Here is a 121,896-nt window from a genome sequence, read left to right on the forward strand (position 1 = left end):
TCTGTCTCAAAAAAAAAAAAAAAAAAAAGAAAAAGAAAAAAAAAGAAAAAAAAAAAAAGAATAAACAAACTGTGGGCTGGATGCGATGGCTCATGTTTGTAATTCTAGCACTTTGGGAGGCCAAGGCAGGTGGATCACTTGAGGTCAGGAGTTCGAGACCAGCCTGGCCAACACGGTGAAACCCCATCTCTACTAAAAATACAAAAATTAGCTGGGTATGGTGGCGGGTGCCTGTAATCCCAGCTACTCAGGAGACTGAGGCAGGAGAATCACTTGAACCCAGGAGGAGAAAGTTGCAGTGAGCTGAGATCACATCACTGAACTAGAGCAAGACTTCATCTCAAACAAACAAAAAACCCTGTAATACATCCATGTAACAGAATACTACTCAGCAATAAATAGGAACAAACTACTGATGCATGATGCATGCAACATAATGGATGAATCCCTAAACACATGCTGAGCAACAGAAGCCAGTCCCAAGAGTACATACAATATGATTCCACATATCTGACATTCTAGAAAAGGCAAAATTATACTAAAGACCAAGAAGAGTGTTTGCCAGGGGGTTGACCACAAAGGGGCAGCATGTGGAAACACTTTTTAGGGTGATGGAAAAGCTCCATTGTTTCACTGTGATGTATATCTTTTTATCAAAACTCAGAACTCTATATCTAAAAAGTGAATTTTGGCCAGATGTGATGGCTCATGCGTAATCCCAGCACTTTGGGAGGCTGAGGTGGAAGGATCGCTTGAGCCCAGCAGTTTGAGACCAGCTAGGCAACATAGGGAGGCCCTATCTCTACAAAAATAAAAATAAAATATTAGCCAGGCATGGTGGTGCAACCTGTGGTCCCAACTACTTGGGAGGCTGAGGTGGGAGGATCACTTGGGCCTGGGAGGTAGAAGCTGCAGTGAGCCATGATGGTACCATTGCACTCCCGCCTGGATGACAGAGTGAGACTTTGTCTCGAAAAAACAAAGTGAATTTTACTGTATGTAAATTGTACCTCAATAAATCTGACTTAAAATAATAATCAAATTAGGGGTGGGAGTGGGCATAGGTATCAATGTAACAACAATGGCAGAGGCCATGCCTGTAGTCCCAGCTATTTGGAAGGCTGAGGTGTGAGGAGTTTGAGTACAGCCTGGGCAACACAGTGAGACTTCATCTCAAAACAAACAAAAAAGGAATGGCAGAATGCTGATGACTATTAAAGCTCAGTGATGGGTACACTGTGGTCCATTTCATTTCATTTCATTTCATTTCATCATTTCATTTCATTTCATTTCATTTCAGAGACGGAGTTTTGCTCTTGTTGCCCAGGCTGGAGTACAATGGCACGATCTCGGCTCACCTCAACCTCCACTTCCCGGGTTCAAGCGATTCTCCTGCTTCAGCCTCCCGAGTAGCTGGAATTACAGGCATGCGCCACCACACCCGGCTCATTTTGTATTTTTAGTAGAGATGGGGTTTCTCCAGGTTGGTCAGGATGGTCTCGAACTCCCAACCTCAGGTGATCTGACCGCCTCAGTCTCCCAAAGTGCTGGGATTACAGGTGTGAGTCACCATGCCCAACCTTAGTTTATTATACTTATTTTTATTTTATATGTTTGAAGTTTTCTATACTAAATGTTTTTTATTTTAGTGGAAGGGGAAATCTCTGTGTAATGGAGGCAAAGATGTCAAACAGTCAGTTGACTGTTCAGCCTCCCAGTGTACTTTTTGCACATTAATAAATGGATGCCCCTAGATTCTGAAACTGACCTTCTGCTTTTCACACACTTAAATAAACTAGAACTTAAATAAACTATTTGCTTTGACATTTCTTGCAGATACTCTTCAGAATTTCTTACTCTCATTTGATTTGTAACTTTCATAAATTTTGCCCCATTTTGAGGCCTCCTTAATTCCCTTAGCTTGGGTATCCTCTCTCATTTAATATTTCTTCATTTTTAAAGATGCCCTTTTCCTCACAATGGGCTCTTTGATATGTCAGTAAACCATGCAGGGCTTATTTTTCAAGTGGCTGTTCTCTTGGTCTGGTGCCATGCATTTATCACGGGCTTCCAATAAAGCACTTTTCAATAGAAATGGGCTCCCTGCTTTCTATGGGCTGTAACTTTTTAAACAATTCCTTTCATTCCCCCGCTACTGCCCTCATTCTGTCCTAGTTTCCCTTTCAAAAACTGAGCAATCAAATGATGGATTTTGTCCCCTCCCTTTCCTGGTAGCAGCCTGAATGTGTATTGTAGTCACCACTGACCAAGTGGCTTACCCATGAACACTCGCTGCCCCAGTGTGGTCACGGCGCAGACCCAGTCCAGCCTACAGTATTCCGCAGTGTGGGGTCGAGTACTTCCCAAGCATCCAGCATTCTTGGTTGTGTCAGTCCTCCCCTCCATATTGCTTTTAAGTTTTATTTATAATTGTATATGTTTATGGGGTACGATGTGATGTACATATTGTGGAATGATCAAATTAGGCTGATCAAATTAGGCTAATTTATCATTTCTTTGTGGTAAGGACATGTAAAAACCTCTCTTTTAGCTATTTTGAAGTATACAATACAGTGTTATTAACAAGAGTCACTGTGCTATGCAATCGAACACCAAAACTTATTCCTATCTAACTGAAACTTTGTACGCGTTGACCAACATCTCCCCTTTCCCCGTCCACTGTCCGCCTCCCACCTTCGTATTGTTCACTGGCTCATGATTGCCTGTGGGATAAAATCCAAACTCTTCATGCCTACTAGAATGGCTAAAATGAAAAGGCTGGCCAGACCAGGTGTTGGTGAAGATGAGAAGCAACTGAAACTCACACACTGCTAGAGGGAGTGTAGAATGATGCTTCTACTTTGGAAAGCAGTTTGGCAGTTCCTCTAAGTGTTAACCATAGAGTTACCGCATGACCCAGCAACTTCACTCCTAGGTATATACCTAAGAGAACTGAAAACACATGTCATCACAAAAGCTTGTACACAAATGTTCACATTAGTCACAATAGCCAAGCACTGGAAACAAACAACCCAAATGCCCAAGTACAAGTAAATGGATAAGCAAATCATGGTATAGCCACACAATGGGATGCTGCCCAGCACTAAGGAGGAACTACTGATACACGCGGCACTGATGAATCTCAAAACAATTATGCCAAAAGAAGTTGGACTAAAAAGAATGCATACCGTATGACTCCATTTATATAAAACTCTAGAAAATACAAACTATCCTAACAATGCCTAGCCTCAATGGGCCCACCCATGCCAGGCACCAGGTAGGGAGCGTTCTAGTGAGCCCTCATGTCTACAGAGCTACCTCCTCAAAAACAAGTATCTTATGGGATCTTTATTTTTTATTTATTTATTTTTTTTTGAGACAGAGTCTCGCTCTATGGCCCAGGCTGGAGTGCAGTGGCATGATCTTGGTTCACTGCAACCTCCGCCTCCTGGGTCCAAGTGATTCTCCTGACTCAGCCTCCTGAGTAGCTGGGATTACAGGCACACACCACCATGCCTGGCTAATTTTTTCCATTTTTAGTAGAGACGGGGTTTCACCAGGCTGGCCAGGCTGGTCTCGAACTCCTGACCTCGTGATTCGACCACCTCAGTTTCCCAAAGTGCTGGGACTTTTTTTTTTTTTTTTTGTATTTTTAGCAGAGACAGGGTTTCACCATGTTGGTCAGGCTGGTCTTGAACTCCTGACCTTTTGATCTGCCTGCCTCAGCCTCCCAAAGGGCTGGGATTACAGGCGTGAGCCACTGCGCCCGACCTCTTAGGGAATTTTTTTTTTTTTTTTTTTTTTACCAGACAGAGTCTTGCTCTGTTGCCCAGGCTGGAGTGCAACGGCGCGATCTTGGCTCACTGCAACCTCCGCCTCCCGAGTTCAAGCGATTCCCCTGGCTTAGCCTCCCGAGTAGCTGGGAGTACATGCATGTACCACCACGCCTGGCTAATTTTGTATTTTTAGTAGAGACCAGGTTTCTCTATGTTGGTCAGGCTGATCTCAAACTCCCCGACCTCAGGTGATCCTCGGCCTCCCAAAGTGCTGGGATTACAGGCGTGAGCCACCACACCCAGCCTCTTAGGGGATCTTTTAAGCTGCTCTATATTGCCTCCAAGCATCTAACATGCCTACATGATAGCTGCTTCCTGGTCTGTTTATTAATCAAAACAGAAGTGGTGCTTCAAAAGAGTCACTGAGACTTAAAGCTGTTGTTGGCACTGGCTGCAAGGGGATTCTGTTTTTCAGGGAAGGGGATTTGTGTCCCTATCAGGAAGTTTATGTTAAGTTAGGAAAATGTATCTTCAGCTATCAGCTTCCCAAATCCCTTGAAAAACCCTTTGGTAGGTAGTAATAGTGGTGGTTGGGATTATCTGATGAACCATTGGGCTGGTGGGTAGATTTGAGGCTAAGGTGCACCTGGAGATCAACCCTGGAAGATGGGTTAAACCTCTTCAAAGCTTTTCCCGAGTGATGGCTGGGCCCATGCAGCCTGCCCTGCAACTCACCTCTGGGCCACTTCAGCCTTCATTCATCTCCCTTGCCCTACACGTCCTTAGAATTCAGTCTGGATGCGATTTACCACTTATAGAATAGTTGTTGTTCTGGACTCTTAATGTATAGCTTTGGTTTTGTTTTCCCAACTCGACTGTCAGGTGCTTAAGGGCAAATTTTGAGCCTTGTTTCTCAGAGCTCTTATTCGTAATGATCCTTGAGCAGCTAATGAATGATTATTGATTGGAAGGGCTGTTTTCATCTACCAAGGTAGGGACAGAGCTGGCAGGCACCAAGATCCACTTCTACCTGCATGTTTTTATTCACATGCTCTTTTCTAGACTCCTCGGGTTTCCCCAGAGTCCATGGGTGATCTTGGAGTATATATTATGAAACTAATCTGAATCACGAGGAAAGAAGTTGGCAAAGAGCCCTAGCTGAAAAAGTAACATTTTAGGGCCAGAAAATCACTAAGGTCGTAGAGGAAACCTATTCACTAGCTGGCCTGTGGGAAACAGAAAGGCAGGAGCTCCTAACATTTCACAGTGGAATCCAGGTTAAACAATCACAAAGTGTGTGAACATGGGCAAACCACTTGACATCACTCGAGCCAGCAGAAAAATTGGATAAAAAGCAATCTTTGAAACGAGCCAAGGCCGTGCTGAAACGAGCTTCCCCAAACACTGCTGCTTTCTGCCAAAGCAAGCTTCTATTTTATTGGTGGCTCAGATTCCAAAGTTCACTTCCCAGGACTAACAGTTAAGTGCGTATTTGGAGTTGCCATCAGCTGCCACCTCGTGGTCTACATTACAACTGCCTATCAATACTGAAGGTGGTTTAGAATTCTCATCTGTGTAGTTTAGAATTGTCACAAATCTCATTTGACCAATTTTTTTTTTTTTTTTTGAGATTGGGTCTCAATGGATGGTTTCAACTCCTGGGCTCAAGTGATCCTTCTACCTCAGGCTCCTGAGTAGCTGGGACTACAGGTGTGTGCCACAGTGCTCAGCTTCATGAGATCAGTGATTATTATTGAGTCTTACTCTGTCGCCTAGGCTGGAGTGCAGTGGCACAATCTCAGCTCACTGCAACCTCTACTTCCTAGGCTCAAACAATCCTCCTGACTCAGCCTTCCAAGTAGCTGGAACTACAGGTGAGCACAACCATGCGAGGCTGATTTTTGTATTTTTTTTTGTGGAGATGGGGTTTCACTGTTACCCATGCCGGGTCTTTAACTCCTGGACTCAGGTGACCCACCCATCTTGCCCTCCCAAACTGCTGGGATTAAACGTGTGAACCACAATGCCGGGCCCCATTTCACCAATTATTGTCCATTTTTATACAATGCTTAAAGCACAGTACTCCACAAATGATTCCTAAGTTCCCAAAACCCATAAGATGCACTTCCAATTAGCTACCAGTTTTTCTGGCTGAAAAACACTACCTTGGGCCTGTCTTGAGCCACTGGTTGGTTCAGAGCTGTTACCTCAAATGCTTTAACCACCTCCATCCCAGTAACTTGTATTTACTGCAGATAGTCATGGTGACTGATCTGCAAGCCAAGGTTGGTGTCCTGCTCAGCAAATCTGCAGGATTGTCTCAGCTCTCACTGGGCTATGCCAAGTTTCCCTTCTGGCATTGTGCCAGGTATATAGTATATTTGCAGTCCCTTTCCTGCATCCATGCTGAGATCACACTTGAAGACTATATACACATCTCTAGTGCATTTAGTCATGCCATGACGGATCACCACTCGGAGACCAAGGAAAACTACAACTCTTATTCCTTCCTTAAAGGAACCCTGGACAGCAAAGCTCCTATTGCCCAATATTTATTCCAATTATGTTAAGACATAAAAATGTTGGTCAGGCATGGTGGCTCACACCTGTAATCCCAGCACTTTGGAGGGCCTAGGTGGGCATTTCACCTGAGGTCAGGAGTTCGAGACCAGCCTAACCAACACGCAGAAACCCCATCTGTACTAAAAATTCAAATTTAGCCAGGCATGGTGGCAGAAGCTTGTAATCCCAGTTACTCGGAAGGCTGAGAGAGAATTGCTTGACCTGGGAGGCGGAGGTTGCAATGAGCTGAGATTGCGCCATTGCACTCCAGCCTGGGCAACAAGAGCTAGGCTCCGTCTCAAAAAAAAAAGTTTTTAGATGAGTTTCAAATGTTTCGGTCCTTGAGACAGGGTCTTGCTATGTTTCTCAGGTTGGTCTCAAACTCCTAGCCTCGAGCAATCCTGTCTCAGGCTCCTGAGTAGCTGGGACTACAGGCCTTAGTCACTGTGAACAGTGGTTTTTGTGCATTGTTTTCTCCCTTGATTCTTGTCAACAAACGCCGAGCCTTGAAGACATATTAGTAATGCTGGCCTAAACACCATTCCTGTGCTGCTTCTCCATAAATTGAAGAACCATTTCCTTGGTTACCTTTCATCCTCCCTGCCCAGCACTTCTTATAGTTCCCGACAGCAGGCACAAATCACAACTCCCAGGCAACCAGCAACTTTCCCACCACGCAGAGCTGAGGCAGCATGGCTGGTCTGGAGAAGGAACCCAGTTTTCCAACTGCCTCCGAGGTGCAGCACCATATGGGACACCACTCTGCAGGGAGGCGCTGGCTAGAGAAAGCAGGGCACATGCCAAAGCCAAGGACAGCAGCAGCCGGTGTCACCCAGGACAACGACAACCCCCCAAACCAAGCCAGTACTGTCCCATTTACACTCTGACCCTTAAAACGTTCCTGTTAGGCTGCACAAAGCAAACAAAATGGACACAAGATTAAGGTTTTTTGGCTGTAAGTTTATTCAATGCAAAATAATCCTCTTCAATTTTACTGAGGTGGCTGACCACGTCCACGACCAAATCCGCCTCTCTGTAAGAGAAAGCACATCACATCAGCATGAGCAGCACTCTGGTTTGACCTTGTGGTTTTGCTAACTTTCAGGCCTCATTATAACTCCAGAGGCCCCCAAATGTAAACTGCTGGGAGAGAGCTGAGTACAGGCTGTAAATCCCAGCACTGCCCCTTACTGGATGTGGGGCCATATCCAACGTCTAGGCCCATTTCCTTGGTAGCTGTAATTACCTCTATTTTATAGATGGGGAAACATCATATGAAAAAAGATGGAGGATTTGATTTCATACCATCTTGGTTCTTAAGCCTACTCACCTTCCAGTGTTTAGTTCAATGTCAAGCATTAACAAAACAGAAAATAACAGCAGGCCACATGTACTGATTTCTGAGACTCATTTCAGTAATTTACATATTTACAAAAGTTTGCATGCTACATCTCAATGTAAAATTTGGAATTTGGAAAAAATCGGGAGGAGGGAACTGGCTGACAGGACCATACTATACGACATCCCCACAACTTGCCGAGAAACCAGACTGAGGCCAGAACAAATGATGGCTCATGGAAAACAAATAGGAAGATACTCACAAACTGGAATTCGGTTGCTGACCCAGCCCCAGCCTCGGCTTTCTTGTCAGCACCAGCTAGAAAGTGAAACATCGATTTAGAATCATCATATTATCCAATCTACTATAGAACAAGGGAAGACAACTCACCGACTCCAATCTTGCAGGAAAAGCCACGCACCACTCCATTAAATATAAGCAAATTACACCAGTGGTGGGGAACACCTACCTTCTCAGCCACCTTTGCCTCTCCTGGGGTGCCCTTCTCAGCCTTCCAATACTCACAGCCCAAACTACAAATCCTCCCAAAGGATTCCCACTTCTGACCACACTGACTGACTTACCCACTTCAGAGCAGCATCTAGATAACAAAGGGAGCGTAATTAGGGAAGAACTAACATGTAAAGGGGCAAGGGCCCACAAAAGCCTTAATTACCATGGGAGAAAAGCAGACAAGATGCCGCCCTGTCCTATATCCCAGTCACAGCTCAAATGGAGTCATGCAAAATTCACCAGTTTTCTTATACTTATTTGAGACAGGGTCTTTTTTTTTTTTTTTTTTGAGACGGAGTCTCGCTCTGTCGCCCAGGCTGGAGTGCAGTGGCCAGATCTCAGCTCACTGCAAGCTCCGCCTCCCGGGTTCACGCCATTCTCCTGCCTCAGCCTCCCAAGTCGCTGGGACTACAGGCGCCCGCCACCTCGCCGGGCTAGTTTTTTGTATTTTTTAGTAGAGACGGGGTTTCACCGTGTTCGCCAGGATGGTCTCAATCTCCTGACCTTGTGATCCGCCCATCTCAGCCTCCCAAAGTGCTGGGATTACAGGCTTGAGCCACCGCGCCTGGCCCGAGACAGGGTCTTACTCTGTCACCCAGGATGGAGTGCAGTGGCATGATCTCAGCTTACTACAACCTCTGCCTCATGGGCTCAAGCGATCCTTCCACCTCAGCTGGGACTGTAGGCAGCTAATTTTTATATTTTTTTGTTTGTTTGTTTGAGACAGAATTTTGCTCTTGTTGCCCAGGCTAGAGTGCAACGGCGTGATCTCGGCTCACTGCAACCTCTGCCTCCCAGGTTCAAGTGATTCTCCTGCCTCAGCCTCCTCAGTAGCTGGGATTACAGGCACGCGCCACCATGCATGGCTAATTTTTTTGTATTTTTAGTACAGACGAGGTTTCTCCATGTTGGTTTCTCCAGGCTGGTCTCAAACTCCCAACCTCAGGTGATCCGCCCGCCTCAGCCTCCCAAAATGTTGGGATTACAGGCATGAGCCAACTGCATCTGGCCCTAATTTTTATATTTTTTGTACAGATGGGTTCAGCCATGTTGCCCAGGCTGGTCTCAAACTCCTGAGCTCAAGTGATCTGCCTGCCTCGGCCTCCCAAAGTGCTAGAATTACAGGTGTGAGCCACTGCACCCAGCCAATTACAAAGACTTAAAGAAAAAAAGAATGTAAAATATTTCAATACTGTTTATACTGATTACATGTTAAATTAACACTTTTAGATATTTTAAAAATCAACTTATTTATATTTATTTATTTATTCTTTTTTTTTTGAGATGAACTCTCACTGTTGTTCCTGAGGCTGGAGTGCAATGGTGCCATCTCAGCTCACTGCAACCTCCACCTCTGGGGTTCAAGCAATTCTCCTCCCTCTGCCCCCTGAGTAGCTGGGATTACATGTGCATACCACCATGCCCGGCTAATTTTTTGGATTTTAAGTAGAAATGGGGTTTCACCATGTTGGCCAGGCTGGTCTTGAACTCCTGACCTCAGGTGATCTGCCCGTCTCAGCCTCCCAAAGTGCTGGGATTACAGGTGTGAGCCACCGCGCCTGGCCCTGACTTATTTGAGTTGGGGGGGGTCTCACTCTGTCGCCCAGGCTGGAGTGTAGCAACAAGATCATAGCTCACTGTATCTCAAACTCCTAGGCTCAAAACAATCCTCTTGCTTTGGCTTTCCAAGTAGCTAGGACTACAGGCACAGACCACCATTCCCAGCTCACTTCTACACATATTTGATTACATAAAAGACATTAGTAATCAAATAACCTGTTTCCACTTGCTTTTTCAAGTGTGGCTACCAGGAAATTTTGTATTAGATCTATGGCTCACATTGGGCACAAGGATAGGGGGAGGAAAGCAAATGCCAATAACAAATATGGTTTCAGTAATCATTAAATTTCTTTTTTTTTTGAGACAGGGTCTTGTTCTGTTGCCCAGGGTGGAGTGCAGTGGCATGATCTCGGCTCATTGCAACCTCCGCCTCCCAGGTTCAAGCAATTCTCCTGCCTCAGCCTCCCGAGTAGCTGAGATTATTACAGGCAGGCACATACCACCACACCAGGCTAATTTTTTCAAGTAGAGATGGGGTTTCACCACACTGGCCAGGCTGATCTTGAACTCTTGACCTCAAGTGATCCACCTGCCTCGGCCTCCCAAAGTGCTGGGATTATAGGCATGAGCCACTGTGCCTGGCCCATAATAATTGAACTTCCAATATCACCAACTTCCTCTCAACCAGGGGCTGGAGAAATCCCAGTTACTTGGGAGGCTGAGGCAGAAGAATGGGGTGAACCCAGGAGGCAGAGCTTGCAGTGAGCTAAGATCGTGCCACTGCACTCCAGCCTGGGCCACAGAACAAAGACTGTCTCAAAACCAAACCAAAACGAAACAAAACAAGTTGAATCCTATTATTCCTTTACAAAAATACTAACAAAGGCTCCTCATCTTACTGAAGTGTTTTTTTTTTTTTTTGAGACAGAGTCTTGCTCTGTCATCCAGGCTGGAGTACAATGGCATGATCTTAGCTCACTGCAACCTCTGCCTCCCAGGTTTAAGCAATTCTCATGCCTCAGCCTCCTAAGCAGCTGGGACTACAGACGCCCACCACCACAGCACCCTAATTTTTGTATTTTTAGTAGAGACAGGGTTTCATCATGTTGGCCAGGCTGGTCTCGAACTCCTGACTTCAAGTAATCTGCCCACTTCGACCCCCACCAAACTGCTGGGATTACAGACATGAGCCACTGAGCCTGGCCTGAGTTTTGTTTTTTAAAAAATTCCAGTCCCTAACTCAGAAGGCTTTCCTCCTAATTCTCATCTATGAAATCACTGCATAAGGAAAGAAGCACAAAGGACTCCAGCTGTTCTGATGCTCTGCAGAATTAAACCAAGAATCTTTCTGGTCATTTTGTCATCATCAAGGGCTGAGCCCCACCCAGCCAGAGCCAGCTGTGAGAATCCAGATATTTCACCCCAACACCCCTAATATAGGTGATGCATTTACTCACGTGGCACAGCACTCCGTCTGTAGGTATCTCTGTCAGCTTCCCCTCTTGTGAGTCTCGCAGGTCGCTCACCCTCCAGACCTATGTAAATCAAAACACACTGTGAACATAGGGCAATCTGGGAACTCTGTCCCTTAAAGCCAAGAAAACTGGCATTGCTCTCCAGTTTTCACTGAGCAACCACTTGGTTAAGATGGGTTAATGGGGACAGGAACTCCTTAAACCTATAACGTCGCTAGAAACAATTATTTCTCCATAGAAACTTATTGACAATCGTGGCTGCAAATCTGCAAAGGAAAAAAAAAAAAAAGGGGCTTCCATTTTGTTTCAACATAAAACCATTTTCCAATTATTGGACCAATCTAGACATCCAGCTATTTCTATGAACATCTGAATAGCCCTCTGAACCTGACCCACGTTAAGTGGAAAACTTAGTTAGTATATGCAAATGGAAAAGGAAGCATCCTAAGCTGAAAGTCCCAACTCCAATATTAAGTACATAATCTACGGGTTACCAAGAATCCTTTAGTTCCTCCTGGGCTTCTTCACATACCTGTTAGGCTGTGGGATACATATTAAGGTGGAAACTGTATTATTACCTTTTTTTGAGACGGACTCTCGCTCTGTCACCCAGGTTGGAGTGTGGTGGCACAATCTCAGCTCACTGCAACCTCTGCCTCCTGGGTTCAAGCAGTTCTCTCACCTCAGCCTCCCGAGTAGGTGGAATTACAGGCACGTGCCACCATGCCCAGCTAAGTTTTGTATTTTTAGTAGAAAGGGGCTTTCAATCTGTTGGCCAGGCTGGTCTCCAACTCCTGACCTCAAGTGATCCGCCTGCCTTGGCCTCCCAAAGTGCTGTGATTATAGGCGTGAGCCACCACGCCCAGGCTATTTTTTTTTTTTTTTGGTTGTTATCTTTAGTAGTGACAGGGTTTCACCATGTTGGACAGGCTGGTCTTGAACTCCTGGCCTCATGTGATCCTCCCACCTTGGCCTCCAAAAGTGCTGGGATTGCAGCTGTGAGCCACCACACCCTAAGGCACAAACTTTAAGAGCTACCTTTAAAAAATTATCATAGGCCGGTGCGGTGGCTCACGCCTGTAATCCCAGCACTTTGGGAGGCCAAGGCGGACGGATCACAAGGTCAGGAGATCAACACCATCCTGGTTAACATGGTGAAACTCTGTCTCTACTAAAAATACAAAAAAATTAGCTGGGCGCGGTGGCAGGCGCTTGTAGTCCCAGCTACTCAGGAGGCTGAGGCAGGAGAATGGCGTGAACCCAGGAGACGGAGCTTGCAGTGAGCCAAGATCGCGCCACAGCATTCCTGCCTGGGCGACAGAGTGAGACTCCGTCTCAAAACAAACAAACAAACAAAAAAAATCATAAATGGCCAGGCACAGTGGCTCATGCCTGTAATCCCAGCACTTTGGGAGGCCAAGGCAGGTGATCACTTGAGGCCAGGAGTTTAAGAACAGCCTGGCCAACATGGTAAAACCCTGTCTCTACTAAAATTACAAAAATTAGCCAGGTGTGGTGGTGTACGCCTGTGATCCCAGCTACTCAGGAAGCTGAGGCAGGAGAATCACTTGAACCTGAGAGGCAGAGGTTACAGTAAATTGGGATCGCACCACTGTACTCCAGCCTGGGTGACAGAATATAAACAAACACACACACACATTAAGTAACTGTTTAATCAAGTATTTCCTCTACCCAGTTACCTTGGAACTTACCCGGAGTCTGTGTGATTAGAATATGAACTATGTCTCTTTTTTTTTTCGAGACAGGGTCTTGCTCTGTTGCTCAGGGTGAGTGCAACGGCCAATCACAGCTCAATGCAGCCTGGAGTTCCTGGGCTCAACCACAGGTGTGCAGCACCATGCCTGGCTAATTTGGCCTCCCAAAGTGCTGGGATTACAGGAATGAGCCACTGCACTCAGGCAGAATGAACTGCTTTCAAAGCAGAAATAAATCATGTAATGAGTGGCAAAAATAAATGTCAGGCCCAACTAAATCAGAATGTATCAAGCACAGATAGGCAATGGCATTTTTTCCCCCAGAAGATGCCAAGATGTAGTAGAGAACTCTTGCTAAAAAGACGTATTATGGGCTGGGCACGGTGGCTAACCCCTGTAGTCCCAGCACTTTGGGAGGCTGAGGTGGGTGGATCACCTGAGGTCAGGAGTTTGAGCCCAGCCTGGCCAACAGAGTGAAATCCCATCTCCACTAAAAATCCAAAAATTAGCTGGGCATAGTTCTGGACGCCTATAATCCCAGTCTCAGGAGGCTGAGACAGGACAACTGCCTGAACCTGGGAGGTGGAGGTTGCAGTAAGCTGAGATCGCACCACTGCACTCCAGCCTTGGCAACAGATGTCTACCTGATCACCAGAATCCCTTGGGGAACTTTCCTAACAAATTCCTAAGCTCCATAAAGTAACTCTCCAGGGGAACCTGGACCCTCTGATGATCACGTTTAGGAATCTGTGCATTTTGTCACTCCAACCTATGCTCTCTGCAGCTCCTACAGTTTCGTAACAAAGAACCATAACCTAGACAAAATACAGGCCAGGCACAGTGGCTTACCACCGCATACCACCGCACCCCAGGCTGGGCAACAGAGCAAGACTCCGTCTCAAAAAAAAAAAAAAGGCAACTGTAAGCCAGCAATGATCTCAAGAATCAAAAGATAATTCTCCTCGCACTACACATGCGTGCATATCCTTTCACATCGTGGTATACACCATCCGTTCTCCACTCCACTGTTTCTAATTTTTTCCCCTGCTGGCAAGAAAACTACAAAACTCTTGTTTCTTTCAAGGTGGTAAATGGCTTTGCTTTGGACTTTTTGGGAAGAGTACAACACACACTGCTGGAAAAGTTACTCAATGTTCTATACCACATGTGTCTGGATGTTTGTACAGGTATGGGTGAAGAAAGCGACAGACTATCTGTGCTTAAGGCCATCTCATGGATGGCCTGAAGAACTGAGTCTAGTTCTATTCCAAGTCCCAAGTCATGGGACAAAGGTTCTAGCACTTGACCAAATGCCTGCAGGCCAGAGCCCTCTAAAGCTGACACCAGCTAAGAATGCTTCTGTCCCTTACACAAAAGAAACTATCTTCAAATAGCTGAAGGCATTTGTTTGGGCACCATACCTTTAGGCCGAGGCCTGCCAGTCTCTGGACGGCTACGGCGTAGGGTGGCAGGCACAATCTCCGGGGGCAGATGAAGGTAATCACGGAGATACTGGATACCCTCATTGGTAAGGTACCAGTAGAAATGTCTCCAGGCAAACTGTTCCTTCACGTAGCCTCGGGACTTGAGAGACTGTAAGGCAAAAAACTTACTGTTAAGGCATAAGTAGAAACTTGGATCATCCTAGACAAGTCTCCAGTCCCAGCCCTTCAAGTTAGCAAGCAGCCCCGGCAGTCCTGACCTCCCCTTTGGAACTTGCCTTGAACGTTAGGGGAAGATCCCTCCATCCCGTCCCAGTCTTCCTCCTCACCCTCCTACCTGCATGGCCTTCATGACATGAAGGTTGGGTACATTCTTGTCTGCCAGCTCCGGGTGCTTAGGCATGTGGACATCCTTCTTGGCCACCATGACTCCCTCCTTAAAAAGGAGTTCGTAAATGGCAATCCGGTTCTTCTTAGGCATCAACATCTGCAAAAAAGAGATGTCTGTCAAGAGCACTTCTGAGTAACGAGGCCGGGGCCCAGTAATCAAGTTCGTGACCCTAAAGTCACCCACAAAAAACCGTAGACAACATGCCGGTGGGAGGACTCAGCTTCACAAAACAGATTCGGCAGAGGCCAGCTCCGTCCCTCCCCATCCCCAAAAACAATTCAGGTGGAAAAGCTGTCAGCATGTTAAAACCAGCATAGTGGTGCACATTCGCGCCAAACTTCCTTAAGTTATCACAATTACAAAGGTCGATGGCGGGGTAAGAGGAGCAGACCCTGTATTATCGGGAGCAGCTGGAGGCCATCAGCGACTGTACCCAGCGCGGAATCGCGCGGCTGTACCATAAGGTACACAGGGAAGGCCCGGAGGAGTAAAACCCCGCTTCTTGGAGGCGGCAGACCCCAAACCGAAGGGCTAAGGCCTTCGCACCCTCGTTTCCTACCACACCTCCCCCAAAGCCGAGCTCCAGTGCCAGGCAAGCAGGCAGTCGGGGGAGTCCTGTCCCCAAGGAAAAAGGGTGTTGGCGGGACACTGTCTCCCTGGTCTCACCTGGCAGGTCTCCGCCACGCACTGCCTTCATCCTCCCCCTCTCGCTCGGACAATCTTCGCCTACCAGCGGCCCCCTACCCCATAAAATAAACCTCCAGCCCCTGTCGCTACTCAGAAATGGGTGTGTGGGGAGTGGGAGAGAGGCCCCCTGCCCGCATCCTGGGAAGGAGCAGCCGCTAAGGCGGCAAGATGGCCCGGATGGGAGCCGATGGAACTCGAACTCCACAGAAACTCACCTCGGCGGCTGCAGGGTCCGGGGCCGGGGCTGGAAAGGAAGGAGCATGCGCGGTGCTGCGTCTCTTCCGGGCTGGCGTGGGCCCGCCCCCCGCCAGGACCCGCGCGGAGCCTGGGGTGGCCTCGGCGGTGCCTGAAGGACTGGCGGATCTGACCGCAGAGCCCGACCGCTTGAGGGACGCACGCACACACTAGGAAACCGCCGCCGGGAACTTCTGAGCTTGCGTGCTTTATCAGTACAGGGTCACCTATTTTGGGCTGTCGTTTTAGAAACGCTGCTTCTTTTTTTCCCCGCCCAAAATTTATTATGCAAGTGATATATGCTCTTGGAGCAAGAAAAGAGAGAGAACATACAAATCAGATGACAATAAAAGACTAAAAAGGTAATCCCATCAACCAAAGAGAATCACTATTAACATTGTGGTATACATTTTTCCAAACTCATATGCACTCACACCAGTAGACTTTTTTTAAAAAAAATAAAATAAAAAAACAGAGGCCGGGCGCGGTGGCTCACGCCTATAATCCCAGCACTTTGGGAGGCCCAGGCGGGCAGGTCATAAGGTCAAGAGTTTGAGACCAGCTTGGCCAATATGGTGAAACCCTGTCTCTACTAAAAATACAAAAAAATTTAGCGGCAGGCGCCTGTAGTCCCAGCTACTCGGGAGGCTGAGGCAGGAGAATCGCTTGAACCCGGGAGGTGGAGGTTGCAATGAGCCGAGATCATGCCACTACACTTCAGCCTGGGCGACAGTGAGACTCCGTCTCAAAAAAAAAAAAAAAAAGTTGACTCAGCATTTGGGGAGGGTGATGCAGGAGAACTGCTTGAGCCCAGAAGGTCCAGACAAGCCTGAGCAACCGTGAGACTTAACCTCTACAATTTTTTTTTTTTTTTTTTTAGACGGAGGCTCACTCTATCGCCCAGGCTGGAGTGCAGTGGCGCAATCTTGGCTCACTGCAAACTCCGCCTCCCAGGTTTACGCCATTCTCCTGTCTCAGCCTCCCAAGTAGCTAGGACTACAGGCGACGGCCACCACGCCCAGCTAAGTTTTTGTATTTTTAGTAGAGACGGGGTTTCACCGTGTTAGCCAGGATGGTCTCGATCTCCTGACCTCGTGATCCACCCGCCTCGGCCTCCCAAAGTGCTGGGATTACAGGCGTGAGCCACCGCGCCTGGCCTTTTTTTTTTTTTTTTTAAATTAACTGACTGTGGTGGTGCACGCTTGTAGTCCCAGTTATTCACGAGGCTGAGGCGGGAGGATCGCTTGAGCCCTGAAAGTGGAGGGTGCAGTGAGCCGGGTTCATGCCTCTGCAGTGCAGCCTGGGTGACAGAGAAATACCCTGGCTCTATTTAAAAAAAAAAAAAAAAAAAAAAAGGAAAAAGAGGCCGGACGCAGCAGCTCAAGCCTGTAATTCCAGCACTTTGGAAGGCCGAGGTGGGTGGATCACGAGGTCAGGAGTTCAAGACCAGCTGGCCGACATCGTGAAACCCCATCTATACTAAAAATTCCAAAAAATTAGCCGGGCGTGTTGGTGTACGCCTGTGATTGAGGCAGGAGAATCGCTTGGACCCGGTATGCGAGGTTGCAGTGAGCCGAGATCACTCCCCTGCACTCCAGAGCTTGGGCGACAGAGCGACACTCCGTCTAAAAAGAAAGAAAGAAAAGGAAAGTGGGGCTGGGCGCAGTGGCTCACGCTTATAATCCCAGCAATTTGGGAGCCGGAATCGGGTGGATCACCTAAGGTCAGGCGGTCGAGACCACCCTGGCCAACGTGACAAAATCCGATCTCTACTAAAAAAAACCCCAAAAATTAGCCAGGCATGGTGGCGGGCGCCTGTAATTCCAGCTGCTTGGGAGGCTGAGGCAAGGAGAATCTCTTTGAACCTGGGAGGCGAAGGTTGCAGTGAGGCGGAGGTTGCAGTGAGTTGAGATTGCATCGTTGCACTCCAGCCTGGGTGACAAGAGCGAAACTCCGTCTCAAAAAAAAAAAAAAAAAAAAAAAAAGAAAGAAAGAAAGAAAAGAAAAGTGGACCTGGCACGGTGGCTCAGGCCTGTAATCCCAGAACTTTGGGAGGACGAGGTGGGCGGTTCACCTGAGGTCGGGAGTTCGAGACTAGCCTGACCAATGTGGTGAAACCCCCTCTCTACTAAAAATACAAAAATTAGCTGGGCGTAGTGGTGGGTACTTGTAATCCCAGCTACTCAGGAGGCTGAGGCAGGAGAATTCGCTGGAACCTGGAAGGCAGAGGTTGCAGTGAGTCAAGATCTCGCCACTGCACTCCAGCCTGGGTGACAGAGCAAGATTCCGTCTCAAAATAAAATAAAATAAAATAAAAAATTAGCCGGGCGTGGTGGTGGGCGGCTGTAATCCCAGCTACTCATGAAGCTGAGTTTTGAGGATCGCTTGAGCCCGTGGGTCAAGGCTACCGTGAGCTGAGACTGCACCACTGCCCTCCAGCCTGGCCAGCCTGGGTGACAGAGCAAAACTCTGTCATTAAAAAAAAAAAAAAAAGGCTGAGCGTGGTGGCTCACACCTGTAATCCCAGCACTTTGGGAGGCCAAGGCGGGCAGATCACGAGATCAGGAGATCGAGACCATCCTGGCTAACACGGTGAAACCCCGCCTCTACTAAAAATAGAAAAAAAATTAGCTAGGCGTGGTGGCGGGCGCCTGTAGTCCTAGCTACTCAGGAGGCTGAGGCTGGAGAATGGCCTGAACCTGGGAGGCGGAGCTTGCAGTGAGCCCAGATTGCTGCCACTGCACTCCAGCCTGGGCGGCAGAGTGAGACTGCGTCTCAGAGAAAAAAAAAAAAAAAAAAAAATAAATAGCCAGGTAAGGTGAGCTGTGAACCTGTAGTAGTCCTAACTACTTAAGAGGCTGAGGTGGTAGGATCACTTGAGCCCAGGAGTTGGAGAGCAGCCTGGGCAACATAGCAAGACCTCCTCTCTAAAAAAAAAAAAACAACTCCAAGAAAGTAAAAAAAAAAAAAGGCCCAAAAGACTGAACAATAGATTTGACAAACTGACACTTGAAGAGAAAAGTCAGTGAGATTAAAAGTAGAAATGAAAATATATATACAGATATACACAATGTAGTCCTGAGACTGAAAGAGAATATTTGATGGATTGTTTTTTTGTTTTTTTGTTAATACAGGGTGTCCCTTTTTTGCCAAGGGTGGAGAGCAGTGGCGCAGTCACGACTCACTGCAGCCCCGACCTTCAAGCCATCCTCCTGCTTCAGCCTCCCGAGTAGTTTGGTCTACAGGTGTACACCACCATACCCAGCTAAAGAAATAGAATATTTGAAAGAAAGGAAGAGACATGAGGGATAGAGTGAGAAAGTCTTCTAGGTGAAGTCCTACAAGAAAATAATAGAGAAAGTAGGGAAGAAACACTGTCAGAGTATTTTCCAGAATTACTGGAAGACAATGTGAATCCTGAAAGTCTGAGACAGGTCTGTTAATTTAGAAAGTTTATTTTGCCAGGGTTGAGGATGGGCCCACGATGCAGCCTCTGGAGGTCCTGATGACATGTGCCCAAGGTGGTCAGAGCACAGCTTGGTTTTATACATTTTAGGAAGACAAGAGATATCAATCAACATATGTAAAATGAACATTGGTTCCGTCCAGAAAGGTGAGATAACTCAAAGCAGGGAGGGGGCTTCCAGGTCACAGGTAGGTGAGAGACAAACAGTTGCATTCTTTTGAGTTTCTGGTTAGCCTTTCCAAAGGAGACAATCAGATACACATTTATCTCAGTGACCAGAGACAGGACTTAGGTTTTGTTTGTTTGTTGTTTTGAGACAGTCTCACTCTGTCACCCAGGCTGGAGTGCAGTGGCACAATCTTGACTCACTGCAAGCTCCGCCTCTGGGGTTCAAGTGATTCTCCTGCCTCAGCCTCCCAAGTAGCTGGGATTACAGGCATGTGCCACCACGCCTGGCTAATTTTTGTATTTTTAGTAGAGATGGAGTTTCACCATGTTGGCCAGGCTGGTCTCGAACTCCCGACCTTAGGTGATCCTTCCGCCTTGGCCTCCCAAAATGCTGGGGTTACAAGCATGAGCCCTTGCACCTGGCCAGAGGGATGATTTTGGGGAAAATCTTAAAAGCAGCCAGCAAGAAAAGACAGGTGTGACTGCCCACTTCCCTGCAGCAACGCTGGGATGCAGTCAACTGAAATATGGTCTCCCAGTTCTCTTCCCTTCCTAGAGCCATGGCGATCCTGCTGCAACATCAGACCATATCACTTCCCTGCTTAAATCCCGCTAATGGCTCCCCAGCTCACTTGAAAAAATACTCAGTCCTTTTTTTTTTGACAGAATCTCACTCTGTCACCCAGGCTGGAGTGCAGTGGCATGATCTCAGCTTAAGCAATTATTGTGCCTCAGCATCCCAAGTAGCTGGGATTACAGGCATGCACCACCAAGCCCAGCTGATTTTTTGTGTGTGTGTATTTTTAGCACAGACAAAGTTTCTCCATGTTACCTAGGCTGGTCTCGAACTCCTGAGCTCAATCGATCTTCCCACCTCGATCTCCCAAAGGGCTGGGATTACAGGCGTGAGCCACTGTGCACGGTTGGATTCATTTTTTATGTTTACATCTTTTATTCTCCTGGAATGTTCTCTGATGTAAAGCATTTTCCCTCCAAAGGGTTAGCCATTATCTCAACACCATTTCCCCAATGAGCTATGCTTCTATTTATCTGAAATACCACTGAATTGTTTATGAGAGATGAATTCAGTTTTAGATTTTGTTGCATTTGAGGTTCCCATGAGACACACTGGTGCAAATGCACAGTATAATTTCAGATAAAGGGTTCTGAATGTGTCCTGTGGAACAGCTGGGTCAGATGAGGAAAGGGCATCATCTAAGACCTTGTGAGGTTCTGAGGTCACCTAGAAAGGATAAGGAGTGAGGAGGAGGTCCACAGCACTGCCCAGCTCACCCTTGAATGATAGCATTCCCTTGGTATCTCCATCCTGGATGGCACTTCCCTGACGTCAGGAACCACGGCTTCCCCTCTCTCAGTGTCCTTTCCAGCATTTAGCATGATGTCTCACACGTTAGTTAATAAATGTTTCAAAATTAACAGTAACCGCATGGCAAGTGGAGGAAACAAGGGATGATGACTGACTGAGGAAGGAAGTGAATAATGCTATCTCTGCCATTACCAAAGCCTTCTGAGATGCCAGCGCTTCATGGAGTTTGCCAAATTCCATTCCGCACTTAGGCACTGGGTCCCTAGTCCTGGGCCAGATGATGGGGCTGACTGGGGACATGAGCACACAGGGATCCCATGACAAGCAACGTATACTTCTGTCATGTGCTGGGAGCTATGGAGAAAATGATCAGCCTGTGGTGATGGAGAGTAATGGCGAGTGAGGAGGTGATGTTTGATCTGAAACCTACAGAGAACTGGGAGAACTGGGAAGGGGGAACAGGGCCTCTGAAAGTCTCCGATGCAGGAAACAGCTTGAGCTGAAAGGCAGCCAGGATGGTTAGGACATGGTAACAAGGTGAAGCTGGACCGCACATCGACCTCACCTCAGGGAGGCATCAGGATTTTATTCAAAGTGCAACGAAAAGCCGTGGAAAGGTTTCAAGCAGTAATGGCAGGATTCAATGTATGTTTTAAAGATATTACTTTCATTCATTTATTTATTATGAGATGGACTTTCACTCTTGTCACCCAGGCTGGAGTGCAATGGCACGATCTCAGCTCACTGCAACCTCCGCCTCCTGGATTCAAGCGATTCTCCTGCCTTAGCCCCCCAAGTAGCTGGGATTACAGGCATATGCCTCCATGCTGGCTAATTTTTATATTTTTAGTAGACATGAGGTTTCATCATGTTGGCCAGGCTGGTCTTGAACTCCTGACCTCAAATGATCCACCCACCTTGGCCTCCCAAATTGCTGGGATTACAGGTGTAAGCCACTGTGCCCGGCCAAAAAATTACTTTTGTTGTGTTGTTTTTTGTTTTTTGAGACACAGTCTTGCTGTGTCGCCTGGCTGGAGTGCAATGGTGCAATCTTGGCTCACTACAACCTCCACCTCCCAGGTTCACACCATTCTCCTGCCTCAGCCTCCTGAGTAGCTAGGACTACAGGCACCCACCACCACGCCTGGCTAATTTTTCGTGTTTTTAGTAGAGACGAGGTTTCTCCGTGTTAGCCAGGATGGTCTTGATCTCCTGACCTTGTGATCCACCCACCTCAGCCTCCCAAGGTGCTGGGATTACAGGTGTGAGCCACCATGCCCAGCCAACTCAATGCATTTTTACATATATGTATGTGTGTGTATAAATCCATGTTAATTACCATCCAGACCAAGATATAGAATATGGCTAATACCGCAAGAATCCCCTGTGCAGACAGCCCACCCCACCTGCATTCCCAAGGGCACGTTCTGACCGATATGGCCACAGTATGCACTGGCGTCTGGCGATCTGCCCTTCCCTCTCTGTGAGGATCATGCATGTAGGTAGCTAATTTTTGCTGCTGAGCTGTGTTCTACCGTAAAGCTATACCATAATTTGTTTATCCATTCACCAGCTGATGGACATTTACGTTTTTCCAGGGTTTAGCTATTTATAAATAAAACTGCTAAGAATGTTCTTATGTGTGGCTTTTGGTGGACATAGGTATTGAGCAGCAGCTGTTTTCTCTTTTTTTTCTTTCTCTCTCTCTCTCTTTTTTTTTTTTTTTTTAAGAGATGGAGTCTTGCTCTGTTGCCCAGGCTGGAGTGTGGTGGTGGCGTGATCTTGGCTCACTGCAACCTCTGCCTCCTGGGTTCAAGAGATTCTCCTGCCTCAGCTTCCCAAGTAGCTGGGATTACAGGCATATGCCACCACACCCAGCTAATTTTTGTATTTTTTTTTAGTACAGATGGGATTTCACTATATGTTGGTCAGGCTGGTCTTGAACTCCTGACCTCAGGTGATCTGTCCCTTCTTGACCTCCCAAAGTGTTGGGATTACAAGTGTGAGCCACTGTGCACGGCCTTTTCTTTTTCTTTTTCTTTTTCTTTTTCTGAGTCAGGGTCTCCCTCTTTCGCCTGACTGGAGTGCAGTGGTGTGATCACAGGTCACTGCAGCCTTGACCTTCTGGGCTCAAGCGATCCTTCCTACCTTAGCTACCTGAATAGCTGGGACTATAGGTGTGCACCATGCCCAGCTAGTTTTTAAACTTGTGTAGAGACACAAGGGGCATGGGGTGGGTCTCACTATGTTGCCTAGGCTGGTCTTGAACTCCTGGGCTCATGTGATCCTCCCACATCGGCCTCAAAGAGTGGGATTATAGGTGTGAACCACCGTATCTGGCCTAAATGACTATTTCTAAAGCAGCCAAAGTTGTGAACTCGTGACTCTGAGGAACCTATGAACACCAAGGGAAGCCAGGGTTTAGGTCCCCAGTGACCCTGGGGGTCTCCTCAGGTTGGAAAAAAGTAAACTGTGGTTTCTAAAGATTTTCAAGTTGCAGTCCCTTGCCTTTTGAGATTCCTGGGTCTTTCATAAAATCTCTGGTGTCACAGCAGGAGTGCAGGGAGACCTAGAGGAGCAGTGCCCTCTGTGGCCAGCACTGCAGCCAGGAGATTTTTCTATTTCCCAGGCTCTGGGGATGGGGCGGAGGACACCAGTTCATGGCCCCAGTACAGCGATGCACTGGCTGTAAGAACACTGAAACAGACATTCCTCAAGAGACACCCTGGGTCTCACCTCTTCCCGCATCTCCTGGCACCACACCTAAAATAGCTTCCTAATGCTGTGGAACATTACCTCTTCCCACTCATCCAGAAACCCCTTCAAAAGAGCCATCTGTGCTGCAATCTTCATCTGTAGCTTGCACGGCATATGTGAGTTTGCGGATGTAGGTAGATGGCTACTGATGCATTCCCGGACACACACATACACACACACACACACACACGCATACACACACTTGACGCCATGGGCTGAAGGGCTGTTTTCTCCTCTAAATGGCACCTGCTCCCCTCCACATGAGATGTCCCCTCCCCTTCGGTGGGCCACCTCTTTTCCTATTGTGGTTTGCAGCAGCTCCTCTGACCTCACCTTCCTGATGCTGCTGTGATTATTTTCCTGAATTATTTGATTATGACCAGTATCAAAGTGAAAACAGAGTCCAGGGAATGTCACCTATTTATAGCCTGTTGGATCTGTCACTTTAGGCCTCGCTCTTGGGGAGATGATCCACACTGCTGTGGAGGTGGTCCACATTGGAGGCCATCACGTTATTGTCAAGGTCTATGCTCAAGGTATAAACCTCTGAGCATTTCTCCTACTTCTTAGATTCTTTTTAACTGTCTTTTCTTTTCTTTTGAGACATATAATAATAATAATTATTGTTATTATCTCCCAGGCTGGAGTGCAATGGTGTTATCTCGGCTCACTGCAACCTCCACCTCCCGGGTTCAAGCAATTCTGTCTCAGCCTCCCAAGTAGCTGGGATTACAGGCACCCACCACCACGCCCAGCTAATTTTATTTTTTGTATTTTTTTAGTAGAGGGACTTCACCATGTTGGCCAGGCTGCTCTCGAACTCCTGACCTCAGGTGATCCACCTGCCTTGGCCTCCCAAATGTTGGGATTACAGACATGAGCCACCATGCCCAGCCACAATTATTATTATTATTATTATTTTGTTATTTTTTTTTTTTCTTCGGAGACAGAGGCTTGCTCTGTTGCCCAGGCTGGAGTGCAGAGGCGCGATCTTGGCTCACTGCAACCTCTACTTCCCAGGTTCAAGTGATTCTCCTACCTCAGCCTCTCAAGTAGCTGGGATTACAGGTACACGCCGCCATGCCCGGCACATTTTTTGTACTTTAGTAGAGACAGGGTTTCACTGTGTTGCCTAGGCTGGTCTCGAACTCTTGAGCTCAGGCGATCTGCCCGCCTCGGCCTCCCAAAGTGCTGGGATTACAGGCATGAGCCACTGCGCCCAGCCTAAAATTTATTTGTAAACATTTAATTATAAGCTAAAATCAGATACGAGAAACTACAAAAAACAAAGATATAGCTTAGTGAACTTTTTTTTTTTTTGAGACAGAGTTTTGCTCTTGTTGCCCAGACTGGAGTGCAGTGGCTCGATCTCGGCTCGCTGCAACCTCCGCCTCCCAGGTTCAAGTGAATCTTCTGCCTCAGCCTTCCAAGTATCTGGGATTACAGGCATGCGCCACCATGCCCAGCTAATTTTGTATTTTTAGAAGAGACGGGGTTTCTCCATGTTGGTCAGGCTGGCCTCAAATTCCCAACCTCAGGTGATCCACCCTCCTCGGCATCCCAAAGTGTTGGGATTACAGGCATGAGCCACTGCCCCCGGCACCCCCCCACCTTTTTTTTTCTTTTTTTGAGACAGAGTCTCACTCTGTTGCTCAGGCTGGAGTAGAGTGGCACAATCTTGGCTCACTGCAACCTCTGCCTCCCAGGTTCAAGCAATTCTCCTGCCTCAGCCTCCCAGATAGCTGGGATTACAAGCGTGCACCATCATCAGTTAATTTTTTGTACTTTTAGTAGAGACGGAGTCTCCCTATGTTGGCCAGCCTGGTCTCGAATGCCTGACCTCAGGTGATCTGGCCCCCTCTGTCTTCCAAAGTGTTGGGAGTACAGGTGTGAGCCACCGTGCCTATTCATCTTAGTAAACTTTTATAAGGCAGACACCCTTGTAATCACCACCCAAGAACTAGAACTTTGGCATCCCCCCACTCTCCCCTCATAGAAGCCCTTCCCTGCCGCATCCCAGTTATAGTCTCTGACTCTCTCCAACTGAGCCCACCATCCTGACTCATAGGACTCACTTGCAGCGGGGTTCATCACCCAAGAGTGCCTCTCTAGACACCATACTTCAGTCTTACCGATTTAAAAAGACAACTTTATTCAGGTATAATTTACATCTAATAAAATCCATCCATTTTAAGGACACAATTTTGATGAGCTTGACAGGTGTATACAATCATGTAACCACCAATCCTGATTCAAGAACATTTCTATCACTCCCAAAATTCCCTTGTACCCCTTTATACCCACTCCCCTTCCCCTAGTCCTGGGCCCAGGCAACCACTAATTTGCTTTTTGTTGCTATAGATTAGATTTCCCTTTTCTAAAATTTTATATAACTAAAATCATGTTACATTCTCTTTTGGGTATAGCGTCTTTCACTAATGGTTTTGAAATTTATCGCTGTTCAGTATTTCCTTCCCTTTTTTTTTTTTTTTTTTTTTGAGACGGAGTCTCGTTCTGTTGCCAAAGCTGGAGTGCAGTGGTGTGATCTCGGCTCACTGCACCCTCCGCCTCCTGGGTTCAAGCAATTTTCCTGCCTCAGCCTCTCAAGTAGCTGGGGCTACAGGCGCACGCTGCCCCACCTCACTAATTTTTGCATTTTTAGTAGAAACGGGCTTTCTCCATGTTGCCCAAGCTGGCCTTGAACTCCTGACTTTGAGTGAGCTGCCAGCTTCAGCCTCCCAAAGTGCTGGGATTAAAGGTGTGAGCCACCGTGCCTGGCCTTCCTTCCTTTGTATTGCCAGGAAGTATTCCGCTGAATGAATATACCAAAATTGTTTACGCATTCTTCTTTTGAGGGACATTTGAGTTGTTATCAGTTTTTGGCTATCACCAATAAAGCTGCTACAAGCATTGGTTACAGACTTCTGTATGGACATCTACTTTAATACACTTGGGTAAATAAACACCTAGGAGTGGGATTACTAGGCTTTATAGGAGGTATGTGTTAAAATTTATACAAAACTGTCAAACTGTTTTCCAAAATGGCTGTGTGTTCAGGAAAAACTCTCAAACTGAGCTTATCTTCCACTCTTGGATCAATACAACAGTCAACGTAGAAGACTTCCATGACCCCAATATATATGGAGATTTCTCCTCACCAGCAAGCAAGCGATCAATTCTGCAGCACACACCAACTGGGTGCCAATTCCCACGCTATCTACCTGGAGATAGTGTCAGATTCCACAGATTTGGAGCTCAGTCCCCAACGCTGCCCCTGCCCCGCTCCCCTAGATACCAGTAGCAAGTCTGGGCCTCAGGAACTTCTGACTAACTGGCTTCAAGTTGGGGGGTTCCCACAACCCCAACTTTGAGTGCAATTACTTTGCTGAAGCAGCTCACAGAACTCGGGGAAACATTTACTTATGTTGACTGATTTATTACCGTAAATAAAAAATACAATCCTAAGTTCCCCAACTGACTGAACTGCTGAACAGACCCCTTCTAGCACCCGAGAAACCTGAAAAACTGAATTCCTGACCAAGACCGGAAGGGAGGTCACACTCCCTCCTTTTTAGAGTTTAGGCACAGCCGACCAGCATTAACATGAAAATAGAGAAGTAAGACTTAATACTGGCAGAACAGACTCTTCGGGGCAATAGGATACCAAACTACAACCTTATTCTGGTATAGCATCATGGGACAAACAGCGACCCTAAAGGAAATAACAATATTTCACCCCAAAATATATTTCATTGACATATTTTGAAATAGTTCTGCAAAGCCATCTTTTGTGGGGGAAATTTTCATCTGTAGAGAATCTCCATTAATGCAGCCAGGCTTCCCTTTCTAGGCCTTTCTGGAACCTATGAGAGATTAAATTCGAATCTGACACGTTTAAGTTCTTAAAAGAGATTTACCATCTATTCTTTCTGAAAGGGGCTACCTATGAGGCATCATCGATATAACAAGAAGTTTGGGCCTGGCACGGTGGCTCACGCCTGTAAATCCCAGCACTTTGGAAGGCCAAGGTGGGCGGATCACCTGAGGTCAGGAGTTCGAGACCAGCCTGGCCAACATGGCGAAACCATGTCTCTCCTAAAAATACAAAAATTAGCCAGGTGTGGTGGCACAGGCTTGTAATCCCAGGTGAACAGGAGGCTGAGGCAGGAGAATGGCGTGAACCTGGGAGGCAGAGGCTGCAGTGAGCCAAGATCATGCCACTGCACTCCAGCCTGGGCAACGGTGAGACTTCACATTAAAAAAAAAAAACAAAAAAACCACTTTGGCCTCCACACTCCCCTTATCTGAACTCGGTCATTTCCTTCTGCTAACTTCAAGTCTTTAGACAAAGCTTTAATTCTTTCAACCAACTGCCAATCAGAAAAATATTTGAATCTACCTAATGAAAGGTGAAGCCAGCTGGACTTCCTCGGTGGAGTGCAGACTTGGAGAACTTTTCTGTCTTACAAGAGGATTGTAAAATGCACCAATCAGCACTCTGTAGCTAGGATTGTAAAATGCACCAATCAGCGCTCTGTGGCTAGCTAGAGGTTTGTAAAATGTGCCAATCAGCACACTGTAAAATCGACCAATCAGTGCTCTGTAAAATGGACCAATCAGCATGCTGAAAAATGGACCAATCAGTAGGACATGGGTGGGGACAAATAAGGGAATAAAAGCTGCCCTCCCCCTGCCCCCCCAAACCAGCCCCCATACCTCACAGGAGGAGCAACCTGCTTGGGTCCCCTTCTGTGCTGTGGAAGCTTTGTTCTTTCGCTCTTCACAATAAATTTTGCTGCTGCTCACTCTTTGGGTCCATGCCACCTTTAAGAGCTGTAATACTCACCGCCAAGGTCCGTGACCTCATTTTTGAAGTCAGTGAGACCAAGAACCCACCGGAAGGAACCAATTCTAGACACACTGACCTGTAAACTCATCTCTCCTTCAAGATGTCCCAGCTCTTTTGGCTGAACCAATGTGCACCTTCCATGTATTGATTTATGATTTTACCTACAATTCCTCTCTCCCTAAAATGTATAAATCTACACTAACGTGACCACCTTGGGTACACTTTCTCACTTTCCCCAGGCCGTGGGGAACAATCATATTGGCTAAGGATAAACCTCTTTAAAATACTTTACAGAGTCTGGTTTTCCAGTAACATTACAAAGGCTATTACAAAAGATACCAGTGAATATGAGAGGTGAAGCCAGCTGGACTTCCTGGGTTGAGTGGGGACTTGGAGAACTTTTCTGTCTAGCTAGAGGATTGTAAACACACCAGTCAGCGCTCTGTGTCTAGCTAGAGAATTGTAAATGCACCAATCAGCACTCTGTAAAAACGCACCAATCAGTGCTCTGTGCCTAACTAAAGGATTGTAAATGCACCAATCAGCACGCTGTCAAAACACACCAATCAGCGCTCTGTGTTTAACTAAAGGATTGTAAACACACCAATCAGTATTCTGTAAAATGGACCACTCTGTAAAATGGACCAATGAGCAGGACATGGGTGGGGACAAATAAGGGAATAGAAACTGGCCACACCCCTCGCCATCCCCCCTGCAAGCAGCAGCAACCTGCTTGGGTCCCCTTCCACACTGTCACACTGTGGAAGCTTTATTCTTTCTCTCTTCACAATAAATCTTGCTACTGCTCACTCTTTGGGTCCGTGCCACCTGTAAGAGCTGTAACACTCACTGCGAAGGTCCGCAGCTTCATTCTTGAAGTAAGGGAGACCAAGAACCCACCGGAAGGAACCAACTCCGGACAGAAATGTGTAGGGTGAGGTACTGGGGGAAGGTGCACTGAGCTTCTAGGCCCTCCCCAGATGCAGCACCTTCCAGGAATCTTTATGTGTTCAGCTATCGAGGAGCTCTCTGAACCCTGTCCTCTTGGGTTTTTATAGACAACCTTGTTGAAATGAAGGTCTCCAGGGTATGGAGCAGGACCCTCTCTGGAATTAGAGTCCTGTGTCCCACAATCAGAAAGGTGGAGGAAGATTAGAGTTCTGCCATGGGGCAGGTGAAAGAAGGGCAGGAAAAAATCAAAGAGATTCTGTTTCATGAGGCCTGCTTCTGAGGCCCAGAGCACTCAGCATTATTATTTTTTATACATATCTTTTTCGAGACGAAGTCTTGCTCTGTCACCCAGGCTGGAGTGCAGAGGTGCGATCTCAGCTCACTGCAACCTCCGCCTCCTGGGTTCAAGCAATTCTTTGCCTCAGCTTCCCGGGTAGCTGAGATTACAGATGCCTGCCACCACGCCTGGCTAATTTTTGTATTTTTAGTAGAGATGGGGTTTCACCACGTTGGCCAGGCTGGTCTTGAACTCCTGACCTCATGATCCACCTGCCTCAGCCTCCCAAAGTGCTGGGATTACAGGCATGAGCCACCGGGCCTGGCCTACAGCACCCATCATTATAACAAAAGACTGTAACAAGGGCTATGGGAGTTACAAACCAGGAACCATGGAGGAAGCCAATACATATTAATATATATATGTAAAATGACACCACACTGTGCCATTGTACATTCTCACCAGCAATATATAAGAGCTCCAGGGTGCAATGGCTCATGCCTGTAATCCAGCACTTTGGGAGGCCGAGGCAGGCAGATCACCTGAAGTCAAGAGGTCAAGACCAGCCTGGCCAACATAGTGAAACCCCAACTCTACTAAAAATGCAAAATTAGCCCAGAGTGGTGGCATGCACCTGTAATCCCACGTACTCAGGAGGCTGAGGCAGGAGAATTGCTTGAACCCGGGAGGCAGAGATTGCAGTGAGCTGAGATCGCACCACTGCACTCCAGCCAGGGCGACAGAACAAGAATCTGTCTCAAATAAATAAATAAATAAATAAATAAATAAAGGCTGGACGCAGTGGCTCACGCCTGTAATCCCCACACTTTGGGAGGCTGAGGCGGGCAGATCACAAGATCAGGAGATCTAGACCATCCTGACTAACACGGTGAAACCCCATCTCCACTAAAAATACAAAAAAAAAAAAAATTAGCTGGGCGTGGTGGCGGGCACCTGTAGTCAGTCCCAGCTACTAGGGAGGCTGAGGCAGGAAAATGGCGTGAACCTGGGAGGTGGAGCTTGCAGTGAGCCAAGATTGCACAACTGCACTCCAGCCTGGGCGACAGAGTGAGACTCTATCTCAAAAATAAAATAAAATAATAAATAAAATAAAATAAAATAAAATGTACCATCTTAATCATGTTTAAGTCTCTCTCTCTCTCTCTTTCTCTCTCTCCCTCTCTCCCTGTCTCCCTCTCCCTCTCTTCTCTTCCTCTCTTTCTCTCTTTCTGTCATTCTATTTCCTGAGACAGGGGCTCACTGTGTCACCCATGCTGGAGTGCAGTGGCATGAACACAGCTCACTGCAGCCTCGACCTCCTGGGCTCAAGCAATCTTCCTGCCTCAGCCCCCCAAGTGGCTGGGTCTACAGGTGCATACCGCCACACTCTGCTATTTTTGTATTTTTTGTAGAGAAAGGGTTTTACTACATTGCCCAGGCTGGTCTTGAACTCCTGGGGCTCAAGCAATCCAACAACCTCGGCCTCCCAAAGTGTTGGGATTACAGGTGTGAGCCACTGCGTTCAGCCTACTTTTCAGTCTTTCGTCCATTTTAAAAACTGGGTCATTTGTCTTTTTGTTGAGTGTAGGAGTTATTTATATAATCTGGATATCCGTTCTTTTTTCGGATATATGTATTATGAATATTTTCTGTTACGTTGTGGCTCTTCATCTTCTTGACAGTGTCTTTTGAAGACCAGGGTTTTACATTTTGATCAAGTCTAATTTATTATTATTATTATTATTATTATTTGAGATGGAGTCTCACTCTGTCACCCAGGCTGGAGTGCAATGATGTGATCTCGGCTCACTGTAACCTCCATCTCCTGGGTTCAAGCGATTCTCCTGCCTCAGCTTCCTGAGTAGCTGGGATTACAGGCACGCACAACCATGCTCGGCTAATTTTTATATTTTTAGTAGAGATGGGGTTTCACCATCTTGGTCAGGCTGGTCTCGAACTCCTGACCTTGTGATCCGCCTGCCTTGGCCTCTCAAAGCACTGGGATTACAGGCGTGAGCCACTGTTCCTGGCCAAATTTATTATTTTTTATTATTATAATTTTTTTTTTTTTTTTTTTGAGATAGGGTCTCACTCTGTTGCCCAGGCAGGAGCGCAGTGGCAAAATCCCAGCTCACTGCAGCCTCGAGTTCCCGGGGCTCAAGTGATCCTCCCACCTCGGCCTCCTGAGTGGCTGGGACTACGGGCATGCACCACCATGCCTGGTTAATTTTTAAAATTTTTGGTAGAGACAGAGTCTCTGTGTTGCCTCAGCTGATTTTTTTTTTTTTTTGAGACGGAGTCTAGCTCTGTCGCCCAGGCTGGAGTGCAGTGGCGCGATCTCGGCTCACTGCAAGCTCCGCCTCCCAGGTTCGCACCATTCTCCTGCCTCAGCCTCCCGAATAGCTGGAACTGCAGGTGCCCGCCACCACACCTGGCTAATTTTTTTGTATTTTTAGTAGAGACGGGGTTTCACCGTGGTGTCGATCTTCTGACCTCGTGATCCGCCCGCCTCGGCCTTGCAAAGTGCTGGGATTACAGGCGTGAGCCACCACGCCCGGCCTTTTTTTTTTTTTTTTTTTTAACGATCCATGCTTTCCAAGTCCTAAGAAATCTTTGCCTACCCCAAGGTTACACGGACTTTCTCCTGTGTTTTCCTTTAGAAATTCCTTAGTTTTGACTTTTATGCCACAATTCATTTCAAATTAAATTTTGTTTATGGTATGAGATAAGAATCAAGATTTTTTTTTTTTCGAGATGAGGTGTTGCTATGTTGTCCAACAATGGTCTCAAACTTCTGAGCGCAAGAATTCTGCTGGCCTCAGCCTCCCACATAGTGCTGTCCACCACGCCCAGCTCAAGATGCTTTTTGTTTCAAACGGATATCTAGGCTGGCAGGATGGCTCACGCCTATAATCCCAGCCCTTTGGGAAGTCAAGGAGGGCGGATCACCTGACGTCAGGAGTTCGAGACCAGCCCGGTCAACATGGTGAAACCCCACCTCTACTAAAAATACAAAAATTAGCCAGGCGTGGTGGCACACACCTGTAATTCCAGCTACTTGGAGGCTGAGGCAGGAGAATCGCTTGAACCCAGGAGACGGAGGTTGCAGTGAGCCAAAACTGCACCACTGCATTCCAGCCTGGGCGACAGAGTGAGACTTTGTCTAAAAAAAAAAAAAAAAAAAAATTAGCCGGGCATGGTGGAGCATGCCTATAATCCCAGCTACTTGGGAAGCTGAGGCAGGAGAATCACTTGAACCCGGGAGGTGGAAGTTGCAGCGAGCCAACATCATGTCACTGCACTCCAGCCTAGGCAATAAGAGCAAAACTCTGTCTCAAAAAAAGAAAAAGAAAAAAAAAAAAAAGGATACCTAGTTCTTCCAGCATCATTTGTTGAAAAGACATTGAATTACCACATCGAATTACCTTGGCACCTTCGTTGAAAATCAAGAGACCACAGACCATGAATTTGTGAATCTACTTCTGGTATTCTCTTTTCTGTTCCATTGATTTACAGATCTATCCTTATCCTTACATGAATAGCACAGTTTCTTTCTTTTTTTTTTTTTTTTTTTTTTTGAGATGAAGTTTCGCTCCTGTTGGCCAGGCTGGAATGCAATGGTGTGATCTTTGCTCACTGCAACCTCCGCCTCCCAGGTTCAGATGATTCTTGGCCTTGGCCTCCTGAGTAGCTGGGATTACAGGCACGTGCCACCACCCAGCTAATTTCTGTATTTTTAGTAGAGACGGAGTTTCACCAGGTTGGCCAGGCTGGTCTCAAACTCCTAAACTTGTGATCCACCTGCCTTGGTCTCTCAAAGTGCTGGGATTACAGGCGTGAGCCACAGCGCCTGGCCGAATAGCACAGTTTCTTAACACTAACTTTACAGAACATCTTGAAATCAGGTGGTATAAGCTTTCCAACTTTGTTCTTTTTAAGAAATCATGAAATCATTTTGGCTTGCTCAAAACAAAACAATAAACAAACAAAACCCCAAAGCTTGCTAAGTGTCATAAGAAACAAAGGAAGACTTACAATTGAAGGAGACTAATGAGGAATAATAACTAAATGCAAAATGGGATTCCAGATCACATCCTGGAACCAAAAAGGGACATTAGTAAAAAATTCATGAAATTCAAGTCCTACAGTTTAATTAATCATATTGTTGGCCAGGAGCAGTGGCTCATGCCTATAATCCCAACACTTTGGGAGGATGAGGGGAGAAGATTGCTAGAGTCCAGGAGTACAAGACCAATCTGAGCAACATGGTGAAACCCTGTCTTTTTTAGAAAAAAATAGAAAAAAACAACTAGCTGGGCATGATGGCGTGTGCCTGTAGTCCCAGCTCCCTGAGAATCTGAGGTGAGAGAATTGCTTGAGCCCACAAGGTTGAGGTTGCAATGAGCCAAGATCATACCAGTGCACTCCAGCCTGGGCGACAGAGCACACCTGTCTTGAAAATAAAAATAATATTGAGGACGGAAGAGGTGGTTCATGCCTGTGATCCCAGCACTTTGGGAAGCTGAGGCAGGAGGATTGCTTGAACCCGGGAATTCAATACCAGCCTGGGCAACATAGAGAGGGCCCATCTCTATAAAAAATATAAAAAGTATGTGGGCATGGTGGCACATGCCTGTAATCCCAGCTACTCAGGAGGCTGAGATGGGAGGATGGCTTGAGCCTGAGAAGTAGAGGTTGCAGTGGGCTGAGATCATGCTACTGCACTCCAGTCTGGGCGACAGAGCGAGATCCTGTTGCAATAATAATAATAATATTGGCCCGGCATGGTGGCTCACACCTGTAATCCCAGCACTTTGGGAGCCGAGGCAGGCAGATCATGAGGTCAGGGTGGGTTCAAGACCAGCCTGGCCAATACGGTGAAACCCTGTCTCTACTAAAAATACAAAAATTAGCCTGGCGTGGTGGCACACGTCTGTAATTCCAGCTACTTGGGAGGCTGAGGCAAGAAAATCACTTGAACTCAGAAGGCATAGGTTGCAGCGAGCTGAGATCACACCACTGCACTCCAGCCTGGGCGACAGAGCAAGACTCTGTCTCAAATGATAATAACAATAATAATGTACTAATATTAATTTCCTATTTTTGGTTACATAAGATTATTAATACTAAGCAAGCAGGTTGAAAGATACAAGAAAACTCTACTATGTTTGCAACTTTTCTCTAACTTAAAAACTAGTTCAGGCTGGGCACAGTGGCTTTACAATCCCAGCACTCTGGGAGGCCGAGGCGGGTGGATCACCTGAGGTCAGGAGTTGGAGACAGCCTGGCCAACAGGCTCTACTAAAAATACAAAACGTATCTGGGTGTGGGGCACATGCCTGTAATCCCAGCTGCTCAGGAAGCTGAGGCAGGAGAATCGCTTGAACCTGGGAGGCAGAGGTTGCAGTGAGCCAAGAGCACGCCATTGCACTCCAACCTGGGCAACAGAGAGAGACCTTGTTTCAAAACAAACGAACAAACAAACAAACAACTCGTTCAAATAAAGTTTTTGAAATTCACAAGGCCGAGCATGCCTGTAATCCCAGCACTTTGTGGGATCTGTGTGGGAGGATCACTTGAGCCTGGGAGTTGGAGACCAGCCTGGGCAAAAGAGCAAGACCCTGTTTGAATTTAAAACAAAAACAAAAACAAAAACAAAAAACCACAATTGTCATCTCACAGCTTCCATGGGTCAAAAGGCTATGGCACAACTTAGCTAGATCCTCTGCTCAGGAGCTTATAGGCTGAAATTAACCTGTTATCTGGGCTGCATTCTCATCTGGAGGTTTCACGAGGGGAAGAATCCACTTCCAAACCCATTCAGGTTGTTGGCAGAATGAATTTCCTTGTGGTTGGATGACTGATGACAGCCAGATGTTTGCTGGCTATTGGTTGGAGGCTACCTTCAGGTCCCAGAGTCCTAGAAGCCATCCACAGTTCCCTGCTGCATGGCCCTCCCCATAAGCTGGTCATGGCATGGCTGTTTGCTTCTTCAAGACTAGCAGTAGCATCTCTCCCCACAGTTGGTTAAGACGAAATCTATAAAAAAACAGCAGGTGAGTCACATCCCATCACATATGCCCTACTCTGTGGGCCAGGAGCAACTCACAGTTCCTGCGCACACTCAAGAGGAAGGAATTACACAAGGGCAGGACCCACTGGGGGTCAGTTAGGGTGTGCTGGCCACACTCTCCATTCCCTTCATTCTTTACAACAAATTTGTCAAAGTACCTGGGCTGTGTAACCTGCAGAGTTTCCTATAGTCTGGATTTTGCTAATTGTACACTCCTGGTGCAATTCAGCATGTTCCTTTGTTCTCTGCATTTCTGGTGAATTGGCAGCTGGACACAGAGAATTGATCAGGCTCAGGTTGGATCCCGTTAGCAACATTTTAGGTAGTGATGTGTGGTCTTCACGCAGGAGGCACATAGCATCTGTCTTTTGGTGATGTTACTGGCTATTGAGACTTAATGCCTACGTTAATTAATTAACTAGGGGCAGCAAAATTATGGTATTCTAATTCCATTCTTTCTTTTTCTTTTATTCATTGTATTTATTTATTTGTTTTGGGATACAGTCTCGCTCTGTCACCCAGGCTGGAGTGCAGTGGAGTGATCTTGGCTCCCTGCAACCTCTGCCTCCCGGGTACAAGCAATTCTCCTGTCTCAGCCTCCCGAGTAGCTGAGACTACAGGTACACGCCACCGTGCCTAGCTAAATTTTGTATTTTTAGTAGAGATGGGGTTTCATCATATTGGTCAGGCTGGTCTTGTACTCCTGACCTCAGGTGATCCACCGCCTCGGCCTCCCAAAATGCTGGGATTACAGGTATGAGCCACTGCACCCAGCCTGTAATATTTTCATAAGATGATGCTTTCCTTCATCTATTATTTAAGTCTAGTTCATATAGGGAAGGAAGGATAAATGTTTGATTCACTTATTTACCAGTTTTTGAGATAAATATATTGGTGACCAGTTGTTTTTTAACAGTATTATGAACCCATAGATTTAAACCTCTTTGATTGATTTGAACTCATTGCAATTCTTGTCCTTACTAAAGCTCACATGGTCTAGTGGGAGCCTCTTCAAACTGGCTCCTGAGTCTTTTTGACATTATCCTATTAGTCTTTGAGAGCTGCCTTGTAAGCTGGTATGTAAAGGTGATCCTACTCTAGTCTTGAAGCAAAGCGTTTTGCCAAGAAGCCCTGTTTTTTTTTTTCTTAAGAGATGGGATCTTGCTCTGTTGCCCTGGCTTTAAGACATTGTAGCTCGCCGCAAACTTGAATACCTGGCTTTAAGCAATCCTCTCACCCGGGCCTCCCAAAGTGCTGGAATTACAGGCGTGACATTGTACCCAGCCCTTAATTGAAACAATATTTCAAGACCACAATCCAGGCTCTGGGGATGCTACTGTCACTGCATTAGCCTTTTTGGTGGACAAAAGTAGGAAAAAAGGCCAGGCATGGTGGCTCATGCCTGTAATCTCAGCACTTTGGGAGGCCAAGGTGGGAGGATCACCTCAAGTCAGGAGTTAGAGACCAGCCTGGTCAACATGGAGAAACCCCATCTCTACAAAAAAAATACAAAATTTAGTGGGATGTGATGGCATGCACCTGTAGTTCCAGCTACTTGGGAGGCTGAGGCAGGAGAATCACTTGAATCCCAGGGGAGCAGAGGTTGCAGTGAACTGAGATCACACTGTCGTACTCCAGCCTGGGCAACTCTGTCTCAAAAAAAAAAAAAAAGTAGGAAACATATATAATGTAATTATTTGGGAGCTCATCTGATATGAGGAAGAAGAGGGAGAGGTTGAAACCGAGAGGCAATAAATAACTGATACATCCACTCTTTTCTGGCCTTTCTGGCCTTCATTTCTGTGGTCCCCGTTCTGCTGCTTAATTTTATTCCATGGTCAGCAGTTTCTGCCGGGTCCTGTCTGCACAGAACAGGGAGCCCTGGAGGGTCTGTTTCAGGATGTGGAGAAGCTTGATCAACCCCATATGCTGCCTCAGCCCCTCCAAGCTCCCTGCGCTTGGTTGCAGTTTCAGCTGCTCTTCTCAAACTCACTGCCCAGCTTTCTCCTCAATGTCTGCTGCCTATTTCAGGATCCTCCTGTTTTCAGGTCCACCTGGTGCTACCCTGGTTGCCTCCCTCTCCTTCCTCCCCCATAAGTCTTATGACTGTCAGTGTTTTGTCCTCATTCACTCCTATTTTAGGCTTCACGGACATAGCTTGTCACCAGTTGTGTTATAAACCTTGTCCAGTGGTTTTTGGAGACAGCTAGGCTCATTCACTCAGCTGGTCGTTGGGTTAAGCTGCAAGGGCCACAAAAACTTCACTCAGCTTTCCCTATCATGCAGTAATCTGAGCTTCTTAAAGGCATGGCGGTGGCTTTCCCAGAAAGCACAAAAGGAGAAGCTTCTAGGTCTCCTAAAGTTCAGGCCGCCACTCCCTCCACCTTCTGGTAGTCAGAGCAAGTGGCAAGACCAGCCCGCAGTCAAGGGCAGGGACACAGACTCCGCCTCTCAGTGGGAGGAGCTGCAGGTGCACACAGGCAGAAAGGGGTGGATAGTGTCATCTTCAGAGATGCCAGCTCAGCCTTGTCTGACCCAGAGCCCAAGCAGGTGCCATCCCCCTTAGGAAGCTTGCTGCAGGCCAAATGAACACTGTACCTTAGCTGTCGCTAAAGGGTGGGGCGAGGGAGGGAAAGGATTCCTGCTGTTTCCACTATGGGATTCCACGTAGGTATGGAGTTTCCACCTCGGGCTATGGGGAGCACAGGGGGTGGCACAGGACTGGCACTGTGGAAAAGAATTAACTCCCATCTTTCCTCTCCACCCTTGTCGCTTGCAGGCCCTCCCAGGGCTGGCGGGGCATACGGCCCTGTCAGTGGTAAGTCAAGCCGGGAGCCCTGCCAGGGAGGGCCAGATGGAGAAGGAGGAAAGCACAAATCAGCCCTGTGGCCGGCACCATAAATAATGCTCCTGGGTGTGGGTGGCAGCTCTGCAGGCCCATTTGATCAGCCGTGGAGTGTCAGTGCCTCAGCCCTCCCTGTCTCTGGCCTGAAAGTCTTAATCCGCCTGGCATAACAGCTCCCTGCAGCCTGCGGTGGGGAGGACAGCTGAAGGGGAAGGCAGATAATCTGACGTATCAGGGCCACTCCAAAAGCCATTCTTTTGTTCCCTCCTGGCCGGGCGGGGGAGGTGCATGGGGCTGGCTGCGTGGGGAAGAGCCACTGCCTGGGGCCTTGACATTCTGATGGACCGAAGGGCAGGCATTTTCCTCTCTGATGCCTCAGCTGTTTTTCTGGGGCTGGCTTGGAGCACTGGCAAGGCTGATGCCATATGGCGGTCCCGCTTCCTCAGCCATGGAACTGGATCTTTGCAAATTGGAGAGCAGGCGCTGAGCCTCACTCCTGCTGTCTTCTGTACCTGACTGTCTCCCTTCAAGGTGGAGATTTGACTTTCTGCCTCAGGTCAAATTCCACAGGCTGCCCTTTTTATCCATAGGAACCAGAAACAGGGAATTCCGCCTGCCAGAACTCCCCAGATATTTTTGCCGTCAGGCTCCCAGTGAGCCAGAGCGGATCAGAGGGTGCAAAGATGAGAGAGGGTGAGGGAGGAAGTTGAGAGCTCTGTGCTGCTGGCATCTCGTGGTCCCCATTCTCCCTGCATTCAGTGTCACTGCATTTTTTTGAACAGGGAAACATTTGAGAGCTCTGATTGTCAAAGTGTAGCTTGAGTCCCATGGGAATCACCTGGGGGAAGCTTTAAAAAATGGCAGGTTCCTGGGCTACGCCAAGACCTGCCGAATCGTAATCCCTAGAGAAGAGGCACGCTGGAAACTGCATTTTAAACGAGCCCTCTGGCGATTCCTTAACCTTTCTTTTTTTTTTTTTTTTTTTTTTTGAGACGGAGTCTTGCTCTCTCTCCCGAGCTGGAGTGCAGTGGCCAGATCTCAGCTCACTGCAAGCTCTGCCTCCCGAGTTCACGCCATTCTCCTGCCTCAGCCTCCCGAGTAGCTGGGACTACAGGCACCCGCCACCTTGCCCGGCTAGTTTTTTGTATTTTTTTTTTTAGTAGAGACGGGGTTTCACCATGTTCGCCAGGACGGTCTCGATCTCCTGACCTCGTGATCCGCCCGTCTCGGCCTCCCAAAGTGCTGGGATTACAGGCTTGAGCCACCGCGCCCGGCCTCCTTAACCTTTCTTGTCTTTGATGGCGTTGTTAAGAAAATGGACTCTGAGGCAGGGCGTGGTAGCTCAAGCCTGTAATCTCAGCACTTTGGGAGGCTGAGGCGGGCGGATCATGAGGTCAGGATATCAAGACCATCCTGACTAACTCAGTGAAACCTCTTCTCTACTAAAAATACAAAAAACATTAGCTGGACCTGGTGGCAGGTGCATGTAGTCCCAGCTACTCGGAGGCTGAGGCAGGAGAATGGTGTGAACCCGGGAGACAGAGCTTGCAGTGAGCCAAGATCACTCCACTGCACTCCAGCCTGGGCAACAGGGTGAGACTCCATCTCAAAAAAAAAAAGAAAAAAAAAAAGAAAAGAAAAGAAAAGAAAATGGGCTCCGAAACCAAACTGCCTAGCACCCAAACCGAGCCTAGAAAAGCAACTTGTGTGGCCGGGTAGCTCATGCCTGTAATCCCAGCCCTTTGGAAGGCCAAGGCAGGGGGACTACTTGAGCCCAGGAGTTTGAGCCAAACCTAGACAACATACAGAGGTCCCTGTCTCCATTTAAAAAATAATAAATAGGCTGGGTACAGTGGCTCACGCCTGTAATCCCAACACTTCGGAAGGCTGGGGCAGGCGGATCACCTGAGATTGGGAGTTCGAGACCGGCCTGACCAACATGGAGAAACCCTGTCTCTATTAAAAATACAAACTTGTCCAGGCGTAGTGGTGCAAGCCTGTAATCCCTGCTACTCTGGAGGCTGACACAGGAGAATTGCTTGAACCTGGGAGATGGAGGTTGCGGTGAGCCGAGATCGTGCCATTGCACTCCAGCCTGGGCAACAATAGCGAAACTCCGTCTCAAAAAAAAAAAAGTAATAATAATAATTATAAGTAGGCCAGGTGTGGTGGCTCACGCCTGTAATTCCAACACTTTGAGAGGCCGAGACGAGCAGATCACCTGAGGTCAGGAATTCGAGACCAGTCTGGCCTACATGGTGAAACCCCGTCTCTACTAAAAATACAAAATTAGCTGGGCATGGTGGTGCATGCCTGTAATCCCAGCTATTCAGGAGGCTGAGGCAGGAGAATCACTTGAACCCAGGAGGCGGAGTTGGTCGTGAGCTGAGATTGCGCCACTGCACTCCAGCCTGTGCGACAACAGCAAAACTTCATCTCAAAAACAAACAAACAAAATAAATAAATAAATTAATTAACTAATAAGTTATATATATATTAAAAAGAAAAGCAACTTGTTCTTTCTGTATATCAGTTTTCTAATTTACACAACAGGGATGATAATAGCACCTACCCACAGTGTGGAGAGGGTTAAATGTAGATAACAATCATATATTATAATTATGATGATCAAGCACTTTGTTTTGTCCAAAGGCGGAAGGAGGAGGCTGGGAGAGGGGCCGTGCCTGTCTAAGTTCTCTCATCAGTGTGGTGCCAGAGACAGAGGAGGGCGCAGACCCAGGTCAGGTGCCCAGCTCACCTGCCATGTGTGCTGTCCTGGGCCTCAGTCCCTCAGGGCCCAGCCTGGACTGGGTGGTGACAATGAAACTGCAGAAAGACACAAACTGAACTCACTTGCCTTTCCCCAGGATGTTTCCAAAGTAACGCTGCATTAGCCCATTTCCCTGGCAGACAGGGCAAGGGCTTACTTTAGAAAAGTCAGGGACACTGGCGGTGGGGCTGGAGGAGCTGTGGGTATGTTGCCTGATGTCCTGGCTACTAGGGATGGTGTCAGCAGCATGGGATGGCACTGGTACAGAAGTATATAGAGCACAGCCTTCTGGGAGGGTCCCTGGTTCTGTGGAATAACTGTGCAAACAAATGCAACCTAACAAAGGTTTAGTATAACACTAGGAACAATAGCAGATAGAACAGGTTTCCTGTTTATTATATGCCAGCTCTGTTATGTTTATAATCTCATTTGACAGATGGTGAAACTGAGACACAAAGAGTTTAACCAATTCACACCAAGCCATAAAGCTGGTAAAGTGCAATAAGCCTGGGCGGCATCCTGAGGCCTGGGTTTGGGTTCCATCTTTACCCTGAGTAGGGGTGCAGTGAGGTCTATTGGAATGGCCTGTGTCCAAACTCCAGCTATGTTACTCACCACCCGTGTGACCTTGGGAAAGCCACTTAGCTTCCCTGAGCCTTGGTTTCTCCGTCTGTTAGATGGAAATAACCATTACCTTGCAAGGCTGATGCAACAGTTAAGAGTCTAGCAGCAGGTATTAATTTCCTACTGCTGCTACAATAATTACCACAAATTCAGTGGCTAGAAACATCATACCGGCCGGGCGCGGTGGCTCAAGCCTGTAATCCCAGCACTTTGGGAGGCCGAGATGGGTGGATCACGAGGTCAGGAGATCGAGACCATCCTGGCTAACACGGTGAAACTCCGTCTCTACTAAGAAATACAAAAAATAGCTGGGTGAGGTGGCGGGCACCTGTAGTCCCAGCTACTCGGGAGGCTGAGGCCGGAGAATGGCGTGAGCCCGGGAGGTGGAGCTTGCAGTGAGCTGAGATCCGGCCACTGCACTCCAGCCTGGGCGACAGAGCGAGACTCCGTCTCAAAAAAAAAAAAAAAAAAAAAAAAAAAAAAGAAACATCATACCTTCGTTCTCATACAGTTCTGGAGGACAGACGTCCAAAAATAAGTCCTACAGGGCTAAAATCAAGGCATCAGCAGGGCTGGCTCCTTCTGGCAGCTCCAGGGAAGAATCTGTTCTTTGCCCTTTTTTCTGGCTTCTACAGGCCTCTTGCATTCCTTGGGCACAGGCCACATCACACCAATCTCTGCTTCTGTTGTCACATTGCCATCCTCTCTTCTGTACTCAATCTCCCCCTGCTCCCTTCATGAGGACACTTGTGATTACACTGCCCCTGCTCCGATAATCTGGGATAATCTCCCCATATCAGAATCCTTCACTTCATCACATCTGGAAAAGTTTTTTTTTTTTTTAACCATGCAACAGAACATATTCACAGGTTCTGGGGATTCGGACATGACATCTTTGGGGGTCACCCTCCGGCCCACTGCACAGGAACTAGCAAAAAGGAGGGTGAGAGAGGTGGTCATTTTATATTCTAGCCTCAGGTCACTGCCAACTAGTATTGATTCTGGGCAAGGCATTTTACTTCCCTGAGTCTCGGCATCCTCCTCTGTGAAGTAGGGGCAATGATAGAGGCTGTCAAATGAGGGAACTGCATTCAGAGGTGAAGATGGTCGGTGGATATTTGTTGCATGAGTTTGAGAAATGATGCACAGACTCTGAGGTCCCTGTGCTTCTTAGTATATGCCCCGGACAGAGGAGGGGAGGCCTCAGGAGGGAGGCTCACTCCACAGCATGGAGGAATGGGGTCGGAACAGGGTGAATCAGAGGCCGCACTTCTGGAGGTGCATCTGGAGTGGTGGACACTGTTATTGCAAGCCTGCTGCTGGTGCTCGTGATGGGGGCACAGTCAAGCACAGTGGGATCTGATGGGTCTTGGCCCCTTGGTGTCTGATGGGTCTGGGCACTTAGCCACAGCACACCCCTGGTCTGGCTTGGTTTTTTTGTTGTTGTTTTGTTTTTTTTAGATGGAGTCTGGCTCTATTGCCCAGGCTGGAGTGCAGTGGCATGATCTCAGTTCACTGCAACCTCTGCCTCCCGGGTTCAAGCAATTCTCCTGCCTCAGCTTCCTGAATAGCTGGGACTACAGGCACGTGCCACCACGCCCGTCTAATTTTTTGTATTTCTAGTAAGGCAGGGTTTCACTGTGTTAGCCAGGATGGTCTCTATCTCCTGAGCTTGTGGTCCGCCCGCCTCAGCCTCCCAAAGTGCTGGGATTACAGACATGAACCACCGCGCCTGACCGCACTTCCTGATTTCAAAACTACAGGACCAGGTGCGGTGACTAATGCATGTAATTTCAGTACTTTGGGAGGCTGAGGCAGGAGGATCACTTGAGCCCAGGAGTTTGAGACCAGCCTGGGCAACAAAGGGAGATCCCGTATCTACAAAAATAAAATATAAAAAAAATTAGCCAGGCATGGTGGCAGGCTCCTGTGGTCCCATCTATTAGGGAGGCTGAGGTGGGAAGATTTCTTGAGCCCAGGAAATCAAGGCTGCAGTGAGCCACGATTAGTGCCACTGCAGTCCAGCCGGGGCAACAGAGGAAACTCCATCTCAAAAGTAAAAAAATAATTAAAATAAATTAATTAAATTAAAATGCATACAATTCCCCAGGATGGTGCTTACACTTGTAATCCCAGCTCTTTGGGGGACCAACAGGGAGGACTTCTTGAGGCCACAAACTTCAACATAGGGAGACCCCGTCTCTACCAAAACTAGGAAAACATTAGCTGGGCGTAGTGGCACGCACCTGTAGTTCCAGTTACTCAGGAGGCTGAGGTAGGAGGATTGCTTGAGCCAGGGAGGTTGAGGCTGAAGTGAGCCACGATGGCGCTGCTGCACTCCAGCTTGGGTGACTGAGTGAGGTCCTGTCTTAAAAAAAAAAAAAAAGTGTACAATTCAGTAGCGTTTATTACATTGAGAATGTTGTGCAACAATGACCACTACCTAATTCCAGAACATTTCTATCCCCTCAAAAGAAACCCCATATTCACAGTCATTTCCCATTCACCCCTCCCTTCAGCCCTTGGCAATTACGAATCCACTTTCTGTCTCTATGGATTTGCCTATTTGCCTACTGACCCCTTCCTTTTTTTTTTTTTTTTTTTTCTGAGACGGAGTCTCGCTCTGTTGCCCAGGCTGGAGTGCAGTAGCTCAATCTCGGCTCACTGCAACCTCCACCTCCCTGGTTCAAGCGATTCTGCTGCCTCAGCCTCCTGAGTAGCTGGGATTAGAGGCGCGCGTCACCACAGCTGGCTAATTTTTGTACTTTTTTCTTTTTTTTTTTTTTTGTATTTTTTTAGTAGAGACGGGGTTTCACCGTGTTAGCCAGGATGGTCTCGATCTCCTGACCTCGTGATCCGCCCGTCTCGGCCTCCCAAAGTGCTGGGATTACAGGCTTGAGCCACCGCGCCCGGCCATTTTTGTACTTTTAATAGAAACGGGGTTTCATCATGTTGGTCAGACTGATCTCAAACTCCTGACGTTGTGATCCGCCCACTTCGGCCTTCCAAAGTGCTGGGATTACAGGCGTGAGCCACCGTGCCCGGGCTCTATTGACCCTATTTTTAAAAATAGAATTTTAATCAGATTTATTTTCATTATCAATTTTCATTGAGAAAATATTTTCTGGAGTGAATAGTATTAAACAAGATAATTCCTTAAGTAATTTTCTATAGCATGCAGTAACTCTTTTGCCATTTTGATTTTTACCTTGCTGAGATTATTATCACTGGGATCAATTCTTTTGTAACAAATTTTATTTTATTTATTTATTTATTTATTTTTTGAGACTGAGTCTGGCTCTGTCGCCCAGGCTGGAGTGCGGTGGCCGGATCTCAGCTCACTGCAAGCTCCGCCTCCCGGGTTCACGCCATTCTCCTGCCTCAGCCTCCCGAGTAGCTGGGACTACAGGCGCCCGCCACTTCGCCCGGCTAGTTTTTTGTATTTTTTAGTAGAGACGGGGTTTCACCGTGTTAGCCAGGATGGTCTCGATCTCCTGACCTCGTGATCCGCCCGTCTCGGCCTCCCAAAGTGCTGGGATTACAGGCTTGAGCCACCGCGCCCGGCCTTGTAACAAATTTTAAAATCCCATGTGACTTATTGACTTTTTAGGGGGCCTGGGGGAGTTTCAAACTTACACAGCAAGTTTCATTGTTTAAATTTCCTCTAATTGTGAGTATTTTTTTGTGGCCATTATTTTTTACCAGGTATCATTTCTCCAATCAAATTTTGCAGATTCGAATTTCTTTGAGATGTTTTGATTCTTTCTTCTGGCCATTTTCAATTTTAATGCTTTTATTTATTTATTTATTTATTGGGGACAGAGTCTTGTGCTGTCATCCAGGCTGGAGTGCAGTGGTGCTACCTTGGCTCACTGCAACCTCTGCCTCCCAGGTTCAAGCGATTCTTGTTCCCCAGCTTCCCAAGTAGCTCAGATTACAGGTGTGTGCCACCACACACCGCTAATTTTTTGTATTTTAGTAGAGACAGGGTTTCACCATACTGCCCAGGCTAGTCTCGAACTCCTGAGTTCAGAGGCAATCCACCTTCCTTGGCTTCCCAAAGTGCTGGGGTTATAGGCGTGAGCCGCCACGCCCAGCTCTTCCAGTCATTTTTATGTTGTATTGATGATTTCTTGGGAGCATTCACTGACTTCCCCTCTAAAGAATATCTCTTAATATTCTCTAGCTCTCCAATCCCCTGTTATGCTTTGTAACATTTATCACCAGCTGATGTTATTTTATATTTACGTGTTTATCTGCTTATCATCTTCCTTTCCTTCCAGTCTTTGAGCCCCATGAGAGCAGGGATTTTGTCTGTCTTGTTCATGGCCATATTTCCAGCACTTAGAACAGTGCCCGGGACACAGGGGGCTCTCAACATGGAAAGAATGTACTGAAGGAATGAAGTATAGCTTGGATAGAACACTGATGGTCTGAATTTGTCCCTTGGTTGGTCCATGGGTAAAATCATGAGGAACCTTCTTAGACACACAGAGAGAAACAATGCCAGACAGAGAAGAGTCCAGGGCCCAAATGATGGGGCCAAGCCATCCCACTGCACACTGAAGATGAGCCAAGTTCCTAGGAGTTCCAGTTTTGCCAGGGAGACACAGGTAGCCAGCAGAGCAGCCTCGGCTTTTGTATTTGATTTACTGATGCTAAAAAATGGTGACTTATGGCTTAAGGGCAGCAGAGAACATTGTCAGTATGATCAGAAATGGTGTTAATGGTGCTACACAGACCATCAGGGCAAAAGGAGAGACCAAAACAGACAAGGAGGTGGAGCTTTGACAGCGTTTGAGCCAGCACCTTACGATAGCTGTTGTTGCTGGAGCTGACACTGAACAGCCTGGCTGGGGTCTCTGCCTTCTCTCCCACCATTTTGCCCAGTTGAACACTATTAACCAACAGAACCACAGCCAAGACCTGGGACCCACAATGAGTGATCTCATTTTTTAAAAAATTTAGGGGGCCGGGCATGGTGGCTCACACCTGTAATCCCCACACTTTGGGAGGCTGAGCCCGGAGGATCACGAGGTCAGGAGATCGAGACCATCCTGACTAACACGGTGAAACCCCATCTCTACTAAAAATACAAAAATTAGCTGGGCGTGGTGGCGGGCGCCTGTAGTCCCAGCTACTCGGGAAGCTGAGGCAGGAGAATGGTGTGAACCCGGGGGGCGGAGCTTGCAGTGAGCCAAGATGGCACCATTGCACTCCAGTCTGGGTGACAGAGCAAGACTCTGTCTCCAAAAAAAAAAAAAAAAAAAAGAAAATTAAAAAAAATTAGGGACAAGATCTCATGATGTTACCCAGGCTGGTCTCGAACTCCTGGGCTCAAGTGATCCTCCCACCTCAGCCTCCTGAGTAGCTGAGATTACATGTGCGAGCCACCATGGTGGGTAAGCCACTTCACTTTAAAGCCTCCATCTGGGCTGTCCCTTGCTGCATAACAAATCACCCCAAAGTTTAGTGGCATCAAACAACAATGTATGAGTATCTCTTCTGATTCTGTGGATTGACCCAGCTCAGCTGGGTGGAGTCTCTTGTGTTTTTGCAGTTGGTTTACTGCTGGGGCTGGAGTCTCTGAAGGCCTGATGGGGCTGCAAGTCTAGGACTTCCCTCTCTCTGTCACAGCTGTGGGTTGGTGGTGGCTGTCAGAGAGCTGCTGAAAGGAGGAGTATCCACACGAGGCAGGAAGCAGAAACTGCCGGCCGGTTAAGGGCTAGGCTGGGAACTAGCACATCACTCTGCCATCTTCTGTTGGTCAAAGTAGTAACAGCACCCTTCTTGAAAGAAGAAGATGGAGAACAGACCCTTCCCCCCCCACTTTTTTTTTTTGAGATGGAGTTTCACTCTGTTGCCCAGGCTGGAGTGCAGTGGCACAATCTTGGCTCACTGCAACCTCCGCCTCCTGGGTTCAAGTGATTCTCCTGCCTCAGCCTCCCAAGTCACTGGGATTACAGGTGTGTGCCACCACACCCAGCTGATTTTTGTATTTTTAGTAGAGACAGGGTCTCGCCATGTTGACCAGCCTGGTCTGCAACTCCTGACCCGAGGTAATATACCCACCTCGGCCTCCCAAAGTGCCGGGATTATAAGCGTGAGCCACCACACCCAGCCCAAAGTGAGTCATTTTTATTTTTATTTAATTAATTTATTTTTGAGACTGAGTTTCACTCTTGTTGCCCAGTCTGGAGTGCAATGGTGTGATCTTGGCTCACTGCAATACCTCTGCCTCCCGGGTTCAAGCAATTCTCCTGCCTCAGCATCCCGAGGAGCTGTGATTAATTATAGGTGTGTGTCGCCACGCCCAGCTAATTTTTGTACCTTTAGTAGAGACAGGGTTTCGCCATGTTGGCCAGGCTGGTCTTGAACTCCTGAACTCAGGTCACCTGCCCACCTTGGCCTCCCAAAGTGCTGGGATTACAGGTGTGAGCCACCACACCCGGCCCTGGGTGGTTTTCAGGCTTCAGCTCCAACACACCATGCTGCGAACCATCTTCACTGCATTGGTGAGGAAACCAAGGCTGAGAGGTGATGTCCCATCCCGGGTCACATGGTGAGTTGGTGGCGGAACCAGAATCAGATGCAGTCCCTGGCTCTAAACTCGGTGATGTATTCCATCTCATCTGGCCTGGGCCCTCCTGGCTCTCAGAAGAAGGGGAGCATGAAAAAAGGACAGGAGGCAGGAGGGCCAGGGCATACGCAGGCTGATCTGCCTGAACTATGGTTTTCTCCTCCTTGGGCTAATGCTTGGCTACTTGATGAAGGAGGCCCAGCAGGAAAGAAGACCCTGTGCTCCTAGACTGAAAAGCAGCAAAGAGATTGTGGGCTGGAAGGGGTGCTTTGCAGCTGTGAGCCTTGTAGGAGCAGACAGGTGTGATCTCTTTCCTCACCCATCCTAGGGATCATGCCAACACTCTATAACAAAAGACAGGTTAACAAGACAAAAGCATACCACATTTATTTAATCAAGGTTTTGTGTGACATAAAACTTTGTCACATAAAGTGACAAAGCCTTCAGAAATGAAGGGCCAAAGACCCCTGGGAAATGGTCTGTTTTTAAGCTTAGGTTGAAAAATGGACAGCCATGTAGAAATGGAATTGGCCAAAAGGGCATGATCTAGTGGTAACAGACTGAAAGGGGAAGCCTGGTGATGGCAGTGGCTGCTGCCCTCACACTGGCTGTAGCAGGGAGGCACGGCTGGGGCTGCACATTCTATGGAGCCGGTGGGGGTCCCACCCCTTCTGAGCTGGGGCGAGAGTTTCCTGGGTGCCCCTGCAGCTGCCCAAACCATGGCTGCAGAACCAGGCCTCCTGCTCTATGGAGCAGGCAGGAGCCCTTGCTCTCCTGAGCAGGGCTGCAGTTACCCAAACTGCGGCTGTGGATGCCAGCCTCCCTGTGCTCTTGGAGAGGGCCAGGAGCAGGTAAGATCTGCCCTCCTGGGTGCAGCTGCCGCCCCCGACCAACAGCTGCAGACCTGGGCCTCCTGCTCCATGGAGCAGGCAGGAGCTGGGGATGAGCAGGAGCCCTGCCCCTTCCGAGTTGGTGGGGTGGGAGCCCCGGGGTGCAGCTGCAGGTACAGGACCTGGGAGTCTCTGCAGCCTGCACCCTCAGGGGCCCCAGGACAGCCCCCCAACATCACCCTGTCCCTGCAGGCTCGAGGGTGTCTGCTGCTTCCACTGCCTGGCCTCTGTCCTCTCCTAGCACCTGCTCCGATCTCAGAGCAGGGTTGGGGCTGAGCCCTAGGGCCCAGGTCATGCAGGAAGCCTGGGCAGAAGGAGGCAGGTTCCTAGGCCCTACCTTCAGGCCAGGGAGGGCCTGAAAGCTGGCGGCTGGGCTGCCAGTCCCAGCAAACTGGAGTGGGGTCTCATGGTGCCTTTTTTGACCCGCCCATGGCCACCCTTGGACCAATCGGCAGACATTTCCTCCCCTCTGAGGTCCATAAAAGCCCTGGGCTCAGCCAGAGCAGGGCAGAGGATGGCCAGAGGACAAACAGGGCAGAGAGATAATGGGACACAACTAGCTGCATAGAGGAGCTACCCTCTCTACTTATAGCTGGAGACAAGAGGAACTACCCTCTGCTGATAGCTGGAGACGACTGGATGACCAGCTGCAGAGAGGCGCTCCTCTCTCTGCTGAAAGCTGCATAGCTGGAGACAACTGGACGACCTGCTACCCCCTCCAGGGCCTCCTCTCTGCTGAGAACTGAACACTTGACTGAGGGATGCCCTGCCTACAGAGAGGAGCTACCCACTGCCGGTCTCTTCTGGGCTGTTGTAACACTCGGTAAAGCTCATCTTCGTCTTGTTCACCTTCACTTGTCTGTGTACCGCAGGATGAGAGCTCAGGCAAAGGCACCGTGTCTGGCCAGAAAATCGACACCCCAAAGATCCTGTAATACCAGCAAGGCCCAGCCAGGCCTTCTGTTCAGATTCATCGTGGTCTCTCTGTGTAGCATTCCTTTCCCCAGGGTCTGGGGCAGGACCTTTCTGCAATGAGGGTCTTCAGGAGAGAAGGGAGAGAGTGATCTTTCTAGGTTTTATGGCTTGCTTTGGGGGAAAGGGGTTCTAGTTTCTATGTCTCACCTTGGAGAAAAGCACTTCTGGTTTCTATGACTTCCCTCGGGGAGAAAGAGGGGTGAGAGACAGGAGCGCAGGCACGAGAGAAAGGTGAGAGACTTTGTTTCTGAGGCTACTTTGGAGGCCTTCCCTTTAGTTCTAAGTACTTAACCTGCCAATGTGTCATACTCTGGGGTATTGTTTGCTCAGCCCAACAGCCTCATGGCAGTGCCTCTGCTTAACTCTTGTTTTCTTCTTAGGTGCATTTGCTTTGGAGGAAATAGAAGCTGAAACACAGCCCAGGATTGCAGAGGAACTCAGCCCTAAAATTCTGGAGACCAGGGCCTGAGGCCTAAGCCTGCCACAGACTCACTGGAACCCTTGGGCAACTCACCCAGCTTTTCTGGGCCTGGGACTTGGGAGCTTGACCCAATGGGGCCTCTCCAGTTACAAGATACAGATTCTGGCCATCAGGCTTGGGTTCAAAGACTAGCTCAATTGATGCTCCTTGGATGAGTCAATTTCTCATTAAAAAAAAAAAGTAGGAGTCAAATAATATTTGGCATGATAAGAGTCAAATGAAACAATGCATGTGGAGGCTCTTGGAAAACTGAAAAATCAATACTTTGTACAGATCCTCCCCTGCAACCCCACCATTAATTTTGAGGATGACATTACTAATGATGAATTCTGCCCAAGACCATATCTTAAATACAAAAGATGATTATTGGCCGGGCGCAGTAGCTTGCACTTGTAGTCCCAGCACTTTGGGAGGCTGAGGCGGGTGGATGGCTTGAGGTCAGTTCGAGACCGGTCTGGCCCACATGGCAAAACCCCGTCTCTACTAAAAATACAAAAATTAGCCGGGCATGGTGGTACATGTCTGTAATTCTAGCTACTCGGGAGGGTGAGGTGGGAGGATTGCTTGAGCCTGGGAGGCAGAGGTTGCAACGAGCCACGATTGTGCCACTGCACGCAAGCCTAGGAGACAGAGCAGGCCCTCGTTTCAAAAAAAAAAAAGAAAAGAAAGTTAAAATTACCTGGCATCCCAAACAAGCAAACAAAAATTGCAAAATCTGCCACGTGTTGAACCTGACGGCCAGCCTTCGCTTAGGTATTCTGCTTGCGTTTAAGGTACAGTGCCACTAGGTGGCGATGGTATCTGGGCCATAGAGGCTTGTTCCAGAGCCATTACCTTCAGGACAATCTCAAGTGTCCTTTCTTTTTATACTTGGAGACAGGCACCCCAGAAGGACCCACTGAGCCTCAATTTCCTCAGTTGTAAAATGAAGATAAGAGTACCTACATGAGGGCAAGTATGTAAGCTCTTCCTGTGCATAGTAATGCCTTTAGTAAATATTTGCTTCTTTCCTACCTGTATGATTAGGAACATGGCTTTTGGAACCAGACTGCCTGGGTTTGAATCCCAGCTCTACCACCTACCAGTTTTGTGACCTCAGGCAAGTTACCTAACCTCTGTGGGCCTCCATTTTCCTGTCCGTGAAATGGGGGCTGGTAATCCCTGTAGTTTCTATGTGTAAAGCTTAGAAAGTACCAAGGCCGGGTGTGGTGGCTCACCCCTGTAATCCCAGCACTTCGAGAAACTGAGGGTGGGCAGATCATCTAAGGTTGGGAGTTCGAGACCAGCCTGACCAACATGGAGAAACCCCGTCTCTACTAAAAATACAAAATTAGCTGGGCATGGTGGCACATGCCTGTAATCCCAGCTACTCAGGAGGCTGAGGCAGGAAAATAGCTTGAACCCGGGAGGCAGAGATTGCAGTGAGCCGAGATCATGACATTGCACTCCAGCCTGTGCAACAAGAGCAAAACTCCATCTCAAAAAGAAAGAAAGAAAGAAAGAAAGAAAGAAAGAAAGAAAGAAAGAAAGAAAGAAAGAAAGAGAAAGAAAGAAAGAAAGAAAGAAAGAAAGAAAGAAAGAAAGAAAGAAAGAGAAAGAAACCTGGTCCAGGAAAAGGGCTATGTTTGCCACAGTGTCTGTATGTCCTGGGGTGAGTAGGCTGGGTCTGGGTCTTAACTCTGGGCACCTCCCAAGACTGAGGGCCTTGTCAAGGTGAGACGTCATCTTCAGGGAGTTTTTAACCTCCCAGGCATGAGTCATGGACTGAGGAAGGCACAGTTCTGAGGCTCCTGATATCCTGGTTCAGGATTCAGGACACAGCTGGCAACAGCCTCTGTCCACCAGGCAGGTGATGGCATTCAGTTTGCCAGTGTGAAGCCAGCTGGTGGGAGGATAAAGCGAGGGCAGAAGGAGCTGTGAGGCTGTTTTTAAAGTACTTTTGTGCCTTGGGGGTGTCCTGCTCACGCCCCTGCGTGCTGCAGAAAGGCAGCTCAGAAAATACACCACCACACTGGGCGACTGGGCCAATTGCTTTCCATGCTCTGACCTGCCCACCTCCATGCAGGTTTGTGGGGGAGGAATCATGTGGCAAAGACAGCACCTGACCAGAAGTCAGGAGATCTGTTTTTAGCCCCAGCTCTGTCACGGATGTGCTGTGTGACCTTGAATGAGTCACTTTCCCTCTCTGGGCTTCAGAGTCCTGCTCTGCCAAAATTAGGGGAAAAAATCCATGTCCTTTCTTTTTACCCAGAGATGTGGTAAGAATAGAGAAACTCGTTAAAACCCCACCTCCTCCTTGAAGCCTTTCATATTGGATGGAACAAAAGGGAACCCACAGTGTTACCACCACCCTCCTGCTCTCCTAGCCTAAGCATGCAATATTAATTAGCATCCATTATTCATTTATTGGTTGGTTGATTTCACAGGCTTGTCCAGTGCTGGTCTGTCCTTTCCACATGTTATGTCTGCATGTGAAAAATCCTCTGGGGAGGTCTGTAGGCCTGCCTCATTGCCCTCTATGGTACAGACAGCCTAACGGAGGAGGCTGCTGATGGAGGGAGGGCTCGAAGCTCTCCGTGGGAAGGAAGGTACCATGGAAACTGAGGCTGGTCAGATCTTAATGGGACTGAGAAAAAGTGCACTGAGGCCGGGCACCGTGGCTCACGCCTGTAATTCCAGCACTTTGGGAGGCCAAGGTGGGCGGATCATGAGGTCAGGAGTTAGAGACCAGCGTGGCCAACATGGTGAAACCTGTCTCTACTAAAAATGGAAAAATTAGCCAAGCGTGGTGGCGGGCGCCTGTAATCCCAGCTACTCCAGAGGCTGAGGCAGGAGAATTGCTTGAACCTGGAAGGCGGAGGTTGCTGTTCGGAGGTTGCCGTTAGCCGAGATTGTGCTGCTGCACTCCAGCCTGGGCAACAGAGCAAGACTTTGTCTCGGAAAAAAGAAAAAAAAGTGCATTCAGGAGAAGAAAGATGTGAAAAGCACTTTGAAAAGTGAAAAGTGCTGTGCAAAAGGGAGAAAGTCTTATTCTCTGAGCAGGGGCACAAAACAATAAGAGAAAGAGGTGAGAGGAGAGAGAGATGGAGAGAGAGAAAGTTTATCGTTGATGAACATAAGTTTTGCAGACAGAAAATCTAGAAGAAAGCTAGTTTAATTTTAGGAGGCATGGAAGTTGTGTCAATTCCTAAAATAACAGTTTATTTTAGATTACACAGGACAGGGGTGTGTGTGTGTGTGCATGTGTGTGTATTCCACTCTCATTTTTTCAGGGCTTGAGGCTGCTAAGGCCTGAATTCAGCTTTAGGGAAGCCTCAACTCCTAAAGGAGTAAGCCCAGCTCAGTCTTCTCTCTCACCCCTTTCCCCACCCACCTCCTCCCTCTCCCTACCTCTGCCCAATCAGGTCTGCCCAGCCATTGCCCTTCCACACTGTCCCCAAGTGGCTCCACCCCTGTGAAGGCAGAGTCCTCCCTGTGCCCTCTGCATTACACCCCCTTCCCTGTGAATGTCCTCTTCCTGCTCTCGCCATCCTCCACCGACTGCCTGCGGCCGAGGAACATCGCGTGTCCTCTCTCAGTCAGTGTCCTGTGCTCTGGACTTCACTGCCTTTTCAAAATCTTCCAGGCCTGGGCTCCATTCCATCTACATCAAAGCTCCTGACGACACATTGAGCCAGGCTAATGTATTAGTAGGGGAGGGGCCAATTGTTAGTCTATCCATCCTAGATTGTCCTTTAAGAGCCTCTTGGGGAATTAGCTTCTTTACATTAAAAAAAGTCCTGGTAGGCCAAGCACGGTGGCTAATGCCTGTAATCCCACCACTTTGGGAGGCTGAGGTGGGCAGCTCACTTGAGCCCAGGAGTTTGAGACCAGCCTGGGCAACATAGCGAGACCCTGTCTCTACAAATAATTTTTAAAAATTAGCTAGGTGTGGTGGCATGCGCCTGTAGTCGCAGCTACCCGGGAAACTGAGGTGGAAGAGGATTGCTTGAGCCTAGGAGGTCGATGCTGCAGTGAACTGTGATTGCACCACTTTATTCCAGCCTGGTCGAAAGAGTAAGACCCTGTCTGAAAAAAATAAAAATAAAAATAAAGCTCTGTCTAAAGAGGGGTGTTTCATACCACTGTGGTAGACCAGAAAGGGAGAAATTTTGGGGTGCATGTAGTTGGTGATAATAATAATACCATTATTTTGGCACACCTACTAAGTCCCAGGCACTATGCTAGGTGACTTACGTTCTTTGTCTAATTGCAACAACCCTATGAGGCAAGTGTAATCATCATCATCAGCATCATCATCATCAGTACAACAAAATTAACGGAGTATGTATGTGCTAAGCAGTTCACCTAATTGTCTTGTGAGGTAGGTGCTGTTGCCATGCCCATTTTCCAAGCCGGGGAACCAAGGAACAGATCAAGTGAGCAACTTGCCGCATGGCTATTAAGATGAAAAGGCTGAATCCCAAGGGGTTGAGTTACCTGTCCATGTTCACCCAGCAAGCAAGCAACTAAGTGAAGTTGATGTTCCTCCCCACGGCTACCCACATGCTCATCACACCTCCTTCTGGGGCTACTGGGAAATTCTAGGTTGGGGTAAGGGCAGCTAGGACCAGGAACTGCTGGAGTGGGAGTGCAGGGTAGGGCTTCACCAACCCAAGACAAACAGCATACCTCTTGCATAGAGGGTGTCCAGCAGTGCTCCACGACCCAGCCCTAGCCACTTGCCAAATGTCCCCTGGCCTTGCTGGCCTTTCCCAGCAATTCATCCCTGCCTCCTGCCCTGTCTGGCTCATCAGAATCCCAGTTAACCTTTGGCACCCTGTTGGAATGCTGCCTCCTCCAGGAAGCCTTCCTGGATGGCCCTAAACCGGAATCTTATACTGACCTTCTCCAGAACATTGTCCACTCACTTGGCCGTCCTAGTCAGCCTTGAGGTACATACTACCATCTGGCTTCCCCAGCTAGGTGTTGAGTTCCCCCAGACTTCAACACCTAACATGCAATCAGTGCTCAGAGAATTCTTATTGCACGAATAAATACTGCATTCAGGCATTCCCCTGGGTCACTGGGGCATGAATTTCAGTGCCTCTGGTGAAGTGCGTGGAGAGGGAAGTCAGGAAATACAAACATGTGACTATTCCAGGCTCAAACAATAGGGAGTAGTTAGGTCTGTGGCAAACTAGAGTCTGCATGCCTACCTGAGGGGCTCACATTCAAATTCAGCCACCACTCTCACCCCCCAATCCCTACACATGTAAAGGGCAGGGACCCATTCTGGTCCTGAGCAATCTCACGTCCTTTCCCTTCCTCCGGCTCTATTTTTCTACTCTGTGCATACCACTTTAAAATACACTCTGGGCGGGGCGCAGTGGCTCACCCCTGTAATCCCAGCACTTTGGGAGGCCGAGGGGGCGGATCACCTGAGGTCGGGAGTTCGAGACTGGCCTGACCAACATGGACAAACCCCATCTCTACTAAAAATACAAAATTAGCCGCGCGTGGTGGCGCACGCCTGTAATCCCAGCTACTCGGGAGGCTGAGGCAGGAGAATCGCTTGAACCCGGGAGGCGGAGGTTGCGGTGAGCCGAGATCGCGCCATTGCACTCCAGCCTGGGCAACAAGAGCGAAACTCCGTCTCAAAAACAAAGCATAACAAAAAAACACTCTTAGCTGCTGATACTGAATATCTATCTTCCCTCACATGTGTGAACTATGAGACGGCAGAGTTTTGGTCTGTTCTGTCCTCTGCTGCAGTCCAGTTCCTCATCAGTGCCTGATACAGAACAGGCCTTCAATAGGTACGTGCCCCGCTCCCGCCTGCAGCGTCCAGGCTCCAGGCAGCATTCAGGGCTGAAGTTCGGAAGAGTGAAGGCCGTTGAGGGTCCCCTGTTAGGCCCCAAGCTCCCTAGAGAGCCCCAAGGACATGGCCTGGAGTTTGAATGGCGACAGACGGTCCTGCTGGAACTAGGACATAAGGGTTAGCGACCCTGCCCCATGGGGTCACAGGGCAGAAGCTGCGGGCGGGGGTGGGCATCGGTGGGGCAGTGGCGCAGCCGCCACGCAGGCACCCGCACGCACCAAGGGACGCCGAGGCTCGGGAGAGGAGGAAAGGCCAGGGCGGTGGGGAGATGGGGAAAGAGGCGGGGAGCAACACCCCGGGCTCCGAGCGCGCCAGTTGGGAGGGCTAGGGAGGAGGGCGCACGGGAGGAATCCCAGCACGCGCGGGGCCGCGGGCAGCCCCCGGAGGAGGGAACCAAGCAAGACTGCTGGGGCAGGGGTCCGCTGAAGCGGCGGGGAGCCGGACCCCACTCGCCACCCGCCACCCCCGGCGCCTGCCAAACTGGTTGCTGCCTCCCAGGCAGCAGCCGCGCGTCCACCTGCGCAGCCACCGCGCCGCCCTGCCGCGCTGCCATTGGCTCGCTAAAAATGCCTCTCTAATCTGCGCTGCTCTGTGCACGCCTCCTCCTCATCCTTCCCCCCTCTCCGCCTCGGCTCTGACCTTCCTCCTTCCCGCAGCCCCGGCGATATCCCAGAGAGACGCGGTGGCGGCGGGCGGCAGCGCCAGCCCCCTCCTCCCCCGGGAAGTCGACCGGGCTTGAGGCCGAGCCCCAGACGTCCCGCGTAGCCCGGAGGCGCCGCCGATGGTGCCCGGCTCTCCTGCCCCCAGGTAGGGGGTCTGGCCCTTGAATAGAGGGCGGGGGGGTTGTGTGTGTGGGTGTCCAGTTAGGGAGTGCGTGTTGGAAGTGGGCGCCGGGACTGACATCTCCCTGGGCCAGAGCCCTGGAAGGGTTGGGCAGTTGCCTGGAGAGAAGTGGGTGCGCGTCCGGGGATGTTTTCAGGGGACAGAGTTCTCGGGCATCACCCAGGCAGTGTCAGGATGCCCCTGCGCTGGGTCCCTTGGGGGAGCGAGCCGGCAACGGAGGCCCTTACCCCAGGAAAAGCGCCGGAAATAGGTTCCTTGGGAAGCTGGGGCCTGGGCCCGGGCGGTCCGGGTCTCTGGACTGCTACCAGAAGGGGTGGGTGGGCTGGTGTCAGCTTGGTGCGTAGGCTATTTATGGATCAGAGTGGGCTGGGGAGAAACACAGCAGATGATGCCTGTCTGGCTTATGGTTAAAGGTATTTCCTTCTGTCCCCTACCCCTTCCCCCACAGCTGGGATGGGAGCGGGGAGGGAGGAGGAGGCAAGAAGGAGGTGATGATGCTAAAAGGCCCGCAGATACAGAAGCCATGGGCTGCTGGGCACTGCCCTCCCCTGCAAGCCCCAGGTCACTTACTGCCTGTTGGAGCTGTCTCTGCCCCTTATTTTCACCTTACAAGAGGCCATGAAAAGGTTAAAGGGTCATCAGGGTGTAGGGGACATGGTGGCAAACCCAGGAGCTTGGCCAGACCCAGCTTCAAGCCCCAGCTGCCCCTACCCACAACAGCCCAGCTCTGCACCACATAGGCAGTGACACATATGGCCGCTTATTTCTAGGCACAACCATAAATAACCCACATTGCCCCAGCCCCTGGCACAGCTGGGGTGCAAACACGACTGTCTGTCAGCGATTTAGCTTCCATCCTCCATCCTGGCCTTTTTATCACATGTCCAAATCACCACTCTCAAGCCACCGCCTCCAGCAGCTTCCCTGATACCGCAGGTGAGATCCTTGCTCCCTGCCCTATGTTCTTGGACTGCCTTGTGGCTGCGTTATTCGTTTTGTTCATCTCCTTCTAGACTGGAAGTACCTACAGGCTGGGAATCTGTCTGATTCATCCCTGTCATTGCCCCTGCACCAAAGCAGGGTTTGGCACCAAGTAAATAATTTGTGGAATGAATGACTTATTGAATGAGTGAGTGTGAACTGTGGGAAATAGCTGGCAACCTGAGGGAGGGGGTCGAGCCCCTTCTTGGGCTTTCTCTCTATTCCCCAGGACCAAAGAGCCACTCAAACCAGGCGGTTCTCTTTAGGCCCTTCCTTTTTTTTGAGAGAGAGAGAGTTTCGCTCTTGTTGCTCAGGCTGGAGTGCAATGGCGCGATCTCAGCTCACCGCAACCTCTGCCTCCCAGGTTCAAGCGATTATCCTGCCTCAGCCTCCCAAGTAGCTGGAATTGCAGGCATGCACCACCACACCTGGCTAATTTTGCATTTTTGGTAGAGACAGGGTTTATTTATGTTGGTCAGGCTGGTCTTGAACTCCTGAACTCAGGTGATCTGCCCGCCTCGGCCTCCCAAAGTGCTAGGATTACAGGCCTGAGCCACCACGTCTGGCTAGGCCCTTCCTAAGCCTGGAGTTGATGGGCAGCTATGGCTTTTGGAGATAGTCTTGCAACCTGCTGGCTCCAGAGAGTCTTATGGGCCCCTGGTTTGAGTGTCCAGGCCTGCTCCTGGCTTGGGGGAAGGCCTGATGTGAAGGTCTGGCTCTCCTCAGGCTGCTGGGTTGGCACTTTCTTCCTGGGGTGCCAACCTTAGACCAGGGTCTCTGCCTCTGTCCCAGTCCTTGGGAAAATCCAGGTCAACATCAGGGAAGCTGGGAAGGCCCAAGCCAGGCCGTCCTCAGCCTCTGGGGTCTTCATAGCAAGCTCTCAGGGGTCTCATGACCCTAGTGTGTGGAGGAGCAAACCCACTTCAGAGGAAGAGGCTGCCACCAAGGGTTCTGGCCTAGCCACAGGCCTGTGTCTGTGAAGGACATCAACATTTCTAGGCTTAGGAAGGGCCTAAAGAGAACTGTCTGGTTTGGGTGGCTCTTTGGTCCTGGGGAATAGAGGGAAAGCCCAAGAGGGGACTCAATCCTCTCCTTTAGGTTGCCAGCTATTTCCCAGAGTTCACATTCAGTCACTCAATCTTTCATTCATTCCACAATGGCCCGCGTTACTATTTGACAGCCATGCAGTCTCCCTAGCATGGCTCTGCCACTGTTCCCACAGCCAGGCGGTTTCTCCCTTCTCGCCCTCCCTCTGCCCCCGGCTGCCCTGAGCTGCTTTCAGTTCCTCAGGCAAGTGGGGCTTCTGTCACCTGCAGGCTGTTGCACAGGCTGTTCCTGTCTCCTCCTCTCCCTCTTCCTTCCCACCCAAATCTCTCACCCTCGGGAGCCCACTGAGGCTCCTTTTCCCTCCAGAGGCTTCCCCAGTGGGCTGGGAGCCCCACCCATGAATCCCCTCCCCACAGCCTGGCTGCCTCCCCTCGGAACCCTCCCATCACGCAGTGTCCTCTCGGGCTTCTGATGGCCTCTCCCTGCTGGGCTGTGGGGTCTGTGGGGGCAGAGTCTGTGTGCTGTTTCCGGTGGCCCCATGGCCTGGCACAGAGTAAACCCAGCTCTGGCTTATGGACTGAGTGAGTGACTGTTGGTCCTATCATCTACTTTCTCTCCTCACCAATATCAGGACATATTTTGCACTCTTCTCCCATTAGGAGATGAGGAACCCATTCGGAAGTTTGCAGGTATCCCCACAGCAAGAATGAGTTGGTGGTAGAAAGCCTTCCCTGGAGAAGTGAAACTGGCTACAGGTCTGGAAGGACAGAAGGGACAGGAGAGGACATTAGGGGTGTGGGCATTCACTGATTTGGGGGGCCCTCCCTGGGGAACCAGGTGGAGGAGTTGGGGGAGGAGTGGGTATACCAGATAAGAAGGACGCTGCTTGGTTTGGTTTTACATTTTTCTTAAAGAAAAGTAGCTTTTATTATTTTTTCTTATTACCAAAATAATATGGGTTTGCTGTGGGCAATTTAGAATATACTGGAAAGATGAATGAAGGAAACCCATTAGCCACATCAGACCCACCCACCATGGGCACTTCATAGCTGGTTTCCAGCCAGGGGCAGGGTGGACTGGAGGGGAGGGCTGGGCTGCGGACCTGGGGGCAGGTTAGGGTCCCAGGAAGTAGCCATGAGGATTGGCAGGCAGGTAGGGGAGGAGTCCTAGAGCTTCACTGTGGAAAGCAGGGAAGGAAGTGGGACTGGATGAAGGGGAAGTGGACTCTGATGCAGTCCCAACAGGCAACAGGGTGCCCTGGGGCTAGAGTAGCCTTTCAGGTCATGCCCATTTTCTTGGGAGAGTCAGGCCCTAGACCCCAGCATCCTGTGCCCATCAGGCATTGGGTTTGGGCATGCCTTCTGGCAGGTGACTCTGTGGCAGCAGCAGTCCCTGAAGCATCTGCCCACTGAGGTCGCCTGCTGACAGCACCCACCCCATGGGGCAACAGATAGTGTTCACCACCAGGAAAGATGGGTTGGGAGGAACCCAGAGGTGGGCTGAAGGGACAAGATCAACTGGAGCCTGGCCTCAGCTGGCTCTGGGGAGACAGGACCTCTAATGCCAGGGAAGTTGCTGGTGCCATTTCCAGAAAGGGAGCGTGTCTGTGGGGAGCAATTTAGAATGTACTGGAAAGCCAAATGAAGAAAACCCATTAGCCACTTCAGACCCACCTGCTGTGGACACTTTGTGGCTGGTTTCCAGCCAGGGGCAGGGTGGCCTGGAGGGGAGGGCTGGGCTGGGGACTGGGGTGGGGGCTCCCCTCCACCCTCCCCTGGGTGCTGCCTCTGAAGACCTCAACCTTGGGTGTGAGGGGCTGCAGGATACCTGAAAACTGGGAGGGCAGAGGAGGCCTTGGCTATTATTATTATTATTATTATTAATTTTGAGACAGAGTCTCACTGTGTTGCCCAGGTTGGAGTGCAGTGGCGCCATCTTGGCTCACTGCAACCTCCGTCTCCTGGGTTCAAGCAATTCTCTGCCTCAGCCTCCTGAGTAGCTGGAATTACAAGTGCCCACCAGCACACCCGGCTAATTTTTGTATTTTTAGTAGTGCAGTGGCCGGATCTCAGCTCACTGCAAGCTCCGCCTCCCGGGTTTACGCTATTCTCCTGCCTCAGCCTCCCGAGTAGCTGGGACTACAGGCGCCCGCCACCTCGCCCGGCTAGTTTTTTGTATTTTTTAGTAGAGACGGGGTTTCACCGTGTTAGCTAGGATGGTCTCGATCTCCTAACCTCGTGATCCGCCCGTCTCGGCCTCCCAAAGTGCTAGGATTACAGGCTTGAGCCACCGCGCCCAGCCAAGGGTTTCACCATCTTGGCCAGGCTGGTCTCGAACTCCTGACATTGTGATCCACCTGCCTCAGCCTCCCAAAGTGCTGGGATTACAGGCGTGAGCCACTGTGCCCGGCCTACCTTGGTTATTATTTTAAAATCACTCCATATTATTATTATTATTTTATTTTTAGAGGCAGAGTCTTGCTCTGTCACCCAGGCTGGAGTGAGTGACACCATCATAGCTCACTGTAGCCTCGACCTCCTGGGCCCAAGGGATCTCCCACCTTAGCCTCCTGAGTAGCTGGAACTACAGGTGGTGTGCTACCATGCCCGGCTAATTTTTCAATTTTATTGTAGAGCTGGGGTCTTACTACATTGTCCAGGCTAAAAATCACTTGATATTAAAATGCTGGGTAGGGGCCAGGGTAGTCTTTCTATATAAAATGCAGGATACTCAGGGAATTTTAAATTTCAGAAAAACGACAGATGTGTTTTTGTTATTTTTTAGTCTAAGTATGTCCCAAACATTCCACAGGACATATTTTTAATAAAAAAAAAAAAAAACTGTATTTGTCATTTATCTGAAATTCAGATTTAACTAGGTGTCCTGAATTTTTATTTTATTTTATTTTATTTTATTTATTTATTTTTGAGACGCAGTTTTGCTCTTGTTGCCCAGGCTGGAGTGCAATGCCACGATCTCAACTCACTGAAACTTCCGCCTCCCAGGTTCAAGCTATTCTCCTGCCTCAGCCTCCTGAGTAACTAGGATTACAGGTGGCTGCCACCACGCCCACACCCAGCTAATTTTTGTATTTTCAGTAGAGATGGGGTTTCGCCATGTTGGCCAGGCTGGTCTCAAACTCCTGACCTCAAGTGATCTGCCCGCCTCAGCCTCCAAAAGTGCTGGGATTATAGGCATGAGCCACCGTCCCTGGCCCTGAATTTTTATTGACTAAATGTGGCCAGTGTAGGCTGGGATAGGGAGGAGTGGAGAGAGAGGGTGAGAATTTTCTCTTCTTGAGTGTGGGGGAAGAATCAATAGATACTTGTTTGAAGTTGACAGTTTTAAAACATTAACACATCCACTTTTAGAAACAGGTGAGATGTTCCAAATTTCCCATCTGTTAACTTTCTATACTGGCTAGAGAGTAGCCCCTTATTTGTGGATTTTGGCTCCTTACTGATGCTGAGAAATAATAAAACAGTACTTTTCTCATTTATGCAGGTGGGACAAAGGGAGATGTGGTGATCAAGGGTGGAATTGCTAAATAGGGTTAATCCATTTAAGAAATAAAAGTCCTCATCCTAAGAAAGCTCTCATCTGGCAGAGGGCGTGGGAAACTGGAACTCTCATGTCAGTCAGGGAGCATACGTTAGCACTGTGTTTTTGGCAACAGTGGTCACAGTTTTGACTTGGCAATTCCACTTTTTGGGACTTATCCCACAGGTACACTCTGAGCAGGGTGCAAAGATTAGCTGAGCAGAGACAGTCAGTGTAGCGAAACTAGATGTCTGTCAGGGGGACCAGTGACAAAGTCAAGACCTCTTTGTATGCTGTGATTTCAGGCAGTTGTTCGTTCTGGGATTTAGTCAGCGGATCTCTCTGGATGTCTGCTCCCTGCCAGGCACCACTTTAGGTGCTTGGGGACACTGAGACAAGACAGGGCGGAGCTTATTACCAGTGTGGAAAGATGGTCACGACGTACTGATAAGTTAAAGCAAGTGGCTTTGTAGAACAGTGTGTGTAGTATGATCCAATGTTTAAAGTACATGTACATGTGTTCCTCTCTGTTCATATTTAGATAACAATGCGTAGAAGGCTGCATACCTGATTGTGATTAGAGCTTACCTGCGGGGGAAGCCTATCGCCGGGATGGAGGGAGAATGCATCCACTTTCTTTCACCCATTCTGTGCTGTCTGCATTTTATAAACAAATATCATTACTCATGAGGAAACAAATTAAAACTGCACTTGATGATACTGGGAATTTTTTTCTTAGAAAGCTAAAAAAATGAGCACTGCATTCCCCTTAATCTGATGGCATTTGAGTCACATACTGCCACGTATGTTTGGAGAGTTTTTATTTGTGACTGGTTCTTAGCTGGTCCCCTCCTGGGCTTGTTTCCCCTCTCCCTCCTCCCAGACCTGTGGTGCCTGAAACCTGGCGGGATGGGAACGGGGGTAAGGTGAGGTAACATCTGGGTATCAGGAGGGTTGCAGAAGGAGTATGGTGGAAGTGGGGTATCTGGCAAAGTGGTGGTTGCGTACCACTGGGGAGTCCTGTAGGGACACAAAGGAGGGGCCAGGGATCCCTGACATGTGCCAGGCACTCTTTTGTTTATCCGTATTTATTAACTCATTTAGTCCTCTTAGTAACCTCATGCGGTTATCCCCATTTTACAGATGGGGCAACTGAGGTTAAGTGACTTGCCTGAGGTCACACAGTGAGTTAGTGGCTGAGCCAGATTCACAGCCATGCAGTCTGACTCCAGAAGCTGTGCTTGTGAGACTCTGTGTCTCGGCACCTGTCGTCAAGGAGTGGGGATAATCTCTTGTCTCAGAGACTGGAGGCAGGTGTGTTCTGGAAGACTGAAGGAGGGTTGTCTTCTGCAGAAGGCAGACCTGGAAGGAAAGGATGGTCAGATCCAGAGATGGGGGGAGTGCGGGGTACATTCCAGGCAGAGCGACAGCAGGGAAAAAGATGCAAAGGTGGAATGTGAGTGATGGGCTCAGGGGCTGGGGAGGAAATCAGCACAGGAACACGAGAGCGGACATGGGCGGTGAGGCTGGTGGGACAGCCAGCCTGGATTGCTGCTGCAGGCCTTTTTAAATGGTCCACCTCATTGGACCTTTTGGGACAGGTGGCCCAGGGCCTGCTTCTCCTTGCAGGGCCTGGCAAAGACCCTGCATACCTCAGCCCCACTCTGCCCAATCTGGGCCTTCCCTGAGGTCACATGTTTCATCCCTGGGTTCCTGGGGCCTAGCCTTGACAAGCCACTGAGGACAAGAGGGGCAGCCGAGGCGGGGCTGGAGGGCTGGGAGTTGGGGGTCTAGGCTGAGGTCCTGGCCCTGACAGTGACTCACTGAGGGGCCTAGGGCCACTCAACCCCCTCCCTTGGATTCTGTTTCCTCTTCTTTTATTTGCAAACTTTTTATTGTGAAACATTATAAGCATTTACAGAAGTAGAGAAAATGTTATATAACAGTCATAGACTCATGGCTTAGCATCAACAGATACCAACACATGTCCAGTCTCATCTCAATCAAGATATTTCTCTAAAAGATAAGGACTTTTCTAACATAATCACAATACCATTATTATACCCAATAAGTATTAATTCCTTTATATAGTCAAATATTCACTTAGTATTCACATTCCCTGTTGTCTGAGATATGTCTTCTTGTTTTTTAAATAGTTTGTTTAAATCAAGTTCCAGGTAAGGTTCACACATTGTGATTGATTGATATGTCTTAGTCTCTTTCAATCCACAGTTCTTCTCTCCATCTTTTCTTATTCTTTTGCAGTTTATCTATGGGAGAAAGCAGGTGGTTTGTCCTGCTGTGTTTCCTGCAGACTGGATTTTGTTGATTGCATCCCTTTGGTGTTGTTTAGTATGTTCTTCTGCCCTCTCTGTAAATTGGGAGTTGCATTTGTCTGTCTCTGACACCTCATCTTGTCATCAGTAAGTCCTTCAATTCTACATTCAAAACACCCAGAATCCACCCACTTCTTGTCACCTCCATTGCTGCCTTCCCTTCTCAGCCTCCACTATCCTCTCCTAGATGTTTGCAGCAGTCTTTACCTGGTCTTCCTGCCCTGTCCTTGCCTCACTAGCCAAAGGTCCTTTAAAACTTAAATCAGGGCCGGGCGCGGTGGCTCACGCCTGTAATCCCAGCACTTTGGGAGGCCGAGGCGGGCGGATCACAAGGTCAGGAGATCGAGACCACGGTGAAACCTCGTCTCTACTAAAAATACAAAAAATTAGCCGGGCGCGGTTGTGGGCGCCTGTAGTCCCAGCTACTCGGGAGGCTGAGGCAGGAGAATGGCGGGAACCCGGGAGGCGGAGCTTGCAGTGAGCTGAGATCCGGCCACTGCACTCCAGCCTGGGCGACAGAGCGAGACTCCGTCTCAAAAAAAAAAAAAAAAAAAAACTTAAATCAGATCACATCCTTCCTCTGCTAAAGCTCTTCAATGACTCCCCTGCCATTCAGAATAAAGCCCAAAGTCCTATAACAGGCCAGACGCAGTGGCTCATGCCTGTAATCCCAGCACTTTGGGAGGCCGAGGTGGGTGGATCACCTGAGGTCAGGAGTTCGAGACCAGCCTGGCCAACATGGTGAACCCTCATCTGTACTAAAATTACAAAAATTAGCCGGGCATGGTGGCACACAGCTGTAGTCCCAGCTACTCGGGAGCCTGAGGCAGGAGAATCTCTCAAACCTGGGAGGTGGAGGTTGCAGTGAGCTGAGATTATACCACTGCACTCCGGCCTGGGTGATAGAGCAAGACTCTGTCTCAGAAAAAAAAAAAAAAAAAAAAAAAAAAAAAGCCCTATAATTGCCTACAGGGCTCTATGTGATCCGGCTGCCCAGTACCTCAGACCTCCTCTTGTACATCCTAGCCTCACTGATCCCCAGGTCATTTCTTGGGCCCCTCAAACACCCTACCCCAGGGCCTTTGCACTCCTATTCCCTATGCCTGGAATTCTCTTCCCCAAAGGCCTGCATGGCTCATGATGTTCACATCTCCACCCACATCACCCTCTCGGAGAGGCCTCCCAGACCGTCTCATCAAAAATAGCCCTCGTTGTCCCCCATCCCCTGATCCTACTTTATCATCTTCATAGCACTTATCCCTGACATTATGCTCTTGTTGGTTTCTTGTCTGTCTCCCTTACCTGCCCAAGCGTTCCATGAAGGCAGGGTTTGGGTGGAGGCAGAGCAGCATGACTGGCCTTCCCCTGCCCCTCACCCCTGTCCACAGAGCTGACCGCCTCCTCCTCTCACATTGCTAACTCCTCTACTTTCAATGTTTCCTAAAATTAAAAAAAAAAAAAAATTTAAAAACACATATTTGTGCCTAGTGTGTCATTGTTTACAAAATACTTCCTGTCTCAGGTCTGGTCTTCTGGAAGCAGAGCTGAGACAGGAATTCCCGGGCAAATGACTTATTGCAGGCATGCTCATATTAGAGCAGGAAAAGATGTGCTTACAGCTAGGATCCCACGGAGAGCTCTAGATTATGAACAGCCAGTCTCACAGGGTTACCTTCCTCCAGACAAGGGGCCAGACCTTTGTCGCCCCTTAGCGGGTGGTCGTTGTCTGCAGGCTGCTCCCAGGGAAGGGCCTAGCCTCCCCCTGCATCTCCAGATGAGGCAGCTTCTGTAAACTGAGGGCAGCTCTCAGGGGAAGGGGGCAGCTGTGAGCTGTTGGCAGCCAGCACCCACAGCTGCTGAGAGATGGGTACCCCACCTGATAGAATGACACTGGCAGTACCCCCTCTATTTCCATATCCATTTCTGCTTTGAGCCTTGCCACAAGCCTGTGGGGATGGTATTTATTAATGATCATTATTCCCATTTCCTAGACGAGGAAGCTGAGGTTCTCAGGGCTGAAATGACTTGCTTGAGGTTGCACAGCCAGGAAGCGGTTAGATTTAAGCTCAGATTCTTACTCTGGATCCTCTGATTAGCTGACAAGCCGTCTTAGTGGCTGCTGGTTTGTAGTTTTACTCTCACGCGTTCATCCTTTTGAATGTTAAATGAATATGTATTGCGTGTGGTGTGCTGTGTGCTGAACTAGGCGTCGGGCCATTCAGCAGTGAATGACATACACTGTGTCCTTGTCCCTGGAGTTGCCAGTCAGTGGATCTGCCCAGTATTTAGCCGCCACCACCGTGGTTACCCCTACTGAGCCCTCAGCAGTCCCAGCTTCCATAATGACAACACGATGTCTATTGAGCATGAACTATGTGCTAGCACTGTGCCAGGCTCCCCTTTGCCTTCATAGCACTCCATCTTCAGATGGGTAAGCTGAGGCTGCGGAGGGACTTGCAGCTCCCTGCCAAGGTCTCTCGGTGAGTGTGTGATAGAGCTGGGATTCGAAAGCATGGGGCTGAATTTGGCTCTCCCGCTTCCTGCAGCCCCTTCCCCAGCCCTCCCCACGCTCCCCCGCCACCACCAGCAGGATATCTGGTGTCACCTCTATCATCAGCTTCATCGGACACTGGGCTGCCACTGCTGCCTGCTCCCCAGGTGTTGGATGACTGGCCACCATCTCACCTGCCCCACTTGGCCCTGCCCCAGACGGGGCACCTCTAATAGGAGGCCTCCCCTACCCTACAGGGCCCAGGATCCCTGCCTCTGCCCCCTTGCCAGCCCCTTGTCATTGGCCCTGACAGCTGGGTGGACCTTTCTGCCAGCCCCAGCATGGCCTGGGTGTTGACGGCCCCTCCCCCTTGCACCAGCTGTCCTGGTAAGCTGCAAAGCTGGCTTGGCTCAGCTTGGGGGCCCCTGGACAGGGCTGGGGGCGGGTGGCAAATCACAGGGGACTTCCTTCTTTCCTGCCAAACAAGGCCAAGACAATTTGGACAGGGAGCAACCAAATCACAAAATTGCCACCTGAGGAATGTAAGGGTGGAGAGGGCACCCCCCAGGACTGCCTTGGTAATGGGCGTCTATGAGGCAGTAGCTCGGGGATGGGCACTCCAGGCCTGTGTCAGCTCGGGATTTCCCTTCTCTCCCGAGGACCCCCTCGTTCCCTGGCCCTCGGGCCTCTCTGACCGTTGCTCATTTGGGCTGTGGCAGAGGAGGCCAGCACTCTGTTCCAAACGTCAGCCCTGTGGGCTTCCTCCAGGGGCTGCACTGAGGGACTGTGCCTCTCTTGGCAGAACTTCAGGAATATTTGTGTGAATTTTGGACATGAAATAGTATGTGAAACATAGGCAAATGAGCATGTCCAGGCCGGGCATGGTGGCTCATGCCTGTAATTCCAGCACTTTGGGAGGCCAAAGCAGGAGGATTGCTTGAGCCCAGGAGTTCAAGACCAACCTGGGCAACATAGGGAGATGCTGTCTCTATTAAGAAAAGAAAAGAGAAGAGAAGAGAAGAGAAGAGAAGAGAAAAGAAAGAAGAGAAAGAAAGAAAGAAAGAAAGAAAGAAAGGAAGGAAGGAAGGAAGGAAGGAAGGAAGGAAGGAAGGAAGGAAGGAAGGAAGGAAGGAAGGAAGGAAGGGAGAGAGAGAAAGAAACAAAGAAAGAGAATCATGTCCATCTCACTGTGGGTGTGGCCTGCTGGGGTATTGTGGTCTGCAGGGAACAGGCACTCCCTGCAACAGCTGGGGGACCAGGGGCACAGAAAGATGAGGACCCCTGAGGGCTCTGGCCATCGCATCTTTACTGCAAGCTCAAGTCCGATTTCCATCACACTTTCTCCTCTCCAGATGGTTACTTTTTTTCTAATTTGATCATTTTGTTTGTATTTATGAGCTAGATTTCTACAAAGAACTATTCCTCTTCACCTATTTTGTTATTCTGAAACATGGTGCATACTGAAGGATAAAAGCTCCATTCCTTCCCTTCATCCTTTTTTTGGTTTGCTTTTTGAGACAGGGTCTCACTCTGTTGCCCAGGCTGGAAAGCAGTGGCATGATCTTAGCTTACCACAGCCTCAACCTCCTGGGCTTCAGTGATCCTCACAATTCAGCCTCCACAGTAGCTGGAACTGCAGCTCTGTGCCACCAAGCCTGGCTATTTTTTTTTTTTTTTTTTTTTTTGTAGAGACAGGGTCTCCCCATGTTGCCCAGGCTGGTCTTGAACTCCTGGGCCCAAGTAATCCTCCCGCCTCAGCCTCCCAAAGTGCTAGGATTGCAGGCATGAGCCACCAAGCCCGGCCCCTTTATCCTTTTTTTTTTTTTGAAACAAAGTCTCGCTCTGTCGCCCAGGTTGGAGTGCAGTGGTGTGATCTTGGCTCATTGCAACCTCTGGCTCCCAGGTTCCAGTGATTCTCCTACCTCAGCCTCCCGAGTAGCTGGGACTACAGGTGCGTGCCACTGTGCCTGGATAATTTTTTGTGTTTTTAGTAGAGACGGGGTTTCACTATATTGGCCACGATGGTCTTGAACTCTTGACCTTGTGATCCACCTACCTCAGCCTCCCAAAGTGCTGGGATTACAGGCGTGAGCCACCACGCTGAGCCTATTTATCTTTTTTTTTTTTTTTTTGAGATGGAGTCTAGCTCTGTCACCCAGGCTGGAGTGCAGTGGCACCATCTCAGCTCACTGCAACATCCACCTCCCGGGTTCAAGTGATTCTCCTGCCTCAGGCTCCTGAGTAGCTGATTGCAGGCACGCGCCACCACTCCTGGCTAATTTTTGTGTGTTTAGTAAAGATGGAGTTTCATATGTTGGTCAGGCTGGTCTCGAACTCCTGACCTTGTGATCGGCCTTCCCCTTGGCCTGCCAAAGTGCTGGAATTACAGGTGTCAGTCACTGCACTCAGCCTATTTATCCATTTTTAAAGAAATGAGTTGGTGCTATAGCAACCTCCAATGGTGACCAATGAATATTTTTTCCTTTTTAAAAATATAAACATATATAAAATAAGTTGTACATTTGTCTTAGTCTTTTTTGTGTTGCTATAACAGAATACCTGAGCCTGGGTAATTTAAAAGGACAAGGAGCTTATTTGGCTCACAATTCTGGAGGCTGAGAAGTCCAAGCAGCATGGCATCGGGTCTGCGTGGCTTCTGGTGAGGACCACCTGGCTGCATTCTAATATGACAGGAGCAGGTGCCAGAGCGACAGTGAGCGAATGCAAAAGAGACACAGACGAGAGGCTAGGCTCACTTTATAACAGCGTGCTCTCATGGGAACTAATCCGTTCCCACAGCGCTCCCGCAAGGTGACATTAATCTAGTCCTGAGGACAGTGCCCTGTAATCCAAATGCCTCTCACTAGGCCCTGCCTCCCAACACAGCCACATTGGGAATCAAATTTCAACATGTGTTTTGGAGGGGACACACTCAAACCACAGCAACATTTTAACAAATTTAATATAAAGCCAGTGTCTCCATAATGTAGGTAAAACAAATCCGAACATTGCCACAGCACCAAAGGACCCCCTCAGACCCTTTCCCATCACAAGCCCCTGCCTCCCCAATTGGAACCTGCCATTCTAGATCATTAGGGTTATTCACTGCTTTGTTTTTGGTTTTATCACCTAAGTATGCATCCAAAACCAAAGAGTTCTGTTTCTTTTTGAATTTTCTGATTTTTCTTTCTTTCTTTCTTTTTTGAAACAGAGTCTTGCTCAGGCTGGGGCACAGTAGCGTGATCTTGGCCCATTTAGGCTCAAGCTCCTGGGCTCAAGCAATCCTCCCACCTCAGCCTTCTGAGAAGCTGGTGCCACAGGAGTGCACCACCATGCCCAGCTGTCTTTTTAATTTATTTTCATTTTTTTTTTTTTTTAGAGAAATGGGGATTCCCTCTGTTGCCCAGGCTGGCCTTGAACTCCTGGGCTCAAGTGATCATCCTGCTTCAGCCTCTCAAAGTGCTGGGATTATAGGCATGAGCCACCACACTTGGTCTTTTTAAATTTTAAGTAATGAATTATGTATTTCGTTAAAGTCTGTTCTTTTTTATTTTATTTTTAATTTTATTATTATTATTATTACTTTTTGAGACAGAGTCTTGCTCTGTCACCCAGGCTGGAGTGCAGTGGCGCAATCTCAGCTCACTGAAACCTCCGCCTCCTGGGCCCAAGTGATTCTCTTGCCTCAGCCTCTATAGTAGCTGGGACCACAGGCACATGCCACCACGCCCAGCTAATTTTTATATTTTTAATGGAGATGGGGTTTCACCATGTTGGCCAGGCTGGTCTCGAACTCCTGACCTCAGGTGATTCACCCACTTCGGCCTCCCAAAGTGCTGGGATTACAGGCATGAGCCTCCACTCCTGGAATCTAAAGTTTGTTCTTTTTTTAAACTAACATTTTCTTTTTACCAGGCATCTGGGTTGTTATTTGTAGCATCAGTCCTTTCATTTTCTTTTCTTTTCTTTTTTTTTTTTTGAGAAAGGATCTCACCCTGTCACCCAGGCTGGAGTGTAGTGGTGCCATCACGGCTCAGTGTAACCTCTGCCTCCCGGGCTCAAAACCTCTGCCACCTCAGCCTCTCAAGTGGCTGAGACCACAGGTGTGCACCACCACACCCAGGTAATTTTAAACTTTTTTTGTAGAGATGGGACTCTCCCTATGTTGCCCAGGCTGGTCTTCAACTCCTGGGCTCAAGCAATCTGCCCATCTCGGCCTCCCAAAGTGCTGGGATTACAGGCATGAGCCACTGTACCTGGCATCTCATTTTTCCTTATATATAATAGTTTCTAATATGTGAATAAACCATGATATACTTGTCTAGTCTGTTTAAGACATCAGGGTTTTTTTCTGATTTCTGTCTACTAGGAAAAGTTCTGCTGGCTTCCATGAAGGGATAAAATAAAAAGTACTTAAAAAAAATTTCTGCTCTATACATATCCCCAGGTAAACATATGCATGCAGCTCTCCAGGGTTTATGCAAAGGAATGGAATCACTAGGTCATGGGGTGTGCGATCTTCAACCTTATAGATAATGTGAAACTGTTTTGCAGAGTGCTTGTACCAAATCACACCTACACAAAGCAGTGTGTGCAGAATCCAGTGGCCCACATTCTTGCAGATATGTGGTTACTCGCAGCCTTTTTTTCTTTTTTTTAGAATTTGGTTTTCATTATCATTATGGATTTTTATAAATTTGATGCATTTTAGCACTTGCACTCATTATTCTCAGTAATGCTCAAATTGTCTCATCTTTGGCCAGTGGGAACTTCTTCAAGTGGACTCTGACATCATTTTCTTTCTTTCTTTTCTTTGTTTTTAGACAAGTTCTCACTCTGTTGCCCAGACTGGAGTGCAGTGGTGTGATCTCGGCTCACTGCAACCTCCACCTCCCTGGGTTCAAGTGATTCTTCTGCCTCAGCCCCCCGAGTAGCTGGGGCTGCAGGTGTGCGTCACCATGCCTGGCTAATTTTTGTATCTTCAGTATCTTTAGATGGGATTTCACCATGTTGGCCAGGGTGGTCTCAAACTCCTGATCTCAAATGATCCAGCCACCTTGGCTTCCCAAAGTGCTGGGATTACATGCGCAAGCCACCGCGCCCGGCTTCTGACATCCTTTTCATACGTTAACACCAGTCTTTGAAAATGCCCGTGCTTTCAGGTGTGAAGATGTTCCATGTTCCTCAGAGATGGACTCAGCCAGCTCTCCAAGGAGCTGTGGATCTTTTATATAAACATATTTTTTTATTGAAATATGATTCATATACTATAATATTTACCCTTTTCAAATGTACACTTCAGTGGCTTTTAGTATATTTACAAAGTTGGGTAACCACTATCTAATTCCAGAATGTTCCATAACTCCAAAAAAAAACTCCATATCCATTAACAGCTACTTCCTAATTCCCCCTCCCTCAGCTCTGGAAACCACCAAACAACTTTCTGTCTCTATAAATTTGCTTATTCTGGAAGATTCACATAAATTGAATCATATGAGCCTTTTGTCACTGGCTTCTTTTTTTGTTTGTTTGTTTGTTTTGAGACGGAATTTCGCTCTTGTTGCCCAGGCTCGAGTGCAATGGTGTGATCTCGGCTCACCGCAAGCTCTGCCTCCTGGATTCAAGCGATTCTCCTGCCTCAGCCTCCCGAGTAACTGGGATTACAGGCATGCACCACCACACCTGGCCAATTTTGTATTTTTAGTAGAGATGGGGTTTCTCCAGGTTGGTCAGGATGGTCTTGAACTCCTGACCTCAGGTGATCTGCCCACCTTGGCCTCCCAAAATGCTGGGGTTACAGGCGTGAGCCACCACGCCTGGCCTATGTTTTTGTGTTTTTGAGAAGAAGTCTTGCTCTGTTGCCCAGGCTGGAGTGCAGTGGCATAATCTCAGCTCACTGTCATCTCTCCACCTCCCGGGTTCAAGAGATTCTCCTGCCTCAGCCTCCCAAGTAGCTGGGATTACAGGCACATGCCACCCTGCCTGGCTAATTTTTGTATTTTTAGTAGACATGGGGTTTCACCATGTTGGGCAGGCTAGTCTTAAACTCCTGACCTCAGCTGATCTGCCTGCCTCGGCCTCCCAAAGTGCTGGGATTGCAGGTGTGAGCCACCGCGCCCGGCCTTGGTTTCTTTCACTTAGTATAATGTTTCTAAGGGTCACCCCTCTTTGTAGCGTGCAACTGCGTTCCTTTTCATGGTTGATTCATATTGCCTTGTGTGAATATACTACGTTTTGTTTATCCGTTCATCCATTGATGGACATTTGAGTTGTTTCCACTTTTTGGTTTTTATGAATAATGCATCTAAGAGCATTTATATGCGTGTTTTTCTGTGAACATGTGTTTTCATTTCTCTTGGATATATACCTAGGAGTAGAATTGCCGGGTCGTATGGTAACTATGTTTTTGTTTTTTTGTTTTTTTTGTTTGAGATGGAGTCTCACTCTGTTGCCCAGGCTGGAGTGCAATGTCATGATATCGGCTCACTGCAACCTCTTGCCTCCCGGGTTCAATTAATTCTCCTTACCTCAGCCTCCTGAGTAGCTGGGATTACATGTGCCTGCCACCACGCCCGGCTAATTTTTGTATTTTTTAGTAGATACAGGGTTTCGCCATGTTGGCCAGGCTGGTCTTGAACTCCTGACCTCAGGTGGTCTGCCCACTTTGGCCTCCCACTCCCACAGTGCTGGGATTACAGTTGTGAGCCACAGTGCCCAGCCAACTCCATGTTTTAACCTTTTTTTTTTTTTTTTTTTTTTTGAGACAGGGTCTCACTCTTGTTGCCCAGGCTGGAGTGCAGTGGCACAATCATGGCTCCCTGCAGCCTCGACTTCCTGGGTTCAAGTGATCCTCCCACCTCAGCCTTCCAAGTAGCTGGGACTACAGGTGTAAGCAACCACACCTGGCTAATGTTTTGTATTTTCAGTAGATACGGAGTTTTGCCATGTTATCCAGGCTGATCTCGAACTCCTGGGCTCAAGTGATCTGCCCACCTTGGCCTCCCAAAGTGCTGGGATTACAGGCGTGAGCCACCACGCCCGACCCAGACTTTTTGAATTCTAGAAGTCAACCTAAGGTCTCATCTAAGAGCCTCTGAAGCTCTGGACAAAGGGCCCTGGGCTGTAGGACCAACCTTGCTCAGCCCCTTCATCTTGCAGTAATGCTGCAGGACAGAGGAGGGGAGTGGCTTGCACAGGGCCACATAGCCTGTGGGCACCAGAGTTGGGTTGCAGTTTAGTTCCTACTGCTCCTCTAGGGGTCCTCACCCCAGCTGGGCACATGTGCTCCAAACCTCCAAATTCCCCCTTTCCCTTTACGTGGGTTCTGGCGCCCTGCTCTGTGGCTCTTAGCCACAGTCTTTCTCCTTCAAGGACTTTTTTTCTTTTTTTTTTTTTTGAGACGGAGCTTTACTCCTGTTGCCCAGTCTGGAGTGCAATGGTGTGATCTCGGCTCACTGCAACCTCCGCCTCCCGGGTTCAAGCGATTCTCCTGCCTCAGCCTCCCGAGTAGCTGAGATTACAGGCATGTGCCACCATGCCAGGCTAATTTTTAATTTTTAGTAGAGACGGGGTTTCTCCATTTTGGTCAGGCTGGTCTCGAACTCTCAACCTCAGGTGATCCACCTGCCTCGGCCTCCCAAAGTGTTGGGATTACAGGCGTGAGCCACCACGCTCAGCCCCTTCAAGGACTTTATGGGCTGCCCCAGCTGAGAGAGGGGACTTGTCATCCTAGTGTGAGCTCCTGTGGCACCCAGGAGGTGGGAGGTAGCACCTGGACAGATTGTCCGTGGTCAAATTTGGGAAATTTACTTTTAGGTTCAACCCAAGTAAAGGGTGCTCTTCAGTGTAGGCCTCATCAGGGCCTTTTTTTTTTTTTTGAGATGAAGTCTTGCTCTGTCGCCCAGGCTAGAGTGCAGTGGCACATTCTTGCCTCACTGCAAGCTCTGCCTCCCTGGTTCAAGCGATTCTCCTGCTTCAGCCTCCTGAGTAGCTGGGATAATAGGCACCTGCCACCGTGCCTGGCTAATTTTTGTATTTTTAGTAGAGATGAGGTTTCACCATCTTGGTCTGGCTGGCCTCGAACTCCTGACCTCGTGATCCACCCGCCTCAGCCTCCCAAAGTGTTGGGATTACAGGCGTGAGCCACCGTGCCCGGCCCATCAGGGCCTTTATCATGCTGCTGTGTCCTGTGAATGTCAAGACATTTCATTGCCAACATTTAGAAGCAATCAAGATGTCCTTCAGTAGGCGAATGGTTATATAAACTGTGGCACATCCTGGCAATGGAATATTATTCAGTGTTCAAAATAAATGAGCTATCAAGCCATGAAAAGACAAGGAGGAACCTTAAATACGTTTTACTAAGTGAAAGAAGCCAACCTGAAAAGGCCACATACTGTGTGATTCCAACTAGGTGACATTCTGGAAAAGGAAAAACTATGGAGATAGTGAAAAGATCAGTGGTTATCAGAGATTGGGGTGGGGCAGGGAGAGATAAATAGGTAGAAAGCACAGAGGATTTTTAGGGCAGGGCAACTTTTCTGTATGATACTACAATGGTAGTTACCTGTCATCAATCTATAGTCAAACCTATAGAATACACACCACCAAGAGTGAACCCTAATGTAAACTATGGACTCTGGGTGATAATGATGTGTCAATGTCGGTTCATCAGTCCTAACAAATGTACCACACAGATGCACGGTATGGACAGTAAGGGTGGCTACTGTGTGGGTGGGAGGGGGTGTATGGGAACTCTCTGTACTTTCTAGTCAATTTTTCTGTGAGCCTAAAACTGCTCTAAAAAATAAAATCTATTAATTAAAAAAATATATATATCCACATACACACACAAATATATTAGGAAGTGACAAGTGTTACAAAGGAAAAATAAAGCTGGGTGAGGGTTTAAGTAAGGGGTGTGGGGCATGGGCTGGCTGTTCTGGATGGGGCAAAAGTGGGGGTCAGGATCATGAATCAGAGACTGAATGCAAGGAAATGTGCCCTGCAGATATCAAGGGAGGAGGATCTCGGGACAGGAAGCCGCAGGTGCTAGCTCCGAGGCAGGGAAGAGGAAGCACAGGGGGTCTGGGGTGGAGTGAGGCGTGGAGAGTGGTCGTGGGGAGTGGGGGAGGATGAGTCAACAGGTTGGGGCCCGGAGGCACAGCCAACCTGTTCTCAGATGGGTGAGTCACTCGCTGGAGGGTTTCGGCAGGGGTGTGATGTGTCAAAATTATATTTGTGTTTTTATTTTTCAATTTTAAAAAAAGCCAGTCAAATTTAGCAGTGGGGGGTTGTGTATCAACTTTAGTGACATTATTTATGTTTTAAAAAGATGACTGCAGCTGCCGTCTGGCAGATAGACAGTAGGGGGCGAGGGTGGAAGCAGGGGGGCTCATTAGAAGGCCACACAGCCCTCCGGGTGGGAGAGGGGGCTGGGGCAGACCCTGGCGTCTGTGGCCGACAGGTGAGAGGTGGCTGGATTCTGCGTATATTTTGAAGGGAGAGTCAACAGGGTGTAGGGTGAGGGAGATTCCTAAGTTCTTGGGTGAACAGTGGTGTTGTGTCCTGAGATGGCAAAGGCCAGCGTTGGGGCAGGCTGGGGGCTGTCAGATGGGGACATGGTAAGTTGGCCTGTGCCTACATCCAAGTGGGGCTGTTGAGGAGGTGGGTGGATGTGTGAGGCTGGAGTTCAGGGAGATCTAAGGCCACTGCTCTGATGAGATCCCAGAGGGAGTGGACATGAGTGGGGAAGAGAAGAGGCCCCAGGCCTGAGTCCTGGCCCCGTGAGGGCCCACCCAGGGAGACGGAGGTGCGACACAGAGTGGGAGTGTGGTGTCTGAGGAGCCCGGAGGCACGGGTGCCAGGGCGGACAGCGTGCTGCCAAGGAGGAGGACTGGAGACTGGCCATGGGGGTCAGCAGTGGCTGGTGAGGGCCAGAGGCCGACTGGAAAGGCTTCGGAGGGAGTGGAGGTGGAGAGGATGGGCGGGCCTTTCCAGGAGTGTCCTCTGCCACCGGAGGGAGGAGACACATGGGCCCACAACGTGGGGGGCACTGGGCGGTCTAGGGGACCCTTTTGACTTTCTCTTAAATGAGAGAAACAACAGCATGATTGTCTCTGGATGGGACAGATTCTATGTGAGGGAAAACCAATCATTCGGGAGAGGGGAGAGCACATCCCAGCCCGGCAGCAGGAGTGCCCAGCCTAAGGGGTAAGGGGTGGAGGGACAGGGGGCCTGGGAACCCAGCGGGAGGGCGGCAGGGCCTAGGGGTGGGGTGAGGTGGGTGTGGGGCTGCAGTGTCTCTAGGTGCCTCCCTTTTTCTCAGAGAAATAAGCGGCACAGCTGTCAGCTGAGAGGGAGGGAGGAGGAGGTGTTGTAAAATATTTGTCTCCAATGCAGTTCTCACAGCCACTGGGTGAAGTAGGCGCCATCACCCCCGCTCTGCAGATGAGAAAACAGGAAGGGGGCCAGGTAAGTTGCCAGCTAGGGCAGGACTGAGGTCTGAACGGGGCCTGGAGGGCATGGGGTATGGAACTGGGATTCGACTACACCCTGTCCCTCCCGCCTCCCATTCCAGTCCAGTGCTGCACCAGCAGGGAGCACACTGGGGTCCAGACAGGGAAAGTGATGTCCCAAGGCCAGACAGCGAGAAGGTGACGTTGTCATTGCTGGTCCTCTTCCTCCCTCCCTTAAGCTCTAGGGGCACAACACACCTGGGCCACTCTGTTCCCACCGCTACCCTGTCAGCCGTGGAAGGCTGCCTTCCGGGGCCCTGCTCCGTGGGCCCCTCTCTCTCCTCCTGCCTTGGAGCCTCAGTACAGCCGCTCTGCACGTCGGGACAGCGCCTGTCTCCGCTGCAGCAGACCCCAGCCTAGGGTCTTCTGGACCCTGGCCGCACATTAGAATTTTCTGATTTAACTGGGCTGGGGCCTGGGCATTGGTATTTTTTAAATTGAGATATAGCTGGCTGTGGTGGCTCACGCCTGTAATCCCAGCACCTTGGGAGGCTGAGGCAGGCAAATTACTTGAATTCAGGAGTTTGAGACCAGTGTGGGCAACATGGCACTGGTCTGTACCCCCCGCAAAAAAAAAAAAAAAAATTAGCTGGGTGTGTGCGCCTGTAATCCCAGCTGCTTAGGAGGCTGAGGTGGGAGGATCAGCTAAGCCCAGGGAGGTTGAGGCTGCAGTGAGCTATGATTGCACCACTGTACTCCAGCCTGGGCGATGGAGTGAGACCCTGTCTCGATCAATCCATCAGTTAATCAATTAATTAAAGTATAAAGTGCATGTCAGTGAACATGAGCCACTACACAGAACAGGATCCCGCATCCCGGAAGGTTCCCTCCTGCCCCTTCCCAGTTCATGTCTGCCCCTGGTAACCACTCTCCTGTCAGGACCAGGTTTGCCTGTTCTGGAACTTCATAGACATGGAATCACGTGGAATGTGCTGTTTGGCGCTCAGTGCTCCATCTGTGAGAGTCCGCCGTGCTCCGGTGGGCTGAGTGGTTTGCCCTTCTCCACCACTGTGTAGTTGGCGTAGGTCTAGTCTCTGGAAAAAATAGTCTGAGCTGAAGGTTTGGATGCAGGAGGTTTGGATTCAGGAGGTTGCTGCTGGAATCAACAGGATTGAAGGATGGAGGACTGGGCTGAAGGAGAAGTCACAGTAGAGGCCTCAGCTGACCCCACATGGAGCCCTGAAGCTGGGGTGACTCTTGAACATCATACCATATTAAGGCCAGGGGCCAGGGCTTTGCACCCCTGCATTGACCAGTCACTGGTCAGTGCGGCCGGTCAGTGCAGTCACTGGTCAGTGCAGTCACTGGTCAGTGCAGGCTGTCTCTGGGGAGGAGGCATAACCTTGGACGAGGGGGCTCCCTTCAGCCCAGGGCAATGCCCAGAGAAGGACTCAGGCGTGGGCCATCAGCAGGCAACACCCCCAACAGCTGGGGTCAAAAGCGACCTCACCCTGAGGAGGTGGCAAACCTACAGCACCCACCGCAGCCTGCCCCTCGCACTACTTGGAAATCTGAGCCCTTATCATAATTAATCCCACCTGGGAACAGCTTCTTCAGAGTCCTGGTTGGTCTCTTTTCCTGGGGAAGCTAATAAGGGGAAGGTCAGTGAGACGAGCGACAGTCCTGCTGCTGCAGCAGGACTCTGGGCCACAACAGACACTTGCAATCTCCCTCCTCAGTGACCCTGACCTTGGCTAGCACCTCTGTTGGTCTAGGTGGCTTACCTTGTGAGGGGACCCGGCCCCTCATGTCTGAGGGAGTCTGAGTCTCTGACCTTCCTGCTCTTCTCAAACCGTGACCATTGCCCTTGCCCATTTCCCATCAATACCAGGCAAGGGAGCACCAAGAGATGTCCCAGGGAATTGCCTGGCTGCCAATGCTATTCTTCTTCCCTGGCCCTTGCTGTACAAACAGTGTGAGGCTTTTACAGAAGGCGCCTGTGGATGATCAGGGCCAGTCATTCCTGCCAGGATGGTGACTCTGTGTTGTTGTTGTTTTTTCCCTGCTGGTTTCTTGCCACAAGGGACCTGAAGGGAAGTGGTGGTAGTTATAGCTGAAAGTTTAATCTGACTCTTGCTGTCTCTTGGTGGAACTATTTTCCCTTTGGGAACCAGGATTTCTAACCTTGCAGTGCCCAGAGTTGTCCCTGGGCGTGATGGTGAGTGGGGCTCCTCCTACTTCTACCCTGTAGTTCTTAGATGCATCTATTCTGGTCCCATTAGGGACTCAGCACCATACAGTAGTCATTACGAAGACAGCTCACCATCCTTGCAGGGGATCAGCTCCAAGCTGACACCTCATCTGCATCTTTTTATTATTATTTATTTGATTGACTGGTTGGTTGATTTGTTGCCCAGGCTGGTCTTGAGTTCCTGGGCTCAAGCAATCCTCCCGCCTTGGCCTCCCAGAATGCTGGGATTACAGGCATGAGCCACCTTACCTGGCCTATTATTTTTTAAAGTGACAAATAAAAATTGTCTGTATTGGCTGTGCACAGTGGCTCACACCCATAAACCTAATACTTTGGGAGGCCGAGGCAGGCGGATCACTTGAGCTCAGAAGTTCAAGACCAGCCTGGGCAACATGATGAAACCCTGTCTCTACTAAAAATACAAAAATTAGCCAGGTGTGGTGGCATGTGCCTGTAGTTCCGGCTACATGGGGGGCTGAGGCAGGAGAATCGCTGGAGCCAGGGAGGTGGAGGTTGTAGTGAGCTGAGATGGTGCCACTGCACTCCAGCCTGGGTGACAGAGTGAGAGTTTGTCTCAAAAAAAAAAAAAAGTATATTTTTATGGTGTGAAACATGATGTTTTGAAATTGTGGAATGGCTAAATCAAGCTAATTAACATATGCATGACCTCACATACTTTTATAGTGAGAACACTTAAAATCTATTCTTGTAGCAATGCTCAACAATACAGCACATTGTCAGGAATTACAGTCACCATCCTGTACAGTAGAGCTCTTGGTCAGCTGCATCCAAAGGGCTGTTACATCACCCCATCCAGCGGCAGTGCTGGGTGGTGCTGTGTGTGGTGAGACCGGCAGGTTCGACGTCAAAAACCCACAGCCACACTTCCTTTGATGGCAGGTAGTTTCAGAGGCAGTTTCAGAGGCTTCCAAGAGCTATCATAGTAGCTCTTGCCCCACGGGCCAAAGCACCAGTGTGGGGGTTCTGCAATGTGTGTCTATTCCAATTATACACTCAGGGACCAGCGAGACCACCACTGGATGTCCTGTGGATCCACTGGACTCCCTGTGAGCCAAAGCCGGGCTGGGACTCCACTCATCACCTGCCCCCATATGCTTCCACCCTAACAGGGGGCCATGAGGCCTCTTTGGGTCCCCAGACCAATGTCCATGTGGACCCTGTGTCTGACAGTCTTTGAAATGCCTGAGTACTCATCTTTCTCCCACATATGGTTACTCAAGTAAAAGGCATGTACGCCCTTCTCAGGAAGGATGATGGAATCATCATCACATGTGCTGATTCGGGGGTTGCAGGGTCCTTCCTTCTGGGGACCTGGTCTCTCCTTCAGTCAGTTGGATGTGAAACCTTACTCAGGTCTGGAAACTTCTCAAAGGACCAGGACTTTTCATTGGGTTACTGCTCTCAACCCCCATCATCAAGCCTTGGATGTTCTCTCTTTTTTGTTTTTTTTGGGAGGACAGGGTCTCACTCTGTCACCCAGGCTGGAGTGCAGTAGTGTGATCAGGGCTCACTGATTGCAGCCTTGACCTCTGGGTTCAAGTGAGCCTCCCGCCCCAGCCTCTTGAGTAGCTGGGACCATAGGCATGCACCACCACACCTGGCTAATTTAAAAACTTTTTTTTTTTTTTTTTGAGACAAGGTCTCCCTGTGTTGCCCAGGCTGATCTTGAACTCCTAGGCTCAAGGGATCCTCCCACTTAGGCCTCCCAAAGTGCCGGGATTACAGGTGTCAGCCACCATGCCCAGTCCTTGGACTCTTTTGATTGCATCGGGTGGGCGGTGTCCTTGTTGGCTGCCCATCTGGCTTGCCCTGGGACACGGAGTCGATGAACCATTTCCATGGCTTGGCGGGTCCAGCAGCTCTGACCTGGCTGCTAGCGGTGGGAACTGCCTCCACCTGAAGACCCCTGAGCCTGCGCTTCTGATGACCAGGCGCCGCCACCTGGCCTCTTTCTTCGGGATCCTGTCATCCCCGCTATTGTCAGGGCGCCCAGTTCTGTAACTGCAGCTCCAACTAGCAGGTCTTCAAAGGACATTCACCTGGGCTTCTTAGGGCTTTCCCGTTGGCCTTGGTAAATGAGGTGGCTGCCCGGCCTTCCTGCAGAAGACCGATAGTGAGTGGGTTTCTGGCCAGACACGGCAGACACCCAAGCATGCCCTCTTCTCCAGGCCTTTGGATGCTTTCTTCCGCGGCCTGACACCGCATCCCTGGTGACTTCTACTGTGGGCTTTCGTTTTCTCCAAGCAGCATGTTAAGCCCTCTTGCCAGGGTGTTAATCCTCGTATTATGGGATTGACTCTCCTTTATCCCACTTGATGTCCCACCTTGGCCTTGGGCCAGCCCCTGAGCCTATCTGCATAGTCTTCAAGCAGGGGAAGTGCTCGCCGGGGGTCCCTTCCGCACCTCACTCTTTCCCAAGCAGGTTCTGCACTTGACGCAGCCAGCTCATCGTGGGCTGAGCACTGAACTTCTTCTGTTTTACGCTCCACTCATAACTACGCCCTGGCCTGCTCCTCAGCTTTTTCCTCCCCTCCAGCTGCAGGAGAGGAGGATTTATTTGCTGCTAAGGAGGCCCTTGGCTTTCTCACTTGGCCTTAAATTAGTGCTGAGTCACACTCAGCCTTGCGTTGTCTTTCTTTAGTGCACGCGGGCCCCAGCACAGCCATCCCCTTCCACAGACTTTATAATTAATTACCACTCCCCCGGCCTCTCCAATTCGGGAGCTCTTGTCCCTGCAGTGCGGTCTCTTCCCTGCTACCTGCTGGGTGCCAGCTCTCCTAGCACCAGCGACAGTGGGCGACCCAGCTTCTGGGTCCCAGGGTTCAGAGGCTGCTTCCTAGAATCAGTCCTGATACCAACTGGGGTAGGTTAGGTTCTGACTTGGAGACTTGTGTGCAGGAGGGTCGCTAGGAAGTGCTCGTTGGAACACCACGTATAAAAGGAGAGGGCTGTGTGCTCCGTGGTGTAAATGCACCACATTTTCTTTAATCCACCATGTTGATTCCCTTTTTTGCTATTGTGACTAGTGTAGAGATGAACATACAAATGCATGTTCTTTTTGGTAGAATGATGTGTTTTTCTCTGGGTATATGCCCCAGTGATGGCGTTGCGGGTCAGATGGTAATTCTGTTTTCAGTTCTTTAAGAAATCTCTAAACTGCTCTCCATAGTGGCTGAACTCATTTACATTCCCACCAACAGTGTATATGTGTTCCCTTCTGTCCTCAGCCTTGCCTGCATCTGTTCTTTTTTGACCTTTATAATAGCCATTCTGACTGGTGTGAGATGGTATGTCACTGTGGAATATTATGCAACTATGAAAAAGAATAAAATCATGTCCTTTGCAGCAACATGGATGGAGCTGGAGGCCATAATTCTTTTTTTTTTTTTTGGGGACAGAGTCTTACTCTGTTGCCCAGGCTGTAGTGCAGTGGTGCAATTTCTGCTCATTGCAACCTCCTCCTCCTGGGTTCAAGCAATTCTCCTGCCTTAGCCTCCCCAGTGGCTGTAGCTACAGGCGCGCATCACTATGCCCAGCTAATTTTTATTTACTGTTATTTATTTTGAGACAGAGTTTCGCTCTTGTTGCCCAGGCTGGAGTGCAATGGCTCGATCTCAGCTCACCGCAACCTCCACCTCCTGGGTCCAAGCGATTCTCCTGCCTCAGCCTCCTGAGTAGCTGGGATTACAGGCACGCGCCACCATGCCCGGCTAATTTTGTATTTTTGTAGAGATGGGGTTTTGCCATGTTGGTCAGGCTGGTCTCGAACTCCTGACCTCAAGTGATCTACCCACCTCAGCCTCCCAAAGTGCTGGGATTATAGGCATGAGCCACTGTGCTCGGCCTGGAGGCCATAATTCTAAGTAAATTAACGCATAAACGGAAAACCAAACAGTGCATGCTCACTTATAAGTGGGAGCTAAACATTGAGCATCCAAGAACATAAACATGGGAATAGTAGATATCATGGACTTCTAGAGGAGGGAAGGAGGGAACTGTGGGTCATGAAACTACCTATTGGATACTGTGCTCACTACCTGGGTGCAATATATACCCATGTAACAAACCTGCACATGTACCTGTATCTAAAATAAAAGTTACAAATAAATAAAAACCACACACATGAGAAAAGAGGATAGGGAAGTGGGACAGGGCAGAGAGTGCGAGAGGGTGAGCTAAGATGCCCTTTTAACACAGGCCTCAGTTGATCCCACATGGAGTGCTGGGGCTGGCAGGGCGCTTCAGAGTTGTCCTGAATCAAGCAAGGGATCCAGGCCTGGGTCAAGCACTTGTTGGATATGAGTTGCCCCTGGGAGGGGGCCAGCAAGAGGAGAGGAATTCTCGGAAAAGAACTCTCAGAACTGTCAGCAGTAAACAGCCCCTGCAGCTGGGGGATGGAGGGTCTTCACTCTGATGCTGGGCTTTGGGGTGGCACAGGGCATAGCACTGGACACAGTGTATCTGCTTAGTCTTTCAGCTATTGGGGGACACGTGGATTTTGGGGGGCTACTATGAATATGGCTGCTGCAGGCATTCATGTGCATGTCTTTTGGTGGCCTGGGCACTCACTTCTGCTGCATGTAAGCCCAAGGGTGGAAGTGCTGGTCTAAGGGGTATGTGTGCTGAACTTCAATAGAGATTGCTGCATAGTTTTCAACATGGCTGATCCCATTTTACAATCCCACCAGCAGTGTTTGAGAGTTCTGATTACTCTGCATCCTCACCAACGCTTGATATTATCTGTCTTTTCATTTTAGTCACCCTGATGGTCCAGATATCACTGATTCTGTCGTGCAGCCTGGTGGGGAACCAATGCTCCCCAGTGGGTAGGAGGATGTGAGATATGGGGAGCCCTTGGACCACCCTCACTTGGCTACCTGATTCTAATCCCAAGGGTCTTCCAAACCAAATCCTAGCAGACACATTAAAGTATTGTGAGATCATAACATCCTCAAGTGCCCAGGCTTGTCCAGCTCCTTTCAGCATGGGATTCCAGCTGTCAGGTGTGGGAAGGGAGCAAGGGTAAGCTTTGCTGCCTGGGAGGTCAGGCTTCTGTGGACACTAGGAAGCAGCCGCTTGGCTTGCCCTGTCCAGCGTTTCATGGCCTCCAATGCACTTTTTCTCATCTTAGCTCCTTTGGTTCTCATAATATCTCTAAAGGCAGCAAGAGAATAGAATATCAGCTCTATTTGACAGAAGACAAAACCGAGGTCAGTTACTTGGGCAAAGTCACACAGAAATCAGTAAAACTGACCCTGAAACCAAGCTGTAGATTCCAAGTCCAGGACACAAAATTTAGCTACTTGTTAGTTTTATTGGCCTATCTTACCCTCCCCTTCCTTTAGAAAGCAACTCAGGCTAGCTCCTTGGCAGAGTTAACGTGCTCTGCCCAGTTCCCCAGTGCCCACCCCCATTCTTTGTTTCATGGTCTGCCCCTACCTCTTGCTCATCAATGTCCTCTTCGAAGCAGGTCATTCCCAGAGCTCCCTGTGCTTAAATGTTAGACCAGAGCTTCTCCAACCTTAATGCACACAGGTGTCTCCTGGGGACCTTTTTAAAAGATTCTGATTCAGTAGGTCTGGTGGTCCTAAGAGCCTGCATTTCTTTTCTTTGTTCTTTTTTTTTTTTTTTTTTTTTTTGGAGACAGAGTCTCGCTGTCGCCCAGGCTGGAGTGCAGTGGCGCTATCGCGGCCCACTGCAACCTCCGCCTCCCGGGTTCATGCCATTCTCCTGCCTCAGCCTCCCGAGTAGCTGGGACTACAGGCGCCTGCCACCATGCCCAGCTAATTTTTTTTGTATTTTTGGTAGAGACGGGGTTTCACCATGTTAGCCAGGATGGTCTTGATCTTCTGTCCTCGTGATCCGCCCGCCTCGGCCTCCCAAAGTGCTGGGATTACAGGCGTGAGCCACCACCGAGCCCGACCTCTTTTCTTTGTTCTTTTTTGAGACAGAGTCTTGCTGTGTTGCCCAGGCCTGAGTGCAGTGGTGCATTCACAGCTCACTGCAGCCTAAACCTCTTGGGCTCCAGCAATCCTCCCACCTCAGCTTCCCAAATAACTGGAACCACAGGTGTGTACCACTATGCCTGGCTAATTTTTAAATTTTTTGTAGAGACGGTGTTTGGCTGTGTTGCCCGGGCTGCTCTTGAACTCCTGGGGTCAAGCAATCCTCCTGCCTTGGCCTCCCAAAGTGCTAGGGTATGAGCCACCGAGCCTAGCCACAGCCCGCATTTCTAACAAACTCCCAGGTGATGCCAGTACTGCTGGTCCTTGGACCATACTTTGAGTATTGAGGCGTTAGATCACTCCCCCAGCTATCAGCTGTATAGGCAGGCTTTTATGCTGTGCTCGTCCTCTCCCTCAGAGCTCCAGCAAACACTGGTTAGTTGCTGTCTGAACTCTGGCACTAGTGCTAGTTGCTGTAAGTCCAAGCCTCTTTCTGGTTTTCCCATTACGGTATTTACCATTCAAGTCATTTGGCTCAGTTCAAGGCGCCTCACTCTTAACACCTCTCTCAGAAGCACCTCTATTCCCTCCCTCTTCCGGCTCTCTTCTCTTTCCTCCTCCATCAACACTCCTAATTCTTACCCTCTCCTCCCCCAAAATGGGCAGGATCTCAGCTAGGCATTAGGCAAAAAGCTAGCTGAGTGAGCTTATTTATACTAAAGTGTGAATGACTCACATCTCTTCCCTTAACTCTCTCAGTGGTTATTTAGATGTGCAAAAGAAGGAGCTTTTGGTTGTTGGAAATGGTGACAGTGAGGGAAAGAACAAGAAATATTCAGGAATTCTTTCCTTTATCACCTAACATTTCCCATATATGGGCTAATGATTGAAATCACATGAAGGAACTTTATAAGTGAAAACCAAAACAGGGACACTTGGATTTTACCCTAGATCAGCAGAATCAGAATCTCCAACGTGGGGATCAGGAATATGTTTTTTTTTTTTTTCCAGACGGAGTCTCGCTCTGTCACCTAGGCTGGAGTGCAATGGCATGATCTTGCCTCTCTGCGGCCTCCACCTCCTGGGTTAAAGTAATTCCCCTGCCTCAGCCTCCTGAGTAGCTGGGACTACAGGCGCTGCCACCACACCAGGCTAATTTTTGTATTTTTAGTAGAGACAGGGTTTCACCCTGTTGGCCAGGCTGGTCTTGAATTCCTGACCTCAGGTGATTCACCCACCTTGGCCTCCCAAAGTGCTGGGATTACAGGTGTGAGCCACCATGCCTGGCCAGGAATGTGCATTTTTTAAAGGAGATTTTGTTGCACATACAGGTTTAGAAACTACTTTCCTAAATCGTCCTAGTTGTGCTTCCATCTCCCCAGTGTTTCTGAAGGAGAGATTACTCAGGGTCCCTCTGTGTCGCCCAGGCCCAGGAGAATGTAGAGTGGGAAGAAATGGGGTGTAGGTGAGGTGTTAAGGTCTAACTCCTATCAGAACTCAACTGCTTACAGACCCCTTATCCTTGGTGAGGCCGAGCCTCAGTTTCCCCATCCCTACAACAGGGATGAAGTCAGCTCCCTGTGTGCTGTGTGGTTGTAGCTGGAGAGCAGAGAGGCAGCAGTTGTGCAGGTGATTGTGCCACGGGACTAAAGGCAGCCTATGATGGGAAGGGTGAGGGACCAAAACCTGGCTGGAGAGGCTCAGCACCTGGGCTGAGTGAAGCCTTGGTCACAGTGGCTCATTGGGGATAATTGCCGTGGTAATTATGAAGATTGCACAGGAAAATGGATTCTAGTTTACATTCTGCTCTCCTGCAAAGGTCATCTGTAATTGCCTGACTTCCTCCCCACAGTGGGGAGGAGGCTGCGGTGGGGGCCTGTCAGAGGGTCTCTGGGCTGCAGGCCCAGGCTGAGAGGGATAGGGGCTGGGGGCTTCTGGGGTGATCTCTGCCAGCCTGAGGCGGGAGGCAGATGGTGAGCTCTTGGCGCAGAGGCTGCTCGTCCTCCTCCTCCTGGATGGTACCCCAGCTCCTTAGTATGCCTTCAGCTGTGTTGGCTGGAGATGGGAGAGGCAGAGCTTGCTGACTCGTGGGGAGACTGATGCTGAGGCCAAGGCCATGGCTTGTCCTGCCTGTCAGTCTGTTTAGAAGCCTGAGCTCTGTACCCTCCTCAATCTGACATGCTCTCTTCTCTGGTCATCTTTCTCTACAAATGAAATGGTTAGACCAGACAAAATGGCTTTCAGTGACCCCTTCCAAGTCTGGATTCCTGGATTCCAGGACTCCAGCCTCTGGTCCCCAAGTTTTGTGGAAGATTTGTGCATGGGCTTTGGAGCTGGATACAATAGAGTCCTGGCTCATTCCTGCTGTGTGACATTGGACAATTGACTTCACCTTTCTGAGCTCCAGTTTCAACTTAAAAAAAAAAAAATAGAGATAATGATATGCATCTCTCTCTCTCTCTTTTTTTTTTTTTTTTTTTTTTGAGACAGAGTCTGATCTTGCTCTGTTGCCCAGGCTGGAGTGGAATCTTGACTCACTGCATCCTCCACTTCCCGGGTTCAAGCAATTCTCATGGTTCAGCCTCCCAAGTAGCTGGGAATACAGGCGCCCACCACAATGCCTGGCTAATTTTTTTTTATCTTTAGTAGAGACAGGGTTTCACCATGTTGGCCAGGCTGGTTTCGAACTCCTGAGCTCAGGTGATCCTCCTGCCTCGGCCTCCCAAAGTGCTGGGATTACAGGCTGAGCCCCACGCCCAGCCAATGGTATGTATCTCTTAGGGTTGTTGAGATTAAAGGAGATAATGATGGAATATATAACTGACAATATTGAGTGCTTCCTGTGTGTCAGGCACCGTTCCGGGTGCTTTTCATGCCTTAGCTCAGGTATCCTCCCAGTTGACCAGTGAGGTAGGTGCTGCTTTCATCCCTGGTTAAAGATGAGGAGGCACCGTGGAAAGCATGGGCAGACAGGCTTTTGCAGAAGTTAGCTGCTGCAACAATTGGGAAGCTTCTCCAACAAGGCTCCTCGCAGGCTCACCTCCAGCTCTTCCTCCTTCTTGCAATCCCATCCAAGGGTGTGTGTGCCCCAGCCCTGCCCCCAGGCAACCACACCTCTCTGATTCTGTGAACAGACACCCTGCCCCACACTGTCCATCACTCTGTTGCTATCCGACTCTATAGTCTCTCTCGATCCCTCCCACACTCTGCTGGGACTGAACCCATGGTCAGTTCTTGTTCATCTTCTTGAATGCACCTGGCAAAGCAGTGGGCATGGCATGGTGCTGGGGGGCCCATTTATTTGATAATTTCTAGGAATAGAATCTCCCAAAGTCCCCACGGGGCCCAGTGTACACCCTATTCTGTGTGTCCATGGGCCACACCTCATGCTAGAAACTGAGAATACAGAGACCAATACAATTGGGACTAAAATTTCAGTGTCATAGACAATGGTTTTATTCCGGGCTGCCCATGGGAATCACCTGGGAAACCTTGAGTTCTGATGCCTGTGCCCCACCACAGAGATTCTGGGGTGCAGAAAAGTCTTTTGCCTGTTTTTTGTTTGTTTGTTTTGGGTTTTTTTTTTTTTTGGAGACTTAGTCTCCCTATGTCGCCAGGCTGGAGTGCAGTGGCATGATCTTGGCTCACTGCAACCTCTGCCTCCTGGGTTCAAGCGATTTTTCTGTCTCAGCCTCCCAAGTAGCTGGGACTACAGTGTGTGCCGCCACGCCTGGCTAATTTTTGTATTTTTAGTAGAGACGGGGTTTCACAATATTGGCCAGGCTGGTCGATCTCCTGACCTTGTGATCCACCCGCCTCGGCCTCCCAAAGTGCTGGGATTACAGGCACGAGCCACCACACCCAGCCCTTTTGCGTGTTTTTTAACTGGGTTGTTTGGTATTTTGTTATTAAGTTGTAGAAGTTCTGTATATATTCTGAGTATTAATCCCTCATCATATGATATATCATCAGATATATGATTTGCAAGTACTTTTTCCCATGCAACAGCCTGGTCTTGAGGAGTTTTAAAAGTGTCCTGGCTGGGCACACCTGTAATCCCAACACTTTGGGAGGCCGAGGCGGGTGGATTGCCAGTCTGGGCAACATGGCAAAACCTTGTCTTAACTAAATATACAAAAAATTAGTCAGGCATGGTGGCACACACCTGTAGTCCCAGCTACTCTGGAGGCTGAGGTGGGAGGATCACCTGACCCCAGGAAGGTCATGGCTGCAGTGAGCTGTGATTGCACCACTGCACTTCAGCCTAGGCCACAAAGCAAGACTTTGTCTAAAAAAGAAAAAAAATAAGTGTCCCAGGTAAGAAAACTGGATATCCACATGCAGAAGAATGAAATTGGATACATACCTTGTACCACAGCAGTTCCCAACCTTTTTGGCACCGGGGACTGATTTTGTGGAAAACAGTTTTTCCACAGACTGGGGTTGGGGAATGGTTTTCCACAGACCAGGGTTGGGGGAGGTTTGGGGGATGATTCAAGCACGTTACAATTATTGGATACTTTATTTCCATTATTATTACATTATAATATATAATGAAATAATTATACAACTGGCCATAATATAGAATCAGTGGGAGCCCTGCCTGGGCTTTTCCTGCAACATGACAGTCCTATCTCGGGGTGATGGGAGATAGCGACAGATCCTGAGGCATTAGATTCTCATAAGGAGCGTGCAACCTAGATCCCTCACGTTCACAGTTCACAGTAGGGTTTGCGCTCCCATCAGAATCTAATGCTGCCAGACAGGAGGCAGAGCTTAGGTGGTAATGTGAGTGAGGGGGAGTGGCTAAATACAAGGTTCCTTGCTCACCACTTACCTCCTGGTGTGCAGCCTGGTTTCCAACAGGGGGTTGGGGACTCTTGTTATACTACATACAAAAATTAACTCAAAATGAACCAAAGACATAAATATAAGAACTAAATTTTTTAAATTCTTGGAAGAAAATACAGGGACGAGCTGGACACAGTGGCTCACGCCTGTATTCGCAGCACTTTGGGAGGCTGAGGTGGGAGGATCACTTGAGGTCAGGAGTTTGAGACCAGCCTGGCCAATGTGGTGAAACCCCGTCCCTACTAAAAGTACAAAAAAATTACGCAGGCATAGTGACGGGCGCCTGTAATCCCAGGTATTCAGGAGGCTAATTGCTTAACCAGGGAGGTGGAGGCTGCAGTGAGTTGAGATGGTACCACTGCACTCCAGCCTGAGCGACATAGTGAAGCTTTGTCTCAAAAAAAAAAAAAGAAAAAAGAAAAAAGAAAATATAGGGAAGAATCTTTATGACATTGGATTTGGCAATAGTTTCTTGGATATAACACCAAAAGCACAGGCAACAAAAGGAAAAAAATAAATTGAACTTCATTAAAATTTAAGACTTTTGTACATCAGGGGACACTATCAAAAGGGTGAAAAGCAGCCCCCAAAATGGGAGAAAATATTTGCAAATCATGTATCTAATGAGGGGTTAATATCCAGACTATGTATAGAACTGCAACTCAATAGCAAAAAACACAAACAACCCAGTTAAAAAACAGGTAAAGGACTTTTCTCCAAAGAAGATGTATAGTTGGTCAATAAGCACATGAAAAGATGTTCAACATCACTGATCATTAGTGAAATGCAAATAAAAAACACAGTGAGATACCACTTCACACCCGTTATGATGGCCACTATAAAAACAGAAAATAACAAGTGTTAGGCGTCTCTGAGCCTACTCTGGTTTGAGAGGTTGCCTGATTCACAAATAAAAATAAAAATAAAATAAAATAAAAAACCGAGTGTTGCAGGGAAGTGTAGAAATTGAAACACTTGTATATTGCTGATGGGAATGTAAACTGGTACAGCCACTGTGGAAAACAGTTTGGTGATTCATTAAAAAGTTAATTATAGACCGGGCATCGTGGCTCACTCCGGTAATCCCAGCACTTTGGGAGGCCAGATAATTTTTGTATTTTTAGTAGAGACAGGGTTTCGCCATGTTGGCTTGGCTGATCTTGAACTCCTGACCTCAAGTGATCCACCTGCCTTGGGCTCCCCAAGTGCTGGGATTACAGGCGTGAGCCACCACGCCCGGCCACAATGTTATAATTTTTGCTTCAACCCTCAAACATAATTTAGAAAGCTCAAGAGAAGGAAAGTTGATCATATTTACCCCTATTTTTACTCTTTCCATTTTTTTTTCCTGCTCCCCAATGTTCCAGGAGGATTCCTTCTTTTATCTTTCCTTTCAGTTTCAAGAACTTCCTTTAATTATTATTTTAGGGTAGGTCTGCTAACAAAAAATTCTCTTAGTTTTTCTTTATCTGAGAATACCTTGATTTTCCTTCATTCCTGAAGGATACTTTCTCTGGATATATGGCTCTGCAGTTCTTTTCTTTCAGCACTTGAAAACTGTTTTGCCACTTCTTGCTGGCTTCTGTGGTTTCTGAGTTTAAAAAAATCTGCTGTAATTTGTTTTTTCCTTTTATTTATTTATTTATTTTTAGATTTTTTTTTAGGAATGAGGTCTCACTCTGTTGGAGTGTCGTGGCATAATCATAGTTCACTGAAGCCTTGAACTCCTGGGCTCAAGTAATCCTTGGGCCCAGGAGGCCTCAGCCTCCCAAATAGTCAGGACTACAAGTGCACGCCACCACACCCAGCTGATTTAAAAAAATTTTTTTGTAGAGATAGTGTCTTGCTATGTTGCTCGGCCCGTTTTTCCCTTTTAAATAAAGTGTCGTTTCTCTCTCTCTCTCTGCTTTCAAGATTTTTTCATTGTCTTTAGTTTTCAAGAGTTTGACCATGACGTGCCTTGGAGTGGATTTCTTGGGGTTTTACCTCTTCAGAGTTCACTTAACTTCTTAAATCCATTGTTTGTCTTTTGCCAAGTTCAGGATTGCTTTCAGCTACTATTTCTTTGACTATTTTTTCAGCCCCCACTTTTTCTCCGCTTCCTCTTGGACTCTAAAAACATGAATGTCAGAGCTTCTGTTTTAGTTCCACAGGTTCCTGAGGTTCTGTCCTTTTCTTTTTTTTTTTTTTTTTTTTTGTCTGTTTTCTCTCTGTTGTTCAGATTGGGTAATTTCTATTGTTCTATCTTCAAATTCAATGACTTTTTTTTTTAATCTCTTACCTCCGTACTATTTTTTTTTTTTTTTTTGAGATGAAGTCTCACTCTGTCACCCGCCAGGCTGGAGTACAGTGGCACAATCTCAGCTCACTGCAACCTCTGCCTCCCTGGTTCAAGAGATTTCCGTACCTCAGCCTCCCCGGTAGCTGGGATTACAGGTGTGCACCAACGTGCCTGGCTGATTTTTGTAATTTTAGTAAAGATGGGGTTTCACCATGTTGCCCAGGCTGGTCTCGAACTCCTGCCCTCAAACAATCTGCCTGCCTTGGACTTCCAAAGTGCTGGGATTACAGGCGTGAGGCAACACACCCAGCCTCCATTCTATTTACAAAGCTCACTGGATGTTGAGCCCATCCAGTCAGCTTTCTAAAATTCTATCAATTTGGTTCTTCTTTGTAGTGTCTATTTATTTGCTTAGGCTTTCTATTTTTCATTTGTTTCGAACATGTTCGTAACTGCTTGCCAAAGCATTTTTAAGATGGCAGCTTTAAAATCCTTCTCAGATAATTCCAGTATTTGTGTCTTGGTGTTGTTGGCATCTGTTGGTTGCCTTTTCTCATTAAATTTGAGATTTTCCTGGTTCTTGGTGTGACAGAAGTTTTTCCTTTTTTATTTTTTTGAGACAGTCTTGCTCTGTTGCCCAGGCTGGAGTGCAATGGCACAATCACAATTTATTGCTGCCTCAACCTACTGGGCGCAAGCAATCCTCCCACCTAAGCTTTTAAGTATCTGGGACTGCAGGCATGCACCACTATGCCAGGCTAATTTTTTCATTTTGTAGAGACAGGGTCTCACTATGTTGCCCAGGCTGGTCTCAAACTCCTGGCCTCAAGCGATCCTCCTGCCGTGGTCTCCTAAAGTGCTAGAATTGCAGGTGTGAGCCATTGCTCATGGCCACAAATTATTTTTGTATTATACCCTGGACATTTGGGGTATTATGTTCTGAGATGCTGGATCCTCTTGTAATCTATTTCAGCAGGCCTCCTTTAACCCTGGGCCTTATTAATGCCAGGTGGGGGTAGAAATCCAGGTCCCCTACTTGACCTTGGTTGACACCCTGGTGGGGGTCAGGGGTACCTCCTTACTTCTGGGCAGTGGTGGGAGGTCTGGCTTCAATGATCCTTCCCTGCATGGGAAGGGAGGGTGCCTTGTTACTGCTCCTATGTGGTCTCCACTGACCTGATTACTCTTGGGTGGGGGTGAAAGTCATCCCAGCATGGAGAGGGAGGGGCACCTTGTTGTTGCTGGGTGGAGTGGAAGTCCTGGCTCTCCCTCATTCTTCACTGTTATTGCCCTGGCGCTGGGGGATGGGGCTCGTTGTTATGGCCAGGCAGGGCTCCCCACCCGGCCTGTCCTCACAGGGCAGCACGGGCCTGGGGCTGTAGTTTCTTCCATGCTGTTTGGCTAGAGTAGGGAGGTCATTGTTTTAAAGGTTTTCGTCTTGCTAGGCTGGGTCTCTGCTGATCCTTTGGCTAAAGAGAGCAGGTTTTCCTCTTTTTTATTTTTGTTTTGTTCTTTTTTATTATGTTTTAGACCCGTCAGCAGGAAGCAAAGAGCAGGTTTTTCTTGGGGCTGTTTTTGTCTATGTTTATTGGTATTTCCGGGTTGCTGATTTCTTCCACCTCCAAATCTGGCATGTATTGGGCAAAAAGAAAACCCAGGGAACTCACTGCTGTGCCACTGTTTGGTCCTGAGGTCTCTAGTCAGTCTGCCTTCTCTCTACCTTTTAGAGTCTTCTTCTGTTTGTTTTATATATAGGGGTGGCTTTAGCAGGAGGAATGGGGAGAAGTGTGTCTACTCCATCTTGTTCAGAATCAGAAGTCCAGATTCATCTATTCTTGAACTTCACATAAATAGAATCTACTGTGTGTGCTCTTTTAAGTTTGGCTTCTCTTGCTTGGCATGATGTCTTTTCAAAAAAACTTTTATTGTGGTAAAAAAAAAAAACCCACATAACATGAGATCTACCCTTCTAACAAAATCTTAAATGTACAGTATTAACTATAGGCCCGATGTCGTGCAACAGATCTCTAGAACTTTTTCATTTTGCAAAGATGAAGCTTTATACCCATTGAATAGCAACTCCCCATTTCTTCCTCGCCTCGGCCCCTGGCAACCACCATTCTCCTTCCTGTTTCTATGGATTTGACTACTTTAGATACCTCAAATAAGTGGAATAATGCAGTATTTGTCCTTCTATGACTGGCTTATTTAAGTTATCATAGTATCCTCAAGGTTCACCCATTTTGTGGCATGAGATAGAATTTCCTTTTTTAAGGCTAAATACTATTCTACTGTGTGTATATACCACATTTTCTTTATCCATTCATCTGTTGATGGACATTTAGATTGTTTCCATATCTTGGCTATTGTGAGTAATGCTGTGATGAACACAGCAGTACAAATTTGTCTTTGAGACCCTGATTTCAATTCTTTTGGATAAATACCCAGAAGTGGTATAGTGGTATTGATGGATCATATGGTAGTTTTTTTTTTTTTTTTTTTTTGAAACGGAGTTACGCACTTGTTGCCCAAGCTGGAGTGCAATGACACAATCTCAGCTCACTGCAACCTCTACCTCCCGGGTTCAAGCAATTCGCCTGCCTCAGCCTCCCAATTAGCTGGGATTACAGACATGTGCCACCACACCCGGCCATTTTTTTCTATTTTTAGTAGAGATGGGGTTTCACCATGTTGGCCAGGCTGGTCTTGAACTCCTGACCTCAGGTGATCCACCACCTCGGCCTTCCAAAGTGCTGGGATTACAGGTGTGAGCAACCATGCCTGGCAGTAGTTATTTTTTAAGTTTTCTTTATTTTTATTTTTATTTTTAGTAGAGATGAAGTCTCATTATGTTGTCCAGGCTGATCTTGAACTCCTGAGCTCAAGCAATCCTCTTGCCTCTGCCATTCAAAATGCTGGGATTACAGGCGTGAGTCACCATGCCCGGCCTATTTTTAATTTTTTGAAAAACCTTCATACTGTTTTTTATAGCAGCTGCACCATTACACATTCCTACCAACAATGCACAAGTGTTCAAATTTATCCACATCCTTGCCAACACTTGTTATTTTATTATAATAACACTTTTAAAATAATGGCCATCCTGACAGGTATGAGGTGATATCTCATTGTGGTTTTGATTTGCCTTTCCACAACGATTAGTGATATTGAGCTTTTTTTTTAATTTTTTTTTTTTTTTTTTTTTTTTGAGACAGAGTGTTGCTTTGTCGCCCAGGCTGGAGTGCAGTGGCGCGATCTCAGCTCACTGCAAGCTCCGCCTTCCGGGTTCACGCCATTCTCTTGCCTCAGCCTCCCATTCTCTTGCCTCAGCCTCCCGAGTAGCTGGGACCCGCCACCACGCCCGGCTAATTTTTTGTGTTTTGGTAGAGACGGGGTTTCACCGAGTTAGCCGGATGTTCTCCATCTCGACCTCGTGATCTGCCATGCCTCGGCCTCCCAAAGTGCTGGGATTACAAGCGTGAGCTACCACGCCCGGCTGAGCTTTTTTAATTTTTATTTGTTTATTTTTTTGAGACGGAGTCTCGCTCTGTCACCCAGGCTGGAGTGCAGTGGCACGATCTCGGCTCACTGCAAGCTCCGCCTCCCGGCTTCATGCCATTCTCCTGCCTCAGCCTCCCAGTAGCTGGGACTACAGGCGTCCGCCACCACGCCCGGCTAATTTTTTGTATTTTTAGTAGAGACGGGGTTTCACCATGTTAGCCAGGATGGTCTGGATCTCCTGACCTCATGATCTGCCTGCCTCGGCCTCCCAAAGTGCTGGGATTACAGGCGTGAACCACTGTGCCCAGCCCCAGCTGAGCATTTTTAAATATACCAGTTGGTCATTTGTCTGCCTTCTTTGGAGAAATGTGTGTTCAAGCTCTTTGCTCATTTTTAAACTTTTTAAAGCTATCCAGTTATAGGAGTTTCTTATATATTTTGGATCCTAGTCCCTTGTTAGATATGTGGTTTGCAATTTTTTTTTCCCATTCAGCAGGTTACATTTTCACTCTGCTTTTTCCTTTGCAGTGCTTAGGCTTTTTAGTTTGATAGGTAGTCCTATTTGTCTATTTTTGTTTTTGTTGCCTGTGCTTTTGGTGTCAGATCTAAGAAATCATTGCCAAGGTCAATGTCCTGAAATTTTTTCCTATGTTTTCTTCTAGGAATTTTATGGTTTCTGGTTTTATGTTTAAGTTTTTAATCTACTTCGAGCTGATTTTTGTCTATGGTATAAGATAATGATTCAGTTTCATCCTTTTGCATGTAGAAAGCAGTTTTCCCATCACCATTTGTTGAAGAAGAACTATCCTTCCTATCATTTCCCCACTGTGTATGCTTGGCACCCTCACTGAAGATCTGTTGACCATATATGTGTGGGTTTATTTCTGGGCTCTTCATTCTGTTCCATTGGTCTGTATGTCTTTATTTATTTATTTATTTATTTATTTATTTATTTATTTATTTATTGCTAGTGACCATAATATGCATATATGGCTGTCTTTATGACAGTACCATACTGTTTTAATTACTGTAGCTTAGTAATATGTGTTGAAATCAGGAAGTATGGGGCCTCCAGCTTTGTTCTTCTCAATTTTTTTTTGGCTATTTTGGGGGTCTTTGTGGTTCCTATGATTTTAGGATTTTTTTTTTTTCTATTGCTATACAAATGCCATTAAGATTTTAAGAGGGATTACATTGAATCTGTAGATTGCTTGGGGTAGTATGGATATTTTAAGAATATTAAGGGCCGGGCGTGGTGGCTCACACCTGTAATCCCAGCACTTTGGGAGGCTGAGGCAGGTGGATCACGGGGTCAGGAGATTGAGACCATCCTGGCTAACATGGTGAAACCAGTGGTGGGTGCCTGTAGTCCCAGCTATTCAGGAGGCTGAGGCAGGAGAATGGCGGGAACCCAGGAGGCAGAGCTTGCAATGAGCCGAGATTGTGCCACTGCACTCCAACTGGGGTGACAGAGCAAGACTCCGTCTCTAAAAAAAAAAAATAAATAAGTAAAGAATATTAAGTCTTCCAATCCATGAACATGAGATGTTTTTGTTTATTTGTGTCTTCTTTAATTTCTTTCATCAATATTTTATAGTTTTCAGTTTACAAGTATTTCATCTCCTAGGTTAACTTTATTCCTAAGTATTTGATTCTTTTTGATGTTATTATAAATAGAATTGGTTTCTTAAATTTTTTTCAGAAATTCAGAAATTTTAGAAAACTTTCAGAATTTGTCAGAAATTCTTTGTTATTAGTGTACAGAATCAGCATGATGTCTTGAGATTTATCCATGTGATTATGTGTAGTGGGATTTTTTTCATTGCTGTGTAGTATTTCACTATGTGAACAAACCACACAGTAGAATTTATACAGTGAAATCCCACACAGCAAACTACCTCAACTACACGCAGTAAACTGCACAATTTGTTTGTCAGCCCCTCTGTGGGTGGGCATTTGGGTTGCTTCCAATTTGGAGATATTAAGAATGAAGCTTCTATGAACATTCTTGGACATGCGTTTTTATGGCTATTAGCACTAAATATTGCAAAAGCTTCTTAACTGGTCTCCTTGCCTCCGCTCTGGTCTCTTCTAATCACTTCTCCATGTAAAAACCACTGTGATCTTCTGAAAACATAATTTAGATCCCTTTCTACCCTTGCTCAAAAGTACCAATGGCTTCCCTTCATACTTAGAATAAAATTCAGAGTCCTCATAATGGCCTACAAGGCCCTCTGGGAGCCAGCCCCTGCCTGCCTCTTCTTTATCGCTACCTCGTTTGCCACCTCTCTCTGTCTGGTTTGCTCTACCTACCATCCATTCATCCATCCTCCCATCCACCCATCCAACCATTCAGCTGTGGGCTGCTTTCATTGTGCTCAGCTTACTCCCACCTCTAGGACATTTGCCCTTGCTGTTCCCTCTGCCAGAAATACTCTTCCTTCAAATCATCACATACCTCCCTTTCTCCCTTTATTTAGATCTCTGTTCAAATGTCATCTCTTCAAAGGGGGATTCTAAAATGTTCCTGCCTCATACTCTCTGTCTCTTTAACCCACATTATTAATATTATTATTATTGTTATTATTATTTTGAGACAGAGTCTCGCTCTCACCCGAGTTGGAGTGCAGTGGTGCGATCTCGGCTCACTGCAACCTCTGCCTCCCGGGTTCAGGCAATTCTCCTGCCTCAGTCTCCCGAGTAGCTAGGACTACAGGTGCATGCCGCCACGCCTGGCTAATTTTTTGTATTTTAGTAGAGACATGGTTTCTCCGTGTTGCCCAGGCTGGTCGAGAACTCCTGAACTCAGGCAATCTGCCCGCCTCGGCCTCCCAAAATGTTGGGATTACTGGCGTGAGCCATTGCACACAGCCCACATTATTTTTCTTGGTAGCACTGCTCACCATTTGAACATATTTATTTATGATGTGTCTCCCTTTGGCATGAAATCTCCCTGAGGTCATGGACGTCGTCTGTTTATCTACCGTGCTCCACCCTAGAGCAGTGCTGCACATAGCTGCAGTCAGGAAATGCTTGTTAAATGCACGAAGAAACTAGCATGGGATTTAGTCAGACACCTCAGTATTGACACCAGCTTCATCTTGCAGCTGTGTATTACAGTATGGGGCCAGCCCCTTAACCTAGGAGTCTCACACTCTAATCACCTGGGATCTTGTGAAAATGCAGATTCTGATGCAGGAAGTCTGGGGTGGGACCTGAAATGCCGCATTTCTGACCAGCTTCCAGGTGGTGCACAGGCTGCTGGGCCTTGGATAGCCAGGCCTTAACTGCCCGGAGCCTCAGTTTCCATACCTGTAAAATGGCTCATTGTGAAAAAAAAGTGGATACGGTATAAAGCACCATGCACAGTGCCTAGATGTAGCAGGGACTCAGTGATTGTAATATTTGTTGCTCCTCCTCCGGGTGCCTGCCAGGGCCACTGGACATTTTCTCCCCTGATCTTCCCCCTCCCAAGTACCCACTCCACGTGCTCAGCCGCCCACACAGAATCCCACTAAAGCCTTTCCATTTTCTTTCTCTAGAGCTGGCCAGCCCTGCCTATTGTGGGCTGGGGTTGGGGAGGATTCTGGCATTTTGACAGTCATGGGAATATTATGCAGATGAGATGCAAAGCAGCAGCTAATGAGCACTGATTGCATTTTCCCTGGCTCTGGGGAACACGTGGGATAACTGTGCCGAGCTGGGGAGAGGGGGCAATGAATGCTTTTGGGGAGCTGGATAAGGAGGCAAGGAGGGGGTTGACAGAAGGAGTAGGCATCTCCCACGGGCATGAGGGCCGCTGCCTTGTGGTGTGGGCCAGACACCCTCCTCTGATCTCGCCTATGGGACAGGAGCATGGCTAAGGTTCAGGAACAGGAGCTGAGGTTGGGCATGGAGTGTGTGTGTGCGTGTACGTGTGTGTGTATGCATACGTGTGTGTGTGTATACATAATGTAGGGGGTGTCCCTGGGCCAGTGTGGGACCTGCAAGTGGGAGAGTAGAGGGCCTTCATTCCCAGCAGCAGATGGGGCCAGATTAGGCTGCCAGTGGGGGTGGGGTGGGGGTGGATCCTCTCTGGGCTGGGGAAGGAGGGGGAGACAGAAGGGGTCAGCTTCTTCCACAGGACCTGTCTGGAATCCGTGAGTGTGGGAGGACAGGACGTGGGGTCTGCTAGGCAGCAGATGGGGCCGGATCAGGCTGACGGAGGGGTGGGTGGGAGGGCAGCTGTCTTTGGTATCCTTGGATGGAGCCCGGCTCTTTAGGAGAAAGATGATCCAGGGCTGGGGGCCGGCAGGTGGGCAGGGGGCTCTGCTTACAGCACCTGGGAACTCAATCCCTCCCTGTCCCCCAGCTGAGGCCTCCTCACTCTCTAGGAAGCCTCTGCTCTTGGGCACTGGGAGTCCCCACCCTCCTGGCCTAGGCCTTGACCTGAACTCCCTGCCAAGGACCTCCAGGCCTGGGGATGGCTGACATCAGACTTCTGGCCCAAGGAAGGCAAGGATGGAAGTCCCTTCTGAGGTTGATTGTGGGGTCCTTGTGCCCACCACTTGATTGGAACTTCAAGTACTTACGATCTCATCCTACCTTTGATCTAAGGATAGAAGCGAACTTGGCTATGAAACTTTTAGAAACTGAGTGGCTGGTGCCGTGTTTCCCAATCAGATCTTTCTTAATGGAATCAACGTGAGGCACTGGAAAAGGCTTGGCAGGCCGAGGGCTCGAATCCCAGCCTAGCCACTGGCTGCCTTTGTCACTGTGGACAAACTGTTCAATCTCTCAGAGCCTATTTCCTAATCAGTCCAGTAGCCTCACCATGCAAGGCCCTGTGACAGCCAAAGACTGTGGGAGAGCCCCTGAGACAGGCCCAGGCTTTCCGGGAACCCACTAGCTCATCATCTCCTCAAGGGCAGGGACTCTGTTTTGCTCACAGCTGTATCTCAGTGTCTAGAACCATCTCTGACACATGGTAGATGCCGAGTCAGTGTCTGTTGGATGGATGAAATGCCCCATTTCTCTATCCAGAGATGATTTTTCTCTTATCTCTTGACATCTCTAATACTGGGATGCGTCATGCAATTATGTCTGAGTTTCACCAGCAGCAGCCTTGTGACTGAGAGGGGTCTTGGAAGTGATGAATACGGAGGAGCTATCATTATTATTAAAAGAGGGCCTTTCTCTTAATTTGTGGTGGCTTCTGGTTCCTTTCTGTTGTATCTGCCCTCTCTGGGGAGCGTGGGGTCCCTGAAAATTACCCTGGGGCACAGGGGCTGCAGTGACCGTTGCCTGAGGCCCTGCGGTGGTGCTGGGCTGGGGACAGCACGTCCTGTGGGGCATGCTGTGTGTCCGGGGCCCCAGTCCCCACTCTGGTCTCCTGCCACCCACCACCCACACTGTCCCTCCTGGGGGGTGGCAGAAGTCTAGAAGCCTGTGTGAAGCCTGGAATTCTCTTCTTGGGGAGAGTCATTTTACTGTGCCCTGTCATAACTCCAAGTACCGATGCTAGAGGGGTGAGTAGGGATATGTGTGAGCCCCCTAGGCTGAGGGGGCTCTAGGGGGGATCTAGAGTGGATTTTCAGAATGAGAGTAAGGGAGGGTGGGCCCGGTCTCCACCCCCACTGCATTCCCCTTCAGCAGCAGAGCTGAGACACTGCTGAGATCAGATTAGTGCCTGATCCCCAGGTGGGGCGGAGCGGACAGGCAAATCCTCCCCGGGAGGCCACTCGTTATTCAGCCCCTTGATCCTGACACTTCTACTCCCATCACTGAACCCCGCCCATGAGGCTAGCATCAGGGCTTGTGTGTGCCACGGTGAGTTTGTGTAGGAAGGGTTTGTGTGTTACAGGTTCTGAATCCATGTAGATGTGTGTGCACGTGTCTTCAAGATGTGCATATGCTGATATTAGTGACACAGTTACGTGTGTGTGTTATAGGTGCGTGTGTAGGAAGATACAAAGACTTGTGGAAATGCATGTGTGCAAATATATGTAATGGGTGTTTGTATCTGTAAGTGTGTCATTGGGGTGCACATGTCCTGGACACACATGAGTGTGTATGGGCCACCCCTGTGTGCGCTTGACTGGTGTGTGGCAGCCATGGCCTGTGGGAGAAGCGTCGGAACTGGCATCACAAGGTCTCAGTGCCGACAGCTAGCCCAGGAACCTTGGACACTCAAATTCTTTTACTGCTGTGGCCCTCAGCTTCCAATCTGTAAAATGGGTATGAAGTCTCATGGCACGAGGTTGTGCATGAGCGTCTCTCACACTCAGCCTGGCCTAGAAAAAACTCAAAATTTTGAGTTTTCATCAAATGAGAGAATAAATGATTAAACAAATAGAAATGCCTCACAGAGCAGCATGCGCTGAGATTTTAAGGACCCAAGCGAAGTGCATGGAAATGTGCAGCTGTCTGGAAGGACGGTTGGGAGGTGGGATCTTGGGGAGAAAGGGGAGAAAGGGGATGGAGCAGGGCTCCCCAGGCGAGGGCGGCGGCTGAGCCTGTGTACCCACCAGCCTGTCTGTGGCCGTGAGGTGTGTGCGTGTGTGCCCATGTTGATGCGGCGCCGTGCAGGAGGCGGGCGTCCCCTGCTGTACATGGGAGGGAGGCTGTCTGTGCAGAGCATTGCCCAGTTGCCATAGAAACGAGCAGAAGGAGGTGGGTGGCTGGAGAAGGAGGCGGGTCGGGAGGGGGGAGTGGGGAGGAGGCAGCAGTGGAGGGAGCTGGCTCCTGCAGTTCTGGCGCTGCTGCCTTCCTGAGTGAGCAGTGGAGGGAACCCTAGAGGACAGAGCCCCCAGCCCGGCGCCAGGCCCCCTCTCCGCCCGCCACCACGGAGGAGAAGGAGGACAGCCAGCCCCTCCAGCCCTGGCCTGGCCCAGCGGGGGCAGTAAACTCCTACCTGCCCGCAGCTTGGTGCCCACACGGGCCCAGGTAGGCATTTCGATGGCTGTAAGAGGCTGTGTGGAGAGTGGGGAACGGGACTGCCCTGCCTTCCTACCGGCGGCACCTGGTAGGAGCCAAACAGGCCATCCGGAGGGGCTGGGCCAGGGACCTGCTGGGGAGTGGGCTGTGGGGTGCAGCCAGCATCCTGAGAGGTCTTGTCAGAACCTTGATCTTCCTCATCGGGGGACTGTCCCTGTTGCCTTTCCTCCTCTGTACCTCTTGTCTCCACCACCGCCACAGGTCCTGACTTTGCAGCCATGCCCCCTCCTTGGGGCAGCAGGCCGACGGAGGCTGGAGCCTCCAGGGACCCACAGTCTGAAGCTAGACAGGGTAGGCGGCAGAGGGCAGGGAGGAGTAAGGATGCCCCAGTCCCACTCAAGGCACTGCTAGGCTCTGGCTGTTTGGGATAAGCAGACTCACCTCCCACCATCTCCCGATGACGCCAGAGCCTCCCTGCTGGCCCTGGATGGTCTCAGGCACTGGGCTTAGAGCCCCCTGGGCAGGTCAGAGGCATCTACCTCCTGCCCCATCCTCAGGCCCTTGCCCTTCCTCGTTCTCCCTGGAGACTTAGTGAACTTTCCCCAACCCTTGATCTCCCAAAGAACCCCCGTGCCCATCCCCAGCAAGCCCAGGGCCTCCAAGTTGGGGCACCAGGGAGCAGGCCTCTGATGGGATGAGAGTGCCTGTGGCCCTCCCTCCTGCGCTCTCCGTCCCTCTGCTGCAGTGATCCTGGGGACAGACTCCTGCTGCTGGGGGAGCTCTCCGGCACTGCCACTGCGGAGGAGCCTCTGCCAGCTGCTCAGGAGGGGGCGGGGTGGGGTGCAGGGGAGGAGCTGGGCCCTCTGTCCCAACTCTGGGCAGGGAGGGGACAGGAGGGGGCCCACAGGAGTGCGTGGGTGGGGCACACCTGGTCCAGGTTTGCCCTGGTTGGAGCTGAGCCTCCTTGGGTGGCATAGGGAGGAGATGCTAGCCTGAGAGGGGGCAGAAGGTTGATGTGTGCAACTATGGGCGTGCTTAAGGTCCTGCCCTTCTCTACCTGCTTTCTCTGCCGCACCCCCTGAGAGCCCAGCTGGGTCTTTTGCTGGACCACAGTGTGGGGTGACCCCTTCCCCTGGCACTCGGGTCAGAGGGCCTGGTGCAGGGGCTGAGGAGGGGGTCGCATGATGGGGAAGGGAATACACGCTGAGAAGCTGGTGTGGCTCTGCTCACTTCTGCAAACGTTAGATGCACATCCGCAGAGTGCTGGACTTGGGGGCTCCCACTTTGGGATCAAGGGCCTAGGAGGGAGAAGGGCAGGTCTCGGGTTGGCAGAAATGGGATGCAGATTTGCCTGTGGCACTGACACTGCCTGCCCCTGCTCCTCCGAACCCTGCACTCTCCTCCTCCCCGACCAGGGTGGGAGCTGGTATCTGCCCTGCCTCACCTCCTGCAGCAGGGCCTGCTGGCTTCAGTCGCCTGTCAGCAGCCGCCCCCACCTCCATGGAGCAGGGGCTGGTGAGGCCTGGAGGGCAGGTTCTTCAGGTGAGAGCTGAAGGAGTGTCTGTCCACTCAGCAGGCCCTCCAGGCCTGGCCCCGACCTCCCGCCCCTGGCCTGCCTCCTCTGGGCCCAAGCCCCTCCCCGTCAGGTTGCTGCTTCACAGGTCGGCTTGGGGCTGCCTGTGCTTGCTCTGTCTTTCTCCCACATTCTTGCCACCAGATTCTGGGGCAGTGAGTCCACCAGGATGGGCTTCTGGGACACATTTCCCTGCCCCACTTCATTGCACACAACGCACCCACAGCCCAGGGCACCCACCTGGAAGCCGGATTGAGACTTGACCTCCCCTGGCAGGCCTTCTCATGTGAAAGGGAGCTTGAGGGAGGCCCCAGGAGCACTGAGAGGCCTAGAGCTCAGCAGGGGCTGGGGCCTGAGACACAGGAACAGTCTGGCTCCTAGCTGGTCCCTCCTCACTGCCCTTGACCCCCGTGCAGGAGCTGGCAAGGGTGAGGAGGTATCTCCAGCTGGCTGTCCATGGGCATCTCAGGGCTCCAGAACTGAGCTCCCATCCCCTCCAACACCGTTCCTCCCTCAGTATCCCCAGCTCAGTAAACAGCAGCTCTATCTGCCAGCTGGTCCGGCAGGAGCCATCCTTGACTTCTCATCTCACCGTCACATCCAAAACCATTGGCAGATCCTGTTGGCTGGAATGCCACAGCACTTCCAGACTCCAGCCTCTTCCCACTCCTTCTAACATTACCTCCTTATTCTGAGCCCCCATATTCCCTCACCTGGGGGACGGCAGCCACCTCCTAGAGCTTCCCTGCCCACTCTGCCCCACCGTGGTTTGCTCTTCCCCCAGCAGCCATAGATCCTTTAAAACAGAAGCCAGATCACATCCCACCTCTTCCCAAACCCTGCAGTGGCTCCCATCTCACTCTGCTAAAGGCCTCCTTCTGACCTACAAGGCCCTCCCCAGTCCCCTCCCTCAACCTCTTCAGCCTCACCCCTCCCCTTCCCTCATCTGCGCAGGCCACATGACCCCCTTGCTCCTCAACCCTGGCAGCCGGCTTCTGCCCCAGGGCCTTTGCACGGGCTGTTCAGGCTGCCTGAGTGCTCTGCCTGGCTCTCTCCCCACCTCCCTCAGGCCTTTGCTCCAAGGCCACCTGCTCAGAATGACCTTCTGTGACCATCCTGCAAACAAAAGCACCACTCCTCTCCCCCATCTTCCCTCCCTGTCCCCTCCCCTGCCTTGCTTTCCTTCACAGCCTGTCACCTTCTAACATCCTTGATTACCACTTATTTATCTCGTTTCTTGCCTGCTCAGCCCCTCTATAATGTCAGCCCCACAAGGAAGGGGGTTTTCTGTCTTATTCACTGCTATAGCCCAGCTCCGCACTGAGAATCAGGGCTGCAGTGTAAAGCCAGGAGTGTCTCCCTTGGGGGCTGGCTCAGCATCTGTGCTGTCGTGGGGGCCTATGATTCCGTCCTCACAGGGGAAGATGATGCCCGCCTACCTGGGCCATTGCCTCAGGGACATTGGGTCAGACAGGACGCTGGGCCTGCCCTGGGTCCACACGTCTTCCTTTTCTCTACTCCAGCTGTGGCCACAGCAGCTGTGCCAGGCCAGGCCCGGGAAGAGAGCGAGCCGCAAGCATCCCAACGCAAGCCACTGAAGCGGGAGGGCCACGGCCGCTTCTTCCTGGTCGGAACTCATCCCTGTGTTCCCTGTGTTGCAAAAACATGCTGCGCTTCCACCAGGAGTGCTGCCCACAGAGGGGGCGGCGTGGCCCCTGCTCTCTAGGCAGCCACAGAGGCAGTGGGCTCAGGACAGACAGACACACCCCGGCAGAGCGGCCAAGTGTGTGCTGACTGGTCTTGAGAAAAGAGATGCCCCAGAGCAGACAGGAGGGGGCCCTGCCTTCCCAACAAGCTCCTGCCCCTGCCTCCCTATCTGTGGGCATCTCACTTTGGGTTCCCCCAGAAGCCAACCCCAAGACAAGGATATGATTCATTTAGGAGGTGGCCCACAGAAACACTGAGGGTGGGGAAATGAGATAGGGAAATAGGCGGCCAAAACAGGGTGCTTTACCAAGCAAGTTACCATTGCAGGTAATTCAGCTCACTCCAGTTGGGGAGTTCTGGGAGAGATTTTGAACACACCTTTGACTCAGTCCAGGAGGGCAGGAGAGCTGGGGTATGTATACACCACCTTCCAGCGGCTCTCCACTACCCTTTGCCCTGTCCCTCACGCTGGCTGAGTTTTCTCTGAACTGTTGTCACCACCTAATGTGGTGATATTTATTATATTTGCTTCTTGGCTTTTTGCCTGTGCTGGAGTGTAAGCTCCATGAGGGAAGGGCTGGTCTTATTCCCTGATGAACCTGCCCCACCTGAAACAGGCTTAGAGGCCCTCTAAAGATGTGGGCTGTGCAAAATGGTGTCTTGTCTACTTGACTTGAAAGTGGGCTTTTTGGGGTGATTTTCGGGAGGAGAGAGAGAGGGTCTGGGCTCTTAAGAGGGTGGCCAGAGGAGGAGAGCACAGGGATGGTGAAGGGTGAAAGGTCAGACCAGGAGTGGGCTAGGGAGGAGGAAGGGCCAGCCACAGAGGCTGGGGTGCCTGAGGCTGTGTCTGAGGCTTGCCTGTTCTCACAGGTGGACCACCAAGGGATGCCTTGGGTCCCTTCCTAGCTGGGATGAGCCCACCTGGTCCCCTCTGCCTTGGGCCTCTCTGGAGCCCTCCAACCTTGAGTAAGGTTTGAGCTCTGCCTCCCTGAGTCTCCCTATTTGTGTTTCCATCCTCCTCCTTCCTCCTCACCTTGGGATCATCATTTCTAATGAGCAGGCTCCTTGGGGACTGCCTGGAACACCCCAGGTTAGAAGGGATGGAGGTCCAGGGGACTGGTTTTCAGACCCAAAGAGAAAGCAAGAGGAAGCCAGGCCTGAGATCTTCCTTTCATGGGAGACCTGGAGATCTGAAGGTCCCAGGTGAGGCCCAACAGTCCTGGAAGGACTCTGGGGGTGTTAGCTGAGGAGGGGAGAAGGGGAGCCAGGTGATCCAGAGAGATGAGGCTCCTGTCATGAAGACTCTGTACCTGTTAATACCCATAATACTGCAGGTGAACTCTGGACCTTATGTGCACTCATTTCCTCCTACACCAATCCCACGGTGTAGGTGCTAGCATCGCCTCCATTTTGCAGATGAGGAAACTGAGGCACAGAAAGTTTAACTAACTTGCCAAGGTCAGTGGCAGAGCCGGGATTTGAACCTCATCTCCAGACATTCTGTCTGGCCCCTTGGTGCTGTTAGCTATTGTGCTAATCGACTTTTTGGGACAGCAGGTTGCCACTCCTGAACCAGCAAGACTGTTTAGGGCAGAGCATGCCTAAGAATGGCACCACAGGGTTGGTGTCAGATGAGGGGAGGGGTAGGCGAGGGCTGGGGTATTTGGGGAAGGCTTCTTGGAGGGACAGGGACTGAGCTGGCCCTTGACGGGAAGCAGGCTTTTTCTGGGGGAGGGGTGAGTGACAGGAGGGAGGATGGCATATGCCCTAGGCTGGGTTATGGGGAGACATGAGAAAGGGGCAGAGGCTCTAGTGGACGCGGTGCGTCTCAGCTGACTTGAATCCTCCCCGCTGCATTCGGAGCCCCAGCTCCCAGAGATGGTTCAGAGGCGCTGTGTGGCCCAGGCCGGGCGCTGTGAGCCTGTCGGTCTATCTCTGGGTGAGGTGAGGGGTGGGTGAGGGGGCTGCTGGGAATGTCTGTGGGACCTGAGACCCTGGGGGAGAGGCAGGCAGCTCTGGTTTCCCCATGGCCCTGTCCCTGAGCTGAGCCTGTTCCAGGCAGGGGAGAAGGCCTTAGGCCAGGAGGGCTGGAGTGACACCCACAGAGAGCTGGGAGCAGGGGCAGGGGAAGGACCACCCCTGTGTCTGAGTCTGGCTCTGACTCCTCCCTGCTGTGTGACCTTGGACAAGTTATCTAACTTCTCTAAGACTCAGGTACTCGTCTGTAGACTAGGGAAGGCAACAGCCATCTCAGTGGGCTGTGAGGTTTGGAGATAAAGCGTGTGAGGAGGTGCTCACAACAGCACACAGTAGGCACTCAAAATTGCTGTGTCGTTGATGCTGCCTGCGTGCTGCAGCACCCCTGAGGACGGAGGGCGCCATGCTGAGGGCAGGATGGTCCTGGGACCACAGGGAGGAGGAGACCCTGGAACCGGACCCTGAGGGCTGGCCAAGAGGAGGGAAGGGATCTCCAGGAGAAGCCCGGCCTGGAGACAGAGGGTGGGTGGGACTTGGGACCTCCTCCTGGCTCCTGGCTCTGGTTGTGTCATCATCATCATTGTCAACATTGGCTGGGTGCCCACCGTGTGCAGGTAGCTGTGTCTGGCTCTGGGATAGAAAATTCATCATTTCTGCGGTTTATTAAGTCAATGTTCAGAAGGTCCTTGACATTTATTCATTCATTCATTCAACAAAAGTGCACTGCGCACATACTCTGTGGCCAGCACTGCACTGGATGCTGGGAATACGGCAGAGAACCAGACAGATAAACACCGCTGACCAGACTGAGTGACATTCCTGTAGGAAGGAGGACACACAACGTGATGAATGCCGTGCTGTGGATGGCGTGTCTGGTGGTGACGAGGGCTGTGGAGAATAATATAGCAAGGACAGGGAGGAGGTGGAGGCTCAGGACCTGCCGGTGTCTGGGAGCAGCTGGGTGACTCCCAGGCCTGTGGTTGGTGACCACTGAGGTAGGAATCCACACAGCGCCTTGGTCCACACCAGGCCTGGCCTCTCCAGGCTCATGCTCTTAATTCCTCTCTCCCTTCCTCAAGCCAGGAGTAGGTGGAACACAGCTGAGGGCCCTGCCTTCCAGGTTCTCCTAGAGGCAGCTGTCAGGAGATGCCTGGGCCTGAGGAGAGACGCTTTTCACCCTGGGGCTCCTTTGTCACTGAGGCCTCCATTACAGACTTGGCCCACATCTCACTGGTAGTAGTTGGGGTTGCTGGCTCCAGAGCCCTGCACCCCCCCATTCTGCACTTCACAGGCTGCATCATCCTCATGGACAAGAAAGGCAAGATCCTTCCTGGCTCCACAGAAAGAGAGGGCTACCCCTGAGATGGAGCTGTTGCCCACAGGCAACGGCAGTGGTGGATGGATAGTGAGCGCCGACACTTGTGGAAAGCTCACCGTGTGTCAGGCGCGGTCCGGTGGCCCAAGGTCTAGTGCTCCGTTTAATCCTTGCAACAGCCCATTTTACCAATGAGGGCGCCGGGGCCTGGGAAGAGGAAGAGATCCACGCACAGTCTCACAGCCCATACATGAGACAGCCAGGGCTCGAATCCAGGTTATTTGGCTCCAGAGTCTGGGTTGTAATCCTATTTTGTGCTGCACAGGCCCCAGGGTCAGTCCTCACTCTGCCACCCTGTAGCCTTGTGATCTTGGTTTACCTCTGAGTGTTGGTCTCTGCAAGAAGAAAAAGAGGAAGCCCCTCCCTGTGAGGACTGCTGCGAGAATGAATGAGGTGCTGATGCGAGGGCCTGTCCTGAGGAAGTGCTCAGTAAGCCTTGCTTCTGCTCTCCCGCAGGGCTCCCGGGGAATGAGGCTCAGCAGGGGCCATGCAGCAGGGGCTTTGGCTGGAGTGAGGATTGAATCCCAGCTCCGCTGTTTACTGTCTCAAAGGCCATGGGTGCACTATTTTAATCACTCCGTGCCTCAGTTTCCCCATCTGTAAATGAAAATAAGGCACACATAAAGCATCTAGAGCAGTACCTAGCACACAGTAGGCACTCGGTAAACACTAGCTAGTGATAGCCAATGTTAATGTCAACACCTCTCTATGTAATGATAGTATGGTGGTCAGGAGTGTGCGCACTGGATCTGGACGCTTGGCTCAAATCCCAGTTTCACCTTTCCTTAGCTGTGTGTATTAGGCTCCCCAGAGAGACAGAACCAATTGGATGGATGGGTGGATGGATGGATGGATGGATGATAGATGGATAGATAGGTAGGTAGAAAAGGATGGATGAGAGGGGATTTGGTAGGGGAGCTGACTCACATGATTGTGAAGAAGTCCCATGTTACGCCGTCTGTGAGCTGCTGAGCCAGGTGAGCCAGTACCATGGCTCCAAGTCCAAAGGCCTGAGAACCGGGGGGCCAGTGGGGTAACTCTCAATCTGCGGCCAAAGGCCTGAGGACCTCAGGGGCTGCTCATGCAAAGTCCCTGAGTCCAAAGGCCACAGAACCTGGAGATCTGATGTCCAGGGGCAGGAGGAGCGTGTCAGCTCCAGAAGAGAGTCAGAACTCACCTTTCCTCTGCCTCTTCCTTCTCTCTGGGCCCTCAGCCAACTGGGTGGTGCCCGCCCACACTGCATGAGGGCAGATCTTCCTTCCTCAGTCCACTGATGGCAATGCCATCCTCTTTCCAAAACACCCTCACAGGCATACCCAGAAATAATGCTTCACCAGCTCTCCAGGTATCACCTAATCCCATCAAGCTGACCCCAGAAATTAATCATCACACTTAGCAACCTCTGGCAGGTTACCTCGCTGCTCAGTGTAACAGCAGTTCCCATGTCACATGGCCGTTGTCTATTCATTGAGCTCCCACACGCAGTGCTGTGCACCGTGTGTGGGACATTCGGCCCTCACTGCCTGCTGGCCACTGTCATTGCTGTGACAGCCTTAAATCATAAGATCACGCAGGGATGGATGCTGTGATGCCCTGGGCTCACTTCTCCTCTTGGTACCTGGACAAGCTCTGTCCCTGTTACATCCCTGAGTCCCTGGATTCTCAGCTACAGTGTGGGGTGACAGCAGAATCTGCCTGGTCAGATTGTGGTGAGGATTACAGGAGGTAGATTCGACATGTGAATGGTACGTGCCCAATCAATGCCAGCTGTCATTTATTGAGACACTAAAGGGTCTTCAGGGCTGAGTTAGCCTCATAGCCACTGGTGAGAGAAGGCAGATGGGCCTCGTGCCCCTTTGAAAGGTTGAGGAAGGTTAAGAGCATGTCGAGTTTGCCCACAGGGAGTGCCAGGTGCCAGCCACATCCCTTTCTGATGGTGAGAGATGCCACCTTTTTAGTGACAGCAGGTACCGACTGCCCTTCAAGAAGGACATGGCATTTGTCCCGAGTTGAGCCTCCTGCCTGCCCCCAGGGTGGGGGTGTGAGGCTAGTTTGGAAGAGGCAGAGGCGGGGTGGGAACGTGTGTCTAGCCACATGATAGGGGGTTCACACACTGTCTCCTGGCTTTTGTTCCTGAGCCCACCCCTGTGTGGGTCAGAACTGAGGCTGGAGTTGGGAGGGCCTGGAGTCTGCCATGGGCTGGACACTAACCACCTCATCTAATCCTTAAGTCAGTCATATCAACCTCATTTCCCAGCAAGGCCCAGAAAGGCCTGCGAATTGCCCATGGCCACACAGCAGGTTGGTAGCAGAGCAGGGACCCCGAGGTTGGAGCTGTTCCACTACGCATGCTCCCTCAGCTGGAAGCTGGAGAGACACATTACCTGCCAACACCAAGGGTGGACCCCAGCAAGTTCCAAGAGCCCTGGGCCTGGCCCGTTCTGCACGAGGTGGAGAGTGGTCTCAGCCATCGGGCATTTTGGCCTGACATACCAGGTCTCAGCTGCACTGTCCCTTCCCTCCATGCTGACAGCACCCTCCATCCTGGTTCCCAGCTCCCTCAGCTCTCCCCCAACACAGGCCGGAGGGTTTCAAAAATATACACACGAGGCACATTAAAAAATTCATGCACATGAGGCAAAATTAAAAGGGCACGAAAGGACCTACAGAGAAAAGTTTCCCTCCCCCTGCATACCCTGGCCACCCCATTCCCTGAAGACGATTGCCATCACCAGTTTCTCTTGTGGTCCTCCCAAAACACTCCCTACCTATGTCTTTTCCCCAGCCACACGGGTCAACACCTTGCTCTTTTTGCTTTAGTGATGTGGTCTGGGGAAGGTTCCATTCAGGAATAGAGCTTCCTAGACAGCCCTGCACCATACCTTACTGACCCGGCCCTCTGTGGACGGGTATTTGGGCTGTTTCTAGCCTTTTGCGTTTACAAGCAGTACTGTAGTAAATAATCTTGTGCATCATCTGGCTGACTGACTGGAAGTAAATTCCTAGAAGTGGTGTTGCTGGGTGAAGGGTGTGTACCCCATAATTGTATCAATGACAATTGTATGGTATTAAGTTACTTTCCCATTACCGTGGGTGAGAGACAAATGGCTCAGGTTCTACCTTTGTTCCCACAAGGGAATGCCTGTACCCTCCACCCAACTCCTGCCCACCCCCCACCAGCCCCCTGGCAGCTATGCATTACCAGGGGTCGGGGCAGAGTTCTGTGTGACATTAAGGGTTCTAGAAGGGACTGTGGCCCCAGGGATACCTAGCTCACCTGGCTGACCATGCTTCCTTAAACATCCCTGCTTTTTACTTCTCTGTATCTAAATTTAAAATGTTCCTTATGAAGCAAGTACTGCTTTATAAGTGAAAAGTGCCAAGTTAAGAAAAGAAAAATTCAGACTCATTTATTTGTCCCTTGATGAAATCCAGCCGTCCTCCCTCTCACCCACCCCCACTGTGCGCGAGTTTATGGGAAAGTCTGTCTGTGGTTCTTCTAAAAGGGAGGGAACAAAATATGTTTAGATGCATGAGGGGTGCAAGAGGCAATACGGGGTTATTACTGGGAAAGAGCCCCAGGCCCTGGACAGATGGGGAACTCTAGGGGAAGGGACATCCTCAGCCAACCATTCTTACATGTTATTGCCCCTGCCCTGAGCCTGAGAGCCAGCTGCTGGTAACGGCTGGGGGTTCCCTGGACCCCCAGGTTGGGCTGAATCTTGCAGAGGTCAGCCCTCCCTGAGCATCCACACTATCAGGGTTCATAGTCCTGGGACTGCAGTGCAGAAGCAAGAAGGTGTCCCCTGGTGCCTGGATCCAGCTAGAGGCTGGCAGCTCACAGCCGGGCCAGGCCCAGCCTGGACTCTGCTGCCTCTTTGAAAACCAGGCCCCTGGCCCTCTTGAGTCCTGGCTCCTGACTACTGAGCCATTCTTGCCTGGGGTAACAGCGAGGGCTGGCTGGGGGAGGGGAGGAGGGGAGTACCCACCTTGGCCCTGGGGCAGCGCACGGCCTAGATTGGATAACCGTGATGCCTGCTGACAGATCCAGGGCAGACACAGCCACCCTAGATGCTCCCATAGATCTCGGTGGTGTGACCTGTGAGATCTCGGTGGTGTGACCTGTGGGCCAGGACGCCACACATTGGGATTCCCAGGAGATTTGTAAGGAGCTAATGGGGGCTGCTGAGGTTGGCAGCAAGGGCAGCCAGAAGGGCATTTACAGGGTCCCGGGGCTCAGATAACTGAGGAGGCGCTGAGCCTGGGCTCCAACAGTTCAGGAGACAGAACCAGCTCTAGGGGCTGGGGCTGGGGCTGGCTTCTGAGTGGCGGTGCTCATACTGGAGCTAGAGGATGGATTCGAGGGAGGGGGAAGGAGGAGGGATGGGGAGTTGGGCATGAGGGTGCTACAGGGCGACTCTTGGGGTTACCCTAGGTCTGGTGAGCTAGTTTCTGGACAGGAAGCTGACATCCTAATGCAAGCCTCCTCCCATGGAGCCCCTATCCCATCGGGTTGGGGACCCAGGACTGGAATGGGGCAAAGGGTGGAAGGCCCTTCTCTCATCTCCATGGATCTCTCTCCTGCCCTCCCAGTGCATGAGCAGCTGAGCCTGCTAACCGCAGCTCCACACTTGTCCATCCCCCTGCGGCTACACCATGTCCGGCTCCTACGATGAGGCCTCACTGGCTCCAGAGGAGACCACCGACAGCTTCTGGGAGGTGAGGCTCTCATGATCTCCAGGTTCTGGGGACCAGACAGCCTGGCTGTTTGGAGGTCAGGTTCCCCTATTACTCACCCCATGACCTCAGGCCCCACTCCCCAGTCCCCCAGGCCCCTCCAAAGCCCTGGGTGTCCAACAGGCAGCGGTAGCCATGAAGTGGCCCAAGAGCACTGCCCACTGAGCCAGGAGCCCCTCTCTCCCCACAGCTGCCCCCAGAGAGAGCCTGTGGCATTTCACAATGTGGGAACAGGCCCTTTGTGACTCTGGCACTTCCGTCAGGCAGGTACAGCACAGCCTTTCCCAGCTGTTCCTGTTTCCCTTGCTCTCCCCCGATGCTGAGGTGGGCAGGGGTGGAGCGCTGGACACAGAGAGAGGGAGTGAGCTCCCAGGGCCCCACGGGGCCCCTTCAGGCGCGGCCAGAAGCCAGCATTTTCAGAGCCTTCGGAAATATTTGAGACCTGGAGGAAAAAAATTGCTATTGGCTCCTGAAACCCAAGACGAAAACTGCCAAACCTAAATTAATAAGCGTTTAATGAGATGTCTACAAAACATAATATTATGTCAAGAAGCTGCAGCTCAACTCAACGCTTATATGACTCTATATAAATATAATAGATTTAACTCGCAAAAACAAAATGAGTAATTCATTCCAGCCCAAGTCCAAATTCTAAAAATCCTTCTGCATTTTGTGGCAGCGAGGAAATCATGTTTAAATTGGGGTGAGGGTGCGTGTAGACGGTGGGGCCTGACGCAGGGTGCTGGAGCCTCCGAAAGTCAGTTTCCCTGCTGCGTTGCGGCTGGGCCGCGGGGCTGGGGGCGGGGGCGGGGCCGGAGGCCGTGGGCGGGACGGCGGGGCGGGAGACAGTGGGCGTGGCCGTGCTGGTTGCGGCGGGCGGGGCAGGGGACGCTAGGAACCCGCGGGAGTGGTGCTCGCTGCTTGGCCGCCAGGTGGGGAACTACAAGCGGACCGTGAAGCGCATCGATGACGGCCACCGTCTATGCAACGACCTGATGAACTGCGTGCAGGAGCGCGCCAAGATCGAGAAGGCGTACGGGCAGCAGCTCACGGACTGGGCCAAGCGTTGGCGCCAGCTCATCGAGAAAGGTGCTCCCCCAGGCTCACATCGTGCGCGCCCCCAGGCCATCACCCACCCGCTCGGTCTGGGTCCTGGGAGCCCTGGATACTTGCATGCACCATGCCCTGCATCTACCAGCCATAGGACCTTTTCAGGCTCTGTTCCCTCCTAGATCAAACCAGGCTTACCTGTTCATCTGTATTTTGTACAACTTTAGGTTGGATTAAAAAAAAAGCAAAACACTTTTTATCTTGAAATAATTCAAACTTTGTGAAAGCTGCAACAGTAGCACAGAGAATTCCTACACACCCTTCCCTCAGACTCACTGGCCCCACGTTTGTTTTCTCACCGACTGTTTATTGATATGCATCTGTTCCGAACCTTTTGAGAGTAAGCTGGAGCCATTATCCGTTTACCCCTAAATTCTTCATTATCTTCTAAGAACAAGAGCATTTGCTTATGTAACCAGAGTCCAACTACCAAATTTGGGACATGAATACAACTCATACACACATTTACCATAACAATTGTGCTTGCTAGTCCAGGATCTAGCGCAGTCGCACATTGCATCTATGCATCGTGTCTTCAGGTTCCTTTAATCTAGAACAGTTTCAAGTTGCGGTTTACATATACTTGTTCATGTTATTCTCTTGCAGTATACTCTAAACCCCATGAGAGCAGGGGCTGGGCCTGCACCACCTAGCACAGTGCCCTGCACAGAGCTGGTGCCAGTACACAAACAACAAGTCAATGTGGAATGACTGGTCCCCAGTGGCCTCCTGGCATCTGTCACAAGCTTCAGCTAACATTCCTAGAGCACCTACTGTGTGCTTGGCGCTGTGCTGGGCTTGTCAGAGCTCACAGGGTCCAGGCTGCCCCCCTCTGACCCCACTCTGTGGGGCTCACACGTTGACGGGAGAGATAAAGAGGAGGGTGGTACAGCTGCAGATACTGTGAGAAGAATGCAGCAAGGGCTGCAGGCCGTGGCAGTTGGGTAGAGCAGTCAGGGAAGGCTTCCTGGAGATAGTGGTTGATGTGGGCCCTAGAGGATGGGGCCATGTAGAGCAGAAGAGGGCATTTCTGTTGCTATGGCAGGAAGGGGAAAGCCTCAGAGAAGGGAGGTGTGAGGGGGGCCTCTGGGCAGGGGGCAGTGAGGTTCCTGTGACCTATTGCCACTCCCTCAGGCCCACAGTATGGCAGCCTGGAGCGGGCCTGGGGTGCCATAATGACGGAGGCAGACAAGGTGAGCGAGCTGCACCAGGAGGTGAAGAACAACCTGCTGAATGAGGACCTGGAGAAGGTGAAGAACTGGCAGAAGGACGCCTATCACAAGCAGATCATGGGTGGCTTCAAGGAGACAAAGGAGGCTGAAGATGGCTTCCGCAAGGCCCAGAAGCCTTGGGCCAAGAAGATGAAAGAGGTGCTCAGTGGGTGCTGCCACGGGTGGGGTGGGGTGGGCCCGTCTGATCAGAGGGTGCTGATCCCAAGGAGGGCATCTATGGATGGGTGGGCTGGGCACTGCCCTCCGGGATTGTGCCCACAGGGGAGCAGCACTGCCTTCCAGGAAGAAATATTCACAGATGGGTGGGCAGTGCCCACTGGGTAAGGAGACCCATGGGCAAAAGGGCACTGTCCCCAGGAAAGATACCAGCAGCGCAGACGGGCACATTGGCCCCTGGCTCCCCAGATGGGGTGGGCACTGCACTGCCTGACAGGAGGGTATCTGCAGGGGAGCAGGCAGTGCTAAGCAGAGACACAGCCACAAATGGAGGAGTGCTGCTCCTGAACATCTGGAGCCAGGGCTTGCATCCCTTCTGGCTCTTAAGAGTGTGGGCTCACAGCTCCCAGGGAGTGGGCAGGGGAGGAGTTGATGGATGACCATGTTTGCTGCTGGTCACAGATGAAAACCCTACTCCCTATTCCCCCCTCCCCACAGCTGGAGGCAGCCAAGAAGGCCTACCATTTGGCTTGCAAAGAGGAGAAGCTGGCCATGACACGGGAGATGAACAGCAAGACAGAGCAATCGGTCACACCTGAGCAACAAAAGAAGCTGCAGGACAAAGTGGACAAGTGCAAGCAGGATGTGCAGAAGGTGCTGGCGGGCGGGGATGGCAGCAGGGGGTCTGGGGGGTCCCCTTGCAAAGGATGGTGGCTGGGAGCTGCAGGCCTGGTTAGGTGTCACCTTCTCTCCATTCTGGTGCCCACAGACACAGGAGAAGTACGAGAAAGTGCTGGAAGATGTGGGCAAGACCACACCCCAGTACATGGAGAACATGGAGCAGGTGTTTGAGCAGTGCCAGCAATTCGAGGAAAAGCGGCTGGTCTTCCTCAAGGAGGTGCTGCTGGATATCAAACGGCACCTCAACCTGGCTGAGAACAGCAGGTACCTGGGCATGGCAAGCACTGAGGGCACAGGCACAGCCAGCAGATGGTGTGACTGGTATGCAGGGCATCCCAGCCCTACATCATAGTGACGGAAAGGGGAGGCAGAGCTGCAGGGGTCAAGAGGGATGAGGCTTCAAACACAGCGGCTGTTGGGTGCAAGATGACGCACACTGCGTACTCTAGAAATACATGCAGGGTGATGGGTGAATGGCTAAGGTGGGAGGGAGAAGGGAGTTCACTGAGCATGCCCGGAGCTGCTTCTTGCAAAGCCCACATGATTCCTGGCTGGGCAGCATGCCCAGCACCCTGCTTCCCTGAGTGGACTCCGGCCCCTCACCCAGGATGAGAAGGGGCCATGGTGAATCTGTGCCCTCCACCTCCCCCATTTCCCTGAGCACAGCTACATCCATGTGTATCGTGAGCTGGAGCAGGCCATCCGGGGGGCTGACGCCCAGGAAGACCTCAGATGGTTCCGCAGCACCAGTGGCCCCGGCATGCCCATGAACTGGCCCCAGTTTGAGGTGAGGATATGTGGGGATGGGAAGGGGAGCCTGAAGAGGCTGAAAGGTGCCTCAGGGCATAGTCCCCCAGCCTGACTGCTCCACTGGCCCCACCAGGAGTGGAACCCAGACCTCCCTCACACCACCACCAAGAAGGAGAAACAGTCCAAGAAGGCAGAGGGAGTGGCGCTGACCAATGCCACTGGGGCAGTAGAGTCCACATCCCAGGCTGGGGACCGCGGCAGGTGAGTGCCTCCTGTGGAGCTTCCTGGGGCCAAGAGGGACCCACACTCTGGGGCAGCTGAGTTGTGCTTCAGAAGACAAGAAATGATCTAGATCATAGCAACTATGTCTCCTCTCTAAAGGAGAGTGGTAGTTCATCACTCTAAAGCAGCGGTCCCCAATCTTTTTGGGACCAGGGACCAGTTTTGTGGAAGACAATTTTTCCACCGATGGGAGCGGGGTGGTTTTGGGATGAAACTGTTCCACCTCAGATCATCAGGCATTAGATTATCATAAGGAACGTGCAACCTGGATCCCTCGAATGTGCAGTTCACGATAGGGGTTTGCGCTCTTATGAGAATCTAACGGTGCGGCTGATCTAACAGGAGGTGGAACTCGGGCGATAATGCTCCCTTGCCTGTCACTCATCTCCTGCTGCGCTGCCTGGTTCCTAACAGGCCACGGACTGTCTGCAGCCCCAGGATTAGGGATCCCTGGTCTAGATCATAGGAACCAAGCCTCCTCTCTAAAAGATAGTGGTAGCGGATCCTTCTAGAGCACCTGCTGTGTGTGGCGCGGTTCAAGTGTGTAAATATTCCCGTTTTACAGATGGAGAAACTGAAACCCAGAGAGGTTAAGTGACTTGCCCAAGGTCACATTGCTAGTTAATAAACCTCAGAGCCAGATATGATGCCCAGGAGGTCTGACTCCAGGATCCTTGCTCTTAATCATAGGTGGTACTCCTCCTCCCGGATGAAGACTCAGACTTGCCCTGGGGTCCCCTTAAATGCCCTCTCCCTCTTGGGCTGAATAATAACGCAAATGGCCCTGCATTTAAACATCTGTTTAAAGAGCTCATGAGGGTCACCCCTCCTATGTGGCCAATCCTTGCTCTAGACTTGGTAGAATTCAGGGTCAGAGCTCTGATTAGGAGTGGTTAGCCCTCGGGGTGTGGTGCGGGGAGACATTGAAGCTGGGTCCTCCCTCCGCGTCTCAGTGTTAGCAGCTACGACAGAGGCCAACCCTACGCCACCGAGTGGTCAGACGACGAGAGTGGGAACCCCTTTGGGGGCAGTGAGGCCAACGGGGGTGCCAACCCCTTTGAGGACGACTCCAAGGGAGTGCGCGTGCGGGCACTCTACGACTATGACGGCCAGGAGCAGGATGAGCTCAGCTTTAAGGCCGGTAGGGCGGCTGGGCGGGACAGTGCCTGAGCGAGGCTTGGGCCTGGATTGGGTGTGTGGTGGGGCAGGGGCGGTGCCTGAAAGAGAGGCTTGGGCCTGGATTGGGTATGTGGTGGGCCAGGGGCGGTGAAATAGAGGCCTGGGCCTGGATTGGGTGTGTAGTGGGGCAGGGGCGGTGCCTGAAAGAGAGGCTTGGGCCTGGACTGGGTATGTGGTGGGGCAGAGGCAGGATTTGAAGACGGGTTACGAGGATTTGCAGGGAACTAAATGGGGCGTGGCCTGGGTTGTGGGCGTGACCTGGGCCCAGGATGGGAGTGGGAGCAAGATTTAGATTGGTTGGTGCCAGGGGCGGAGTCAGAACCTGAGAATAGTGTGGATGCGAGGTCTGATTTTGGGGGCGGACCCGACACCCAGATTAGGTGAGTGGCTGAAGTAGGCCAGGACCCCTATGCCAAGGGTGGCATGTGAATGTTGGCATGGAACTGGGGCTGGTCTCCAGGGGCAGGGCCTAAGAATCTAAGACCCAGTGCAGTAACCGGGAGGGGGGTATTGGAGGGCTCCCTTTGCAACTGGTGTGTTGAGGGAGAGGCAGCCTTCTCTCTGAGCCCTCCCCCCACCGCCCCGTGTTCTTTTTCCTAGGAGACGAACTCACGAAGCTGGGCGAGGAGGATGAACAGGGCTGGTGCCGTGGGCGGCTGGACAGCGGGCAGCTGGGCCTCTACCCTGCCAACTACGTGGAGGCTATCTAGAGGCCCTCCCTCCATACTCCCCTCACTCCTCCCCACTGCCTCCCCTCCCCTCCCACTCTCGTCTCCTTCCCCTCGCCATAGAGTTCCAGACATATTTTCCGATCAAGCTTTTATTTTTTTAAAAGTCAAAACAGAACAAAACAAAGTATACAGAGACAGAGCATTTGCAGGGCCACCTGGAGGCTGCGGTGCTGGGGCTTGGGATGATGGTCCCAGGGTAGGTAACAGGCTTAGGACTTAGCCCAACATCACAACATCTGCTCTTTAGGTTCCACCAAAGAGACTCCTGAGCCCTGAGAGATGTCTCCTGACCCTTCCACCCTGCCTCACTCCCTCTGTCCCACTCCACTCCAGGCTGCCGGCACCTGCCCCATTCCCTG

The 121,896-nt window shown here is 49.9% G+C and overlaps 3 protein-coding genes across 8 annotated transcripts in view; 1 reads left to right on the top strand and 2 right to left on the bottom strand.

Annotated features, from left to right (window-relative positions):
- LOC112622829 (40S ribosomal protein S10) overlaps positions 1-15,670 on the bottom strand; it is an 846,014-nt gene extending 830,344 nt beyond the window's left edge. Inside the window, exon 1 of one of the 2 annotated variants that reach the window (XM_025382783.1) lies at positions 15,207-15,422. The gene's annotated coding sequence lies outside the window, so the exon portion shown is untranslated. The other variant, XM_025382782.1, reaches the window with a different exon arrangement.
- On the bottom strand, positions 7,278-15,769 carry LOC112622828 (40S ribosomal protein S10). Of its 5 annotated transcripts, none has more exons than XM_025382780.1 (6): positions 15,672-15,769; positions 14,720-14,869; positions 14,362-14,533; positions 11,208-11,285; positions 7,940-7,995; positions 7,278-7,371 (listed from the first exon to the last, which is right to left on the bottom strand). In XM_025382780.1, the coding sequence occupies exons 2-6, from the start codon at positions 14,867-14,869 to the stop codon at positions 7,330-7,332; spliced, it is 498 nt and encodes a 165-aa protein (XP_025238565.1). In that variant the 5' UTR covers positions 15,672-15,769; the 3' UTR covers positions 7,278-7,329. The 5 variants fall into 5 exon arrangements, with proteins under 5 accessions (XP_025238565.1, XP_025238561.1, XP_025238560.1 ...); XM_025382776.1 differs by having other exon boundaries at positions 15,676-15,749; XM_025382775.1 differs by having other exon boundaries at positions 14,362-14,548; positions 15,676-15,745.
- Positions 15,770-57,180: 41,411 nt separating this feature from the next.
- Positions 57,181-121,651, top strand: PACSIN1 (protein kinase C and casein kinase substrate in neurons 1). Its single transcript, XM_025382860.1, has 10 exons — positions 57,181-57,394; positions 115,273-115,398; positions 116,349-116,505; positions 117,661-117,896; positions 118,413-118,568; positions 118,684-118,859; positions 119,262-119,382; positions 119,479-119,606; positions 120,581-120,768; positions 121,407-121,651. The coding sequence occupies exons 2-10, from the start codon at positions 115,336-115,338 to the stop codon at positions 121,514-121,516; spliced, it is 1,335 nt and encodes a 444-aa protein (XP_025238645.1). The 5' UTR covers positions 57,181-57,394; positions 115,273-115,335; the 3' UTR covers positions 121,517-121,651.
- Positions 121,652-121,896: the final 245 nt, after the last annotated feature.

The sequence above is a fragment of the Theropithecus gelada genome, chromosome 4 (assembly GCF_003255815.1).
Source record: "Theropithecus gelada isolate Dixy chromosome 4, Tgel_1.0, whole genome shotgun sequence".
Lineage (NCBI taxonomy): Eukaryota > Metazoa > Chordata > Mammalia > Primates > Cercopithecidae > Theropithecus > Theropithecus gelada.

What these genes read in the sequence shown, in the direction of transcription:
- LOC112622828 (XM_025382775.1), bottom strand. Translation starts at nt 14,869, where the DNA reads ATGTTGATGCCTAAGAAGAACCGGATTGCCATTTACGAACTCCTTTTT. An exon ending in CAGACGGAGTGCTGTGCCAC is followed by an intron (nt 7,996 to 11,207) that starts GTGAGTAAATGC and finishes TTCACTTTCTAG; the next exon opens with CTGGTGCTGACAAGAAAGCC. An exon ending in CAGCAACCGAATTCCAGTTT is followed by an intron (nt 7,372 to 7,939) that starts GTGAGTATCTTC and finishes TTTCTCTTACAG; the next exon opens with AGAGGCGGATTTGGTCGTGG.
- PACSIN1 (XM_025382860.1), top strand. Translation starts at nt 115,336, where the DNA reads ATGTCCGGCTCCTACGATGAGGCCTCACTGGCTCCAGAGGAGACCACC. An exon ending in CCACCGACAGCTTCTGGGAG is followed by an intron (nt 115,399 to 116,348) that starts GTGAGGCTCTCA and finishes CTTGGCCGCCAG; the next exon opens with GTGGGGAACTACAAGCGGAC. An exon ending in GGGCCAAGAAGATGAAAGAG is followed by an intron (nt 117,897 to 118,412) that starts GTGCTCAGTGGG and finishes CCCTCCCCACAG; the next exon opens with CTGGAGGCAGCCAAGAAGGC.